General features: G+C 40.9%; 2 protein-coding genes across 8 annotated transcripts; one reads left to right on the top strand and one right to left on the bottom strand.

Annotated features, from left to right (window-relative positions):
- Nucleotides 1-11,256: 11,256 nt before the first annotated feature.
- dpf2 (double PHD fingers 2) lies at nucleotides 11,257-24,658 on the top strand. Of its 7 annotated transcripts, none has more exons than XM_061740819.1 (12): nucleotides 11,257-11,309; nucleotides 13,282-13,442; nucleotides 14,524-14,631; nucleotides 16,750-16,928; nucleotides 17,069-17,161; nucleotides 18,899-18,977; nucleotides 19,428-19,469; nucleotides 21,421-21,558; nucleotides 22,923-23,054; nucleotides 23,175-23,287; nucleotides 23,499-23,580; nucleotides 24,380-24,658. In XM_061740819.1, the coding sequence occupies exons 1-12, from the start codon at nucleotides 11,278-11,280 to the stop codon at nucleotides 24,460-24,462; spliced, it is 1,242 nt and encodes a 413-aa protein (XP_061596803.1). In that variant the 5' UTR covers nucleotides 11,257-11,277; the 3' UTR covers nucleotides 24,463-24,658. The 7 variants fall into 7 exon arrangements, with proteins under 7 accessions (XP_061596803.1, XP_061596802.1, XP_061596806.1 ...); XM_061740818.1 differs by having other exon boundaries at nucleotides 22,920-23,054; XM_061740817.1 differs by having other exon boundaries at nucleotides 11,272-11,309; nucleotides 13,251-13,442.
- A 6,330-nt stretch (nucleotides 24,659-30,988) lies between these two features.
- On the bottom strand, nucleotides 30,989-81,999 carry LOC133460232 (sodium/potassium/calcium exchanger 3-like). The gene is made up of 17 exons (XM_061740815.1): nucleotides 81,526-81,999; nucleotides 64,889-64,999; nucleotides 46,625-46,701; nucleotides 46,394-46,468; nucleotides 46,217-46,301; nucleotides 45,819-45,922; nucleotides 44,736-44,810; nucleotides 44,619-44,644; nucleotides 42,454-42,507; nucleotides 40,526-40,668; nucleotides 39,368-39,534; nucleotides 37,701-37,959; nucleotides 35,819-35,985; nucleotides 34,851-34,965; nucleotides 34,653-34,765; nucleotides 34,453-34,518; nucleotides 30,989-31,685 (listed from the first exon to the last, which is right to left on the bottom strand). The coding sequence occupies exons 1-17, from the start codon at nucleotides 81,629-81,631 to the stop codon at nucleotides 31,575-31,577; spliced, it is 1,854 nt and encodes a 617-aa protein (XP_061596799.1). The 5' UTR covers nucleotides 81,632-81,999; the 3' UTR covers nucleotides 30,989-31,574.
- Between the last annotated feature and the right edge of the window lie 20,732 nt (nucleotides 82,000-102,731).

Here is a 102,731-nt window from a genome sequence, read left to right as displayed (position 1 = left end):
ATTTCCCACGTCGTAATTGCGTTCGGCGAGCTTGAGACGACGGGAAAAGAACGCACATGGGTGGAGCTTCTGGTCTTTGGCAGATCTTTGAGAAAGGACGGCCCCCACCCCTGACTCAGAGGCATCAACCTCGACGATAAACTGGCGTGAGGGGTCAGGGTGGATGAGGACAGGAGCTGTGGTAAACCGTGTCTTTAGTTCTTTGAAGGCTGCATCTGCCTCGGTGGTCCAGGTGAAAGGGTTGGTTGGGGAGGTGAGCCTGGTGAGGGGTTCGGCTACCCAACTATAGTCCCTGATGAAACGTCTATAAAAATTGGCGAACCCAAGAAAACTCTGGAGACGCTTGACAGAGGTTGGTTGAGGCCAGTCAACGACTGCACGCACCTTTTCAGGGTCTGCCTTCACCTGGCCACTCTCCACGATGAATCCCAGGAATCTAGTAGATGGAACATGGAATTCACATTTCTCCGCTTTTACGTAGAGCTTGTTCTCTAGAAGACGCTGGAGCACCTCTCGGACATGACCCACGTGTTCTTTCAGGTTCTGGGAGAAAATCAGGATGTCGTCCAAGTACACAACGACTGTTCGGTTAAGCAGGTCCCGGAGAACGTCGTTGACCAAGGCTTGAAACACAGCTGGGGCATTCGTTAAGCCAAAAGGCATGACAAGGTACTCGAAGTGGCCGAGTGGTGTTTTAAATGCAGTCTTCCATTCGTCTCCAGCTCGGACTCTAACTAAGTGGTAAGCATTTCGGAGATCCAATTTGGAGAAAATGGTGGCGCCTTGTAGGGGCTCAAAGGCAGAGGCAAGTAGAGGTAAAGGGTATTTGTTTTGGACGGTGATGTTATTGAGACCTCTGTAGTCAATACAGGGACGTAAAGAGCCATCTTTCTTGCTCACAAAGAAGAAGCCTGCGCCCACTGGGGAGGACGAGGGTCGAATGATGCCGGCAGCCAATGAGTCATGGATATACTTCTCCATTGCCTCCCTCTCTGGACGAGACAGGTTGTATAACCGGCTGGATGGCAGGGGAGCTCCAGAAAGAAGGTTAATAGCACAGTCATAGGGGCGGTGCGGAGGGAGAGACAAAGCATGTTGCTTACTGAAGGCTTCACTTAAGTCGTGGTATACTGGAGGTACCTTGGAAAGGTCTGGTGGCTCAGAGATGATAGGGGAAATGGTATCCTCATTAGGAGAGCGAGCGGACCGCAGGCAGGTGGAATGGCAGTGGGGACTCCAGCTCACTACTTTACCCGCGGCCCAGTCAATAAGAGGATTGTGCAAAACCAGCCAGGGCTGACCAAGGACTATGGGAGCGTGTGGGGACGAGATTATGTGGAACTGGATCTGTTCGTGATGATTGCCTGACACCAGGAGGTGCACAGGTTCGGATCGGTGAGTGACTTGAGCGAGGAGGCGACCAGTCAGAGCATTGGCCCTCAGAGGTGAAGGAAGCGGCTCGATGGTTAAGCCCATTTGAGAGGCAACACCCGCATCCAGGAAGTTTTCATCCGCACCAGAATCCACCAGAGCAAACAGGGACAAGGATTGAGATTGCCAACGAAGAGTAGCAGAGAACTGCATTCTGCACAAGGGTTTGGGGGAAGAGACAGTCTGGCTCACCAGAACCCCCACTGTAACTGGAGAGCCTAATCTTTTGGCCGCACGGGACAGGTAGCAATGAAATGGCCAGGATTGCCACAGTAAAGGCACACCCCTGCGTGCCTCCGGCGAGTGTGCTCTTCTGGTGTAAGGCGGGCTCGACCCACCTGCATGGGCTCCACATCTGGAGGACTAGGGGTCAAGGCTTGGGACACGGGAGGTCTGACCTCAGCTGGTGGGTCTCTGCTACTGGGAAAAAACCTAGGGGGAATAGGCTCGGCTTGCCACTGGGACATTTGGTCAGAGATGTTGATGGCAGTTGTAATGGCATCATCTAGAGAGAGCTGCCCATGTCTAAGCGCGATTTCCCTCCCAATGGCGCGGCTGAGCCCATTTTGAAAAGCTGTGAGTAGGGCTTGGTCGTTCCACCCCGACTCCACAGCAAGGGACCAGAATTCAGAGGCAAATTCTCTTACTGAGCGCCTGCCCTGGCGAAGTCTCAGAAGCTGTTGAGCTGCCTGCTGTCCTCGTATAGGGTGGTCATAGACTCGCTTGAGTTCTGTGGCAAGGGCAGAAAAGGATTGGACTGCAGGAGAACGCTGCTCACGGAGGGCATTGAAATAACTGAGAGGAGGACCCTCAAGCAGATTAGCAGTATAGGCTATCTTGGCTTCTTCACGACCATAGCGAGACGGTTGAGCTTCAAAGCTCAGCTGGACTTGGGTTAAAAAGTCCCGACAAGTGTTAGGATTGCCAGAGTACTTAGCTGGTGGGGGGATGTGTGACTCTGCATGAGGAACAGCGGCAGCAGCTGGAGCAGCAGGTACAGGTGGAGGTGCCTCAGGAGGTGGAGCTTGCGCCTGCGATGCAATGGTGAGAGCGGTAAGTTGGTTGGAGATCACAGTCATCTGATCAACAAGTCTTTGAAGCAGTGAATCATGGTTGCCTAAAAGCTGTCCCTGATTAGCAACGGCCTCCTTCACCCTACCAAGTTCCGCTGGGTCCATATTAGGCCAGATCGTTCTGTCACGATTTGTTAAACTGGCGGACCCAAAAGCAGAACACAACAAAAACAAAGTCCAAGGGTGTTTATTAAATAATGCGGGAAAAAGCAATCCGGAGGGCAGCGGGATTCTAATGTGCAGGTGAGCAGGCTGAGGCTGAGTGGCAGGTAGGCAGGCAGGCAGGCAAGGCAAACGGCTGGCAGAGATTCTCTGAGGATGAGAAGAGCAGGAATCAAAAATCATGAAGAGCACAAAATCAGCACTCACTAACAAAAATGGGTTTTCCAAAAATACTAAACCAGGAAATAAACTAGGAAAAATACTGGACAGGTTGACTAGAAGCGTTACCAAACACTAGGGTTGTGAAACGATCTGGCATCGGCGCTGCAGGATCTCCAAACATTTAAAGACTGGGGATGATTAGCTGACGCCAGGCAGGTGAGGAGACGAGGGAACTGGAACCAGGTGTGCCAAGCTGAGAGCTGGAGCCAAGCCTATACGCCCACAGTACACGCCCACTCACAACACGCACACACAAACAAATAGACAGAACACAGACACTGACAGACTGTGACAGCCTCAAGCTCCTTTAAACGTAAGTAAAAGCCCAAGACTTGCCGCTGTGGATCCAGCAGCAGGTACGGGGTGCTAGAGCTCTCTCCGTCTACAAGTCCCGGCGCAGGGCATCATTACCCACTATAATATATAATGATCTCTGTCCTGTGGCCCTCACCTCCCTGGTGATGAAGGCCATGGAGAAGATCATCAAACAGCACATCATCAGAGCAACTGACTCCCATATGGACCCACTCCAGTTTGCATATCGCAGGCAGAAGCGTGGATGATGCAAAAATCTTCATCATGGACTCCATTCACAGACACCTGGAGCTCCCTGACTCATCCGCCAGACTTCTGTTCGCTGACTTCTCTTCAGCATTCAACACCCTGCAGCCCCACATCCTGGCCACTAAACTCTCCTCCCACTTTCACCTGGATGACCAGTTAATCCTGTGGATCCTGGACTTTCTGACCAACAGGACTCAGAGGGTTCGGGTCAACAACTCTCTCTCTGACCTCTGCTCCACCTCCACTGTCTCCCCCCAGGGCTGTGTGCTCTCCCCCCTGCTCTTCATCCTCTACAGCAGGGATCAGCAACCCGCGGCTCTAGAGCCACATGCGGCTCTTTGGCGCCGCCCTAGTGGCTCCTGGAGCTTTTTCACAAATATTTGACCTTTTTTTTCCCCTTTTTTCTTCTTTTTTTCCTTTTTTCCTCTTTTTTTTCCTTTTTTCTCTTTTTTCTTCTTCTTTTTTTCTCTTTTATTTTTTCTTTTTTTTTCCTCCTTTTTCCTTTCCTTTTCAATCTCGACATTTAGACTTTTTTCTCGAAATTTTGACTTTTTTCTCGAGATTGTACTTCAACATTAATCTCGACATTTCGACTTTTTTCTCAAAATTTTGACTTTTTTATCGATATTTCGACTTTTTTCTCGCCATTTTGACTTTTTTCTCAACATTTCGACTTTTTTCTCAAGATTGTACTTCAACATTAATCTCGACATTTCGATTTTTTTCTCAAAATTTTGACTTTTTTCACAAACTTTTGTCTATTTCCTCGACATTTTGACTTTTTTCTCGACATATTGACTTTTTTCTCGACATTTCAACTTTTTTCTCGAGATTGTACTTGTTGTGGAATTTATCAAACCAGTTCAGAAGTCCGCTTTGTGGTTTTTATGAGGTTTTATTGAGCCGGCGGTGAGCGTGTCTACACAGGCCAGAGGTCTGGTAGAAATGCTGACCTCGAGTGAGGTTGTAATCAGATTCTTATACAACAAGGAGTTTAACAAATGCAGGAATACACTAATCAGGCAAGAGACAAAAAGTAATTTACAGTCGGATGTGAATCGGGCCAAATGTCATTATCAGACATTTGGCATGACTGACACAGACCTCCAAATCACCCCATGGGGTGCTCTCTTGATTCCTGTCTGTTTGAACCAACTTCCAGGTGTCGGGATCTGCCCGGGGGGTAGGAAGTTGAGTAGCAAGTTGTAGCTTCCTCAAAAGGTCTTGAGTCCAGTTCAAAGCCCTGCAGGAGGTAGGACTGGGGCGACCTCCCCCTGCAGGGGGCCAAGCTGTCAAAATTCTTCATCAATTCACAATTTTTTTTTTTTTTTTTTTCTTTTTGTTGAATTACAGTGGAGTATTTTGCAAGTGAACCTTAAACATGTGATCAGAAGTCAAATAACAACAAGCCAACAAAACAAATTCAAATATCAAGTAACCAACGTGTCCTAACTGTTCTTTAAAGCAATCAAAAAACTAGTTGCGACAGTTGTATGTAACGTTTTAGCAATGTCTTTCAAGTGATGCGTTATTTCTTGGACTGTGGCATTGCGGGTATAAATGTACAACATTCAGTTTTAATGACAGCACAAGTTCCCCCTTGAGAAGCTAATAAATCCATCATCCCTAAAGCAGTCATTTCTTGTGAGAGCATAGGCATGTCTTTTGCAGTGGTGTTGGCTAATCTTCAACTGCATGGGATAAATATCTTATCTGTTCCAAAGCTGCCATGACTCCGTAATTTGGAACGAGGGCACCAAAAAATCTTGTCCATGGTGTTTGTGTGTGTGTGTACAATTCTCTTCTAACAATGTGAACGATTCTCATGGCTGGTACCGCATGGCCCAGACCACATATTCCAGACCAACCGTTTGGAAGATATTCACAAGCCTTCACGCCACAAATCCAGTAAACATCCTTTGGTAGAGGTATGGAACAGCGATTAACCATTGTAGCAAGGTAGCTATAATAGTGGATTTTGGCTGGTTTTAGGCTTAACAAGCGGTTCTTCAGAAGGAGAGCATGTGGAGTCACAGTTTGGCCTGTGCTGCTCCTTTGCTCCCCTGCTCCCCTGCTCCCCTGCTCCTCTGCAGAGGTCCCAGGTGCTGGAGCTCAGCTACTTCCGGGCAGGAAGAAGAAGGAATCGGCTGGTTTCCGCTGCATGGTCGAGGAGTTGTGTTCTTGCAGTGGGATGCGTGGAACCAGGTTAGACGCCCCTCACACTTGACGGCGGTGTTGGTGGTGAGCAGGACGTGTTGAGGTTTAGACCAGCGAGGTTTCAGGGCGTTTTTCCGTCGGAACTCCCTGACACAGACCCAGTTGCCGGGTTGGAGGTTATGGCACGGTTTGTGACTAGGAGGAGACTGGACAGCTTTTACTTGTCTGTGGATTGACTGGACAGCAAAAGTTTAGAGTACAACAGAATGATATCATGGATTCATCCATGGCATGGAAGTCCATCTTCTTCATATATACAGAACTGAATTGCTTGGTATGGTCATAGGTCTACCCATAATCCTTTCATGAAGCGTGAGTTTTGTGCTTCCTAATGGGTGTTAACAGGTGTCAACATTGTCCATTTAAGTCCAGTTTAAAATTCTCTGCACATACAAAAACATTTTCATACATGAACATTTTCATACAAGAATAATTTCATATCCCTCACATAATGTCTATTTGCAGAGCTTCAAAAAAATCACGGTGGGGGGAAGTGTTGATAATGTTTGCAATATTTTTATAGGATGCAAATCTTGGAGCTTATCAGTCTTTCAACACTATCTGACACATTCCCCCTTTTTCTCATCTGTGATTGCCAACTGTGATCAACTATTCACGTGTACAAGGATGTTGGTGCAACAACGCGGCCGTCGTTGCTGACCCACAAATTATTTACATTTTTACAACCATGGGAATGCTACAATCCGTTTTTCCTTCACCTCAGTAGTCTTCTTGTAGGAGAGCTACATCATTAGGAGAAACCAGGTCGTTAGCGGGTATAGAAGGGCAAAGTTTTACATAGACAGGTAAGCCAAATTTGGCAGTTTCTTTTGCTGCATGGTCAGCTGAAGCATTGCCTAGTGAAAACAGGGTTGGACTGGGTGTGGGCTTCACATTTAACAAAGCAATAGATGAAGGTAGTTGACAGGCTTGTAACAGTTCACCAATCAATTAACCACATTTATCTCCGAGGATGCGATAAATGCTCGGTTCGCCCACAATATATAAAATCTATAAGATACAATATACACAACCAAAAGCATATCTGGAATCTGTATAGATTGTAACAGTTTTACCTTTTGATCAGTATATAGTTTCATCTACTTGGGTGGAGCTGGAGAGGGGGGCGCTTTCAACAATTAAGAATTATCACAAATTGTATAACCTGCGTATGGTATTCCATTTTTATAAGCAGAGCCGTCAGTGAGGAAAACAGGAAAAGTCAGGACGAGTGTTAAAGACAGAGGTGTCAAAAGTATTCTCATTCATTACTCAGGTAGAAGTATAGATATTAGAGTTCAAAAATACTCCTGTAGAAGTTGAAGTATTGTAGAAGTTGAAGTATCAACTCAAAATTTATTTATTTTTATTTTTCTCAAGTAAAAGTATAAAGTACTGGTTTCAAAAGTACTTAAAGTATAAAAGTAAAAGTAATATAAGCGGGGAAAAACCATTAAGGCTAAAAGCCATTGAAAATGAATGCATCTTAGTATAATGCAAATATATTAAAGAACCATATATGTGCATTATTGAGCATTAACATGTGTTTCAGAGACCAGACACGTACAAACCAAATATGTTTATACTTCTCATCCAACCACAACCAAATTCACTCTATCCGGATGGCACAATTTAACTGGATAGTTTTTTTAAAGGCCGAAATGAAGTAGAGTAAGGAGGCTGTTTTTAAAACGTAAGGAGTAAAAAGTAAAGATAATTGCGTGAAAATGTAAGGAGTAAAAGTAAAAACCGTCTAAAAAATAATTACTCCTGTGAAGCATACACAACCAAAAGTTCTACTTAAGTAAGGTAATGAGGTATTTGTACTTCGTTACTTGACACCTCTAGTTAGAGATTAGTTATACATGCATTCAGAGACGTTATAGTAGGCCACAGACAGATTTCCATGCACTTCCATGATGAAGTTACCATAGGCAGGATACGATTATGTAAATTGGGATGCTCTGATTTGGCTCACCCCAATGGGAGCCGATCATTGGCTGTTTCCTCTGCGCCTCCTCTCAGCGCTCAACCTGTGTAGGAAACACTTTTGAAAAAGACATTAGTATTTTCATACATTTCAGATTCTTTTTTTGCGTTATCCAGGCCTACCCTTTGTGGAGGGCAATTAGCAAATATATATTTTGCATGTACCCTGGAGGGAATCCATCAATCTGATCTCGTGACAGACCACAATTCTCTTTTGCTGTCAAAATTGTTTTAGCATAAAGTTCCCTGGGATTATCAATTTTCCCTTTGAACTGTTAAGGCAATAAATACTGTGAAAAAAAGTCTGAGCTTGCTCTGGTGTGATTTTGGCAACAGCTGTGGGATTAAAAGGGAATTCTACAAGCATCAAGTACTTTGCGCATCAAGTACTTTACTTTTCAAATCATGTGGCAAAGTTAGTTTAACCGCTGTTTCCTCTAGCCATTTTGTTTATTAATTTAAAATCTCTTACCATTATTTGGCTCCAAATTTTGTAGGCAACAGATCTTGGATTTTTGTAAAATCCAGTCGTCATCAGAAGTGTCATCGTCATTTGATTCTTTAATCAGTTTCATCGGATAAAGGTTTTGATTTTATCATTTAACTGGTTCTCTAATTTCTTTTTCGTCTGCGTTGTGTTTTTAAATCCTTCTAGCCATCAGCTTTTTATTTTGATCAGTAAGCGAAGCTATTTGAGATTCTGCATTACGGCGTCTACCTTCATCCCTCCAAAAATCTGAGGGAGTTTGAAGTGCTTTTTAGTTATTTTAACAATATTTAATACTAACTGAGTAACAAACAAAACTAACAAATAAAACTATCGGTACCGTGATTACCATACATGTATTTAAAGAACTGAAAAACTTCACTTGACAGAGCATACAAATCATTCCTGTTGGTGCAAGAAGAGCAAGTCGATTCTTGCAGAAATGAAATATACCTCATTTTGGGAGAGCGTGTCATCCCGACTTATAAAATAAAACAGTTTCTCTACATACATTATGTCTATTTCTCACAAATATATCAGTGTTCCAACACTTACGGACCCCACGTCCTGCATATGCATAAGAATAGTCCCCCTGGACTATCTTTTATTGGTACCAGACCAACCATGGCGCTCTTGGCCATTTCTCTCTTTAATGTTACCTGAGATATTAAACCTTTTTTAGAAGAGCGAGTCAGATTCTTAAGGCAGGAGAAGCAGAACATTCTCACAACACAATCAAATTCAAGTGTTATGAAATTGCCAGCGTTCCTAAAAACATCTCTACAATAACGTTCCCAATAACACAAAATAATAAAATAACCTTCACAACCACACAGCGGACTTACCTAAAATCTCAGGATGACGTCAACCATTCTCCGGCACTCCAATTCACAGACTTTCGACAACAACTCAGCAACAATAATTTGGGATTTTGTAAGTGGATCCCTTAACCTCTAAAATTTTAGATAGAGTCGCTGATTGCGCCGTTGTTCTGGAACAGGAGTTTCCATCGAAGGTCTATTGTCATCCGGGTCACGGCGCCAAATTGTTGTGGAATTTATCAAACCAGTTCAGAAGTCCGCTTTGTGGTTTTTATGAGGTTTTATTGAGCCGGCGGTGAGCGTGTCTACACAGGCCAGAGGTCTGGTAGAAATGCTGACCTCGAGTGAGGTTGTAATCAGATTCTTATACAACAAGGAGTTTAACAAATGCAGGAATACACTAATCAGGCAAGAGACAAAAAGTAATTTACAGTCGGATGTGAATCGGGCCAAATGTCATTATCAGACATTTGGCATGACTGACACAGACCTCCAAATCACCCCATGGGGTGCTCTCTTGATTCCTGTCTGTTTGAACCAACTTCCAGGTGTCGGGATCTGCCCGGGGGGTAGGAAGTTGAGTAGCAAGTTGTAGCTTCCTCAAAAGGTCTTGAGTCCAGTTCAAAGCCCTGCAGGAGGTAGGACTGGGGCGACCTCCCCCTGCAGGGGGCCAAGCTGTCAAAATTCTTCATCATACTTCAACATTAATCTTGACATTTCGACTTTTTTTTCTCGACATTTCGACTTTTTTTTTCGAAGTGCATAATGAAAAAAGAAATCTTCCCCCAGTTATAACTAATTAATTAACCAATACATGCAGCATGTGTTGCCTTCATTCCAAGGCTTATACAAGACTTTACATTTTTTGCGGCTCCAGACATATTTGTTTTTTGTGTTTTTGGTCCAATATGGCTCTTTCAACATTTTGGGTTGCCGACCCCTGCTCTACACCAGAGCCACTCAGCCCAACTGCCATCTGATAAAGTACGCTGACGACACAGTTCTCCTGTCGCTGCTGTCAGGCCCCTCACAACACCACGGACCCGCTCTGCAGGAGTTCGTAGAGTGGTGTGACAGCTCCAAACTGGAACTAAACCCCAGCAAGACCAAAGAGATGGTGGTTCTCCAGCAGACAGAGGGATCTGGCTGCTGCAGTCACCACCACCATCCACGGGAAGTACAAATACCTGGGCACCATCTTTGACAACCTCCTGAAATTCTCCGCCAACACAGAGGAGATTCTCAGGAAGTGTCACCAACGGCTGTACCTTCTCAGGAAACTCAACTCCTTTGGAGTCAGCACACACATCATGATGACTTTCTACTACGCCTTCCTGGAAAGCATCATGACCTTCTCCATGACCTGCTGGTTCCAATCCCTCAGCACCCAGAACAGGAACAGACTGCAGAGCACAGCATCATTATGCTCCAAAGTCATCGGCCTGCCGGTCAGAACTCTGTCACAGGTTTTTTTTTTATTTTCATTTATTAATATACAGTGCAAACAACGACAAAAGACGACATCAGTATGTGTGTGTGTGTGTGTGTGTGTGTGTGTGTGTGTGTGTGTGTGTGTGTGTGTGTGTGTGTGTGTGTGTGTGTGTGTGTGTAAATAAGATGATGACAGTAGATACATAAATTGAGAATATTAATTCGAGAGTAAACAAATAAATAATTATCATATAGAGTGGTGTAGCATGATATCATATAAATATAGCATAATAATATAGTAATATCCTAATATAACATCATTTTTATAAAATATTATAACATAACCAAATTATATCACCATACTATATATATAACAATATAATAATACTATAGTTTAACATCCCATGAGATTTCATAACTTAATATAATAATATGAAACAATATATCATGATAATGCCAGGAATAATTATTAATTTTTTGATATTTGTATATTTTATATATTCTTTGTACATACGATACATGCCTTATTTATCTGCATTTATTTTATTTTATTATTTTATTCGGTACTTTCAACGTCATGCTGCTTAGTTGTTTTTGCAATTACCCCGCCCTCGGGGATAAATAAAGTTTTTCTGAATCTGAATCTGAATCTGAATAAGCAGGTAGGGGGCGCTACTCTCTCCGCCTACAAGTCCTGGCACAGGGCATGAGTCCCTACTAAAAGCAGGTAGGGGGCGCTAGACTCTCTCCGCCTACAAGTCCGAGCACAGGGCATGATTCCCCACTAAAAGCAGGTAGGGGGCGCTAGACTCTCTCCGCCTACAAGTCCCAGCGCAGGGCTCATTACCCAGCAGCCCCTGCTCCGGCGCACTCCAGCAAGATGGCCGCTGTTGTTGAGAATGTTGTCAAACTGTAAGTACTGGACTTCTCTACTTCCCTGGGTCGTGGACGAGGGAGACACTCTCTCGCAACACTCGCGCCATGACCACTGCATGTCTACGTAGACACTAACCCTTAGCTGGGTGAGCTCAGCGACGCGAGCCGCTGCGTGTGAGCGTCGTGCTCGTCCTGTCCACATCCTGCTGTGTTGAGGCTGATTCATGGTACTGCGTCACACCGACGCAGACCTACGGCGTAGGCTCTGCGTCGGTGTGACGCGGAACCATGAATCAGGCTTTAGTGCAGCTATCAGCCGCTTACTCCCCCCGGCCCTGGGGAGTGTGGGGGGGCAGGAGGACCAGAGGAAACGTGGCAATAAGCTGCTCTTGCACTGATGCTGTGGTGCAGGTGTGTGTGTTGTGGGTAGAGGCTGCGGGGCTGGTACCAGCCCGGGGAGGGCTGGGCGGCTCTGCCCGCTACACAGGGACGATCCCCGGTCAGAATGAATGGAGACTACACCTGGTTTATTATGGAGGAGCTGCTGTTGAGTTAACACTCTCATATGACAATATAATATAATATAATCCAGGTCCATAACAGTAATAATCCAGTCCAGCAGTTGTTCCAACCATCACTAAACCAGCTCCTCTGCAGGTAGATGGTAGTTAGTGAAAACACCTGATCTAAATGTACAGGTCTGGCTGATCCACAGGGATATGTTTTAATGAGCAAATATCACCTTAATGTAAAGAAAAATTATTTGACTAATGGTGCTTTGAGACTGACCCCATTTCAAAATTGGTCTTAATTTAAGATTGATTCAAAACTATTTTTGATTTTGTAAAAAACAACAACATTAAAGCATATTCCAGAGGTGTTTAATCCAGGTGCCATAAAGTAAAAACGCTGCCATGTTTCTGGATTAGCCTGTACATTTAAAACAGGTATTTTCACTAACAACCATCTACCTGCAGAGGAGCTGGTTTAGTGATAGTTGGAACAACTGCTGGACTGGATTTTTACTTTATGGCACCTGGATTATAAACCTCTGCTTCTGAGATGTAAAGTTGAGTTGTTCCCCCCGCTGAGCCGTGTGGCTCAGGGGTCTGACTGGATCCCTGGTGCACCCTGAGGTGCTGCTTCAGGACCACAGTTTAGCTGGTCTTTAAGTCCAGATCATTTAATGACTATCACAGAGGGTTATATTCTGACACTTCAGTCTTTAAGTTTGTCTGCACTGGAAAAAGCCCATTCAAACTATATCAAATGGCCCATTCCCCCCCAAAGTCAAGGAAACTAATTTTAAATTGATCAATAAAATGTATCCAAGGAGCATTTGAAAACAGGTTTAGTTAAACGTCTTCCACAGATGATTTATTCAATTATTAATTATTTTCTTATTGTTCATTTGTCCCTTCGGCGTCATCTCCAATAAAAACCACAAAGTCAACTTTCTGCACTTAAATTTTTTTTTTTAATAAATGTAATATTGGGACCTCAGAGAACAGCAGATTTACAGTCTTCTACTTTATTCTCATAGATTCTCTGTTTAGTTCTGTCATTATTAATTTAGGTCCATGCAGTCACTTTGAATAACACTTGAAAGAAACTGCCATTTGAAGTTAAAATGTCATAAGAGGGTTTGAACAGGTTGCACTTCCGTAGAAGAGCGTAACTGTAGCCCTGGACGTATTGCAACAACCACAGACGTTGCAATACTTGGATAAGACTGTTTGTAATCATTCTGCCTCCCTACATTCTTGGAACTCAAAGTTCCAACGAACACTGAGAAGTCTATCATGAGCTTGTGGTAAATTTAGCCTCAGCTTTCCTAATGGGGAATATGTATGCAACATAATCTGTGTTTGAGGAAAAAAGAAAAGAGGGGGGGGGGGGGGAAATACTTTCTGTTGTTTACTTGCCAGCAAACGTGATTCAGAAATACAGATATTTTCAACTTTGTGCCCATTATAGCCCCACTGTGCGTGTGGTTTGGTTTTGTCAGGATGGGGGAGCAGTACTACCGAGATGCCCTGGAGCAGTGTCACAACTACAACGCCCGGCTCTGTGCTGAGAGGAGCGTTAGGATGCCGTTCCTGGACTCCCAGACCGGTGTGGCTCAGAGCAACTGCTACATCTGGATGGAGAAGAGACACAGGGGACCAGGTGAGACGCAAGACTGAATGATACGCCTTGTATAACAAGTTAAACCTTTCAGGGTTTTACATGGGTAAATGGTACAGAGAGAAATGAGGAGATAACTGAAGCAATGTTACTCTCATCAAGTTTTCTATTACCTTTTGGTTTTTATATTTTATTGCAAAAACTGAATAAATAACACAACCCTGACATTTTTGCCAAGCTGCTGATATACATTTGTTTAAATGTCTGCTGGCCTGATGAGTTCAGATGTCTTTTCCAAGAGATTACAGGACTGTCTCAGAAAATTAGAATATTGTGATAAAGTCCTTTATTTTCTGTAATGCAAAAATGTCATACATTCTGGATTCATTACAAATCAACTGAAATATTGCAAGCCTTTTATTATTTTAATATTGCTGATCATGGCTTACAGCTTAAGAAAACTCAAATATCCCATCTCAAAAAATTAGAATATTCTGGGAATCTTAATCTTAAAGGAGCATAAGGCTCCTTTTAAGAAATTAGACTCTCTAGCGCCACCCTTCACCACGACGGCCGTCGGGGGTACTGCAGCCAACAGCGAAGCCGGCACGGGAGAACGGGGAGAACGTGCATGCAGCGTTATGTGACGTCACATCCACAGCCCAGCGCGGGAAATTCGGCCTCCGAATTGCAGCACATTTTGCAGCACACAGCCTGTTCAAGGCAACGGAGAGATACACTAGAGGGCTCATTCTTTTTGTTTTGGAACGCTTCACCTGACATTATTACTAGAAAACTTGAAACATATACGAATTTTTTTCATAAATCCTGCCTCTATCCTGCCTCATGCTCCTTTTAAACTGTAAGCCATAATCGGCAATATTAAAATAATAAAAGGCTTGCAATATTTCAGTTGATTTGTAATGAATCCAGAATGTATGACATTTTTGCATTACAGAAAATAAAGGACTTTATCACAATATTCTAATTTTCTGAGACAGTCCTGTAGTGCTTCAGTTGGTCGCTCTAGGTTCAGTAGGACTGTCTAAAAAATGAGTTAAACATACTAAATTGGCTGGGTTTTTTGTTTTGTTGATGGCTGTGCTCTCCCCCCGTCCCTCAGGCATGGCTCCAGGGCAGCTCTACACTTACCCAGCCAGGAGGTGGAGGAAGAAACGGAGATCTCATCCTCCGGAGGACCCTCGGCTCATCTTCCCTCCTGTCAAGTCAGGTACCAACCCATTCCTCACTTTAACCCGTTAGCCTTCACAGAGATTTAAAAGACTAGAATTTCCAGACATTTATGTTTAAAAAAAAAAAAAAAAATCAGAAATTTTTTATAGTTTAATTAATTAAATTCCGCTAGAAAAAATGGGCACCGGACAATGTGACCGGCAGGGTTTCAATTTACCGGACAAATGTTTGAAATTCCGGTCACATAGGCTATATGAATTTATTGAGGTTAAAAATAAATAATATGCAGTAGTACGATATCAATGCAGGTCATTTAATAGTATTTTTATTGAAAAACAGGGTATTTAAAATAAAATAAGTCCCATCAATTGCGAGCGTAACTTCAAGAAATAAATAAATATTGCAGAAGCTTGCGCTCTTCTGACACATGAATGAACATAAAGAGGAAGGCCTATATACTCTAAAATAAAACAATTTATAAACAAATAAAAAACACATCTGGAGTGGCAAATAACATTTTATTAACATGGCCATGCTGCCAACTTGAAATAAAAAAATGTCCGTTCGCGCGTTTAAAATAAAACGAAATAAAAACTGAAAACAAACAGGGGAAATCCCTTCACCTAGATCCGGTGTATAACAGTTTACTTTTTGCGCATTTTCGCAGCACTGAAGTGAGCAGCTGCAGAATCAGAATCAAAATCAAAAGTTCCAAGTGTCTCTGCACAGCTTGCAAACCTCTCTCTGCTGGCACACTGGAGACAGGGATCAGGCAGGCTATCTTGGCCAGTTGAGCCCACTCGGGGTAGATTTCACCGAAATCCCTGATAAGAACTTCACAGGCCATTGAAAAGTTCAAGCCTCCATAGCCGCGGAGCGCTGTCATTACAGCGACGGCATCTCTGCGCGCACTTGTGGTATCAATGAGTGGAGCTGTGGCTGGAGCCGACTCGTCCTCACTGATCATTCCTTTTCCAAAGCGATCAGTGATGGTTTGGATGGCTGTTTCAGCATAAGAAAAAAGCTTTTAAGATTTGCCTGTTTCGCCAAATCAGAGACCTCTCTTGTGGTTTGTCAGATTTAATGAAACAAATGCGACAAGTTTCGTTCCGCGCAGAAAAAAAGTTTCGTTTCACCTATAGGCTACATTCATTTATTCACACATACACACACACTGCTCATTCATAAAAAAAAGTATATGTTTTTTCATAAAATTATGTGGAAATTACCCATTTTAAAACAACTGAAATTGTGCTTGGGAGAAGTACTTTCACCGGACATTTTGACCGGAGAGATTATAAAATATCGGACTGCGGCATATTTTACCGGCAATTACCGGACAACGGAAACCCTGATTGGGATGTAATATTTGCTTTCATCTGTATGAGTAATTGTGTTCATACATATGTGCATCATATGGATGTGAGAAGTAGCACTACAGGGATTACAGGTACTACAGTAATCCCTGGCTATAACGCGGTTCACTTTTCACGGTCTCGCTGCTTCACGCATTTGCATTGTGCATCGTGTTCTGCATTCTGATTGGCTAAACAGTCTCCCCGCTTCTTCACTTCCTGTGTCAATAATGTTGGTTGCTTAGCAACAATGCTGAGAACGGCCAATGAGCTTCAGCAGCAGCTCAAGAACGGGAGCCTTTGATGAAGACAAAGACAACTTTTGTTGTATTAGACGCTATACAAATAAAATTGAATTCTATGACTCGTTCATTACACTTCTCAGATATAATCCATGGTGGCATGTGGGTTTATAAGAATCTTTTTGCCCAGAAGAAAAAAGAGCGACAACAACGACCAATAACTATCTTCTTCTCTGGAAAAAACACTCCTACACCGCGGCTTTAGGAGAAAAAGACGCTACAGAGTCAGGATGCAGCAGCATCAGAAGAGCAGTGAAATACCCGCTAGTCAAAATTTGTCCTACTGTACCACGTCGTGGTGGGGCAGATCTCTGCAATTTGAAGCCTTGTATAGTAATTGTGTAAAAAAAAAAAAAAAAAAAAAAAAAGGTTGCTACTTGATGGATTTCACTTATCACGGGTTGTTTTTGTGAACGTAACCCCCGTGAAAAACCAGGGATTACTGTTAAACTTTTTGTGTTTTGATGTCTGTGTGACCTGTTTGTGTTTTCTTCCCAGAGGTAGATTTAGGACTGAAGAAGGACTCTCTGTTGTCGTCAGACGGCAGCAGTCTGGAGGCCCTGCTGAAAGGAGAATCTCTGGACAAACGGACAGCTGCAGACGTCCGCGCGTCCGAGGACGATTCAAATCAGAGCGACTACACCGGAAGCCTGAATCCAGCTTCCCGGATCAGAAAGGTTCATGTCTTTTCTTTAAGTTTAGCTGTTAAATGTTGAGGTCTTTTAGCCAAATATAGAAATTAGATGGGTTTTGTAACTTGTCTTGACTTGGTGCAGTTCCCTTCATATCCTTTTTTCCCCCCCTCTCATCAACATAGAGAATCATTGAGCCAGAGGACTTCCTGGATGATCTTGATGATGAAGACTACGAAGAAGACACGCCCAAAAGAAGAGGCAAAGGGAAAGGGAAGGTAAATATGAGCTCACGTCCAACTGCATTTGCATCAGTGTTGTGCGAGTTACTGGAAAATCGTAACTAGTTACTGTTACTGAGTTACTATGAAAAGTAACTGTTTAGTTACTTTAAAAGAAACATTATTTTAAATGCTCCCATGAACTCCCCTCTAGCCTTCATTTCAGCAGGCACTGAATGGAGAATAATACAAACAAATAGTTAAATAGTCTTAAACTTAAACAGTCTCCCCGCTTCTTCACTTCCTGTGTCAATAACGTTGGTCACTTAGCAACAATACTGAGAACGGCCAATGAGCTTCAGCAGCAGCTCAAGAACGGGAGCCTTTGATGAATCGTTCATTACAGTCTCAGATATAATCCATGGCGGCATGTCGGTTTATAAGAATCTTTTTGCCCAGAAGAAAAAAGAGCGACAACAACGACCCATAACTATGTTCTTCTCTCGAAAAAACACACTCTACGCTTTAGAAGAGTCAGGATGCAGCGGCATCAGAAGAGCAGTGAAATACGTGCGAGGTGATTTGAAGCCCTTGTATAATAATTATATTTAAAAAAAAGGGTTCTTTTTGGAACGTAACCCCTGTAAAAAAACCAGGGATTACTGTAATGATAATATCTCCACGTTGCCAAACTCTCCTTGCTCTCTTGGCTCACCATGACCGTCATGTTTTTGAAGGCACACACACTACATTTCCTCTGGTTTCCGCGTGTGGGAATAAAAGCTTCACTGTAGCCAGAAATAACAGAGTAACGCACCGTTTAGTAACGGTAATTGAGTTACTGAATTTTAAAAGTAATGCGTTAGAGTATTAGGCTGCTTTCACACCTGTGGCCCAGTTGTTTTGTTCCGATTCAGGGGCTAAATCGATACAGTTGTTTTGTTTCTCGTTCGTGGGGTTTGTGTTCACAAGGCAAACGTCTGTACCATTTCAAAGCTGATAACAAATGCCATGTGAGAACCAGCTGTTCTCTGATTGGTCAAATGAACGCGGAAGGAGTTTCCTCTTCCGCACCCCGGGATAAACAACACGCCCCTTTCAGCGCAGACCGCAGCCGCTGGCTTCAGGTTGTTTTATGGTTCCGCGTTACACCAACGCAGAGTCTACGGCGTAGGGTACGGCGTAGAATCTGCGTCGATTTAACGCAGAACCATAAATCAGGCTTTACCCATTCATTTATGTGCTACCGGCGCAGAGCGGAGCTCAGCCTGGGGGCGAGAGGCCGCCTGCCGCAGGGTTTGCGCTACGCAAACCCTTCCCGACTTGAACATTTTTTAATTTCACCGTGCCGCGCTGGGACGACATCTCGGCACGTCCAATAGGAGAGAAGGTGGTGGAGGCTGCACCGATTCTTCTCCTTGCGCCACGGCAGCACACACACAATGAATGGAGTTGTGTCGGTTGCTGTGTGGATCATGTTCTCACTACAAAATAAAGACAATGAACCGTTTCAGGTCTGGAATGGAATCGGGTCGAGACCACCTCTCCTAGGTGATCTCGGCTCGCTTGTTTTGTACCGTTTCAGAGCGCGATTGCTGTGTTCAGATATACCAAACAATCTGATCTTTAGGGGGAATAACTGCTCCAAACGGGACAGGTGTGAAAGCACCCTTAGTTACCGCCAAAACTAACGGCGTTACTGTAACGCTTTACTAAATAGCGCGTTAGTCCCAACACTGATTTGCATGTGTGTGTTGTGGCCTCGGCGTGCCGGTTGACTCTGCTCGTCCACAGGGGCGAGGAGTCGGCAGCAGCAGGAAGAAGCTGGACACGGCAGCGCTGGAGGACAGAGACAAGCCCTTCGCCTGTGACAGTGAGTGCTGACGGGCCCAGGGAAACAGTCGGGTCAAGTACGGGGTCACTGCAGATGTTTAGTGGGTGTTGAACTGCTAACGTGTTCTAGCAAGAGTCATCATTCTCTCCCACTTCCCTTTTTACTTCCCTCTTCCTCTTAATGTTCTTCTCTATTCTGCTTTCTCTCTGTTCTTTGTAAGAAGTGTTAGTTTGTTAGTTTGTCCACCCTATAATGTCACACCTTTCTTAAACCTGCATCTCAGATCTGTCCATGGGTAGGGGGTGAATGTTTCTTGTATTACCTTGCTGTTGTCAGACTACAAATCTGTACTGCTTGATGTTTTTTTCCTCTTTTGTGAAGGAGTTTCCCTTTCAGCAGCAGGGCATTTCTGAGCGACGCTGTCGCTCTATAATCCTGTTTCTTTGAGCCTCTGTCTGTGCTCTCTCTTCTCCTTCTCTTCTCTTTCAGACACTATCAAACAAAAGCATTTTTCAAAATCTTCTGAAAGAGGTATATTTCTCTTCATTACTTTCCACTGCAGTCTGATTTTTGTTTTCCATGCCTGTTTTTATTTTCTGTCTGTGTTGGCCAGTATGTTTACTCTTAATGTAGTTCAGCTCGTGCTGGAAACATTGTGTTTTTTGCAAATTTAATGTCCGTTTAATAGATGTAGAAAAATGTTTCTGTAGATGTCGACTGCAGTTTTTACTGAGCCACTGAGCTTCCTTTGTCCGACACCTTTATGGGTGTAATTTGATTTCGTTTTTAGCTGTTTTTTTTTTCAATGTTTTGTACTCTTAAACATCTCTACGTCCCGTAAATTTTTTTCTAAATTTTCTAGAGTTTTCTAAATTCCCTTTCTTGTGGTTGTGGCTTCTGTACAGCCTTCTGGGGAATACAGGACTGTCTCAGAAAATTAGAATATTGTGATAAAGTTCTTTATTTTCTGTAATGCAATTTAAAAAAAATTCCATCCAGGATTTTATTATTTTAATATTGCTGATTATGGTTTACAGTTTAAAATTAAAATTCCCAGAATATTCTAATTTTTTAGATAGGATATTTGAGTTTTCTTAAGCTGTAAGCCATGATCAGCAATATTAAAATAATAAAAGGCTTGCAATATTTCAGTTGATTTGTAATGAATCCAGAATGTGTGACATTTTTGTTTTTGTAATTGCATTACAGAAAATCACAATATTCAAATTTTCTGAGACATTCCTGTATGTGTCAGGTGTTTTTTGCTACGGTGCACAGGGAAGGACCAGGATGTGTTCTAGTGTCTTAAGTGGTTTGGTTAAGAGGCAGGTCAGAAAATGATCCGTTGTGTAGATGACAGATGAAGAAACAGGGTTATTTAGCATTTAGAGGAAATGGAAACCAGGCTGATATGGAAGTGAAAGAAGTAGTGTTGCCTTTTAGTATGTGAGTGTTATCTCATGACAGTCATCACACCCCCCTGTGACAACAGATTCTCACAGTGTTGTCTTTGTTCCTTTTTAAAGTGAGAAACTTCCTTGAACGTTGCCAGTTTTTTTTTCCTGATTAGTCGGAGATAAAGCAGTCTGAGCTCATAATTCAACTAAGTCCAGTGTGAAAGAGATGACTGAGTGAAGAAACTTTCACTTTATGTCGGCATATTTGAATTGTTGGGTAGACATAGTTACCACCATAGTTCAAAAAACTTTGTAAATAATTTAAAACCTGTTATCAAAAAGGCAACGGGTAGTTTTAAGCAGATGTGTGGCAGCCTGAGTGGCTGAGGTGTTATCTATCTTTATGTCATCATGAAGACATATCAAGGGTTGGCATTTAGGATAAAAGCTGAAACCTAAACTTATTTACTTTTTATATTTAAGAAAAGTTTAAATGGATGCTAACTCTTATGTATAGTGTAGTTATATTTACATTTTTAGGTTTATAATCGAGGGATTTAGTGAAAACTGTTAATAAAGTGAAATATTGCCACACAGAATCATCATCATCACAACTCTATATTTTTTTCATCTTTTCCGTCAGTTGTATGGTCAGTAAATACTGTTATCTTTGATATTCAGCAAAAAGCCTTGAGAATTTTTTGGGTTTAATTGATTTACCTCCGTTTCACGCATTATCACTTTTCACCAGCTCTCAGGTCTAAATTCCCATCTAGTTGTGTTTTACTGTTTTTAAGTCATTTCCAAATATTTTATGCTGCATTGATTATTGCAGTGTACAAATTTAAACTACATTTAGTATGCAATTACTTTCTTCATTACAGCAGTATTCTTCAATCATGCTTTGAAAATACATTAAATTATAGGAGATTAAATGCAAAAAAATATATATTTTTTTTTAATCACTTTTCTTTTTCACTGACTAGTAACAGTTCAAATGTTTCTGTTTTGGTTTATTTATTTCTGAATGTATGAATTTCCTTTTTTAAATTGATCCATGTTGTGTGTTCTGGTTTTGGTGTCAGTCTGTGGGAAACGCTACAAGAACCGCCCCGGCCTGAGCTACCACTACGCTCACTCCCACCTGGCCGAGGAGGAGGGCGAGGACAAGGATGACATGGAAATCCAAGAGCCCGTCTTGCCTCCGCCCGAGGAGACGAAGAGTAAGCAACACGCAAAAGAGCTGGAGTCAGAGGGGTCTGTTTTAGGCTGAATGGAGGATGCTCTATGGGTAGAGAGTTTAGAACACATCCATTAATGCTCTAATAACGCTAGGCACTGCCTAATCCACTTTAAAATCATACGCCGTCTTCATTGTTCTAAGGAGAATAACGTAGAATATTCCCTCAGATCTCTCCTACGTGTGACAGACGCCTCTCAGCAGACGACACGTTGCTCCACAGCTTTGTTCTGTGTCCCAAGGTTAAGACCTATTGGTTTAATATATTCAGTTTAATATCCAAAATACTTCACATACAGCTAGAGACCGATCCATTCATTATTATTTTAGGAACATGAGATGATGTTATAAAGTTAACCAACTTCCAACAATGTTTCCTCTCCTATCATTTTATCATTACAAAAAAGTTACTTCTCATGCATTGGAAGAAAAAATATGTACCCACCACAAAGATGTGGCTAAGTGACCTCACTAACACACTCCACTTAGAAAGAATAAGATACAGGACTGTCTCAGAAAATCACAATATTCTAATTTTCTGAGACAGTCCTGTATACTCTTCTGGATAAACTCACCTACTTTGAAAAAATGTGGCCCCCTCTCATTCATTATCTCACACCTCCTATCAGAAATGGACATTTCCCTTTCACATTAACAAAGTAGTGAACAGACAGGCTGGGGGGGGGGGGGCTGTTATTTTTACTTTTTTTATTTTTTTTTATTTACTCATTTATTTATCTATTGTTATTCTTAGCTATTTTTCTTTCTTTGTATTTTGCATTCCACATTTTATATCAGTGTCTTCATTTATTATGTTCTAAGAAAACAAAGTGCACTATGACCTGTACTCTATGCGCACTGATGTGTCTACAGGACTGTCTCAGAAAATTAGAATATTGTGATAAAGTTCTTTATTTTCTGTAAAGCAATTAAAAAAAAATAAATAAATGTCATACATTCTGGATTCATTACAAATCAACTGAAATATTGCAAGCCTTTTATTATTTTAATATTGCTGATTATGGTTTACAGTTTAAGATTAAGATTCCCAGCATATTCTAATTTTTTGAGATAGAATATTTGAGTTTTCTTAAGCTGTAAGCCATGATCAGCAATATTAAAATAATAAAAGGCTTGCAATATTTCAGTTGATTTGTAATGAATCCAGAATGTATGACATTTTAGTTTTTGTAATTGCATTAGAGAAAATCACAATATTCTAATTTTCTGAGACAGTCCTGTATATTTTAATGTGCTCTAATAAAACACAGTTGAAAGGTTAGGCTGAAGGGATCACTGCTGCCTGGACTCCTGAGTAACTGATGTTTTCTTCATCCTTCTAAGCAGCTCCCAAGAAAGGTCCAGATGGGCTCGCTCTGCCTAATAACTACTGTGATTTCTGCCTGGGAGACTCCAAAACCAACCACAAGACTGGCCAGTCAGAAGAGCTGGTCTCCTGCTCTGACTGTGGGCGCTCAGGTACGTGCTAGTTGGGGGAATTAATGAAATAAAGTAGAAATGGAAGTGAAATGACTCGGCTCTTTGTGAGAATATTTCCTGGTTAGGTGTTTAAGCCGTGCATGTGTTTTGTGTTTTCAGGCCACCCCTCGTGCCTGCAGTTCACTCCGGTAATGATGGCTGCTGTGAAGACGTACCGCTGGCAGTGCATAGAGTGCAAGTGCTGCAACATGTGTGGCACTTCAGAGAATGACGTGAGTTCGCAGACATCCACCCGTCCATTATCTATACCTGTCTCTCCCGTTCATGGCCACGGCGCTCTGCTTGAGCCTAAGTGAGGTTCAGATCCTGGCTAGATGTGTTTGATTTCCAGTAAGAGCTTCTGTAATGTTCAGGTTTTGGAGAATTGCCCAGTTAAATTACAAATATATGCTCACCGAAGGTTTGTTTCTTTCTTGTGTCCAGGATCAGCTTCTGTTCTGTGATGACTGTGATAGAGGCTACCACATGTACTGTCTTAACCCCCCCATGGCTGAACCTCCAGAAGGTAAGTTCAATGTGACAGATACTCTTTTACTTTCTGTAAAAGTTCCAGAGAAAATGTCAGATGTTGGAGCTGGGGATGGATGGATGGATGGATGAGGAGCTGGAGATGGATGGATGGATGGATGGATGGATGGATGTGGAGCTGGGGATGGATAGATGGATGGGGAGCTGGGGATGGATGGATGGATGGGGAGCTGGGGATGGATGGATGGATGTGGAGCTGGGGATGGATGGATGGATGGAGGTGGAGCTGGGGATGGATGGATGGATGGAGGTGGAGCTGGGGATGGATGGATGGATGGATGGATGGATGGATGGATGGATGGGGAGCTGGGGTTGGATGGATGGATGGAGGTGGAGCTGGGGATGGATGGATGGATGGAGGTGGAGCTGGGGATGGATGGATGGATGGAGGTGGAGCTGGGGATGGATGGATGGATGGATGGATGGGGAGCTATGGATGGATGGATGGATGGATGGATGGATGTGGAGCTGGGGATGGATGGATGGATGGATGGATGTGGAGCTGGGGATGGATGGATGGATGGATGGATGTGGAGCTGGGGATGGATGGATGGATGGATGGATGTGGAGCTCTAGAGTGGAAGAGCAGCAGGAAAAGCCTAAATATTTGTCACCTGAAGAACAGATGCCCAGATATCTCCGTCTGCTCTCAGTGAGACACAGATTTCTGGAACCCATTTGGATAAAAGCCCAGAGATAAAACCCCAGACATTGGTCTGTGTTTCTACTGCTGCTGCTCAGAACCGTCTCAACACCAGTTCTGTGTTTCCCCTCAGGGAGCTGGAGCTGTCATCTATGTCTGGAACTGTTGAAAGAGAAGGCCTCCATATACCAGACCCAGAACGCCCCGACGTCGTGATACCCACCCAGCCTGCTCACCCAGCACCCAGCTGTCACCGGTTCACCTGGTTCACCCCCAATACACGACAAACTCCTCCAACAACCAGTCTAGCCTGACCACCGGGGAGAGGGAGTATATCTCAGCAGGATAGCTCAGTTAGGGTCCGTGGACTTTGCGGCCATCCGTTTTTTGTTTTGAAATGTCAAAATAAAAATAGAGAAATAATCCAAAATAATCTGTTTCCCATCTTTTGTTTTGATAATAGAAAACGGAAAAAGGATCCTTATCCATTATCCGTTATCCGATTTCATTGATGTGTTTGAAAATTGAAATTGGGAATTAAAACAGCGAGTGGAAAACTCTTTTCTCTATTTCCTATTCGTTTCCAAGGATACTGAAAATAAGAATTCGATAAATGGGGGGATCGCACATGCACAGTAATAAATGAAGTTGTTTCTGGTTCTTTTGTTCATCAGATTGAAAATTAACAGTTTTAGATTTTTTTAATGTTGAAACAGAAAATGAATCAAATATGAAACCTGGGAGTGAAACATGAGTTTAATCTGTAATCTGTCAATCAATAACATAATACTGCCCCCCAGTTGGAAACGAATAGGAAATGGAGAAAAGAGTTTTCCACTCGCTGTTTTAATTCCCAATTTAGATTTTCAAACACATCAATGAAATTGGATAACGGAAAAATGAATTACGATCCGCTTTCCGTTTTTTCTTATCAAAACAAAAGATGGGAAACGGATTATTTTGGATTATTTCTCTGTTTTTATTTTGTCATTTCAAAACAAAAAACGGATGGCTGCGAAGTCCACGGACCACTTAGCTTCACACGTGACTGTTACACTAGTTCAACTGCACATTCAGTCCACTAGATGTTTATTTTCACCTTGTTTATGCTTGCCACATTTAAGACCATTTAAGCAGCTCATTTCAGAGCTGCAGCAGAAACGGTGAAATTATTACTTCCGGCTCAGATTTTATACATAAAATTGCTAAAGCCTCATCTCTGTCCTGAAATGTACTGATTTTCTGAGCAGAAGCAGAGATTGTGAACATCGAAACGCCTACCCATGCTTCCTCATGGTTTAAACAACCCAATTTTATAATATTTATATATTTCTATGGTATATAATGCTGTTAAGTGTGTAACAAATGGAGGGGGGAAAGAAGGGTGACGTAATGGTCTTGGATTATTTGTGCCCTATCTTAAGTGTGAAAAATCCACAAACTCCTCTTTTGTGGCACAGATGGTGTTTTGTGGTCGGTCTGATAACGTGATTTACATTCACTGCAAATGCTTTTCCTTCTCATCCTCTGCCAGTGGTTCCACACTGATGTGTACGGTGGCCGACAAGGGCCAAGCGCACTGCAACGGCCTAATGCGTCTCAGTTAAGGAAAACGGCCTCAAGTACAGAAACGATTCAAAAACTCAAAACGAAGTACAAAAAGAGGAACGTGGTGCAAATGAAAAAAACGTGCTGCAAAAAACAAAGACAAATGCAGCATCATCAAACGCGCTGCAAATAGAGAAACGATGCAAAGCACAAAACGATATAAAACAAGAAACCTTCTTCAAAAGAAAAACGCTTCATAACTGGTCACTACAACCGGAAGTGCTCCAAACCTGCAGGGGGCGCTCTCAGCCGAGACCGAACAGCTGACTAAATCACAATGTTTACAACCATATGATTTTTTTTTTTTTAAACATACAGCGGGAACGATAATGTGATTTTTATCTGACTATATTTATATACGATGTTTGTATCTCTGTACAACGCTGTACATTGTATCATCTGGTGTAAAATATAATAAAGAAATGTTTCGTAATGGATGTAAACACTGTGATTCAGTCAGCTGTTCGGTCTCGGCCGAGAGCGCCCCCTGCAGGTTTGGTAACCGGTTATGAAGCGTTTTTCTTTTGAAGATGGTTTCTTGTTTTATATCGTTTTGTGCTTTGCATCGTTTCTCTATTTGCAGCGTTTGATGATGCTGCATTTGTCTTTGTTTTTTGCAGCACGTTTTTTCATTTGCACCACGTTCCTCTTTTTGTACCTCGTTTTGAGTTTGTGAATTTGAATCGTTTCTGTACTTGAAGCCGTTTTCCTTAACTGAGACACATTGGGCCGTTGCAGTGCGTTTGGCCCTTGTCGGCCACCGTAGATGTGCACGCACACACACAATTGGAAATATAAGTAGAATCCCTGCATAAGTCAAAGTCCCTTCAAAGGATTTAAGACAGACTTCTGTCCTCAGTGTCTGCAGCTCGTTGAGCTGCACTCAGGCCTGAGGACCGCAGCAACACTAGATCTGATCTCGATACACAACCCATCTGCACTCCGGTGCCTTTTCAATGGATGGCATCTCGTGGTGACGGTTCCATTTAACAAAAACAAATCCCAATCCCCTCAACGGTCAGGTAAAGGGAATATTGCTGTGTTCTAGCAGTGTGCTGATCATGTAACATATCCTGTGTCTGTCAAAGTTGCGGTGGGACTAACTGAAGGGTGCAGTAAGTTTCCTCCCGGATCGTCACATTATTACCTCCTGTATGACGCTGGGATGGTTTAGACAGATAATGTGTGATATTGTATGTTTTCATATAAGAGAAAAAAGGGCCTCTGCAGGTAGACGGTGGCACCAAATACAGATGGCTCAATATTGTACAAAAGAGATTCTATGTTTCTATGTTTAGTCCTGGGGAGACTTCTGTCTGTGTCACTGCTTTCTTAGTTTTTTCTTATGCAATGGTTTTCTTCTGTGGGAAGGCTAAAATAAAAGTCTGAACTGCTGAAGCAGTTACTTTACCTCAAACAGAAACGGTATTTAAAGGTTAGAGGACAGAGTGAAGTGACGACGGCTGCAGCGTCTGTTTCAGTAAATGCATATTCCTACGGTGCAGCAGCAGCATGCTCAGTAGTTATCTGCACTCGTATAGTCGTCTCAGATTTCAGCTGAAAGTGGGGGAGTAGTGTAATATAAATTAACCATGCTTTCATGTCATCTTCAATAGCCGACTAAAAATGATTAAAGCATTACACAAGTATCACCTTGTTTATTTTCTTCTCACATTTTCAAAATACTGTTTTATCTGGACAGTGGCTACTAGAATATTTATCTTTTTTTTTTTTTTTTTTAAATATTCATCAATAATGTTTGCATACCTGATGTTTGGGACTTCTTGGGACTTGGGTGGAAGTTTCTTTCTAGTTAATCCTGTGATCCAGGTCTCAGCTGAGCATTTGGCTTCCAAAGCTCCAGACAACAAGTCTGATGTGATTAAGAGGCAAAAAAACAGCGAGTGATTTAAGTTCCTGCAGCTGTTGACGGGAGCACGAATGAAGCAGAACGTTTTCTCACAACACGACTATGACGGAATTGTTTATCTTGTTTTCTAGCTTTGGGAGAGAATTGTTACATCAAATGAAAATTGAAACCACGATCATAGGTTTACGTAGCAGGTGAATCTTCTGGGTGGACTTTTATTTGGATTGTGATGGAATGTTTTATTGTATGAAACATGTCTTGAGGAAAATAAAATACTAGGCACTATAATCTTCTGAGTTTCCTATTTATTTAAATTTTATTTTTAACACCACAGTTGATTGCAGCATTGATTTTTGCAAACAAATAATTGTTAAAAATAAAGACAAAAATGTAAAGATGTAATTACTTAAGCCTTGCAGAATTTCTTGTTACATTTCCCCAATTTCACTATAAGTTAGTTTTTATTTTATAATTTATTTTTTCTAAATGATTTTCATTTGTGAGCAGAAATATAGATTTGTCTGTAACACTATTTACATTTATCTCTGTATGTCAACCAATTTTCCTTAACTGAACAGTTTACATCAGCTTTGTACAGGACTGTCTCAGAAAATTAGAATATTGTGATAAAGTTCTTTATTTTCTGTAATGCAAAAATGTCATACATTCTGGATTCATTACAAATCAACTGAAATATTGCAAGCCTTTTATTATTTTAATATTGCTGATCATGGCTTACAGCTTAAGAAAACTCAAATATCCTATCTCAAAAAATTAGAATATTCTGGGAATCTTAATCTTAAACTGTAAGCCATAATCAGCAATATTAAAATAATAAAAGGCTTGCAATATTTCAGTTGATTTGTAATGAATCCAGAATGTATGACTTTTTTTTTTTTTTTAAATGCATTACAGAAAATAAAGGACTTTATCACAATATTCAAATTTTCTGACACAGTCCTGTATAAGCAGACGTTAAGATGGTCGGATATGTCAAATCTTACATTTCTTCGGTTCCCACAGGCCCCATGAAAGTGGAGGTGGGAAAAATTGAAACATATAAATATATTTTAATCCCTTCCTGACGTTAGATGGCAGTCATCCATTCCACTTCAACTTCCAACCTGCACTTGCATCTCCGTCCCAGTCATTCCTCCCTGAAACCATCACACGTTATTGCACTTCCTTTTATTGCACCCGAGATACAACAGTCTTCTACGATCCAATGCGATCTCTAAAGCAGTAAATCTCACTCTTCTAAGATATCGTTATCTACCTCCAAATACCACAGCAGAATAAACAGACCATTCTTTGGAGAAAAAAAAGCGGTTGAGCTGTCGGGATTATTTCTGACTGCTACTCTGGATCAGGAGTTCAGGATGGAGTCCTGACAGCTGAGTGAAGGAGTGAACGCGCGTCAGCGTCACACTGGTGTGAGTCATCTGCCGGCGAAAACAAGGATGGAGATGAGGATGAGATCAGACATCTCTGCCTCCGGTGAGGCTGAAAGAAACGAGCGTGTTCTCTTACACGTATAAAGAAGGAAGATAATCACTTCTGTTACTGCCATGTCATTCTATTTCCAATCATCCAACTCACCAAAATGGGAGAAATGAATCTTCTCAATTCTTATCAGGCGAGTTAAAAGAAATAAAAGATTAAGAGAATATTAAAAAAATAATCATTAAAAAAGGGTTGTCAAAAAGCTACAATTGGAAGCGTATTATGGTGCTTTTGTGCATGAAATGTAATGCATGTTGATGGATAAATGCTAAAATAAACCAAAACCTTGATGCTTTAGGACAAATCTGAGTGTCTGACTTTAAAGCCTTCATAGTGCAGTGCACACAAATGCATTCATTTTGTTACAATAATTCACAAAACAGGTGTACATTATATATTTTCTAAAAATATTAAAATACCACAAAACACGTTTTTTTTGTCAGACTTTCATCCTTGTAAAACTATGTACGTTATTTAACATTTACAAACAGTAAAAAGTATTGTCAAGTAGACGATGACAATTTGTACAGCCACCTGGAAAAAATAAAATCATGTAAAATTCACACATGTAATAATCAAAAGTACCAAATACTGACAGCTTCTCCAAGAACTAAAAACTGATGTGCCAAAGTTGACAAAACATTGTTTTTTCCCTTAACATTAATAGAGGAACAGTCGGTATAGATATAAACTGGTGCGTTGTTTTTCTTGAACACACACGCTGTGAATGTGTGCTTGTGTAGATTGTGAGTGTTCACTCAACTAAAAAAAAAAACAGAAAAGTCTCATAACATGTGCAAGGACCATTACAAACATTGATTGTCATACCTAAGGATACTACTAACCGGTACTCCAAGTCACGAAAGTTTGTGACACTCATAAGTATATTATATATTAGATTTCATAGTAATAGGACTTCTAAAAAATACTGCCATACTAGGTTGATCTCTTTACGTACCATAAGCCGTACCAGTAGTTGCTGCTTTGAAGTAATGAGGCAAAGTCATCAAAATATTCTCAAACAATGATGTGCATTTTTCATATTCACTATTCTAAAAGTCTCTGTGCACATATAGTGTCCTTGTTCATCACTTCATAGTCTTTGCTGTATTTCAGTGCCACCTGCTACATTTGAATGCATGTTATACAGTATTTTTACACTAATTCTATCATCTACTAAACTTGTTTTTTTAAATATCACAACTTCACTTCACTTCGCTCTGTTGCTCGCATCATTTTATAAGTGCTGGAAAAACAACAGAATCCAGGTGGACGTTATTAAAGGTCCTCTATTAGAAATGTCTAGCTCTTGCAGTGACGTTCTACTACAATTATTATGCATTTATATTATTATTATTATTATTATTACCTGCAACAGCGCTCACACAACAAACACAAGTCACTGTAAAGTTACTCTGAACCTAAACTTCCACTGGCTTATTGCTGTGATTCAAAAAGTGACTACGTGGTATTTATTAAAGACTTTATGCAGAAAGCGGTCCAGATTTGTCTTTTACCTTGAAACATACAGGACTGTCTCAGAAAATTAGAATATTGTGATTTTCTGTAATGCAATTACAAAAACAAAAATGTCATACATTCTGGATTCATTACAAATCAGCTGAAATATTACCAGCCTTTTATTATTTTAATATTGCTGATCATGGCTTACAGCTTAAGAAAACTCAAATATCCTATCTCAAAAAATTAGAATATTCTGGGAATCTTAAACTGTAAGCCATAATCAGCAATACTAAAATAATAAAAGGCTTGCAATATTTCAGTTGATTTGTAATTAATCCAGAATGTATGACATTTTTGTTTTTTTAATTGCATTACGGAAAATAAAGAACTTTATCACAATATTTCTAATTTTCTGAGACAGTCCTGTAAGTTCAACTAAGGTGGACCTTTCGCTGCGAAAATAAGCTCTGAGGGAACTGGGAGCAACGAAAAGGTCCAAAAATAGGATTTAGTACAACTGAGTTCAATTACTGTTGGAAACCTTCATGAAAATATGAGTAAATAAACAGTGATAGCTAATTCTTTTGAATAAAAGTGCCTAATAATACTGCTATTTCCATTTGTCAACTCATTCATTTTTCATATTTTTTAAGCCACCCTACTTGGTACCTACAGACTGCTATCAAACACTGTACTTCACAGAAAGGGACCACGGGATTCCTAAAGAAGTGCGCAGAAATACTAACAAGGAACAAAACAGCAATGTCACGCTTGTGGGTTTGTTTTTTTGTTGTTTTGTTTGTTTTTTGTCGTTGTTTTTTGGCTTCAGGTAAGAGGACGAGTGGTAAGTCTTCTGACGAGGTGGACGTCGGGCTTTAAGGCCTCACATCTGCCCGAAGAGGATGGAACAGAGCAGGAAGATGGCGTAGAGGAACAGGAGGCCCAGGCCCAGCCGGCGGTCCAACCTCCAGTGGTTCAGGTGAACGCTCGTCACCTGAGGAGACGGGGACAGAGACACGTTCACCACCGGGTCACGGCAGGCATTCAACTCAAAATACAACTCTGGTAAAACTCACAACTCTAACATCACAACATAATACACACTCCAGAGGTGTCAAGTAACGAAGTACAAATACTTCGTTACCTTACTTAAGTAGAAATTTTGGTTATCTATACTGGAGTCATTATTTTTCAGACGACTTTTTACTTTTACTCCTTACATTTTCACGCAATTATCTGTACTTTTTACTCCTTACATTTTAAAAACAGCCTCGTTACTCTATTTCATTTCGGCCTTTAATAAAAACTATCCAGTTAAATTGCTCCGTCCGGATAGAGTGAATTTGGTTGTGGTTGTTTCAGATGTTCTTGTCCAGTTTTGTTCTTACATCCGTTCCCTCAGATTCCTGCAACTAAACTTGGATGTACATTCCAATAAAGGTTAGGATAAATGATAACATGCCTCTGAAGTTTGACTTTTTGCACCATTACAATACTTATAGGCAACTAGTCATCATATCTGCTGCTCTCTGAAACACATGTTAATGCTCAATAGTACACATATATGGTTCTTTAATATATTTGCATTATACTAAGATACATTCATTTTCAATGGCTTTTGTCCTTAATGGCTTTTTTCCCCCTTACATTACTTTTACTTTTATACTTTAAGTAGTTTTGAAACCAGTACTTTTGTACTTTTACTCGAGTAAAAAACTTGAGTTGATACTTCAACTTCTACAGGAGTATTTTTAAACTCTAGTATCTATACTTCTACCTGAGTAATGAATGTGAATACTGAAGACACCTCTGATTGTAACATACATGCCACTGTACTTTTGTGTTGGACAGTTGTCCACCAATCACAAGCTAGACACTATGAAGTGGCATGTTTGCCACAAAGCAGCAGGGAATTGTAAAGAACAAATGGGAGAGGGACCTGGCCGTATCAGCAGGACAAGGCCAGACCTCGTATTGCAGGATTTAACACCAGCGAGTCTTCGTAGATCCACGGTGTGTTTAACTCTCAAGCTGCTGTCCACATCTAAAATATATATAAAAGTGCTCTTTCTGTTATGGTTTTGGTAGTTTCCTGATTTATTTTGAAGCCCTTGGCTTTGTGTTTCAGTTCTTGTTTGACTTTCCTGTTTCCCATCTGCCCTGATTGTCTGCTCCTGTGTCTCGTTATCCCTTCTGTATATCTGGTCTTGTCTTTCCGTCGCTCCCTGCTGGTCCGTACTGTTCCCTCCCTCCGTGTTTCCATGTCAGGGTTTCTAGTTTTGATTCTTTTTCTGGGTTTTTGCCATCCTACTAAGCAGCGCTTTTGTTAAGTACAATAAATCACAGCTTTTTGGAACTCCTGCCTCCTGCTCTCCTACATCTGGGTCCTACTCCAACCTCATTCCTAACACTTTCTGCGTGGAGTTTGCACGATCTTCCTGTTCCTGTGGGGGTTTGCCCTGGGGACTGTGGTTTCCTCCCGCAGCCCACAACATGCATGTTAGCTAGGTTGGTGATGTTATGGTAAATTGAGCTTTTAGAGTTGGTCTGGATCGTCATTTATTTGTCTGTACACGTCTACGGCATTGAGTGATTAGCCAAAGTCTTCTCTGCTCCAGGACGGTCTGATTCACCCACCCTGGCATGTGCCAAGAAGCATCATCTGTCAATCACTTGCCACCGTGCAACCACAAAAATTCCACCAACAGACTTGTTGTAGCAATGCTGCTAATAACACAGAGGGACAGGTGCCAAAGAGAGAAACTCACATCCGGCAAAACACCCTCACTACGTACAAGGATAGATTTGTATATATCATGCAACCCTCCAAAGAAGAGCTGTTGTTCTGCAGGGAGGAATCTAGGGTGGGGTGTAGGGGCTCAGACCCCCGGGACCCTGAACCGCTGGAGCTGCTAAACATCTACTCTCTGACTGGGGAGCAAGTTCTCCCTTTGCTTTCTAAGTCTAATAAAGTTCCTCAGTGAAGACTCAGAAAAGGATTTTCTTTGTACTCTGACATAAACTCACTGGCCACTTTATTAGGTACACCTGTCCAACTGCCCGTTATGTGTGTGTATATACAGGACTGTCTCAGAAAATTAGAATATTGTGATTTTCTGTAATGCAATTACAAAAACAAAAATGTCATACATTCTGGATTCATTACAAATCATCTGAAATATTTCAAGCCTTTTATTATTTTAATATTTCTGATCATGGCTTACAGCTTAAGAAAACTAAAATATCCTATCTCAAAACATTAGAATATTCTGGGAATCTTAATCTTAAACTGTAAGCCATAATCAGCAATATTAAAATAATAAAAGGCTTGAAATATTTCAGTTGATTTGTAATGAATCCAGAATGTATGACATTTTTGTTTTTTTAATTGCATTACAGAAAATAAAGAACTTTATCACAATATTCTAATTTTCTGAGACAGTCCTGTATATCTGTCAAACTAAAGGATTAAACGGTTCACTGAATTTTACAAAAAAATGTCCAGCTTTTCAGGAAATTAGCTTCATGTGGAAGGGATGAACAAGATAGCAACAACCTACCGCTCAATTAAGTTTACCAAAGTTACTTAACATTTTTGATTTTCCAGATTTTTAGATTTCACCCTTAAAGCCACTTCCCTGAAATGGGAAATTTTGTCTTTTAAACTTTGGCTCTAAAACTGGGTAAGTTACAAGGTTAATGAAACCTTTAACTAAACCTAAATATACCATATATTGCAACATTCTTTTGTGTTTACTCACTGTCAGAAATACTGATGCCAGCAGCAGGACGACAGAATATACAAGTCCTTTATTATTTATTGAGATCTGTAGGAGGGAAAAAAATAAATCTAGTGTCACAGATAATCTGCCCAAAGTGACAACCCAAAACTCACTCACAAAGAATTAGTCAGTAAGGAAACATTCAAGCAAAAGAAAATGGAGATAAAGCTTGTGCATACTATGGAGCCGTGTTCCACCACGAGGGTGCGCAGAGTCCAGGGGAAGCCCAGGCCCAGCAGGATGTCAAAGATATTGCTGCCGATGGAGTTGGATACAGCCATGTCTCCCATGCCTGGAAACAGACACGCCGGAGTCAAACACTGGTCCCTGAGGAGAAGCAAAGAAACACATCTACAGATCCAGGAACAGTGTTTTACCTTGCCGAGCCACGATCAGGCTGGCCATGCAGTCGGGTACGCTGGTCCCTGCGGCCAGGAAGGTGATGCCCATGATGTAGTCTGGGATGTCGAGTGTAAAGCTGATGATGGTGACCTGATGGAGGCAGAAGGTCAGAGTAACAATCATTGGAAATGTATTCTCAACATCTGGCTTCTGTCATGTAAACTATGGAAGAGTATTAGGGCCATGCAGGAGAAAAGATATTTGAGATATTTTTATTGTGCACTTCGAGAAAAAAGTCAAAATGTCAAGATTAATGTTGAAATACAATTTCAAGAAGTTTCACCTTTTTTCTCAACATTTCAACATTATTCACGAAATTTTGACTTTTTTCTCGAAATTGTATTTCAACATTAATCTCAACATTTGGACTTTTTTCTCAACATTTGGACTTTTTTCTCTCAATATTTCGACTTTTTTCTCGAAATTGTATTTCAACATTAATTTCGACATTTCGACTTTTTTCTCGAAATTGTATTTCAACATTAATCTCGACATTTCAACTTTTTTCTCAATATTTCGACTTTTTTCTCAAAATTGTACTCCAACATTAATATCTACATTTCGACTTTTTTCTAGACATTTAGACTTTTTTCTCGAAATTGTATTTCAACATTAATCTCAACATTTGGACTTTTTTCTCAACATTTGGACTTTTTTCTCTCAATATTTCGACTTTTTTCTCGAAATTGTATTTCAACATTAATTTCGACATTTCGACTTTTTTCTCGAAATTGTACTCCAACATTAATCTCGACATTTCGACTTTTTTCTCGAAGTGCACATTAAAAAACAAATCTTCCTCCTCTAAAACATTAGTTTTATATTTCTCCTGCCTGGCCCTAATACTCTTCCGTATGTAAACACAGCGAGCCCCCCCAGCAGGTTAGTGTCCCAGTCAGATCGGTCTCTTCTCATCTGTTCTCTCTGCGCTGCAGGTTCTTACCATCCACACCATGAGGTAGGAGAAGATGGCGATCCACAGGGTGGAGGCGGCGAAGGTGACCATGAACCAGCGGTGCCAGCGGGGCCGAACACAGTTAGGCACAGTGCAGTAGAGCAGGACGCTCAGGGGCCACGTGATCAGCCACTTCACCCGCGCACAGCAGCTGCCTGCACACGCACGGAGCAGCGCTTTAATATTCACTTGGTTATTCTATCAGAGGTGTCAAAAGTATTCACATTCATTACTCAGGTAGAAGTATAGATACTAGAGTTTAAAAATACTCCTGTAGAAGTTGAAGTATCAACTCAAGTTTTTTACTCAAGTAAAAGTATAAAAGTACTGGTTTCAAAACTACTTAAAGTATAAAAGTAAAAGTAATGTAAGGGGGAAAAAAGCCATTAAGGACAAAAGCCATTGAACATGAATGCATCTTAGTATAATGCAAATATATTAAAGAACCATATATGTGTACTATTGAGCATTAACATGTGTTTCAGAGAGCAGGAGATACGATGACTAGTTGCCTATAAGTATTGTAATGGTGCAAAAAGTCAAACTTCAGAGGCATGTTATCATTTATCCTAACCTTTATTGGAATGTACATCCAAGTTTAGTTGCAGGAATCTGAGGGAACGGATGTAAGAACAAAACTGGACAAGAACATCTGAAACAACCACAACCAAATTCACTCTATCCGGATGGAGCAATTTAACTGGATAGTTTTTTTTTAAAGGCCGAAATGAAATAGAGTAACAAGGCTGTTTTTAAAATGTAAGGAGTAAAAAGTACAGATATTTGCGTGAAAATGTAAGGAGTAAAAGTAAAAAGTCGTCTGAAAAATAATTACTCCAGTGAAGTATAGATAACCAAAATTTCTACTTAAGTAAGGTAACGAAGTATTTGTACTTCGTTACTTGACACCTCTGTATTCTATTCACTCAAGTCACCTGAGCATCATGGCTGACATGCACACACACTTATACAGATACATATATATATATATTTTTTTATTTATTCAAACAGGTTAAAACAAAAAGTAATCAGAATACATAAAATGTATATACCAAAAAAAAAACATAAGCAAAACAAAGCAAATTAAAGAGACAAATCCATATGTAGATAAATATTTCCTGTTTGAAAGGGTGTAGGATGAAGTTTCAAAAAACTTTTCTAGTCCTACCCATTCTAATGTTCTGTTTTTACAATTTCTTCATTTCACAGAAGAGAAAGAAAAGGTGGTTCAGCTGAGCAAGACACTTTGGTCATTGGCTGTCAGTTCATGTGTCCATTTCCATTTTGTATCCATTAAGAGTTTTGATTTTAAAGATTTGTTTAAGCTTACTTGTTGATTTGCATGATTTAATTTCATCTTTGCAGTTGTTCCACAGATTAACTCCCATCACTGACACACAATGGGTTTTGATGTTTTTCGTACATGCTGTTTTTTGAAATTACATATTCCCCTGAGATTGTAAATATACATACTGGACAGGGAAAGGTGTATTTTTTATCTGATTTTCATGGACAAGATGATGTTTTACTGTATGTTGGAATGTTTCATGTATGTTTCTTGCTATATTGATTTACATGTACGGTAAAGTTTAATGTAGGTTTGTTGTGTTATTTCGTTTTTTTCTTTATGTCTTGTTTTTAACTGTATTGTTTTAAATGTATTGTTTTTAACGTGGACCCCAGTAAGACTAGCTGTGTTTAAGGGCATAACTAATGGGGATCCTTACAAATAAACCAATAAACCAATGCTGTGGGCTATTGTGACAGTGATCAGTGGCTGTTTCTCACAGTTAAGCACTTCTTCCACTAATGAGACGCAGTACTTACTGGAGATAAAGCGGCTCACTGGATAAATGTTTGTCATCCTCACCTGGCCAGCGAACAGGACTAAAACCCTCATCCTCGTCTTCCTCCTCGTCTTCTGCTGGGCACACCGTCCCGGGTTTGTCTCCTGACTCCGGGTCGTCTCCCCCGGGTCTCCCCCCTCCGTTCTCCAGGCTGCAGGAGCCGGTCCTCTTCAGGCTGTTGCTGGTGGAGCCCGCCCTGGACCCCCCCCTGGACCCGGCCCTGGACCCGGGGCCGGCGTCCCCGTCCTGCCCGGACCTGGACGTCCGGATCAGTCTCTGCCTCTGTGGACAAGAGTTGGGAGGGAAAAATAAGTGTATGCTGACACCAGCTCAGAGTAGAAGAGTTACTATAGGTGTGAGGATGTTATTATTGATGTATGTGTATATATATCAGGGACGTGCGGTCAGGGGAGGCAGGTGAGGCAGAGCCTCATCTGTCATCATGACAAGTAAAAAAAAAAAAAAAAAAAGTTTAATGTTTGTTAGTGACATACAGTATTTAGTTTTGCTGAAGTGAAAAACCGCAGTGAAAAACGCACAGGGTGAGGCAGACAATACTCAGCCACCCTGAAGGGGGCGTACGTGAGTCAACGGGTACAAACACTTTTAATTTCAATCTTATAAAAAGGAGATTAGACTAAGAAAAATACAATAGAATATTTAAAAACTACATTTTGCCCTTAAATAAAATATTCTTTGTTTTTCTTTTCATGCTTTTTGTTGAGCAATCTGTATTAAATTGATTAAAGTATCAGAATTAACCGTTTTAAAAACAACTGAATATTTCACTAAAGGTCAAAATTTTAATCTGTGGTTTTGTACACCAGTCTATACTCATTTATGTTGTATGAATTATAGAATTGCGTCGGCCAACACATGGAGGATGTAGAGCCAATGCATGTTTTTTCTGTAATATGTACCATGTGTGCGCGCGTGCGTGTGTGTGTCCGTGTGTTTTTTTGTGAAGAATACTGATGAGATATGAAATAACCAGTAGCCAATTGAATAAGCTACCCTTTTTGGTTTATATATTTGTAAATCTGACACTAAAGGAGTCAGTGCCTTACCAACCATGAACCGCACGTCACTGATTTATATATATATATATATATATATATATATATATATATATATATATATATATATATATATATATATATATATATATATATATATATGTATATACATGTATGAGTGAGTATATCCGAAAAGTGCATGTGTATGTGTGTATATATGTATATATAGATATCTTTAGTTTTTTGTATAGAAATTAAATTAATTTTGATTATAATGAAATACAGTTTAGGGGGTAGGATATAATAATTTTTTTACTTCTTCCTACTCATTTTCAAGCATGTTAATTATGATGGATGCATGTTTTTTGTTTATTTAGTTTTCTTACTTACATTTATTTATTTATTATTGATTATTATTGTTTTGTATTCACTACTGTTTCATGTTCGGAATAAAATTTCCATTCAAATTCAATTCAAATACTCTCGGTGGAGCGAACTGCTGTGTTATATGGGAATTTATGTTCACTTAGTGAGTGAAACAACACATACCGTATGCAAACAACACATTGTGGATTAATATTGCGTTGTCAAAAGTGTTGAGCGATCTTTTAAACTTGGCATCACTGCAGTTTGGTGTGTCTGTCCCACACAGCTGACATGCACGCGTGGAATACCTCGCTGATGAGCACGCGGCCGGCCATGGAGAGCCTGGTGCGGGGCGAGAAGTGGGGCGTGATCATGATGCGCAGGCCGGCCTCGGAGAAGGACAGCTTGTGGGGGTGGAGGATGAGCAGCTCGTCCACCATGAGGACTGGAGGAGGCTCCTGGCAGTGAACTTGTCCTGGGAAAAGAAACAGTCTAATTATTAGGCCTGTGTTGAAAAAATCCATTCTCCGATTCTAAATCGATTCATATGTTTAAAGATCAATTTTTTTTTTTCCATCATTACATTACAACTTTTGGTATTTTTTTTTTTTTTCTAAAGGTTTTTTTGGGCTCTAGTGGCCCTTTATTGGAGATGCAGATTGGAAAGGGGTAGAGAGAGAACGGGGAAGACACGCAGCAAAGGTGCGCGGGCTGGATTCGAACCCGCAACCGCTGCAGGAGGAGGACTGTAGCCTCAGTATATGAGCCGCCGCTTAACCCACTGCGCCACCGAGCGGCCCAACTTTTGGTATTTTTTCGTTCGTGCCCAAAAAAGGAATGTTTTGTTGGACACAAAAATAAGTGCTGCCATTTTTTTGCCTTTAAATATGTTTAAAAGTATGAAATGAATTAAAGTTTTCAGTTATAATTGCATAAATTGTCTATATTTCATTACTTTATATACTGTCTTGGGGTTACATTTGCATAAAATGCTAAAAACCAAATTCTCAAAAATTAAAAATCGAAAAAGACCGAAAATTTAAAAAATTTAAACGGAATGTGGGAAAAAATCAAACCAATTTCATCCGTCTCTGTTTCCTCCCTGGATCTGTTTGGTAATTCTGACCCACAATGTTTCTGAAAGCAGTTCTATCAGCATTCTGGGAGCTGATTGGTCCTTACAGCATCATTAGCTGCAATACTTGCTGTTGAATCTCAATATAATACTAGTAGTAATATGTTGCAGAACTACAGTCATATAATTCATGCAACAGCTCAAAAAACAGTTTTAATAACACTAACCAAATCAATATCGGAATCGAATCGGATCAAATCTTGATAATCGATTAGGAATCTTAAGAATCTGAATCTAATCGACATTTGACTTGACATTGGATCCCCAGCCCTGGTCATAATACTGAGACTTTAGAAAGCAGTGGAACCCGTCCATCAGTGGGAGTAATCACCTTTGTTGATAAGCACCATGGACGTGTTGCAGCCGGCAGCATCCTCTCCCGTCTTGTCTTCCCGGTGCTCCTCTGATCTGTGACAGCACGGCCCACCACTGTGGGCAATGCGCGCCACAAACACCGAGATCGGAGAGTTGAACCTGCAACCACACCAATACAACCATCTCACAACACGTTTACAACATCAACGAGGGAAAACAGTAGTCATTTCTATATTTATTTGGACTTTTCTTTCATGCCAGATGGTTTGAACCTCAAGATAATTGGTGTTCTATCTTGAAATGACCTTTAATTGTTGCCTTTCAGGCTCACAACAAATTCCAATAATTTGGTGCAGGAGAAGTTCTGGACAAATATGAATTAAGAAAAAAAAGGGTTGCTATCAGGACATGTCTACACGTGGTGGGTTATTGTAGTCCTGGTTTGTGACGAAAGCATTATCCATGAAAGGCTGAGTACTTGAGGAGGCTTAAAGATGAGGAGGAGATCTCTCTACTCTGATTGGAGCCTGAGCTGTCAGCCAGTCCAAATGTGTGATTGGCTTAGATTAATCAGTTTTTTTTTTTATTGTTTTGTTTCTTTTAACTATGAAGGGAAGTGGCGCTGTGTGTTCTGGACCAAAGACAGAAAGCCCCACGATCAGCGTTTGTGGCAGTGTGCGCGTGCCCTTGACAAAGGTCCTTCACACTTCTCTGTTGACAGCATCGATACAGAAAAGTACATTCAATTACATTTTATTTATATAGCATCTATTACAACAGAAGTTGTCTCTAGGATCTTTCCAGAGACCCAGAACATAAACATAAACCCCCGAGCAATTATTATACATATATCCATAAACAATGGCAGGTAAAAACTCCTCTAGTGGGAGAAAAACCTTCAGCCAAACAGTGGCAAGAAAAACTCCCCTTTAGGAGGAAGAAACCTGGACCAGGACCTGGATCATAAGCCAGAGGCCAGACTGGGGTGTTCGGGGGGGGCAGGGCCAGGACGGCTAACTAGCGGTAGTAAACCTCTAGTTAGTGTTAGTAAACCTCTAGTTAGTGTTAGTAAACCTCTAGTTAGTGTTAGTAAACCTCTAGTTAGTGTTAGTAAACCTCTAGTTAGTGTTTAGTGAACCTCTAGTTAGTGTTAGTAAATCTCTAGTTAGTGTTAGTAAACCTCTAGTTAGTGTTAGTAAACCTCTAGCTGGTGTTGGTAAATCTGTAGTTAGTGTAAACTCTAGTGTGTTAGAGTCAGTAGTCATAGTTGCAGCTATAGAACAAAACTATAATAGTTAGTCTCAGCTTGGCGGTAGATATGCTGCTATAGCCTCTGCTGCAGGGGGACCGACAAGATCCACTGCCTCTCACCCTTCTTCTCTTCTCTTCTATTTTTTATTTATTATAAGTATGTCATAGCCATCATTTTCGTCCATCGTTCTTGTAGTTTGTTGTGCTGGCCTTTTTCTCTTTTTTGCATGTTTGCAGGCCGGAGCTTCAGGAGCTGCATGCTGACCTGCACTCCTAACCCTCTGATCATCCCACTGCTGCTTCCACCTGTCTGTGGGGATGTCTGCTGTGTGCTTGCTGACATCCCCGACCCCCCAGTCTGGCCTCCGGCAGGAGTTTTCCCCCTTATGATCCAGGTCCTGGTCCAGGTTTCTACCCTCCTAAAGGGGAGTTTTTCTTGCCACTGTTTATGTAATAATTGCTCGGGGGTTTATGTTCATGTTCTGAGTCTCTGGAAAGATCCTAGAGACAATTTCTGTTGTAATAGACACTATATAAATAAAATTGAATTGAATTGAGGGATGGATGGGATAATTATCGTCTAAAAAGTGTTATTTCCTTGTATCCACAATGTCTTTCAAATGTTGTGACAACTGGCAACATTACACTTATTAAAGCTTTACTCTTTGTCTTGTGTTACAGATGGGAACTTACTTCATGATTATAATGTAGATGCCGTACATGGTGATGAGGGACAGGGACTCCCACCTGACGGAGAGCAGCAATCTGATGTTAGTTTGACACAATGACAAATGTACAAACCTGAACTTGGCTTTGCATCAGAGTCTTTGTTTGATTCCAGCTTCAAAGACGGCTGTTACAGTAGGATGAACCAGTTACACTGTGATACACGAGGCGTCTGTCAGGATCGGCCTCATTATTTTCTGTTAATAATTAACAGCTATATACAAGGTTCCTATGTGTTTAAAATCTCCCGGTGCTCCAGACTCAAATTTACAGACATCTTGGCAGGTTTCCCCAAATACACTGGACATGTGAGCACAAATAGTTCGATTTGTGTTATAAACTGCAGCTCTGTCAAAGGAAGTAACTGTCTGCAGAGAGAGGAATTATGTTTCTTGTGTCTTTTACAAAAGAAAAAATAATGTAAATGTAAATGTACTTTATTTATATAGCACTTTACAGCCACCTCTAGGTGAGCCAAAGTGCTTTACAGAATAAAACATACAGAAATAAAACATACAATCATAAGACAGAGCAAAAAATAAATAGAATAAAAGAAAAAGAGTAAAAAGTGTCACCACACTACTGGGTATTAAATGCCATTCTAAATAAATAGGTTTAAAGCCTTGACTTAAAAAGGCCCAGGTCAGAGATAGTGAAAAATAAAAATATATAAAAAAAATAAAAAGAATGTCCTCGCAAAGGCACATACTAAGATTTATGTCTCGGATATTGCGAGACTGACTTTGGCAAAGTTAGCCGAAACACAAATCTGCCAACCTGATATCAAGGAAACAGAGCTGAGGTGAAATACAGCGACTCAGCATGGCCAGCCACGCTGTGTCTCAATAAAGCTGCAGCCATAATTCTCTCAAGGATCCATTGTTGCAACAGGCATGAGGTGTATGCATACATCTACTCTTTCATTAAACTAATCACATGTTCAACACTATAAAAGCTTTCTCGAACAAAAGTCTTCAAGTCAAAGCACCAAAACCCCCAATGCAGCTGTGATGGAGGAGCAGCCGCAGGGAAACAGCAACACTACCAATCTCTGCTGCTACTAACAGCTTAATGCTACATAAGTGAAAGAAATCAGAACCAGTTTTTATAACTAATTTGACACTGGTCTTATTCCTCTTAACATGTGCAGACTGTGAAATAAGGCGGTAACACTTTTCAGAGTAAGAGGAAAGACTAACTCATGAGGAAGTGTGACAGAAAGTCGGAAAGTGTCAGTGGAAATGTGATCGTACAGCGATGACTGCTTCCCCTCTAAACAGAGAAATGAAAAGTATTTAAAGTGTGAAATAAAAAAAATAAAAGAAATATTATTGCATTTACCACGCTGCTTGCAAGAAGAAGAATATTATTGTTTTGGAAGTCAAAAAATCCACCCAAAGTATCTTTATGGTTTAGTGATCTGACGCAATTCATACAGTTGGAGAAGATCAAATATACTCTCAGGGGGTCCAGGGACACATTGTTCTGTCTGGGATTTGGTGTTACTGTATATCAGTAAACTTAGAATTGTGCCCACTTAGATACCGCATTGACTGAGAAAAGTAATGCGCGTCGTCGCATGATCGAGACGCATATTTTGATGTATAACACACCTGGGTGCACGTTACGGTTCGGGCTGTATTAACTGTCGAAGGAATGGCATAAATTGCGCCAAAATTACACGATTAATGCAAAATGGCCGACTTCCTGTTGGGTTTTGGCCATGGCACCAAGAGACTTTTCTTTAAGTTGCGACATAATACAGGTGTGTACCGATTTTCGTGCATGTACGTCAAACCGTATTGTGGGGCTTGAGGCACAAAGTTTTCTAGGGGGCGCTGTTGAGCCATTAGGCCACGCCCATTAATGCAAAACATTAAATATCTAATTTTTCGCCAGGCCTGGCTTGCATGCAAAGTTTGGTGACTTTTGGGGCACGTTTAGGGGGCAAAAAGCCCTAATTTCGTCGGAAGGAGGGAAAAAATAAATTCCTACAGATTCAATAGGGCCTTCGCACTGTCAGTGCTCGGGCCCTAATTATTAAAAAAAAATAAAGTGTGAAATATTGTCTCAGAAAACATGAAAGGAGTAGAACTCTTCCTAAACTAACCAAACGTATGAACACAACTCACCAGAAAACTCTGGCGTCATAGATGACCTAAAGAGAGGACAATATTGATCATTAAGAGCAAAATGAGGACGAATCAAAGCAGCAAAAGAGAATGATGTTGCTTCAATCCCCATCTCACCATGATGAGCGCCAGCACGGACAGGATGTAGTAAGAGGAATCTCTAAAAAGAGACCACCACGTCAGAACCACTGTCTGTGGAGGAAAGTCAGACGCTGTTAAATCATTCAGGAACAAGTGCAAACAAGGAGCAACAACCCCGTCATTCCCATCACCAGCAGAGATTCAGGAGAAATCTTTCTAACAGAGTTTACTAGACACTGATTACAAGTGGATAAGTGGTTTAAACAGAGGTGGTAGTAACGAGTTACATTTACTCCGTTACATTTACTTGAGTAAGTTTTGGGAAATGTTGTACTTTTAGGAGTAGTTTTGAATCACTATACTTTTTACTTTTACTTGAGTAGATTTGTGAAGAAGAAACTGTTCCTCTTACTCCGCTACATTAGGCTACGTTGAGCTGTTACTTTTCTTTTATCCCTTTTATCCACGTACGCGTCAATCTCATGACATCACTGGGTGATTCTTTGGGAAAAATGTTTGTTTTTGCATGTTTTGTCACATTTACACAGACTCAAACACACACAGAGTTTCTATGAGTTCATGTTTGTTCTAGTTCTGCTGGTTAAAAAAGAAAAGTACAAAGGCTGGAAATCTTGTGCTACTTGTGGTTAATTTATTTATTTTTTTATTCTGTTATTATTTTATTTATTTTATTATTTATTAAAGTACTTGAATTTACTTTATTTTATTTTTTTAATTATTTTAATTTAAGCTATTTTTTATTAATTTTAATTAATTATTATTTTATTGATTTAATTTGTCTGAAGATGATTATTTTGTACTTTTGTCTGTTTGAATGGTTGTGTTAAAAAAATAAATCAGACGTTACTCAACAGTTACTCAGCACTAGTTTTTTCACCAATTACTTTTTTACTCAAGTAATTATTTGGATGACTACTTTTTACTTCTACTTGAGTAAATTATTCTGAAGTAACAGTACTTTTACTTTAGTACAATTTTTGGCTACTCTACCAGCTCTGGGCTTAAATGAGATTAAACCAACAACTGCAATGAGTTTTTGTGTGTTTCCAGCAGCCAAACATGCAGGATGTTAGTGAAAGTGTTAAAGGTTGGGAGGACCTGGCCTGCAAAGATTCCACTGAGGCCGATGATGACCAGGATGTTGAAGACCGCCGAACCCACGATGGTGCCGACTCCAACGTCCCCTTTAGTGATGAAGACGCCTGAGAATTAAAGAGGTTGGTTTGAATAATGACACAGAAATTCATGTCCATACTTCATTTTAATGGCATGGTTTTTTATATGAGATTATTCAGGCTTTTATTTTTCCCTCCTGGGGCTCTGAACGGGACTCTGACGACATCTCCTGGAGGATTCTGGGATGTACAGAGCTTGAGGATACTGTCATTTAAGCCCTTTTCTGTCCAAATGTTTAAATTTGGAAGCACAAATATTTTACACGTTGTCTGCAAAGCGCCCAGGTTTGGTATTTAGTTCAGATTGGTGGAGCCACGAACCAATGAGAGACGTGAAAAGCTCGGGGGCGGAGCTTCCCGCGGCCATAAACGTTGCCCCGGCCACATCCTCGCTGAGCTGCAGGTTCTGGGGGGCCAGAATACAAGAACAATCAGTATGATGTCCACTTAAAACATGAACACTCTATCTGAAGTCAAACTGCGACTATTAATCGTCACCTCGGATATTTTCTCCAGGGAGGGAACAAAGTAGTCGTCGCAGACGATGGCCAGAGCGTAGAAGGTGTAGATGGCCTGGGGAGTACAGATGATGGAGATGACAGACCGAAAATGAGCCACATTGCGAGCCGTGAAGCTCCAACCATCTCAGATGTCGACATGATGAGTCAAGGATATCAATAAATGGCAAAAGAGATTGAGATTTGAGGCAGTCGTTTGAGAAGGACTCACACAGAGCACGTGCAGAAGAACAGCCCCGTTCTTCCTCTGCTCCTTGGTAAAGATGTCCTGGGGAAACTCGTGGATAGCTGTGGGGGATTAACATGACACCATCGTCATTTTTCCAGTATAACATACATTCAATTTTCTCAGTTAACCTTCTTAATTCCTGGTTTATAACCTGCTATCTAGAAACAAACAGAACGAGAGAACAGAGATGTTGTATCGACATCCGTCACCACGTCCTATCATTTTAAAATGATACAAGGATTTAAGTTGTACTATTGCTATAACTATGCCTGTGTTGAAAAAATGTATTTTCCGATTCTAAATCGATTCGTATGTCTAAAGATTGATTTTTTTTCACCATCACATTACAACTTTTGGTATTTTTTTTGTTCTTGCCCAAAAAAGGATGTTTTTTTGGACACAAGAATAACTGGTGCCATGTTTTTGCCTTTATATATGTTTAAAAAGGTATGAAAACATTAAAGTTTTCAGTTATAATTGCAAAAATTGTCTATATTTCATTACTTTATATACTGTCTTGGGGTTACATTTGCATGAAATGCTAAAAACCAAATTTTCAAAAATTTAAAACCGAAATAGACCGAAATTGGAAAAAATTTCAACAGAATGTGGGAAAAAATAAAAACGATTTCATGCGGCATTTGTTTGCTGCCCTGGATCTGTTCATATCAGTCAAAATAATTCATGCACCAGCTCAAAAAACAGTTTTAATAACACTAACCCAAATCAATATCGGAATTGAATCGAATCGAATCAAATCGAATCAAATCTTGATAATTGATTCTGAATCTTAAGAATCGGAATCGAATCGATTCTTGACATTTGAATCGATCCCCAGCCCTAAAGACAACGAATACAATAAAGTAGGCACAGTGTTTGTCTTGAACAGCACAGGAAGTGAGATGGAAGTGAAACCAGCAGCTGCTTCCTGTCCTCAAGTACGAGTTGAAAAAGAAACACACACACACACACACACACACACACACACACACACACACACACACACACACACACACACACACACACACACACACACACACACACACACACACACACACACACACACACACACACACACACACAGTCGTAATGACAGCTGAGAGTGCGGTGCAGCCTGCATTCACAACGGCGCTGAGCTGGATGAATTTAAACTACAGGGGGAGCTTGCAGCTATTAATAGCTGCTCTGCTGTGTGAGACAACAATGTGTGGACAGGCACACAATAAGCGCAGTGTAGCTGTCACGATGCACACAGCTCTGCTGGAGAGCAGACTGGCTGGATTAAGAGAGCGGCCCTCGTCGAGCAGCCGGGAGCACGGAGCCAGAGCCCATACGTCCCGAGCAGGGGACTCTCACAGCTTCAGATAGAAAATGTAGTAAATGCTTCTTATGGATCATTTTTTAAACCCCTCAGTTGACATGAGTTGGTGAAGGGTGGCTGTGTGTGCTCTGCTCTTAAGACTGGAGGAGACGGCTATCTTCATCTCCATCGTGTGTGCCAGCTGTTGCTGTAGGTCTGGGATTGTCCGGGATCCACCCAGGCTTAGCAATTAAACGTTCTGTCATCTTATCGCACGAAGCACGGAGCATAAATGAGAAGCCCCCCCCCCCCCCTCCCGAGTGCCCGTCCGGCTGATCAGCTGTTGCACATCTGCGCTGTCTCTGCGGCTTTATTTGGTTCCCCCTCTGCTCTCTGCTCTCTGCTCTCTGCCTCCTGGAAGCCTCCTGGAAGCCTCCCATCTCCTCTCTGCTCTCTGCCCAGCACACCAACTCTGGCTTCATACCGGCGCTGGAAACACAGCACTCGTAGAAAGAAAGTAGCTTCTGGACGCTTTAAGGTTGCTCTGGTGAAGGGAGTTGCTATGACAACCCTCTCCCTGGGGGAAGGTTCTTTTTTTTTTTTTTTTTTTTTTGGATGGGTGGCAGTAGGAAGCCAAAAGCGAGGCGTCTGCATGAACAGTGAGAAAGGGGGAGGTGAATATGTGTTTCCCATGGTAGGAGCGTAGAGGAAAAAGAAAAAAAAAAAAACAAAAAAAAAAAGGAGAAGTGACAGCAGCTCTGGACTGTAATGTCTAAAAATATTTATTTTTCCTCACAAACCCTCAGGAGAGGTCTGAGAGAGTGAGGGAGGGGGAGGAACGGTCTACTGGTTGACTGAAGGTTGCTGAGACTCGTGTGCTGCAAAGCCACCCGGAAACACATGTGCTCCGCAATCAGCTCCGCAATCAGCTCCACAAACGCACACATTTACTCAGAACTATGCAACATTTGCACTTGACATCAAGTTTCTCCTCATTGTGTGACTTCTATTGCCAAAATGACAGATAGCCCCTCATGTCTGGTGAGGGGCTCTGATCTGGTTCTGCTTGACGAGGCCTTCCAGCAGCTCCCTGCCCGCTTCCGTCCCCACTCCAGACCACTGCTGTGGTGTTGTTTACAGCCACATGTCCACTATACCACGAGCACCTGCAAGTGCAGGAACATCACTTCCCCCGTTTGGTTGTGTGGTTGTGTGTTTCTCTATCAGATATGTATGCAAACATGCACAGAAACGCATCACATGACAGTTCATTATGTCTCATAATTGGCAAATGCACACACCGTTTCACAAATGCACAGGACAAGTTTCACAAATGCACAGAACAATTCACACGTGCGTAGGACAAGATATACAAATTTATTTTTGATGCACACACAAATATGGTTGAACAGCCCGACAAACCATCTCTGATCACGCTGTTTTCTTTACTGGGATCACAAGAAAAGCAGAGCAGTGATCTCCTCTCCATCCTGTGTTGCTGTCTTGTTTATTTATCTTTATTCCACCAATTCGAAATATTGAATCACTTTTCTAAGCGAACGACGAGAACGCAGCTCAAACAGCAGGTGTATCCGCCCCTTTAATCTGATTGGTTTACGAGTCAATCGTCCCCCCCGTGGGGTGCGCTCTTATGATTGGCTGAAACAAAGGAAGACATCTGATTGGTGCCAGATCCTTCTGTGTTTAAAAAAAAATGTATTTGTGGATCGAGTCACGCCAGGGGAGTCTCAAAAGTCACACGCAAATCCAGCGCAGCTCACAGACAAAAAAACGTTTGTAAATCAAGTTATATCTGTGTGCATCAAAGATACATTTGTGTATCTTGTTCTACGCACGTGTGAATTGTTCTGTGCATTTGTGAAACTTGTCCTGTGCATTTGTGAATTTTGTCCTGCGCATTTGTGAAACAGTGTGTGCATTTGTGAATTATGAGACTGTTCTAGCTCCATATTTCATGCACAGTGACCTCATGCATGAAGGTGCAAACATGATTAGGTGGAACATCCATCCATCCACCCCTGAACACCCAGGTCTTATCACCAGGTCATCATGAGGCAATATGGTCACAACTTTTAAGTGAGCAAAGGAACTTCCTGAGCACAGAAAAATCTACTTCATGACTTTATTTGGGGGCAGCACGGTGGCTTAGTGGTTAACTTTGTTGCCTCACAGCAAGAAGGTTCCTGGTTTGACTCCCTGGCCCGGCAGGGTCTTTCTGTGTGGAGTTTGCATGTTCTCCCTGTGCTAGCGTGGGTTTTCTCCGGGTGCTCCGGCTTCCTCCCACAGTCCAAAAACATGCATAGTAAGTTAACTGGTGATTCTAAATTGCCCGTAGGTGTGAGTGTGTCTGGTTGTCTGTATATATTGTGATGGACTGGTGACCTGTCCAGGGTGTAACCCCTGCCTCTCACCTGTAATGAGCTGGGATAGGCTCCAGCAGACCCCCGTGACCCTGTACAGGATAAAGCGGGTATAGAAAATGGATGGATGGACTTTCTTTGGTTTCCAGAAGCAAACAAACTAATGAAAGTGCTGCATCTGACTGCCCATCGGTGTGTGTCCCGTCGGTTAGGGAGGAAAAACGTGGGCATAGCTGAGGTACAGGGATGTTTGTAGAAAGCAAATGCCTGAACTAGCCAGTGTTTTTCATCAGCCTCATAATACAGTGAAATGCTAAGCCTGTGTGTGGTTAGGATTTAAGCCTGAGCAGAGATTTGTCACAGCAAATTACTATTTTTTTGTTGTAAAAAGCAGACTTTTGTTTGCCCAGACTGGTATTTTTGGCAGAAAACAGTACTGAAATAGCATCTTTTTAGGCTCATCCAACGCTCCTTCACACACCCACACTCCAGCAGCTCTATCATCTATTTACTTAATACACATTAGTGTTTTGGACTTCCACAATCATCATTCCTAAGCAAGCACATCGGGGGCAGTGTGGCATTCATTGTCCTGCCCAAAGGCACTTCGGCAGCAGTGATCAATCTGCTGACCTTCCAGCTGGAGGACAACCGTCAAAACTAAAATCTTGAGAACTAAAATCTTTTGAAAAATAAAATGTATGTGCCTGCAAAATATATTCACAAACTTATCTTTTTGGGGTCAGTAATATATTTTTACTGCTCGAGATTTAGGTGCAGATATTACCCGATACCTGAGGTTTGTGACGTCAAGAACTGATAAAGGATCTGGCGTTACTGGAGTGTTGGAGCGTTTAGGCTGTAAAATATTACAGTACACATATTGTATTGTGTTGTTAACATGCATATTATGTATAACTGTAATACTCTTATATGAAGAGAGTTATTGTTTCCAAAAACGACTTTAAAACTTACTACGAAGGCACCACATGACTCCACAGCTTGTCTTATCTGACAGCATCCGTTTAACCATCAATCACTGGACTAATGTCTGGAGTGCCATCAAGATACATTCCTGACATATTCCTGGCGCTTTTCCACTAGCACCTACTCAGCCCGACTCCACTCGCCCCGGTTTTGCTTCTCCACTAGAGTTCTAACGTGCCGAGTAGATACTTTTCTGTAACTATTCTGCCGAGGTTCTAAGCTGCTGAGTCGGCTGTATCTGACGTCATCACACTACAGGCCACCGATTGGTCGGGGGGTTGGAGTCAGACGTCTGAGTCAGGAGGAGGAAATCAGTGAAAGAGACTCTGACGGATTCTTGTTCATTTTATTCCACCAGCAATCGCAGCAAAAGTCTGTTTCATGATCCAACTCTGAGGTGCAGATGTTCATAAACCTGGTGCTGAGGAGAGAATTAAAAAGGGATCTAGACGGAAATAAGGAACGACCAGATCCACCAGGAGCTCTGTCTCTTCATAGCTGCTCACGGCTCCAGCTGACCTTTCAGCAGCGCCGATACAAACTACAAAAAATTAAAAAGCGTTGCCACTTGAAGCTTCTCTCACTCTCATTTTTTAACTTGATATCCAACACAAGCCACCGACCCAGCAGCACATCTATCATCTCCTCCAGGTCCTACATCTTTAGTGTTGTTGTCTTCTCCGTTTAGATACACAATCAAATACGTCACAGCAGCTTCTCATCTGGGTGTCTAAAAAGAAACGAAGGCGAGTGGAGTGGAGTCGTGTTGAGTAGGTACTAGTGTAAAAATGACGACCCGTCGGTCAACATGACACCCAGGCCGACACGTGTCTGACCAATCATTTTCAGAGCTCTCTCTTTCTTTAAATATTTGGATAGATTTGTTATGTAAAGATTTTTTTCATTAATTTTCTGTGACCTAAGCTTCTTTGTAGATAGATGAAAGGCCATAATAACGCATAGCATAAATATTCTTCATATTGAGTTTTTCAGCCTGTTATTACGTTCAAGAAAATGTTGGCTTGATATCTGTTATGATTTAGTGTAATCTTTCAAACCTTTACCTTTTCTGACTTAATAAAGGTTCTGCAGCTGATTGGATCTTCAAGCTGATGTCAAAGCTGATGTTTTATTCTGTTTTTTAAACATTTTTTAAAGGTATTTGTTGTATTTATTTATCTATTTCTTGTAATGTTTTTATTATTATATTTTAATGTTGTGGACTGATTATTTTTTAGCCTTAATCCTTGAACTTTTATTATCATTATTTCATTTTAATTAACTATATTATATGTCAGTGTGCATTGGTCTCCCAGTTTTTATTTTTTTTGTTTTTTATTACGCTTATTTTTCAGTCAAAATGTCAAAGCACTTTGTATTTCATGTTCCTGGATGAAAGGTGCTATATAAATACAATTTGATTGATTGATTGATTGAAAGTACATTCATTTTACAGCATTCAAAATAAAAGCAGGAAAGCTGAATGACAGCGAACAGGACGATGTTATTGATCTGTAGGTCCCCAGGCCGTCCTGGAGTCAAGCTAAGCTATTGACTGCCGCAATGAGTAAAGGCGTTTAATGCACCAACCAAAGTGCTGTGGATGTGTCCCCACGTACACACACCTGTGCAAAAACAGCTGCATTTTTCATGAGAATCAAAAAATAAATATTTCATCCAGGTGTGTAATGTAAATTCAATTATGCATTTGTTCTTTGATTCACTTTCCTTTGAGGTGGTTTGAATGCGAGACAGATGAGAAGCCAGACAGGCTTCAAACGGCACCAGCCAACTCGCTTTTCAATGACACTAAACATCATGTGCACGTGTTGTGATGGAGGTGAAGAAATGCTTTGTGCAACCCTAAAGGCTCATCACTAATAAGCTTGCGGGGGAATAATCAAGTCCAGAGAACACACGCAAACATATTCTGATGGAGGACAATCAGAACTTTTAAGAGGATGTTCATGATTTCAGGAGGCTTTAAGGCCACCTATCAAAATCTCGATTATCTGAATTATATCCGAATGTTGCAGACCTATGCGACAGATGCCAGGGCTCTCCTTGTAATTTTAAGTTGCATGTTTTTATCCTGTCCTAGGTTACAGAAATTTTGGAGTAACTGTTCTGTGATCACGTATAACGTTCTGGTGAAAAATGTTGTTATGGCCCCTCTCAAAGTAGTATATGGACTCTCTGTTGACTCCTCACATATCAGCCCCGTACAGTCAGAAGTATTGGCTTTCACATCTGTTTTAGCAAGACGTCGTATCCTACTTTCATGGAAATTGCCCAAGTCTCCATCTATTGCTCTTTGGCTTAAGCCGGGCATACACTGTGCAATATTTTAAATCGTTTGATTCAGCCCCATCTCACACTGCACGACTAGATCGCTGAGTTCAAAAGTTCACAGCCCACGATTTATTGTCTCACACTGTACGTTCCGGTGCTCTGATGCGACCCGTCTGCTCACACTATACGATCATAATCCTCACGTCGGACCTCTGTGTACTGGAACTCGAGGCCGGTTTTAGGGGGGGGCAGGGGTGGGCTGTGCCCACCCAAACGTGCGTCCTGCCCACCTGATCAAAGGTTATGGAGATCCTTTATTTTTTTATAATCAAATTTTTTTATATATATAAAAAAATTAACAGAATATCTGTACCGCTTCTGATTAGGTGGGCACTGCGCATCATTTTTAGACTCAACAATGAACGCATACCGGAAAAGTTGTGTCTCGGCGGAGGGACCCGACGTCCCGGCAAAATGAGCACAACAGAGAAGTGTTCAGAACAGCACAGAGCGCACACTAAAGGCTGATTTATGGTTCCGCGTTACACCAATGCAGAGCCTACGGCGTAAGGTACGCGGCGACCCGCCCCGTACGGGTCGTCATTCTGTGTGGCGATAAATGAAAAAAGATTAGACAACGCCGTTATTGGACAAGGAATTGGCTGGGCAGACGTGGGAAATGCAGTCTTTTTTTCTGCTATTAAAACATGATTTGTAATGTGAATTTGCAACACTTTAAACTACAAATAATAGTTTTTGACGTGACATCAGAGATTGCGCATGCTCTCTGTGAAAGGATGAGGCAAATCAGGTCGTAGCTGCTTCAACTGTGCGATTCCTTCACGAGGAGCGACCAGGATTTCAAACACGTTTGATTTTCTTGCGACCTCACGATTTGTGATCGGGAGCTCGTCGTGAGGTGTTAATCTCTCGTCGTTACCCCACGTTTACTGCACGAGGCACGAGCAATGATTGGGTCGAAATCCGGCCCGATCCAAAAAAGTCGCACGACTGGAAAAACGGCTCAAAACGAGCCGATAATGGCACAGTGTCTGCCCGGCTTTAGTGATGTTGTGTTTTTTCTCAAATTGGAAAAGTTGAGATATTCAGTAAAAGGCAACTCAGCTAAATTTGTTCATAAATGGCCGTCCTTCATAGATTATTTTAACTCGTTGAAGACTCTACCCACAGACTGATCCCCCCTTACCTTCATTTTCTTTTCATTTCTTTTATTTATTTATTTGTATTATTATTACTTCTGTCGCATTTTATGTTTTATTTATTAGTTCCATTTAATGGGATATCAGTGATAGGCATTTGCATTTACCACTGCTTTTTTTCATTTTCTGTATGCCACTTTTGTTCATCCACTACTTTTCTCCATTGATCATTTGTTACTCATCTGTTTATTTATTATTTAACTGTACAGAGACTGTAGACTTAGTTAGGCCTCCCTTGTGAGGGCCTGGTTAGGTTTTGTGTGTTAGCAAAAAAAAAAAGGGACAATGTATAATGTGCATGTTTGATTATATATATCCATATTATCATTATATGTTGTTTTTTCTAAAAAGATCAATAAAAAAAAAAGATTTCAGGAGTCCGTATTGTGGATGGAGAGCAGGATCCAGTTATAATAACTGACCCAAATTATCCAAAACTTTCCAAGCCTGCAACGACCGTCCTGATAAAAGCACCGGGGTCAAGACCATTTAGAAGATAATTTATGTTACATTACCCGCCAGTTCCTCTTTCTCAACTCTTTCCCCCCAAAAATTCCATAAAAACATAGTTGTGGAAAAATACTATTCTCAGCTGAGCGTCCCCGTCCAAAGAAAACAACATAACAAACCTCCACAACAGCACCGTTTCATTTACATCGCTGGGATTCTTAGAAGCCCAGCCCCCACCAACACTGGCGCTCTATTTTTAGCTCACCGCTTTGCACTTTTTTTACACTTGAAAGACAGAATTGTCTGGGTTACAAAATTTAGCATTCAGTTGCCTAGCAACAGTGGTCTCGGCGGCTTGTCAGCCGAAGCGGGATCAGACTATCTTGTTAAGGAGTGGAGGGACAAAAACAGGGGGAAAAGGAGCCTGAGGCTGAATGTAGCTGTGCAATCCCCAAGATAAAATCCCTGAAGGTCTGGGGGCCGGCGTTTTTAATCACACGGCAGATTATACAATCACTGTCGGGCGGCCCCGCTGAGGAAGAGGGCGGCAACCTGAGGCTGGAGCCGTGTTCGCTCGCTGTGTCTGATTCTACCTGGCCGGGCCTTTGTTCGCCTACTCGTCTCTGGTGTATTACCAGGATGAAGCATCCAGCCGCTAGTACTTCTCCTGTCCTTGTACGAGATAATGAGGGAGATCTGTTTGCAGGCAGGAACTCAATAAAAGGTTAAGTGTGCTATCAGGTAGCAGAACACAAATGGCTGTACGTACATAGCAAATGGAGCAGCGGCAGAGAACTACAGTACAGCGTAGTCTCATTATTTTCTGCTTCAAAGGTCGTGGCAAAAAAAAAAAACCCAACAAAAAACACCTCTAATGTCAGAGGAAGATGTGTGGGGTTAGTGGAACAGAGAAGTGGCAATAACATTTAAATACACTCCTGTTGTCTTTGATGAGTGTATCCATGCACCCTCTTAAATACCAATCTTTCTATTGCATAACAAAAACCTTTGTTTTGATGTGTCTAAGTTATGGCAGAGAAGAAAGATGACACTGAAATTGACAAAGTCCTTTTAGAAACCACTGACCACACGTGTTCGCGGCTGAAGTCAGGGCGACGCTTCAGAAATAAACAAGTGTCATTAGTATTTATAGCAAATCTATTTGGACATCCCGGCAAGATTACCTTTCACAAATGCTGTGACACATAAGATAAAGGAGGTGATGCTTTTCCATTGCAGCTTTCTTTCACTTACAAAGCTCTGCAGTTACTAATTAAAACGCCAACACCGGAGGAAGGTGTTCTCTCCGGACGAGCTTCGTTTCTGGGTGAGACTTTTCCTCCACCGCTCATCTACGTCACCGTGTAGCATATCTGCACAAAGCTCATTTCGTGGAGAGTTGAAAACACCCAAATAAAATGCTCTGTTGGGTGTTTATTTACAACTCCGAAGTCAATTCAAGACAGTGCTAAGCACTAAGCGGCTCAAGTTTTAACTAGCTGCTAACTATAGCCAGCCGTTAATCAGAAGAGGTTAATAAAAATTCATCCCCTCTGCAGTTGTCTTGGACGTGAATCCAGCTATAAAAAAAACAAAACAAGGCAGTAAATATGTTTATTTATGCAGCAAAGTTGGACATTTTAACAGGAGAGTCAATGACTACGTTTACATGCAGTCAAAATTCGGGTTATTGCTAATATTCCTGTTACTGAAACATTCGGAATAATCTGTTTCCATGCGTGAGCAAACAGGGTTATCCCTGTTTACATGGTAATTAATCATTTGGGATATCTGGATCAAACCAGCGACGCACGGAGAACGTGCCCGTCATTTCTGCTTCTTCTTCCTGTCCTGTTCCAAATCCAAAACAAATTCTGCTTCGCGCAACTTTTCTCTCACCTTCTTGTAAATCTTCTATCCCGGTACTTTCTAGCGTCTACAAATGCAGAAATGTTCATATCCTTCATTACATTTATGAAGTGATTAGTCTCCTCCTGGTCTTGGTTTCTCCGTGTTTATAAGAACTTCCTGGACTCAAAAGACCAGGATTCCTTGTGAACAGAGCATGTGCAGAAAACAAATTCCTGTTCCGTTTGATGGGGATATTCCGTTTGGCGTTTACATGACTGAATATTCGGGTTTTAAAAGGAGTAACCCAGGGCTCATATTCAGGTTTTTAAAAACCGGAATATGAGCAAATTCAGGTTATTCAAAGGGGTTATTGGTGTTTACATGGCCATGCAAATTCGGGTTATTGCCAATATTCGGGTTTTAAAAGGGTTATTGATGCATGTAAACGCAGTGATAGTTATAGGTCGTTGTTGTCGTTCTTTTTTCTTCTGGACAAAAAGATTCTTATAAACCGACATGCCACCATGGATTATATCTGAGAACTGTAATGAACGATTCATCAAACGCTCCCGTTCTTGAGCTGCTGCTGAAGCTCATTGGCCGTTCCAAAGATCCTCTATACACAAGATAGCGCATTACCGTTACTGGCAATGGTATGGAATGGTATACACTTCCGGTCTCCTAAGTGGGCGCCCCTCTCCCCACATCGTTTTGGAACATACAACACTAGATACAGTACAACTTTCTTCCAAAAAAGGCTTAAATAATAAAAATAACAGTATTATTAACCAAAGAAGCAAGTTTTATATTAGTTTTAAACTTAATTTTATCCGTTGGGAAAACGATGAGAGCCAAATCTGGCGAGAGTGTGTTGCTCAGACAGAGACAGGTCTCAAACAAAGTTCATTTTCTCCTAATCTGTCGGTCTGAAAATTGCCATTTTGGTGTCAGAATGTTCAGAAGGTTTGTGGCTTTTGAAAAATGGGTCCCATATTTACTTAGGTTACTATGGGGCGAAGGAATTGGTAATAATCTGTGCTCACGTTCACTTCTCCCATAGGACTCAATAGACTCAGGACCTACTTCCGGTCTCCTAAAGGGGCGTGGCAGTCACGTGACGCCGATACAGGAAACCGAACCGTAGTGGGCTGTCTCGTTTATTGAACGTCTCTGGCCGTTCTCAGCATTGTTGCTAAGCAACCAACGTTATTGACACAGGAAGTGAAGAAGCGGGGAGACTGTTTAGCCAATCAGAAAACGATGCACAGTGCAAATCTGTGAAGCAGCGAGACGTGAAAGGTGAACTGCGGTATAGCCAGGGATTACTGTATCTTGTAAACATGAAAACTCACCTGCAGATGACGTCATCAAATATTGAACTCAAGCCTACCATGGAAACGCATGGCTATATTTACCATGTGTATCCTCATTAGAATGGCTCTCTGGGTGGGGTGTGATCTGAGAAAACCATTTCCAGCGCTTCATTATTGGTGACTTTCATGAATTTCTGGGAGAAGCTGCCTGACATTTTGTTGTCAGGCTTCAACAACGATTTTGCATCTTGCATACAACACAGCATTGTGCCTGACAGGCTGATAGCAGCGCAGCCACACGGTGAATGCAAATGACATGGAGACACAATTATATTCCATTAGTGAGGCGACAGATTTTTTGGTCGTTGTTTCGCATCCACATTATTTTTCTGCCCTGTGCTATTCTCCCCAGACAACAATAGATTACAAAACTGTCAGCTGTGATGAATGCAGCTCATGTAAGGGAACCATGTATGTAACCAGAGAACCAGAGAACCAGAGAACCAGAGAACCAGAGAAACAGAGAACTGGAGAACTGGAGAACTGGAGAACCGCAGAACCAGAGAACCAGAGAACCAGAGAACCAGGGAACCAGAGAACCAGGGAACCAGAGAACCAGAGAACCAGGGAACCGGAGAACCAGGGAACCAGAGAACCAGAGAACCAGGGAACCGGAGAACCGGAGAAACGGAGAACCGGGGAACCCGGAGAACCGGAGAACCGGAGAAACGGAGAACCGGAGAACCGGAGAACCAGAGGTCTGGAGAACCAGAGAACCAGAGGTCTGGAGAACCAGAAACCAGGGAACCAGAGAACCAGAGAACCGGAGAAACGGAGAACCGGAGAACCAGGGAACCGGAGAACCGGAGAAACGGAGAACCAGAGAACCGGAGAACCAGAGGTCTGGAGAACCAGAGAACCAGAGAACCAGAGAACCAGAGAACCAGAGAACCAGAGGTCTGGAGAACCAGAGAACCAGAGAACCAGAGGTCTGGAGAACCAGAGAACCGGAGAACCAGAGAACCAGAGAACCAGAGAACCGGGGAACCAGAGAACCGGGGAACCGGAGAACCGGAGAACCAGGGAACCAGATAACTGGAGAACCAGAGGTCTGGAGAACCAGAAACCAGGGAACCGGAGAACCAGAGAACCGGAGAACCGGATAACCAGAGAACCAGAGAACCAGAGAACCAGAGGTCTGGAGAACCAGAGAACCAGAGGTCTGGAGAACCAGAGAACCAGAGAACCGGAGAACCAGAGGTCTGGAGAACCAGAGAACCAGAGAACCAGAGAACCGGAGAACTAGAGGTCTGGAGAACCAGGGAACCAGAGAACCAGAGGTCTCCTTATGGCTGCATGCCTCTGTTGTGATTTTGTGACAAGCAATCTGAATATATCTAACTATCCTGACAGCAGCGGAACTCAGGGAGCTAAATTAAGTAATTGGGCTTCTGTTAACATCAGATCACCTATGAAAATCTTATCTGGCTTTGGTTCTGGCAGCCTCGTCTTCCGTGCTCCATCTGTCTCCCGGGGGATTTCACTGCACATGTTTGACACGGAGCACAAACAAATGCAATATCTGGTCTGCATGACCTTTCAGTTCACCTGGAGGGAAGAGCCAGAGATCTCCGCTCCACTTAGTTATTTCTTATCTACAACGACACACACATACACACTGAGTACAAAAATGCAACAGAAACAATCCCATCGATGAGCCTTTTCTGACTCTGTTTTACTTCCATCCATCATATAATTCAGTCCTCTCCAGCAGACGCTGTAGCTCAAACACTGTAGATATCAAACTGAACTGAAATGCATGGAGACGATATCATGTCATTATTATAATTCATTTATTTAATTTATGCTGATTTAATTGTAATTTAAAAAGCGCTCACGAGACATCGGTTGTTCCCTGAGGCCCCACAACACAGGAGTGGATAAACTTAGTTAATGATATATATATGATGGAAAAGATTACGTTTTGCTTCCGTCTCCAGAAAGATTTATTTGTAAAATTGTGGATGAACTGGGTTGTATATGTGAAGCCTTTGCGCGAATTTGTGGAGGTATTGAATAGATAAAACTTGTTTTATTTTTTTCCTCCTTCCCCCTCACATTCTTGAATGATCTGAAGACAGACACTAATACTATCATATCATTATCCTTATTATTATCTCATTCTCCATCCAAAACTGGATGGCGGATAAGAATATTACTGCTTTTACCTTGTGATATGTACTGCCGTACCTAAATAAAGAAGAAAATAATTGTAATTTAACATTAGTTGGTTGGTTTCAAGTTTGAGCCAGTATGGTGTTTCTCCAGAGATGTAGTCTGGGATCAGGTCTGGGATCAGGTCCAGACCCTGGACGGTAGGAACGGGCAATATTTTACCGTTCACGATATACAGTCAAAAACATTCCCCATGGTAAGAATTTGTCATCTCGCGGTAAAAACGTTGATGATGACGTTTTTGTGTAAAGCTGATTTATGGTTCTGTGTTAAATCGACGCAGAGCCTACGGCGTAGGGTACGCGGCGACGTGCAACGTACCGTGCGTGTCGCTGCGTACCCTACGCCGTAGGCTCTGCGTGGATTTAACGCAGGACCATAAATCAGCCTTAACAAACATGGTGGAAGGCGGATCTGAGAGCGAGGAGCTCGTTGTTAAACGAGGCTCCAGCTCCGTTATCTGGAACTGGTTTGGATTTAAAAAGAGTGACGAGGAGCAAACATCATCTATTATATGCAGAGTCTGCAAAAAAACAGTGAGTGCAAAGGATGGCAATACAAGTAATGTATTATATATTTTACATTATATATTATATATTATTATATATAACATATTAATAAATATAACAGCTGCTGCTGAGGTCTCCACTAGAGTGGTGTAATAATTGGTGTAGTTTAGTAGCATTTAGTATTCTTTTAGAGCGGTGATTTGGGGGCTCCAAAGACTGAATGTGGTGATAGATTTATAGTTAAAAAGGTGGAGTTGGTCTTGGAGGGCCACTTTCGTGGGGGGCGGGTGCGCCTGCCCGCGTCGGCGGCCGGGGCGGCTCCGTCTCTCCGGGCAGGCTGGCCCCCTGCCGGGTGGGGGTCGTTGGCCTGGAGGGTGAGGGCCTCCTGGCCGCGTGTCCGGCCCGGCCTGGGTCGCGGTCCGCTGCCGCGGGATCCCTGGCTGCTTCTTCCCGCGCCGTGGGGGCCCCGCCCGCGGACCCCCGGTGGGTTACCTCCCTCCTGCTTCTCCCCTCTGTGGGGTCGCCGGTGGCCTGGGTTCCGGGCTCTTCCGTGTCGGCCTCTGGTCTCGCGGGTGGCGGGGTTGCTCCCCCCCCTCCCCCACTATAGATACACTTCAGGTGGAACTTTGTTTGGTTTATTGCACACACACACACACACACACACACACACACACACACACATATAGCCACTTAGTCACATGCATATACACAAACATACACAGCCACACAAACATACATACACACACACACACACATACGCATGATCATATACATACACACACACACACATAGACATACACACTGGCTTGTTCACCTGCATGCTGGCTCTCTAGTTTTTGGGGTTAGGTAGCGGTAGCGGTAGCTTAGCTCAGACTGCGATCAGATCTCAAGATTTAGGTCGATTGCTGTTGTTGTTTTGGTTGGCTCCATGCCGGTTTCGTGTTTTGTTTGTGGTTTTTTGTTGCAGATTTCCAGTGCGTGTTTCCATGTGTTCCTGCTTCCTGGATTGGCAGTGGATGTCGTCCAAAAAAAAGAACAAAAAAAAAAAATCACTGGGTTTTGTATGTGTATATTTATGTATGTGTACGCATATGTATGCGTATATATATGTATATATATTAAATATAGTAATAATGCACATGTGTATGCTTTTGGTTTCTACCATCATGGTATCAATCATTAATATGTGTGCAGACAAGGGAAAAAAAAAAAAAAAAAAAAGGTGGAGTTGAACTGGTATTTTTTTTAATCGTCATTTTTATCGTTGTCGGGATAAATGCCAGAAATTATCGTGATACATTTTTTAGTCCATACCGCCCATCCCTACTGGACGTCCCACTGAATTTTCCTGAAACTGTTTTCCTGCATGTTGTTAACCTGTTGAAATGAAAACTTGGCAATAGGTTTCACTCCGATTTCCCCGGACCCTCCTCGTCTCCAGCCCTCACTGCAGAACGATGCTGCAGTTACCGCGGCTGACTGGTATTAACGAGCTGACGCTGGCTTTGTCCGCACACGCAGCTGGGAATCGTCCCCGTCATTCAGGGAAGAGTGGCCTCTTTCTTGGTACTCCTCCAAATAAGCATGAGGAGGTGATGGAAAGCTGTACCGGTTACCGTCCCTCTGTCAGGTTCTCCCATCTTAACTGAGGAAACCTGCGTCTTATTCCCGGTAACCGTAGCTTTGTTTAATCAGTGCCTTTTATTCCACAGTTGCTCAGCGTTGCTGGGATGGCATCTGGCTTCTTCACATGATGCAGAAATGTTATGTTATTTTTCTCAAGATTGATGCTGTGACACAATCCTGTCCGAAGAAGCTCCTCTGATGTTAATTAGCTGACATCCACCATCAAATGTAAGACGCTATAGACAAGTTCTTAAGAACTCAATTTACCTTCTGTATGTATTTCTTTTATTATTATTCTGTTCCGTATGTAATACTTCACAACATCAGACAGCTTTCCAATCTGCAGCGGAGTTAAGCAAGGCTGCGTGCTTGCACCTACTCTGTTTGGCATATTTTTCTCAGTTCTCTTGCATCACGCCTTCGGTGATTGCGAGGATTCGGACAGTATCTACCTTCATACAAGAACTGACGGAAAACTGTATAACCTTGCCAGACTTCGTGCCAAATCAAAGGTCCATAAAGTGTTAGTACGTGAACTACTCTTTGCTGATGATGCTGCAATAGTGTCCCATTCCACAGAAAGCCTACAGCGCTTGATGGACAGGCTCAATGTTGCCTGTTCGGACTTCGCATTGATTATCAGCATAAAGAAGACAGTAGTTATGCACCAAACGGGATCCCCATACAACGCAGAAGTCACTGTTGATGATAAAGCATTGGACTGTGTAAACCACTTTACCTATCTCGGCTCGACAATCTGTAGCAATCTCTCAATGGACAAAGAAATCGAAATCCGCATCGGTAAAGCTGCGACTACATTCAACCGCCTTAGAGCTAGAGCTTGAGCTTGGCAGAACAACTATCTCACGGAACGAACTAAGTAATTTATTAATCCTGCGTTCTTAGTATAATGTTATATGGTGCGGAAACATGGACAACATATGCCCGTCAAGAACAAAGGCTGAACTCCTTCCATATGCGTTGCCTAAGGCACAAACAGGGAATTAAGTGGCAGGACAGGGTCACGAACAAAGACGTTTTGAAACGGGCTGGCAGCAAATCTCTCTTCCAAACTCTGAAGATCAGAATGCCAATGCTACCGGCTGCCCAAGTGCATCCTCTACGGCGAGCTTTGTGAGGGTGTGCGAAGGAAGGGATGTCCACTTCTTCGCTTCAAGGATGTTGCGAAACGCAATATGAAAGCGTTAAATGTCGATACATCTAGCTGGGAAAGGATGGCTGAAAACCGTAGCAGCTGGCGTCGCACACTTTATGCTGGTGGAACTGAACTGGAGCAGTGATGGTTTGAAAAACTAGCCCGCAAACACACCAACACTGTTACTATAATCTCACGTAGATACATTTGCCATTATTATGTGATACCTCATATACGATACAAATGTAACTCCCTGCATTCATGGCTGGTCATGGATCGTTAAAGAAGTGACTGGGAAATTACATTTTTGACTTTAGGATATTGTAGGAGGCTAGTTTAATTATGCCTTGATCTTTGTTTAAGTGTTTGTGTTGTATTTATTTATTTTTTGTTATTATTTTTTCTTTTCTTATTCTATTTTATTTTAATTTTTAATTTTCATATTTTCTATGGCATAAATGATATTGTGAGGAAGGGACCAGACTAAATAAGCGTTCTGCTTCCTCCTGTTCCCTCTCCAACACATTATTTTGATGTTGTTCTTTATTTCTGGATGAGACTGTTAAATTGTTTAGCTTTTTTGATATTTTGACGCTTTTAATTTGATGGTGATTTGTTGTTGTTGGAGATAAAGCCAACAATAAACAATAAATGCACCCTCTAAATGACAGTATGTCCAGTGATTTCCTCTGGATTCCTCCAGCAGCGCTGCAGGAGCATCACAAGCACCACGTGTAAAAGGATGTGGCATGTACTGAAGCTTAAATGCAAGTATCAAAGGAATAATAATAATAAACTAACCAAATCCTTTAGTGGAGTGTGTTGAGGAGGTTGTGTGATGCATGTGGCCCGGCGATGCTGCGTGAGAAAGCAGCGCTGCAGCGTCTGGGAGTCTGTGCTGGTGCGTTTGCTGGTGAGTGACTCACCTGCTCGCGGCTCATCCAGGCTCTGGTTGTCTGACTTCTCTTGCATCAACCTGCGTGTCCATCGCAGCGGCCCACCGTTCACGCCTGGCTGAAGCCCAGAGGACTCCGTCTCTGTTACAAAACAACAGCACTCGCTTTAGCACGAGAGCAGGCACACACAGACCGCCGCGCTGGGATGTGGAGACGAGGGAAAAAAACAATCATTTTCATCAGTTACACTGAAATGTGGAGGACATTTTTTATATTCAGAGAAAAATGGACTGGTTTGTAATTCCACTCAGTGGTTAAAAGAGATGTCTTCACACCTAGTATTAGAAAAACTAACATACATTCTTAGAGGTAAAGTTGAAGAATTTAATGACATTTGGTCACCCTTTTTTCATTTTATGGACAATCTACCCAATGATTCTCATGAACAAAGATTAGATGAGTTAATTGCTGTTTATTTTCAATGCCCATTTTCTTGTGACTTTGCTGTTCTTATACAGGAAATGGGCTAATAGTAATTGCAATTGACAGATGTATTGTATTGTATGTATATATGTATTTATACTTGCATTTTTTTCTCCCCTTGTGTTAAGTCCTTTTACTTTCTTTATTTTCTTTTATTTTTGACTTTTGATTATTATGACTATTTATTTTATGTATTCACATATTTTCTGTCGAGTACTTTTACTGAGGACCATTGGGGAGGGGGTTCTTTTTGGGCTTGTTGTTATGAATGTTTTGTATGTTGGTTATTTGAGAGAAAATCAATAAACAGAATTTAAAAAAAAATTGACTGGTTTGTTGTTGTTGAGGAATACTGTCAAACATATGATTTGTTTAAACTTATTTGAATAAAAACAGATTATCATCATCATTCATTATTACACCCTAATAATGTCCCAGATGAAAGACCGTCACACTCCCTGAAGCTGCAGAGGGCTCAGCTGAAACTTCCAATTCACTGAAAGAAAACATTTTAAGTTAAAACAAAACATTGACTACGTTTACATGCAGTCAAAATTCGGGTTATTGCTAATATTCCGGTTACTGAAACATTCAGAATGTTCCGTTTACATGGTTTAATCATTCAGGATATCTGGATCAAACCAGCAACGCACGGAGAACATCATGACGCAATTACCGTCATTTCCGCTTCTTCTTCCTGTACCAAATTCAAAACAAATGCTGCTTTGCGCAACTTTCCGCTCACCTTCTTGTAAATCTTCTATCCCCGTACTTTCTACCGTCTACAAATGCAGAAATGTTCATATCCTTCATTACATTTATGAAGTGATTAGTCTCCTCCTGGTCTTGGTTTCTCCGTGTTTATAAGAACTTCCTGGACTCAAAAGACCAGGATTCCTTGTGAACAGAGCATGCGCAGAAAACAAATTCATGTTCCGTTTGATGGGGAAATCCCGTTTGGCATTTACATGACCGAATATTTTAAAAGGAGTAACCCAGGGGTCATATTTGTCACGGAGTTCGTTGGTTGAGGACCCAGACGCAGGAGAGCGGGAGGCAGGAGTTCCAAAAACAGGGTTTATTAACACAAAACAAAACCAAAAGCGCTGCTTAGCAGGATCGGAACTTGGACCAGGATCATGAACGAAAAACACTGACGAGGAGAACATGGAGGGAGCAAACACTATGGACCGACAGGGAGCAGGGAAAGACCAGACCAGATATACACAGGGGATAACGAGACACAGGTGCGAACAATCAAGGCAGATGGAAAACAGGCGGGGCAGAACAGAAAACACAAACTGGGGGAAATGGCAAACCCTGACAATATTTGGGTTTTTAAAAACCCGAATATGAGCAAATTCGGGTTATTCAAAGGGGTTATTGGTGTTTACATGGCCGTGCAAATTCGGGTTATTGCCAATATTCGGGTTTTAAAAGGGTTATTGATGCATGGAAACGCAGTCATTGTTATAAAATGTACCGTCAATGGACCCAAAGGAGGAAAGTCCACGGTCTCTGCTTTTTTATGCCTGTTTTGTCGTATAAAGGTACCAATACAGCTTTCCTTCTGCGCTACCTAAAGGGGTGTTTCCACAGAGGACCGTGAGGTTAGCGAGACACTTATGAAGCCCTCTACGACACACTTTCCTATTATCATGAGGCCGTTTGGTGCCCGTGTCTTTAGCATTTCCTGATTGTCAGGCACAGTAGTGTTTCTTTGTACCTCACAGCTCAATAAGCCCGTTTCTTGAGGCCAGCGGTCGTGGCTGAGAAGAGACGTGACAGCTTTCATATTCAGCATCAAGAGGAACTCTGCGTGTATGAAATTCAAATAGGTTCCTGCCGCAGATGGCTCTGCGGCATTTTCCCACTTCTACCTGAGACAAGTCGTCAGTCACCTTGTCTCATTAAAGAAGAAAGATAATACTCTAGTTTGATCTAAAGGTTGACTTCACTAACTCATGACGGAACTGACAGCAGCTACAACACGGCCTTTTCTCGACATTTGATGAATTGTACCTAATATTTGGCAAAAAGAAACATTTTCTGGATCTAGCTTGTGAAATATCCTGTTTTTTTTTGTCATTTTAGAGAAAGCATTTTAAAAACCTCTGACTGGGAAGCATTCTGTGTTAAAAATCAAACACAGAAAGACTGATTGGAGCTTGACTCCATTAAAAGCCTTCATATCTGTAGATTGAGCTGGCTTTGTTAAACACCAAAAACATCCACCTCAGGACGCTGTCCCAGGGTGTTAACTGTCTCTCCTCTTGTAATCAGTGCTCAACATGACTTTTGCGCCACCAAATATCCCATTTGTCTCATTTTACTTAGGTGGTCTATCCCCCATAAAAGTTGAAAAAGAGGGAAAACCTGCCTCAAGACTCAAAAAGATCACAGGTCAACAAAAGCGTTGAGCGTTGAGCGTTGAGCAACGATGTCTTCACTGACCTTTGGCCTGGAAGTGTAACGTTGGTGATTCAGTGTTTCAGCTGTTGTTGCAACGACTGCTCGTACAGAAAAGACTGAGATCGTAAAATGTGAAAGCAAGAAAGGTTGCAGAGCAAATCAGCGAAGATCAAACCAGAAATGTGTCTTTCGCAGGGAAACATTTAACCCTACTGTCATGTTCATTACAACATAAACACAGGTTGAATGCAAACAGTCTAAAACACAACACAAATCCTCCCAGAACAAGCTGGATATTCTGGGATGAATCTCCCAGATAAAGCTTGGAAGATTGAGACAATATTGTGGCATTTTTAATCTTTTTAGTCACCAATCTGTCTGGCAGGCGCTACAGAAAGTTAAACGCAAGGACAAACAGACGGGGAAAAGGTTTCTTTCCAAAAGCCATCAACATCCTGAACAACACAAGATACAAGATGTACAGTTATGACTTAATATTTAGCATATCTGCACTTTTGACATCTACAATGTCATTATACAATGTATGATGACAATAAAAGGCATTCAATTCAATTAAATCCTATGAATGTATTTTTTTTGCAAGCAGTTATAACACTTATGTACAGAAGTGTATTAGGGCCAGACAGGAGAAAAAATATTTGAGAGAGGAAGATTTTTTTTTATTGTGCACTTCGAGAAAAAAGTCGAAATGTCGAGAAGAAAAGTTGAAATGTCGAGATTAATGTTGAAATACAATTTCAAGAATAAAGTCAAAATTTCGCCTTTTTTCCCAACATTTCGACTTTTTTCTCGAAATTGTACTTCAACATTATTCTCTGCATTTCGACTTTTTTCTCCTCAACATTTCGACTTTTTTCTCGAAATTGTGCTTCAACATTAATCTCAACATTTCGACTTTTTTCTCATCATTTCGACTTTTTTCATAACATTTCGACTTTTTTCTCGAAATTGTATTTCAATATTAATCTCGACATTTCACCTTTTTTCTCGAAGTGCACAATAAAAAAAAATCTTCCCCTCTCAAATATCTTTTCCCGTGCATGGCCCTAATACTCTTCCGTACTTATGCCCCGTTTGACTTCAGCAGAAAATGAATGTCCAAATCATAACCACCAACCCTCCAAAAAGACAAGCTGTTGCTTCCTTTTTTCTTTTTCTTTTACAGAAACAAGACATTGGAAGCCGCCAGTTCCACATGGACTGGCCAGACCGGCTTCGTCGGGTCTGACACCAAACAGCTTCCCTGCTCCACAATCAGAGACTGTGGGTGGTCGGAAAAACCATCCACTTTGAAATCTGCAACTCTGGTGAGCGTGGCTACATCTGACAGATATTACTTTGTAGGTCTAACTCTTGTAGTTTAGTCCAGCTCCCTCAGCTTTATTTCTAATCCTGCAGTCCTGCAGACGTCCTCCCTGACATTCACATGAACTGGGCGTTCATTGTGTCAAGTTCACGTAAACAGACGTGTTTCACAATACTCGGATCCCAAGTGTGATTTCACAATTATGAAACTGCACAGAATGTTTTTCCTTAGAAATATGATATTCAATGTAACCTGATACTACATTTACAGGACTGTCTCAGAAAATTTGAATATTGTGATAAAGTTCTTTATTTTCTGTAATGCAATTAAAAAAACAAAAATGTCATACATTCTGGATTCATTACAAATCAACTGAAATATTGCAAGCCTTTTATTATTTTTATTATTAACATTGCTGATTATGGCTTACAGTTTAAGATTAAGATTCCCAGATTATTCAAATTTTTTGAGATAGGATATTTGAGTTTTCTTAAACTGTAAGCCATGATCAGCAATATTAAAATAATAAAAGGCTTGCAATATTTCAGTTGATTTGTAATGAATCCAGAATGTATGACATTTTGTTTTTGTAATTGCATTACAGAAAATCACAATATTCAAATTTTCTGAGACAGTCCTGTAGTTTGAATACGGCTCTCACTATGGACATTTATATTATTAAAGTAGCTACACAATTTGTCAAATGCAAATTGTCATAACTTGACGTGAGACGATCATGCTTAGACGCGAGGCTCACAAGAGTTACAGCAGACGACCTTACCAGGTCTTACAAATAGGAAAACCCAACCCCAGATGAACAGCAACATGACATACTAACTTGTAGAATTATTTACTTAACAAAGACTAAAACAAAATGCAGATTCACTGTTTGGAAAAAACCAAATCCACTATGATTAAAATAGATTGTAGAACCACCCTCAGCAGCAATACCTCAAAGCAATCATTTAGTGCACAATGATATTGGTTTCTCACACTGTTGTGGAGTATTTTTGACTCACACCTCTACATTATTGCCTCGGTTCACTGAGGTTTATGGCTATTCATTTACGCACAGCTCTGGACTTGAAGTGGATCACTTCAACAAAGTGATTTTCTTTCTCATTTCAGACGTTTGCAGATGGGTTTAGAATCATTCTTTCCGTTGCGAGGTTCACCTTTTGGACAGATGGCCTCATGTTGAGATATTTGTGTTGCTATGCAGTGTTTAGTTTTCAACAAACATGGTTCTATGGATTATGGCCAGCAAACACTTCCACCTTGATCTCATCTGTACAAATAATATAGTTTCAGAAGCCTTGGGTCTTTTAGGCCATATTGTTTCATTTTATTTATTTATTTCTAAAGAGAAAGTCTGGCAAGTCTTACAAACAAACTATTCTACTTTGTATCTATCCTTGGGAAGATTGACAGTGGTCTGTTACAACCAAAAACGTAATAACGGCCAATAACGTAATAATTTTGGCCATTTCAAATGTAATAAAGCCAATAGTGTAATAATGTGTCAATAATGTAATAAAACTTTTGAGTCAATAACGTAATAACCTTTTGCCGATAATGTAATAATTGAGTTAATACCAGGCCAATAACGTAATAACCAGCCAATAATGTAATGCCTTATTACATTATCGGCAAAAAGTTATTACGTTATTGGCTCAAAAGTTTTATTACATTATTTGCACATTATTACACTATTGGCTTTATTACATTTGAAATGGCCAAAATTATTACGTTATTGGCAGTTATTACGTTATTGGCCGTTATTACGTTTTTGGTTGTAACATGGTCTAACCAGTGTCACAACTAATATTGTATCGAGAATTTAAAAAAAGATTATTTAGCCACACAACTAACTGGTATTGTGTTCTTAATGACACGCACACTTCAGACATTTAAACTTACTGTGGAAAGTTCAACACTTCCATGTTAAGTTTGATCAATTAAACATGCTTCAAAGGTCAATGGATAATCATTTTAATCATTTTTGTGATTTCAATGTTAATGAAAATAATTGTGATCTTGATCCAATCCAGAGGTCTAATTTATTATTTGTAATACCCACCCTGTTACTGTAGAGTGAATGGCTCAAAATGGCTTTATAACCCTTCCCAGACCGTGAGAAAAGCATATTAATGTCTTTTTTTTGCTGGCATTGTGTTAACGATCGAGGTCAATTTACCAACAAGCTGACAAAGCTCCTTGTTAAAGGAGGTGATCGTACCTGCTGCTGCTGATCAATGAAGTGCATTTAATGAGCAGCACTCGGCGTCTACTTAACCTCCTATGCAGGCGGAAAAGGTGTCATTATTTTCTAAGCATGCTGCTTATGCACTTTGGCATAGTTTTGCTGTAGAAATAGTAAATGCTGTTCATGACATGTGTTGTTGTTCTGAGGTTGTATTCAATCGATTGGACCTCCTAAGACTTTGTGCAATTTCTTTCTTGTTGCTTTTAAAAAAAATAAATAAATCATGACATAGTTGTCTATGTCATGATATAGATATAGATAGACATCCAAATATGTGTACACCAGTTCCTAGGACAGGGGTATTCAATTAGATTAGGCAGGGGGCCACATCTGCAAAAGGACTGTATGGAGAGGGACGCACTGCATGCGCGCACAAAGCGCGCAGGCGGAATATTTGGGGGTTTTCAAAATTTATTTTGCACTCAAGACGAAGATTTATGTATATATAATACATTTGTGTTCAGGAATCAGCAGGAGAATATATCTGCCTAGTTTATATATGAATTATGTTTTAATTGTCTCCAGATTTAGTCATTGTGAATGTTAATATAATATTCAGATAAAGAAATATTATTTTAAATGCAAGTTTATTTTGAAACCATGCATTGTGCAAACTTAATGAAGTTGATATTGACCTACTTTTAATAAAACACGCCATAATGACAAAGCACCACTTTCCACCAAGATTTCCTTATTTGAATATTATATTAACTATTAAGCACAAGCATTTCAGTCCATAGTCCATAGCCAGTTTGACGTTATAAATAAGCAACCAAAAGTGACGTTAAATGCAACGATATATAAAACGATTTAATATATATTAAAAACATTAATAAGGTATGTCCCGATACTTTTTTTGGCCGATACCGATGTTTTGAAAATGCCGTGATCGGGCCGCCGATCGGGACAACACTACTCACGCCCCTTTTTTGAAATATGACCAGTGGCCACATAAAAGCTCCTGGCGGGCCGCAAGTGGCCCGCGGGCCTCCAGTTGAATATCCCTGTCCTAGGAGGTTAACACAGTATACCAGATGTCTTACTATGGAAAATCTAAATAGGTTAAAATGTATTTTTCTACAAGTCTGTACAATTGCTGATCCCTTTTACCAGTCAGGCAACACACAGCAAGCATTAACTTTTTTTTAAACATTACCTTTAACACAGAAGAACGGGAAGAAAACACGTTTAACTACTTTGTATCATAAAAACTTGGTAGCCTATAAAAAGATACAAGGATTCTCTTGTCTAAATGAACTCACATTCACAGTAAATCATGAACACCCCTGACCTCTAACAGCCTAAAGACTCCCAAGTGTTTGCTTAACTGATTTTTTAACCTTTTTCAGCTCTTGTTATAATGTACAATAAGTTTGTAAAGGGGTCATTCTTCCAAACCGGTGCATTTCCTGTCCCACTGATGTTTATAAGTGTATTTTATCCAATCTTTCACCAAAATCTATGTTTAGCATCTCTCCTTATGCACAAAGATGTCCCCTTTAATACAGTATAAAACATATATAAATACTAAGTTTCTATCAGAAATTACGTGTTTTTTTTCCAGCTGACACCACCTATTTTTCATGTCCCCAATAGCCTTCCATGAAAGTGTACTTGTGATATGGACAATATAATGGAGATAAAGAACATAAATGACCACATCAAAATGTGCATCTGTCTGTGCTTTTTTGTTTGCAATATTTTTGTTCAAAATATATTTATGATTTTTCAGTAAAATCACAGTACTTAGTCCCGTCCCCTAGTATTCGCTCAACTCCGTCCCACAAATCATTACCCCCCTCCCCTTCCCCGAAAATTGGACCAGTCCATATGAAATCACAAACAGGAAGTTGCATCATACAAGTCTTCAGACAACAGACTTCAGACAAAATTTAAGTGTGCTCTTTCATAACTTATTTCAGTGATCTATACTGTGATACTGTGGTCGTCAATCATAACAACTCAACTCAGTTACATGAAAAAAAGATAGAGAGGTATTGTTTTTTCAAATTTATATCTGTCATTGCAAGTATACATGAGTCATTCTTCCAAACCGGTGCAATTTAGACATTGACATTCTCAAATTTTTTACCCAAATGTATTAATATTCTGAATACTTCACAACTTTAAGAACATGTTAAAGTTGTAGAAAATCATATTTTCCCACCTCAGGTTGCAAATCGTAATCATTTTTGGTCATTATTGTGGGATGTGGGCACTATTTGGCCTCAACTCCGTTATGGACACTATGGAATTGGTCTGAACTCTATTAAAACATATTATTGTAATTAAAACATAATTTTTCTATGAATCAGATGTCCCTCACTCTAATTCAATAATTGAGAACATAAAAAATGCTGACAATATCACACATTTGCTCTTCCTCCACCTGAAATAGCATTTTTTTTAACCAAGGGCCTCCTGGACTTTGAGTTAAAGTTGTTTTAACTTCAGAATGTGAGTCAAAAAATTATATTTGTATGATCTTCTAAACATTTCAGACAACCTCCAACCATCAATAGATGATGTTTTCATAAACAATGATAAATAATTGATAAAAAATGTATACGTGTGATAGAGTTGAGCCTTGTGTGACGGAGTTGAAAATCGTAACGGAGTTGAGGAAACAAACAAAGCTTACCATACCAATCTTTTTTAAACTGTCAAATCTACCCTCAGATTTTCTATACAGTCTGTCCAGAAAAAGTAAGTCTCTAGGCCATTCCAGCCAGAAGTTATGACGGTTTAAACACTTATGCTCAACTCCGTCACATTCAAACATGTAACGGAGTTGAGTGTGACGGAGTTGGATTTTTTCCTCAAGATGACCGCTGCTCCCCACATGGTGGGTAACAAAGGAGCACATGGCATGCATGAAATTAAGGTATAATATTTGATTTGGGGATTGCATGGAGAAGGATCTTGATTTTCTCCTCTGCAGACCTACATTTCAAAACTTTTGCTTAGCCTCTACGAGATTTAAAATTGCGTTAAATTTCTGCTTATTCTGGTGGTTTTGTGGGATTTGGGTTTTCTTAGAAATTGCAACAATATTGCAACGCAGTGCTGCATGTGAGCTTGTTGATGATAACAACGCTAACAGTTGAAACACAATTTTATCATTTTCAAGCATGTTTTTCTCTCTATATCGCTCAATTTTACTGTCTCAGTTACCTAACATTGCCCCCATTGACGCTGTTCCCTGAATTGAATGATTTATCAGTATTTAGCAAAGCTTTGACTTTGGTTGTTGGCTACAGACTAGCTAGCTAAGCTAGCGGCGAGCTGTTTGAGAAACAAACATTCAAATGTTGGAAATCGGATACTTGAGGTAGAAACTAGGGCAGGGAATTAATTACAGGCTTTGTAATTAATGAATCGCAATTAATCGCAATTTGATCGCATATCAATTTTAGACCTGAGAACAATGAGATTTCCTTTTTTTGTTTGTTTCAAATGGATTTTTGTATACGAGTGAATGATTGACTAGTGAAAACATATGTTTAATTTATGAAACAGTTTATTTTTATCAAGGTGGTGCTTCACCAAGAACAAATCAGTTCAATTTGCTATAAAGTGCAGTAAATTAAATATATGCAGTATGCACATTGAATGAGACAGGTAGCCTATAGTCAAGGACCTTCTGTAAACAACACTTAAAGAGCATATTGCAGGTTAGAATTTTTTCAAAAATGATACCTGACCTTATGTGAAAATGACTATGTGAGAAGTTAATGTAGGATTTAATATGTTTTACAAGACATAAGGGCACTTATTCAGAGGAAAAAGTGGCTGATTTTAGCCAAGTTCCTACAAACGCTTTTTTTTTTCGAACACCGCGTCATATGACGTAGCGGGAGTGAGACGTCTCCACAGCTCTGCCCCATCTGACTGCCCAGACCCGTACACACGTAGCCGGGTATCTGCTAAACCGAAGATATTTTCCTACGTTTGGACCTGTCATCCACATGAAAACGCAAATAAACGAATGTTTAAAAAAACTCCAGGCAAAGGGAAGATTTTTGAAAACTCTGTTTATGTAGATGCGTGTAGACAGAGACAACCGGAGTTTTGCGTTTTTCGAACGTCACATTATGCTCCAAAACAACAACAAATCTGCTCTGAGTCTGACGTCTAACGTGCGATCCAGAACTGCAGATGATCCACCATCTGTCCTCCAAGCTATTTATTAAATAAATAGTCTCTGCTCTTGACACCGTTACACCGACGCGGAGCCTACGCCGTAGGGTACGCGGCGACGCGCAGCAGGGCTGCAGCTGGGCTGCAGCTGGGCTGCGTCGATTAACGCGGCAGCTCCGCGGCGGACACGGGGAAATTCCAGCTCGTTGCCCGAGGAGGAGGCGCGGATCCCGGGGAAGCGGCGCAACAGAGGCGGCCCGGAGGCTGGAAGACCAGATGATCTACAGGTTTGTGCTTATGAAAGTGGTCGAAAACGCAGATCTTCGGTTCTGTGTGGAAGGTTTTTTTTTTAACAACGATGTAATGTGGATAAACGAAGGGGGGGAAGTATTCGGTTTTATACCCGGCTATTTCGGATGCTTTAATCAGAAAAAAGAGAAGATAATAAGCCTGTTTTCTGTTTAGAAAGTACAAACGTAGACAGATTACAAGTATTCACCCATCTTTTTTGGGAGTTATTTTCGGAGTTTCTTTCAGGAGCACGGGCGGGTGCTGTAGTGAATAAAGGCGGATTTATGGTTCCGCGTAAAATCGACGGTGTAGCCTACGGTGTAGGGTACGCGGCGCACGCAGCGTTCTGTGCGTCGCTGCGTAACCTACGCCGTAGGGCTGCGTTGGTGTAATGCGGACACATAAATCAGCCTTTTAAAAAGCGAGTTTCAGCTGTCAATCAAAAGAACGTGGGGGGCCTAACGGGTAACGTAATTATAAGGCTGTGGCCTGTCATATTGGTGTGAATACACATTCACAACCTATTCAGTGTCACAACTAACATTAAGATCCATTATTTTTCCTATTGTTGAAATTCACCGCGCTCCCCAATGCGACGTCACTTCCGGTTCAGCTTTTTCAGATGCGGAAGTAAAATACTCTCACAAAAACAAAAACACCAGATGTCACTGTAGTATATATTTATGCGTATTTCAATGAAAATTCAGTTCCTACATTATTTTCCTACACATTGATTCACAGGGGTCTCCAACCTGCAATATGCTCTTTAAATATAACAAAATACTTTGAACTGTTTCAAGTACATTCCAGAACATGGAAACACATTAGAAAACAGAGCCCACTTCCATCCATCCGTTTTTTAAAACAAAATTTCCCATCCACGGGACCAACGAGACCCTTTTTGTCTGCGACTTCATTCATCTTTAACGTGTGTGGTAACAACTTAGCTTGTGTTATGACGACGGCCGCACTTCACTGTAACACTAATGCACGTTGGTTGTTATGACGACGGCCGCACTTCACTGTAACACTAATGCACGTTGGTTGTTATGACGACGGCCGCACTTCACTGTAACACTAATGCATGTTGGTTGTTATGACGACGGCTGCACTTCACTGTAACACTAATGCACGTTGGTTGTTATGACGACGGCCGCACTTCACTGTAACACTAATGCACGTTGGTTGTTATGACGACGGCCGCACTTCACTGTAACACTAATGCACGTTGGTTGTTATGACGACGGCCGCACTTCACTGTAACACTAATGCACGTTGGCTGCAGAACCTTGAGAGAGAGAGTTGTAAAACGCTCTGATCTCGCCGCGGAGCTTACAATGGGAGTCCACGTAAGTGTCATAACTCTCTTGGTGCGTCTGAAATGCCATACTAAAAAGTATATACTAAAAAGTATACTTAAGTTCGGCACACTTTTGAATAAATATGAGTAAATATCAGTAAATATCATTAGGGTGGTAGTATGTGATTTCGGACGCAGCCTCTCTCTCAAGGGTCTGGTTGGTTGGTGCGCCGTCCGTGTGAAAGTCGTCCCGTGAGAAACGTTCCAAGGGGAAAAAAATAATGCGATTAAAATGCGCTATTTTTTCTAGCGCGCTATTTTTTCTGTAATTAATTAATCGAAATTAACGCGCTAAAGTCCCAGCCTTAGTAGAAACGCATCGACACGTGCAGTCCTACAGACTGCATGTGAGACATGGAGGTGAATATTACACTTATAGTGAAATTCTTCAGGGAGAAACAAAAGCAACCTTGAACTATGCTTATGTTGTGTGTTTTCTGGGAATAAAACACTTTTACTGGACTGTAGTTTTTATTTTCACCGAACAAAAAAGCATCTCTCATTTCAATTTTAAGGGGACATGTTCTGAAAAAGCACATTTTCTGGACTTAAGAGCGTGTTTTTCTGTGTCGGATTTGCAGGTTACTGTGATTAACGTAAAAGTGTCCTGCTTCCACCATCCTCATCCAGAAGCAACATACTGACTTTGTTATATCACAGAATTGGGCAGCGCAAAAAATCTGAACTGATTTCTAAAAGGGCAAACTGTAAAACAGGACAGATGGCGTGAACAGAGATGTGTGACAGGATTGAAAGGAAAACTGAGTCTCTGAGGTATTTTGAGTGAAGCAAAAAGGGCATATTTCCTTTAAGATAGAATATAACGACCAACCTGATAAAAACGTGAACTCCACCTAGACAATGACTCCCCTCAATCAACAGATCCTCCATCTCAGTGCATAATACAGAATTTAGAGACCTGTGACGAGATTTCTGATTTCCATTTGTAGGTCTGTCAAACTGTTTCCTATTTCAATCTATCTATACTGTAGTAAGAGGCAGGATTTGGCAAACAAGCACAGTTGCATAACATCTTTTTAAATCAGCATTTGCAGCATTTTCTATTGTATTTTCTGTTACTGTCCCTTTTCTTTTCTCTTCTTTTCTTCTCTACCTCAAACTGCTGCACCTTAAATGTTTATTCTGTATCATAGAAATACCACATTTGTTTTATTGTTTATTTTACTACCAAAGAGCGAAATTACCGCAGTCAAATTCCTTGTTGGACAATGTTTGAACTTGGCCAATAAAGCTGATTCTGATTCTGATTGTTGAAACATATGCAGTACATGAGCCACTGTAAAACTGTAAAACCCACAGTATGTCGACTCTTACTAAGGAACTATTCTTTTTACACAATGAGACAGATAGAAATAATTCTAATGGGCAAGGATATCCATAAAAGGTTGTACAAGGATCCTTCAGGATACGTGTAAGATTTTCCAAGTATTGTGAAAGTTATCTATGTGTGAATATCCTGCCTGTCATCATTACAAACAGCAGACCACAGGCTCTTGCCCGGCGCTTTCATATAACTCAAGCTGACCATGGCTGGGTCTCGGTCCCAAAAACCTCTCCAGGTTTGATGGCACACTCATAATTTAAAGGTGAAGTATAAATATTAATGAAACAGCTCATTCAACAGGACACTGCTACAAAGGGCGGCAGGCAATAGCAGGATGAATCCTAAACCAAACAGTCCTCAAAGAACAAAGAGTTCACCTCTTCAAATATCTACTCTCTGCACAGGACGGAGGAGGAAAATGGTGCAGAAGCATCCACTGAGTGTGTGTGACAGTGCGCGACCGCATCAGCAAAGGTGATGAGAGGATGATGAACTGTGGAACATGGGGGGGGGATTCAGGTTCATTGATGTTAGATTACCCAGTTAAGCATCAAACATCAGACAAACAGCACAAAATATTCACTTTACTGCATGTCCTTTTATAGATGCATCTCTCTGCTCTGTGTGAAGTTTATTTTACCCTGAGGTCTGCAGGAGAACCCGTCTGTGGGGAAATCAGGATTACGTCCATGAGATCCGTTGGGTATGGGAGTGTCTCATATTGTGCTATAAATGGGTTAAAATGACAGTCGCTGAGCAAGCCAAGGCGATCAAAGTGATTTATTCACTGTTTGGACAGGAATAAAAATCATTTTGGTGAGGAACATGTTTTTGACTAGAAAAAATCTAAGAAAGGCATAAATTAAAAAAGTTCTGACAGTTATTTGGTTTAAAGCAAATATGATGAGAAAAATGAGACTAGTGTTGCTGGTTGCATATAGTGAGCCCTCTTATGTGAAGATCCTCAGCGGCTGCACTCGCCCCCAATGATTGGATTTAAACATGTCATCATTTGTGCCTGGTTTGTGATCAACAATCTGTCACCTCCCTGCAGGGTGAACAGAGTCAATCATCCCAAGAAGCAGCACGTTAGGAAATATTCACCATCACCAGTCATAGAAAGACCTTTTTTTGCTTTGAAAAACAAATCCAGTTGAAAAATAACAGAAATCGATTTAAGTTCAACCATTCAACTTAAGAAATGTGCCAACAATAAAGACATTTGAGGAGAATTTCTATATGGAGGAGACATGTTTCCAAATGATGACCAAGTAAGAATTATTCAGAACAACCTACGACAGGTGTTTAAGAAAGGTGTAGCTTTCAATTGAGAGCTTTGATTATTTCAATGGATGTGATATAAAAAAACAGTGGCAGTCAATTCCATTTTGAGACATTTTCTAAGAACCAGGCTGAATATACAGTAGGCTTCATAACATAATGAGTCTCAGAGTAAAGAATCTCAGAGTAATCCATCACCGTGCAACAATAATAATAATAATAGTAATAACAACAATAATAACTAGTGGTGGGGAAAAAGAATCGATATTGCAATATATTGTTGCGCTCTCTGTCGCAATAAATAATCGATAAACTGACGGCAAATATCAATATTTTATTACAACACATAATGGATTTACGCGGTTGTCACCGCACTATTGTTCATGCACTTTAATTACTCCAGCTCTACAGAGTTTACATTTACAAGACTAGGAGGCAGTGAGATACTATGCAAAATTAAGTTGCTTACTGATTTTTCAGTATTAGAAACAAAGCAGTGCACTGTCCTGGTTTATATAAAACATGTTATTAATGTTCATGCACTTTAATTAGTCCAGCTGTACAGTGTTTACATTTACAAGCCTAGCAGGCAGTGAGGAAATATACAAATGCACTTTCTTTGTACATTGTATGAAGTTTTTGCATTGAATAAATGCTACAGACGTTTTCCTTTTTATGGGTATTTTTTCTTTTTCAGTCACATATATCGTGATATATCGTTGATGAAATTTCTTACAATATATCAAATATCGTAGATATCGTGTATCGTGATATTATCGTTATCATGGGCCACATATCGCCACGGTATTGAACCGTGAGTTACCGTATCGTCCCCCCCCTAATAATAACACAATTATATGCTGTGACAATGCTACTTTCAATAATCATGTCTACCTCGACTGCTGCACCTTTCCCTTTTTTAAATTGTATATGTGTTAATAAGAGTTGCCATTTGTCTATTGCCTATTTACTGTACAAGTGAGCAAAAATAACCGAGTCAAATTCCATGTCTTGTCTTGACCTGACCTGGCCAAATAAACATGATTCTGATTCTGATGTGGGGCTTCTACAGGACTGTCTCAGAAAATTAGAATATTGTGATGAAGTTCTTTATTTTCTGTAATGCAATTACAAAAAAAATGTCATACATTCTGGATTCATTACAAATCAACTGAAATATTGCAAGCCTTTTATTATTTTAATATTGCTGATTATGGCTTACAGTTTAAGATTAAGATTCCCAGAATATTCTAATTTTTTTTAGATAGGATATTTGAGTTTTCTTAAGCTGTAAACCATGATCAGCAATATTAAAACAATAAAAGGCTTGCAATATTTCAGTTGATTTGTAATGAATCCAGAATGTATGACATTTCTGTTTTTGTAATTGCATTACAGAAAATCCCAATATTCTAATTTTCTGAGACAGTCCTGTATGTTAATAAGAGCTGCCATTTGTCTATTACCTATTTACCTATATACAAGTGAGCGAAAATAACCGAGTCAAATTCCATGTCTTGTCTTGACCTGACCTGGCCAAATAAACATGATTCTGATTCTGATGTGGGGCTTCTAATGGCTTCACCTCTCATTGCTCTCTGCAGACACTGTCATATTATAGTGGCAGCAGCAGAGTACATTTTCATGCAACACTTATTTCCCAGTTGTAATATTACATTTATCTGCAAGCAGAGTACATTTTGCATGCAACACTTATTTTTTCCCAGTTGTAATATCAGATTGATGTGTGTTCGGGTCCCACCTGGAGCCGGGATGAGCAGCGTGAGCCCCAGCACGGCGAGCAGCGCGACTCCGCCGCAGCAGAGCCGCTGCAGGGGCCGCCGGCGGCGGCGGCTCGCTGCTCTCATTCCGCGGCCGGCTGCATGTCCCCCACGAACATCTGTTGCTCCCTCTTCCCACACACTTGCTTCACACTTGTTTCTCTGGGAAAAAACAGCTCCGGACGAAAGCCGCCGCCTTCCAGGAGCAGCGGGCGGCTGCAGAAAGAGAGACTTCTCTGACAAGTTGTGTCAAAAAGAAGAAGGGAGATTTTTTTTTTTTTCAGCCAAAAAAAGAAGAAAAAAAAAGCCCGAAAAAAGCGACGAGGACCGTGGTTTGGGTTTTTTCTCTCAGAGCAGGCGGCTCAAGCCCCCCCAGCAGTCCTGGCCGCACATACTGGAGCTGCGAGACGCGTCAAATAGCTGGCTGATTCATGCGCGGAGTCTGAAAGGTCGACGGCGGATCCAGCAGTGAGGTGCAGCAACAGGAGGGAGCTGCTCCGAGCACCGTGTTCCTGCAAGCTGATTTATGCTTCTGCGTCAAATCGACGCCGTGGGGTACGGCGTAGGGTACGCGGCGACGCGCACGGTACGCCGTAAGTCTGCGTTGGTGTAACGCGGAACCATAAATCATCCTTCACTCTGGCTCCTCTCCCCGGAGCTTCCCCTCTTCCACCACCAGGAGGCGCGCCTTTTCACATTAAAGGGGACCTATTATGGCATTTAATGTATATTTTAAACAGGCCTTGAATGTCTTAAAAACAATCAAAAGCCTTTTTTTTCTACAAAAAATCTGAAATTCAGCCTCTGGGCCATGTCTTTATTTTTATCGCTTCTAACCTCCTTCTCTATGAGGGATTCTAAAGGGAGGGGAGGCTATGATAATGAGGCTCTGTGCTGATTGGCTGCCTGAATGATGTGTAGCAGGGGAGGGAACAAACCCTCGCTCTGGCAGAAGAGCAGCGGCTGCGTATTGCAGCAGACCATTATTAAAGCGTGTCCCATGCGAGCGAGTTACGGCGAAAAAAAATCAATTCCATTGCTTTATTTTTTTTGTATTAGACTGTCCTAACTGGCCGCGAGTTTAATGGTTCAGTGTGGACAGAGAGCGTCCGATGTCACGCAGCTCGATGCGACAGTCGGACGCTCGCATGCAGTTATGACACGGTTTAAACGGATCTTAAAGCCTGAATTACGGTTCTGCGTTAAACCGACGCGTACCCTACGCCGTAAGCTCTGCGTTGGTGTAATGCGGAACCATTCACTCTGGCTCCTCTCCCCGGAGCTTCCGCTCTTCCACCACCAGGAGACGCGCCTTTTCACATTAAAGCTGGAGTAAGGCAAGGCAAGGCAAGGCAAGTTTATTTATATAGCACAATTCAACACAAGGTAATTCAAAGTGCTTTACATCGACATTAAAAGCAGAAAGACATAATTGTACAGTAAATAAAATTATGAGAAAAGGAGGTAAAGCAATACATAAAATGATAAGAAAATAAGTAAAATAATAAAAAGCACAAGCTGTTAAAAGTAAGGGCAGTAGAGTACAGCAGGTAAGTATTTAAGTACCCTTCAGTAAACAGTAATGTTTTTATCCTGATTTAAAGGATCTACAGTTGGAGCAGACCTCAGGTCTACAGGAAGTTTGTTCCACCGGTGAGGAGCAGAATAACTGAACGCTGCCTCGTAGGGGATACATTAAGACGCATTTCTTTCATTCTATTGGTAAAAATGTTTTTTACATTCCAATAATAAATTATTAAATGAGTGCTAATAGATCGATATGAAAAATATCTTTCATCTATTGATGGGGCACCTTAAAAAACACACTCAATTATTTTACTTAGCAAGGGATGTGATTTGTCACCTTTTCTGCAAATCAACTGCAAATTCCCATGGTAGCCATACACCCTCCTCTCATGTTCAATTTAATTCAATTCAATTCAATTTTATTTACATAGTGTGGTGGACACAATTACGGACCTCGCACCCAGCAGGATTGTGGGGAAAGGGGCGTGGTGACGGGTAGATTTATGGTCGCGCGGTTACGTGCCTTCTCTGTCTGTTCTAGGGAGGTGTGTCCGTGCGAGGTTAAAGAGGGGGCAGCCGCATGTGTAGCATGCCAGCGGGCTAAAGTCCACCAGCACACAAAGGCGCCCCTGCAACGGATTCCAGCCAGGCGGTTTGACCATGTCCACATCGACCTTGTGGGCCCTCTTCCTCCATCGTAGGGTTATACACACCTCCTCACCATGGTGGACCGTACCACCAGGTGGCCCGAGGCAGTGCCCCTGTCCTCTACAGGGTCAAAAGATGTGGCGGGTGCTTTCCTGGGTGCCTGGGTCTCACGGTTCGGTGACCCGTCTGACATCACGTCTGACAGAGGCCCCCAGTTTGTTTCAGGACTTTGGTCGTCGTTGGCAGGAGCTTTAGGAGTGCAGATACACTGCATACCACCCACAAGCTAACGGCCTTTGTGAACGTTTTCACAGGTCCCTCAAAGCAGCGTTGCGTGCTGCGTTTTCTGGCGGTAACTGGGTGGACCGCTTATCGTGGGTCATGCTCGGTTTGCACTTGGCCCCAAAGGAAGATTTAAATGCGTCGCCCGCAGAGCTCGTGTTTCGTCAGCCACTTTGTGTGCCAGGAGAATTTTTGCCTGAAAGTTCGGCTCCGCAAACTCACCCAGCGGGCAGTTCTTTGCGGCTAGTAGTTTTTTGACCCCGGGGCCCATTCACCACTGTTTTCCGCGATCATTCGTTCCATCGGAGCTCAAGTCGGCTCGGTTTGTCTTCGTGCGGCATGATGCTCATCATTCTCCTCTACAGCCTCCATACGATGGTCCCTTTAAAGTCCTCGAGAGGGGCCCTAAGGTCTTTGTGTTAGATCTAGGTGGCGTTTCATCCTGCCACATTGGTGACCCCGTTTTGAACATGTTCGAGGAAACAGAAGGGATCTCGTCCTCGTCTCATCAGCCTCCGCAGCCCGCAAGTTCCGCTGCGGCTTTGAACTCCCTGACTTTTTGCAGGAGGACCCCGGCTCCTTGTTCGAGCACATCGAGGCGCCGTTCCATTTGCGCTGAATCACAGAAGATGTGTTGCCATGTGACAAAATATATATTCTATATTATATATACTCAAACGACTGGAGAACTGGGCGGGTCTTTCCAGAACTGTACTAAACTGGTTCTAACGTACGTGGATAACATGAAGTACTTGGTGTCAATAAGTAACTTTACATCTGAGCAGACAAGAATCACACGTGGAGTTCCCCAAGGTTCCATCCTGGGACCTCTTCTGTTTAACATCTCCATGCTCCCACCGGCACAGATTATATAGAACAACAATATAAACTACCATAGCTATGCAGATGACACACAGATGTATATTACAATGTCACCAGGAGACCCTGTCAGGCTCTTGGTAAAGGCATGGAGGAGATTAATGACTGGATGTGCCACATCTTTCTCCAGCTAAACAAAAGGAAACTGAGGTAATTGTCTTTGGAACCAAAGAGAAATTATTACAGATCACCACAGACCATTAACCTTTACACCTAAAAACCACCAATCTGGGTGTAGTGATGGACTCAGCCCTAGATTTGGAAAAACACATTAAGGCAATAACAAAGTCAGCCTACTATCACCTTAAGAATATATCAAGGTTAAAAGATCCGATGTCTCAGTAGGACCTGAAGACACTAGTCCAGCATTCATGTTTAGTAGCTTGATTATTGTAACAGCACCTTTACAGGTTTACCTAAAAAGTCAGACAACCACAGCTCATCCAGAACTCTGCTGCTCCAGTCACTAAGACCAGAAAAGTGGACCACATCCGTCCCGCTCTGAGGTCTTTACACTGGCAGCTTGTTCATCAGAGGATAGACTTTAATATCCTGATGCTGGTCTATAAAGATATGAATGGTCCAGGACCAGAACACTGACCCAGTATGAACCTTCCAGACCCCCCAGGTCACCTGGATCTGGTGTTTTATCAGTTCCCAGAGTCAGAACCAGACATGGACGCCCAGAAAGCCTCAGCTCAGCTGAAACATTTAGTTTATTTAAATCTAGATTGAAGACTCACCTGTTCTCCGCTGCATTTGAATAAAGATGTAACTCTGCCCTGTTTCTATTAAACTTGACTTTCAAAACTTGATCATATTTTTACTAATGTTTTTATCTGTTGTTATTTGTTCTTCCTTTTTCTCTTTTGTTGAAATTTATGTTTTAATGTCTCTGTGAGGCACTTTAAATCACCTTGTTGTTGAATTGAGCTCTACAAAGAAACCTGCCTTGCCTTATGTAGAATTAAGGTCATGGTGTTCGATTGATGGCAGACACAGCCAATGGCTTGCTGTCATCACTTTTGTTACTTACCCTTCGGCACTATCTTGACTTCTGAGCATAGCTTCTGAGCTGTGGATAAAAACCTAACAAAACATAAATGTGAATATAATCACACTTCTTTGGTGTTGCAGGCAAACAAGCAGCATTGTCAGTAGAGCACACACTGCAGCAAAGACTGGTGTAGGTTAAAAAATAGTTCTTTTTTCAGGACTGCTACAGCTAAGTCAAAAGAAAAAAAGCACCCAATGATGCAAACCGTAAAACCAAAGTTAAAATAGAAGAAAAAACATCTAATAACAATTTGGTGTGGCATTTCTCTGATGATGACAACATAGGGAACAATAGGGACTAAAGAGCAATGCTACACTGCCAATATTTCTGTTAGATGGGTATTTGCCCTGTAGTCTTTTCATATATTACGGATATGGATTCATGCCTTTTTTATTTGAACAATACAAGAGGAAAACCACTCTTCATCCATTGTTTTCAGTTGGCCTATCTGGCTGTGTTGTACCCTGACAAAGGCCATTTCGTCAGCCGTCCTCCACTTAGCCCTGGGAGCGTCCAGCCAGGGGGCAGGATTGCTGCTGCCGGCTACTTACGTAAGCTCGGTCCTCAGACCTTTTCAGGCCAACCCAGAGCCAGTTACAGGAGTCTGTAAGTACAATGAACAGCCATATTATCTTCATGCTCTTTTAGGTTTTTGTTCCCAGCTCAGAAGTCAAGCTCACCCAAAGATTGTATGAGCTATACCGGCCAGCTAATTGTTTAACACCGAACTGCAATGCAGCTCACTTAGATAATTAGCCATTCGATGTGCCTATGCATAAATGTATGGCTTTAAGTAATTTTACCCTATGAGATGAACACAATTTTCCCCCAATACAGTTGTAATTGATGGTCATGTGTGAGTTTTGATGGAGGTTAGAAGGAACAGCAGAGTATTTTGACAGTATTTTTTCAAAATGAATAAACTATTGCAAAATGTCCAGGCATCACTTACTCCACCTCTATAAAACTCTACAAAGTATTTGACAACATGCACATTTTTGAGCTTCCAAACCCTCTCTCAGAACAGTTTATTAATGAAAACAGTCACCACAGGAGATAAAGAACCTACCTTTTTTCTTAACCCTTCATGGCTCCCTCTGGTTCTTGAGAGCCACCTGTTTTCCTCATATTCGTTATATCTTTCTGTTCTGCTCCGTCCTGATTTGTTTTGGGTTGTTTGAACCTGAACAAACTAATTTCAGTGCAGGAAAGGTCAAGTATAAGCTGAACACGAGCAAAAAAAAAAGGGATTACTTTATTATACACAATAACCTGCCGAGTGATCTTTAAAATGATTCGATGTAGCAAAGCTACTTCTGGCCACATGGGAGCATGTAGAGCTGCCGTGTAGATAGATGAGCCACTGACAATACTGTGCAAACCGATGAGGATGACGAAGTACATGTTACAATCTCACTTTGTCCCACCAGAGGTAGATTAAGGGCGCTTTCAGACCTGTGGCCCGTTTGTTTTGTTCCAATTCAGGAGCTAAATCGATACAGTTGTTTCGTTTTTCGTTTGTGGCGTTTGTGTTCACAAGGCAACCGTCTGTAGCGGTTCAAAGCTGTTAACAAATGCCATGAGAACCAACTGTTCTCTCATTGGTCAGAAATGAACGCAAAGGGTTTCCTCTTCCATACCCCGGGAAAAGCAACAACTGTGGAGCATCGTAAGCGAATGGCTAGTTTGTTTCTGTGTGCTGTGTCGATTCTGTTCTCACTGCAAACGAACCGCTCCAGGTCTGGAATGGAAGTGAGCCGAGACCACCTCTCCTACGCGATCCTGACTCGTTTGTTTTGTCCTGCATCCGAGCGCGATTACTGTGTTCACATGTACCAAACGAACCGATCTTTAGGGGGAAACGCTCCCTGTTTCAGAACAACTGCTCCAAACGGGACAGGTGTGAAAGCACCCTAAGATTGTCGTGCTTCATGCAGGGACCTAACCAAACGCCAACCATTTAACTTCCGGGTTGAAGCTGATACGGTACTAAGATTTGTTTCAGTTCCTCAACTGACTGCTCGAGGCTGGCTGCAAAGGCAAGTCGATCTCCAATGACTCAAATGTTAAAATGACCAACTTTAAAGCAGAAAAAAACATAGTTACAGCCTGGTTCCAAAAGCTGTTTTTGTGTTAGTCGTTTATTTCACACCCATGACAACTCCAAAGGGTCAAACTTATTTTTATCAAGTTAGGAAAATGTATATAAAGCAATAAATTAATTTCTAATATGATCAATTGACACTCAGCTCACCCAACGGCTAGCAGTTATCACTTCTTCATCTCTAATCTTCCTACTACCAAATTTACCAAAGCAATCATCAGTTTGTACTAACCTGGCGGCAGCCAAACGCAGCAGTCATTTTTGATTTCCTCATCAAATTTTTAAGAGAGAATCACAGAAATAAAAAATAAAATAAAAATTCTAAATAAATGTTTCAAATATAAATCCAACAATGAAGAGTCTAATCTCCAATGACTGGCTGTCTTGTGCTGGCCCCCCCGTTTCTTCTCTTTTTTCTCTTTTGTACATGGTGCAGCATCCTCTGCCGGTGGCGAAGAGCATCTCTGAATGCACAACACTGGAACCTGCAGCGTGGGAGTGTATTTACCCAATAAGTACAGACATTTTTACCTGGCTTTTACTCAGTAATTAAAGTGAAACTGGACTGTAAAAGAAAGCGTGTGTTGTTTCCATAATATTACCTGGTACTTCCTCATTAAGTACAGAAATAATTACCTGATATTTACCCATTAATTGAAGTGAAACTGGACCGTAAAAGAAAGCGTGTGTTGTTTCCATAATATTACCTGGTAATTGTAGATTATAATTATAAAGATTTGAACAATTGGCAAAACGTCTGATAATTACCTCCCCTTTACCCCGCAATTAGAAAGTTGGACCACACCCCCTCACATATACCTCCTCACACACCACCACCACCTTGTAACAAATACGCCAAAACAGTTGATCTGAGAGGGGCAGGGTAACGGCCCGGGCAGGCTGGAGAGATATTTGTCTGTCAAGACTCCTCTCCCTGGCCCTGCCCCTTCTCAACCTTTCCCCGACCCTGCACCCCAACCTGGGACTTGCTGATTGGGCCGGAGCTTCGGGAGCTGCGTGCTGGCCTGCGGTCCCCACCCCCAGTCATCCCGTTGCTGCTTCCACCTGCCTGCTGTGCTGTTGACGTCCCCAACCCCCAGTCTGGCCCTCGGCAGGAGGGTCCCTCCTTATGAGCCTGGTCCTGGTCAAGGTTTCTTCCTCCTAAAGGGGAGTTTTTCTTGCCACTGTTTGGCTTAAGGTTTTTCTCCCACTAGGGGAGTTTTTACCTGCCATTGTTTATGTAATAACTGCTCGGGGGTCATGTTCTGGGTCTCTGGAAAGCGTCTAGAAGCGTCTACAATTTTGTTGTATTATACGCTATATAAATAAAATTGAATTGAATTGAATTGAATTGTCACGTCATCATTGCTCGTTATGAGGATTTATCATTACGATTATAATTACATCCAAAGATGCTTCTCCTTCACTCACTTTTGGTGAATGTAGCCTTGGCCAGAAGGACTTGATGTCATCGGGTGGTAACCAAGTTCATCGGATGTTTGGACCCTGGACCACAACACCCTCCCATTGGCAGGCCGGCAGTGGTGGCCATATCACTGCCCATCTCCTCCTCCTGGCTTCCAGCTAAGCTCCTCTCTCCTGCTCCATAACCAGCAACAGCTCTCTCTGCTGCCTCCCCCATCCTGCCAGCTGCTGTTTTTCTCTCCCTCCCTGTCATTCCAATGGCTGTGAGCATCCTCCACACCGACTGGGCAGGGAATCCTCTACAGCCGACCTCGACTGGGAACAGCCATCCTTTCCCCCTGCAGTCATGCAAGAGAACCTGGTATTTGGTGTTCTTTCTCTCAAACTCTCACACTCACAACCCTCTTCCTATGGGACTGTAAGTTCTAGGAGGATGATCTTCTTCACCTCTTCAGACCACATTACCACATCTGGCCTCAGGTTTGTCTGGACAACCTGGGGGAATCAATAGTTGAGTAGCTCAGACTGAAGAAACAGGCTACAACAGTGATTCTTAACCATAGGGCCGCGGCCCACACTTGGGCCGCGAGCGCCATCTAGTGGGCCGCAAAAAAAAAATCTGTTTTGTACGTTTGGGCCGCGGGGGCCGCGGGACTGCATAGCAACTCCCGACCAAATGAGGAGAAGACACTCAGCTAGCTGTACGTGTAATAGTAAGAGAAATGGTGTGTATTTACAGAGTAAATCCTTCATTTTGCACAGAGTAGGTTTAGATCCGCCAGGATCAGGGATCGATTACTTGGGTCTGCGCCCAGAGCGAGCGAGCGCGGTCTGATCATTTATCCGACGCGTCCCCGCGGCTGGGGAGGTCGGCTGAGGCTGCCGCTCGGGCTTGCGGGCTCCGTCGTTACTGCTGAAGGATTGTACATGTAGATGCGTGGGCTGACGTGTCTGCTGGACTGGGCTGTTCGGGCTTTCTCAAAAGCATCGGAAAGACTCAGGTGCTCCGCAGCCAGAGAGCTGCGGGCTCCCCGTCTCAGCTGATCAGGCTCGGATGAAACCTGACGCGCTGAGTCCTCTGACAACTGATTAATGTAATATTTATGTAATATCTTAAATAAAGTACAATCAAACTAAGTTTTGCTTTGTAAAACTAAATATCGTTCCAGGCTCACCAATGTTTATATTAATTTATTATAAAAATGTGTTGAGACAATTAACAAAGAAAAGGGGAAATTCAAACTGCTGGTAGAGAAATAAAATAAGATGTATTTTATTTTTAAGAGAAAAAAATGTGTGTAATTCAAGTTACACATGTTAAGTGGCAAATATGTACTTTTTTTAATATACCAGTCAGATGCAGATGTATATACAACTATGAGGCTACTTGAATATATACATACATATACACACACACACACATATATATATATATATATATATATATATATATATATATATATATATATATATATATATATATATATATATATATATATATATATAATGATGTTCTGGACCTTCGCTTGAGTGAATTTTCTCTAAATGGACCTCTTAAAGTTTTAGTTGAATACCCCTGCTATAAAGTGTTAATATTTAATGGGCCCCGGGCCACTCTGTACTGAAAAAATTGGGCCCCAAGGTCAGAAAGGTTAAGAACCCCTGGGCTACAACAAGCTACAACATATTTAAGGTACATTTATCAATTAAAAAAAACGAAGAAAAAAGTATTTAGGTGTCTTTACTCCTGCAAGCCCGTGGGGTTACTGTAGATGCTAATCTTATAGACGCGAGTAGTTTTAAGCCCCGTTTACACGTAGCAAAGACGGTGGTGTTTTCATGTGTTTTGGCCGTTCGTTTACACGAAAACCAAGCCCAAAGTCACCAAAAACAATAATTTCTGAAAACTCCGGCCAAAGTGGAGATTTGCAAAAACTCCGTCTTCACGTTTGCTTGTAAACAGAAACATTTAGGCTTCAGAACGTCACATTATGCGACAGAAACGTCACTAGCGTCATGTGTGCGACCTGTGTTTACAATTAGTTTGGCCACTGTAGTTACTTGTGTTATTTGTTGATGTTTTTTTCCAGGATTCCGATTGGCTAGCATGACTTTATCTTCTCGTTACACTGCCCCCTGTAGGTTTGGCTGCTCATAGCACCCCTTAACAGTTTTTATTTATGCGGGTTCGTGTAAATTATGGTATTTTTCAAAACGTAGAGGGGGAAAAATCCGTTTTTGTGCCCAGCTATGAGTAAACATGGCCTTAATGTTTATGTGGGCGGGAGGAGTCAGTTAAAGGAGCATGAGGCAAGAATAAGAAATGAGACTCATTAGCGCCACAACAACCGTCGGGGTTACTGCAGCCAACAGCGAAGCTGGCACGGGAGAATGCGCATGCAGCGTCATTTGACGTCACATCTGCAGGAGAGCGCGGGAAATTCGGGCCCAGAATTGCAGCACATTTTGCAGCACACAGCCTGTTCAAGGCAAAGGAGAGATACACTAGAGGGCTCATTCTTTTTGGATTGGAACGCTTCATCTGACATAATTACTAGAAAACTTAAAACGTATACGCATTTTTTTCATAAATCCTGCCTCATGCTCCTTTAATAAAATAAAAGAAAAGAAAATGTTTGTCCGGGCATGTCCCCAGCGCCATAATTCAGTTAATTTAAACCATCACGATGGAATCAACGAGTGAAATTAGGAGGATTAAAACAGAACATTTGAGAAGCCAGGTGAATCTTTCATCTGGGGAATTTTCTCTCAGACGGGAATAGGAGCTGAATAAATATAACTGCATTGGTAATTGTAAGTGTAATTCCCACGCGAGGCTCCACTTTGTTAACCGTCAGCATGGAAGTGTACCTGGAGGCGCTGCGTGACTCTGAGGTGGCTGACACACTAAAACAGTGAACTCATGACTGCAAACTGTGTATTGATGACAGCTCTTTGCATGCAAAACTGGTTGTAAAGATGAGCAAACTAACGTTTATGTAAACACATAAATGTTATGTTTAGATTCAATGTCTCTAAGGAGAACGTCTGAGATTCCTCCAACATTTGCACTTCAAGTCTTTATTGTCTTTTGCTGTGAACTAGAACAGCGATGAGAGCAGACTTTTAGCATTGAAAAGTGCTCTTCATGGTGGAAAAATTAAGGAAAAAAATATTTATCGATTCTTTTATGGAAGATTAATCTTTATGCTGGAGATATCCCAAATCTTAGTATCACAGGGAAGTAACTGAAATGGGGGATCAGATTTACACAGACTTCAGAATGTATCTTTTATACAAGTGTAGACCTGTCATTTTGCTAGTGGGGATAGATAAGTAGTTACAGGACTGGAAAAATTGCATTTCCAGAACGCAAATCGTGCTTTTATGAAACTTTTATAGGTCTGGGTGCAGTTTGAAGGGCACAGTGATCTGACATGAATATATAAACTGAAGTAAATGTTTAACTTCCAGCAGATGACAAACAGAAAGACAACTGTTTTTCATTCTGAAGCCACATTTACAGTTTCTGCCTGATTAAACCACATGTGACATTGAAGCAATAAAAATAAATGCTTTTTGGAAAGTTAAGAAAAAAAAATTAGCTGGATGCCTTTTATACATTTTGAGCCATGAATGTTGTTTGAGTGCTTGTGTGGGATAAAATCTCCCAGTGAACCAGAGCCTTGCAGACCAAGAACATCTGACCGTTTAAGGAACATGATGACAGCGATTTAAGGAACCTTTCTGAACCCATGAACCGGCTAATAATTTGGATGTCCTTTATTCATCCTCCACAAGAAAGGAAAACCCTAAAACCACTGATTAAAAAAAACATGGACTGAATCATATAGATAGTTTGATATATTTGAAGGTTTGATTATTTCAAGTTTATTCAAATTGCAACAAGCTTCTGGTCATTTCCTCAAGGTGCAAGTTCATGTTACAACTCTAGAAGGAGAGACTGCAACTCCTTCTGCTCATCCCTGGTCACTTGTTTACTGCTTAATCTTCTGCAAGACTGAAAATGCACTTAAACTTTGTCTCAAACGGCGAACATTTAAAGAGACACTGTGACTTCAAATTAATTTCTCCTCCACTTTGAGTGCAGACACATGGGTGTCACGTTTGTGTTTGTGGATTAAAAATGATCAACATCTGGGTGAGCTTTACAGAAAAAAAGAAGAAACATATTGTGGTCCTGTTTCAAGGAGCGTCTTTGATTTTGTACTGGAATTATTTAGGGATATCAACAACTTCCATATGTAGGCTTCGAGCAAAAAAAAAAAAAAAAAAGTAGGTCCGTTGCCTCAGAGACCCACTGTGATGAGACATTTTAGGATGCATAGGGAAAATCCTTTGATTTAATTTATTTTATTTTTGTACATGTAAAAAAAAGAAACAACGCTTCATGAGAAGTTTAAGAAAACAACAACAAAACAAAGAATTTCATCCTTTAAAACTTGCTATCTTGATTTACATGTGCCAAAAAAGGAGTAGGAAGAAGTGTAAACTTATTTAGTCCCACCCCCATTCACTAATCATTTAACCTGTATTTATAAATATTCACACACTGTACTCACACTGCTAAGTAACAGTATTATTATTATTATTATTATTATTATTATTATTATTATTATTATTATTATTATTATTATTATTATTATTATTATTATATACTGTAATTATACTCACACACATACATGCATACATACATACACATAGTTGAATATTTCTATATGTTTGTACACACATGCCCATATAAATATTTATATATAATTTGCTGCCCATTTCTGTACATAAATATACACAGATCTACCCATTCACCCAATAGTGTTATCTGCAGGCCTCTAAAAGCCGCTAAACCCCTTCCTCTTTGTACCTCGTGAGAAACTGGTTAATATTTGAACATTGTTTTAATTCTGAATCCATTCTGTTCCATAGGTTAACTCCACTGACTGATATAGAAAATCTTTTCATAGTTGGCTTCCTTGGCTTCAGGGACGTTAAAGAAAAACCTTCTCATTTTCATTTTCAGCTTCCCCTCAGCTGAGCTTCTCTGCAAAGTGCCAGTAACAGTCATTTCAGGAACCAACCATTTGTGTAGGAGATTATGCCAATAAATCTTTCATTTACCGGTCCAATGAGCGTCTTGCAAATGTCTCACAAATGAGACAGTTGCTTTAAAACTGTAAAACTGTTTCCACATTGAACTGAGCGAGTCAGTTTACAAAACAAACTTTTTTATCTGACAAGTGGGATTGTTCTTAAATGGCAATCCCCCCCAACTGTAAAGAACACCTCGATTATTTAATGATTGATTCTTTGTTCTTAAGTACGACGGAGTATTACTAAACTAAGACAAAAAAAAAAATTACGAGAATAAAGTCGTAAAATTACGAGAATAAAGTCGTAATATTACGAGAATAAAGTCATAAAATTACGAGAATAAAGTCATAGCCTAATGTTGCGAGAATAAAGTTGTACCGGTACTATTACGAGAATAAATTCGTAATATTACGAGAAAAAAGTCGTAAAATTACGAGAATAAAGTCATAGCCTAATGTTACGAGAATAAAGTCGTAATATTACGAGAATAAAGTCCTAATATTACGAGAATAAAGTCATATTGTTGCGAGAATAAAGTCGTAATATTAAGACTTTATTCTCGTAATTTTACAACTTTATTCTCGTAATTTCCAATTTTTTTTGTCTTAGTTTGGCCCTAATACTCGTACTTAAGGACCACAGTCTCCGTCAAGATCACAGGGAGTCAGTGAAAGTGGAGAAGATTGTTGTGGTTTTTGTTGTGATTAATACATTTTATTTATTTATTTATTTTTTTAATCTTTCTTTTTTATTTTTGATGTTGAAAGCTTTTTACTGTAAATGGGACACCCAGATAATCCTCTCAGCTGTCTTACAACTGCAGTTTCCCTTGCAGCACTGGGTCCATCTGATCAGCCGGCTGACAGGACGGGAGGGTGGGACGGGGGGACGGGGGGACGGGGGGGTTTAAGCACACAATCTTGCTGTTCCTAATGTTTTGTTTGTGGACCGACAGGTGCTCTTTGACTGTTGCGTCGTGCAGGGGTTGCTGTCTTTGTGTCATGCAGCCTGCTCGCAGCAGGAGGGGATTCTGAAGTTCCCCAGCTCCTCCGAGCTCCCTCTCACCGGAAATGCCCATCCTCACCACTCACCAAATATAGAGTGTTGTTTTCATTATTAACATAAAGATGTTGACACGTCCATCAGCGGGGAGGGATGGCACACTTCCACCACCACAGTCAAGACAAGCCATATTCACTAATATGTTTATTCATCAAAACATTGGAGTCAGTTTTTGTTCTACTCTGGGTCTCTGTAAAGCGCCTAGAGACAACTTTTGTGGTAATAGACGCTATATAAATAAAATTGAATTGAATTGTATTTGTTTTCAAAGATCTGAAACATGTTTTATCTTCCTCATCTGTTCATGCAAAATTAAGAAATGCTAAAAGTGAGCAAATCTCTGTGTTTTGAACCAAGGACTACTTAGGAGTAGATAAAGAATAGCTGCTGCTGTCCTGTCTGGGAGTAATCCACTTCCTCAGCAGCCACACAACCCCTCTCAGCGTGAAAATGTGTGCACTGTGCAACACGAGTTGTCTGGTTAATGTCCTTGTTAAAAATTAAGAATTCTGAAAAGAACCATTTCAACTGCAGTAAAATAGAAAACTAATAAAAGTAAAGAAGCCTCCTGGAGGCCGCAGTAAGGCTGCAGAGTGCTGGGTTTGTCATTTGTGATGTTTAACTGATTAGTTATCGCTGACTCCATCCAGATGCATAACTCATTAACTGAAGGCATGCTTTACCGGAGGGCTTTCATGCAAAGAAACTCACCTAATGTGTCTATTTTTCTTTTTTTTTCAGCTTTTTAATTCATAACATAAAATAACTCACAGAAAAACTATTTTATTGAAATAAAAAATACCCCCAGTTTTGTTTTAACGGTTTCTAAATTATAATTTTCAAATCATTATTTATACAGTGGGTAATTATGTATATTTTGTGTGTGTGTGTGTGTGTGTGTGTGTGTGTGTGTGTGTGTGTGTGTGTGTGTGTGTGTGTGTGTGTGTGTGTGTGTGTGTGTGTGTGTGTGTGTGTGTGTGCGTGTATGAATATATATATGTGTATGTGTGCGTGAGTGTGTGTGTATATGTCTATGTGGCTATGTGTATGTATGTGTGTGGGTATGAGTGTGTGTGTGTGTGTGTGTGTGTGTGTGTGTGTGTGTGTGTGTGTGTGTGTGTGTGTGTGTGTGTGTGTGTGTGTGTGTGTGTGTGTGTGTTTTATTATGGGAGAGGTACAGAGGACATTCCTGTATGAAATAAGAGTCACCTGACATTGAAGGGTTCATTCGTTTGAACACAATGCAATCCCGAAAATGAACCTATTGACCTATTGCTTGTTTTGCTTTAGTTTTCTTTATTAATGAATTTAAATATCCTATTTCAAGACATTTCAAGCATGCATTTCTCACATTAAAAGAAAAAGCGTTAAAACAAGCTGTTGGACGTTCCAAAATGGAAATCCTTAAGCACTAGCTGAGCTAGTCCATGTTAGCCTGGCTAAATAAACCCTGGGATACATTTACAAACACTGGAAGACCTTTGAGATAAACTGTTTCTGTGTTGTTTGCATCTGTAGACGTGTGCTGAACTGAACCTATGAAATGTGACTCATGCATCCAGCGTTTTATTTGTGGCAACAGCTACGCAGCCGTTACGCTGCAGACAGACTCACTCACGTTAGCTCTCATCTATCTCATGTATGTGGGGCAACAGCAGCCGGGGCCATTTAAAATTCAATACACACCCTTGTGACTCCTGGAGTCTAAACACACACTCGCACACTGACACACAACCTCTGTATTTACAGAACCCAGATGAGTCAAACTGGCGTTAAGCCTTTGAGCCGTGTGTGACATGCAGCCCCCGGGGACGACTCAGCCCCAAATAAAGACATAGCCCAGCACATTGTTGTCATCATCTGTTCTCCTGGTGTCAGGGCCAGGAAGATAAGTGTTTTTCTGCGGCTGGTGTTTAGGAAAGTCTTCCAGTGGACAAAGTCCTGGGAAATGTTTGTGGGATGTTGTCGTGCAGTATTATGATCATGGAACAAGCTTTGGAAAACAAATTTGTCTTCCCTCATGCTGTTTTAATTCAGGAAAAGGGACTGTGCATCTAGTCAGGATTTTTCCAGATGTTTTGAAAGTCTATCATCTCACTTTTGAATCTCTCCTTGGTGTTTTTGTTGCTGTGGGCTGGTTTTATTCTTATGTTCCTGGTACTCAGTTTCAGTCAGAGTTTTGGTTTTTGGTGATGAACTCCCGTCACAAACAGACATCAAGTAGTAGAAAGCAGAGATGTCAAGTAACAAAGTACAAATACTTCGTTACCTTACTTAAGTAGAAATTTTGGTTATCTATACTTCACTGGAGTAATTATTTTTCAGACGACTTTTTACTTTTACTCCTTACATTTTCACGCAATTATCTGTACTTTTTACTCCTTACATTTTAAAAACAGCCTTGTTACTCTATTTCATTTCGGCCTTTAAAAAAAAACTATCCAGTTAAATTGCTCCATCCAGATAGAGTGAATTTGGTTGTGGTTGTTTCAGATGTTCTTGTCCAGTTTTGTTCTTACATCCGTTCCCTCAGATTCCTGCAACTAAACTTGGATGTTCATTCCAATAAAGGTTAGGATAAATGATAACATGCCTCTGAAGTTTGACTTTTTGCACCATTACAATACTTATAGGTAACTAGTCATCATATCTCCTGCTCTCTGAAACACATGTTAATGCTCAATAGTACACATATATGCTTCTTTAATATATTTGCATTATACTAAGATGCATTCATTTTCAATGGCTTTTGTCCTTAATGGCTTTTTCCCCCTTACATTACTTTTACTTTTATACTTTAAGTAGTTTTGAAACCAGTACTTTTATACTTTTACTTGAGTAAAAAACTTGAGTTGATATTTAAACTCTAGTATCTATACTTCCACCTGAGTAATGGATGTGAATACTTTTGACACCTCTGGTAGAAAGTGACAATAAACTGATGATCAACAGTCATGCAGCAGATTTTGTAGATGTAAGTAAGACTGCTGGAATTCAGCATGTTGAGATGTTGCACACAGACGTAAACACATTATAGTGACTCTGCTGATCTCTTGTCTTATTTTTCTCATGTCTGCTACTACTATTGCACAGATTGGCATAACATTTGGTGCACACTCTTTTTCCCTCTGGAGTAAGTATTTATTTTTCAGCCGATCCCTTAAACAGACCTTGATATCTTCTTTTAAAGCTCCTTAGACACTGGTTAAGTGACTGGTACACTTTGGTTTTATGTCTGTTCCGGACGCAAGTACATAGGGAAGTGTTTCAACTTGAATTACGTTCGAGCAGTGAAAATCCTGTCCATCTGTCCCTTCTATTGCCACTTCTTTCTATTCAGGGTCTCAAGGATCTGCCGGAGCTCATCTCTCATTGGACAAAAGGCCGGAGTACACCTACTATTAGTTTAGCTATTTAAAAGTTCAATTGCTAAACTACCGTATTTTCTGGACTATAAGCCGCGATTTTTTCCATAGGTTTTGAACCATGCAGCTTATACAAAGGTGCAGCTATTCTGTGGAGTTTTCTTCCACCACTCGGGGCGCTCTAACCGGAATTAGAATCAAAACTAAGACAAAATAAATGCAAAGAAAAATACGCTACTTCTTCTTTAGCAGATAGAAGTAGAAGCAGATTTCACACAGATAAATAGATAAATAAATACTGATTATTTTCTCTTGATTCTGTCCCGTTTTAATCAGCAAAGTTGCCGCCGTGTTAAAAGACACTGTTAGGAAAGGATCTATTTAGGTACAAACATGTACATCATTTACAGTTCAAAATCCTTCTGTACATGTAGTAAATATCTAATCTGACAACATAAATATCTGTGGCTTGCATATCCTTTTTCTTAAATAGAGCGGATGCGGCTTGTATACAGGTGCAGCTTATAGTCCAGAAAATACGGTAATATGAGGGAAGACAACATGTGAATATTACTGAACAAGACACCAAAGAAAATGAAATTTTAGACCCAAACTCCTCCCCCTGAGTAAAAACACTGCAAAATTTCCTCTGTGCTGCTTTAATAATGTTGACATACCTAAACGCTGTTCTGAAAATAATCACTGTTAAGTGAATTAATTTCTGCTAAACGAAACAAAACAAGCCTTTTCCATGGGATGGGAGGTTTGACACTACGTCATTGTTTACCAACCATCCCACAAATCATGACGGAGAGATCCCTCTAAACTATGAATCACTGTGTTATCACATTCAAAGCAAAAACATCACGTCTTTCTGGCACGTGGAACAGAAACAGTTTTTTTCCTGATAACATGTGGCAGCTCTGCACCACTGAGTGAAAATCCAGAACACATCCAGCAGATTGACCTGGACCTGATAGTGTCCAGAAACTGCAGCCTCACTGAAGGGCAACGCTTGCTTTTTGGGCTGGATGGCCCTCATTTTGGTTTGTATGTTAATTATTATTCATTTAATCATGTTTAACATAGCTGCTTCTGTTGCATTATGACTGTTGTTTCACCACAAACCTGCAGAAAAAGACAAGTGATGGAGCCAGTAAACATGAAACCTGCCCAACTTCAGCTGTGCTTTCTGTGAAGTTTAGGATGAATGACGTGAAGATAGATACAAGACAAAACCCAAATACCTGTTTCAGGAGGCAATACAGTGTACAGGACTGTCTCAAAACATTAGAATATTGTGATAAAGTTCTTTATTTTCTGTAATGCAATTAAAAAAACAAAAATGTCACACATTCTGGATTCATTGAAATATTTCACTGAAATATTGCAAGCCTTTTATTATTTTAATATTGCTGATTATGGTTTACAGTTTAAGATTAAGATTCCCAGAATATTCTAATTTTTTGAGATAGGATATTTGAGTTTTTTTAAAACTGTAAGCCATAATCAGCAATATTAAAATAATAAAAGGCTTGCAATATTTCAGTTGATTTGTAATGAATCCAGAATGTATGACATTTTTGCATTACAGAAAATAAAGGACTTTATCACAATATTCTAATTTTCTGAGACAGTCCTGTATGTTTAGCTCCCTATGTGGTTGGATTCACTAACTTCTGATGAGAGAACATTATGTTTTCTTCATTATCATCTTCCGGTCTACATTTTATTTTACTGTTTATACTTTTTATTGTTTATAAATTTAATTTAATTTTATCTCTTATATATTTGTTTTTATATTTGTATTGTGTTGCACCAATCCCCATAACAAATTCCTTGTGTGAAAACTTGGCAATACAGTAAACCCTTTTCTGATTCTGATCAAATTATCATTATCTGTGACGAATAGGAAATTTGCAGCTTAAACCTACTTCTTTTATTTCACTTGTTTCTTCCATATGTGTGGCATTGATGTCATTGTATTTGAACAGTGTAGAAAAGAGGAAAAAACTGTGAGCATATAGTTAGTCTGTTGTGTCGTCACTGAGAGGCCTCATGATGGCTGGATGGACGTCACACCATCAGCACTAAACTCAACAGATTGCAGTTCCTGGTGGGAAGTGAAAGTACCTGAGCCGTGTCTTACAGAATACCAGCATCACTTGATGGTTGGGAGCAGAGTTTGTCTCAGCACCAGTTAGTTTCAGTGGTTTGGATGCAGCCGAAGGGGCAGGTGTGTCGGTCGCAGAACTTATTAGTTTAAGACACGCTAAACCCCTTCAGTGGCAAGACATGGACAACTGGAAACCTTATAATCCACCAGCACCACAAGTTCCTGCTGACACTGCATCAACTCAAAGCTTCTATTTCTCCACAGTGAAAGTGATTTTTTTTTTATTCAAATCCTTGATGTTCTTGATTACTAAAAAAAAAAAAAAAAAAAAAACTTCTAAGGGATATATGTGCATTTCATCCCCAAAAAAATGAAAAGATGATTTAATATTTTTTTTGTGTCATGCAAAGAACACAGAAATCAAATTTAGAGCAGCTCAGCAGTTTGATTCTGAAGAGATCAGCGCTTTTAAATCCTCTCAGAGTCGTCCGGATTCATTTTGGCGGCGGGGCAGATTTACACCTGGAATAAGAGTGCAAATAAACAGCTGGCAGGAGCAGAAACCCAACCCACTCTAATTCAAAGATTTACCACTATATCAGCCATTTGGCTTCTCGGAACATTTTGTCCTCTGTGATGTTAATGCTGGTCTCGCCTTTAAAACGCAATTTAACATATCAGACAGTCTTTGTTCTCTATATGAAAACGTAAGTCAACAATATAAAACTTCAAATCCTCCCCAAAAAGCATCATATCTCCACATTTAAAAAAGAAAAAAAAACCATAAGAATGACAAACAACTTCCACAATCACTCCTTCATTTTCCAAAGTCAGCGAAACAAATGTCTTAGTATAATCTGCTTAGAGCATATTTGTCAAACATCTGTACAGACTTTACATGGGAGCAGGTTGAAACGGTTGAACTTCCAGTGAGGTCAAGCTGAAGGAGCTTGTGACGCCCAAATTATTACAGATTCTTTCACCCACTTCTGACCTTCAGTTTCATTTATTTATTTCTCAGTGTTTAAATAGATTAAATAAGGGGAGCATGCATGGATAGCACATCCATCTCCATCCAAACTCGACTTCAGCGCAGTCGTTTTAAACACGTTCCTTTTTTATTCACTTTTTAAAATCATATATATGTATATGTACGTTGGTTCTTTTGACAATCAGTGTAAACCCATCGAGTGGCGAGCCTTCAGCGATGCTTGATCAACAACAAACATCTATTATTATCCCCCACGACGTTTCCTCACCAAGAGAACGTCAGACCGGATGTTGCGATCGTCTCTCGGAAAAATCTTTCATCTGCCAAAAACGTATCAATAATCCTAATAAAACCTCTGTAAGTGCAAAGAAAGGCAAATAAATGAAATCGCTATGCAGGGTTGATATACATTACATTTTCAGGTAGGCACAAAGTCATAGAAGTAAGCCTTCACGTGACACCGGTACGACCAGTTGGACCATTCTTTCTGAATGAGATTCACTTTTTAAGGCATACCTGATGGTTGTTGTCAGACCTTATTCAAGATGTAAGAGCTGTAGCTGAAAAAGCTTGATGCTAGGATGAGAATATGACATTTACTGAGATTATACTTCATTTTTGT

The sequence above is a fragment of the Cololabis saira genome, chromosome 14 (assembly GCF_033807715.1).
Source record: "Cololabis saira isolate AMF1-May2022 chromosome 14, fColSai1.1, whole genome shotgun sequence".
NCBI classification, from domain to species: Eukaryota; Metazoa; Chordata; class Actinopteri; order Beloniformes; family Belonidae; genus Cololabis; species Cololabis saira.
Note: the sequence above shows the minus strand (reverse complement) of the source record. Positions and strands in the feature narration are given on the sequence as shown.

Excerpts from the sequence above, each read along its gene's own strand:
- dpf2 (XM_061740816.1), top strand. Across the intron at positions 17,162-18,898 it reads GAGGCAAAGGGAAAGGGAAG|GGGCGAGGAGTCGGCAGCAG; the intron begins GTAAATATGAGC and ends GCTCGTCCACAG. Across the intron at positions 23,581-24,379 it reads CATGGCTGAACCTCCAGAAG|GGAGCTGGAGCTGTCATCTA; the intron begins GTAAGTTCAATG and ends GTTTCCCCTCAG.
- LOC133460232 (XM_061740815.1), bottom strand. The coding sequence starts at position 81,631 with ATGAGAGCAGCGAGCCGCCGCCGCCGGCGGCCCCTGCAGCGGCTCTGC. Across the intron at positions 44,811-45,818 it reads GTGGAATCTTTGCAGGCCAG|ACAGTGGTTCTGACGTGGTG; the intron begins GTCCTCCCAACC and ends TTTCCTCCACAG. Across the intron at positions 31,686-34,452 it reads TGGCATCAGTATTTCTGACA|GTGACGAGCGTTCACCTGAA; the intron begins GTGAGTAAACAC and ends CCGTCTCCTCAG.